General features: G+C 47.1%; 3 protein-coding genes across 4 annotated transcripts; 2 read left to right on the top strand and 1 right to left on the bottom strand.

The window, feature by feature from the left end:
- Positions 1–17,778: 17,778 nt before the first annotated feature.
- Positions 17,779–42,240, top strand: TF (transferrin). The gene is made up of 17 exons (XM_053929666.1): positions 17,779–17,934; positions 19,810–19,982; positions 24,068–24,176; positions 24,918–25,094; positions 25,823–25,970; positions 26,796–26,851; positions 27,390–27,568; positions 28,327–28,504; positions 29,620–29,774; positions 30,380–30,470; positions 31,074–31,109; positions 32,475–32,633; positions 34,155–34,299; positions 35,590–35,654; positions 39,263–39,447; positions 40,561–40,750; positions 42,054–42,240. Exons 1-17 carry the CDS (start codon positions 17,892–17,894, stop codon positions 42,086–42,088), a joined length of 2,124 nt encoding a protein of 707 aa, XP_053785641.1. The 5' UTR covers positions 17,779–17,891; the 3' UTR covers positions 42,089–42,240.
- A 5,293-nt stretch (positions 42,241–47,533) lies between these two features.
- Positions 47,534–60,735, top strand: SRPRB (SRP receptor subunit beta). Its single transcript, XM_053929667.2, has 7 exons — positions 47,534–47,730; positions 48,337–48,431; positions 49,247–49,324; positions 52,023–52,105; positions 55,541–55,677; positions 56,791–56,845; positions 59,686–60,735. The coding sequence occupies exons 1-7, from the start codon at positions 47,577–47,579 to the stop codon at positions 59,903–59,905; spliced, it is 822 nt and encodes a 273-aa protein (XP_053785642.1). The 5' UTR covers positions 47,534–47,576; the 3' UTR covers positions 59,906–60,735.
- Positions 60,736–62,823: 2,088 nt separating this feature from the next.
- On the bottom strand, positions 62,824–118,689 carry RAB6B (RAB6B, member RAS oncogene family). 2 transcript variants are annotated; one of them, XM_071222299.1, is made up of 9 exons: positions 118,209–118,689; positions 102,335–102,469; positions 92,018–92,076; positions 75,775–75,828; positions 75,459–75,564; positions 73,860–73,971; positions 72,700–72,793; positions 69,870–69,936; positions 62,824–67,744 (listed from the first exon to the last, which is right to left on the bottom strand). In XM_071222299.1, exons 2-9 carry the CDS (start codon positions 102,381–102,383, stop codon positions 67,680–67,682), a joined length of 606 nt encoding a protein of 201 aa, XP_071078400.1. In that variant the 5' UTR covers positions 102,384–102,469; positions 118,209–118,689; the 3' UTR covers positions 62,824–67,679. The 2 variants fall into 2 exon arrangements, with proteins under 2 accessions (XP_071078400.1, XP_024421454.3); XM_024565686.4 differs by lacking the exon at positions 102,335–102,469 and having other exon boundaries at positions 62,826–67,744; positions 118,209–118,688.
- Positions 118,690–138,721: the final 20,032 nt, after the last annotated feature.

Below are 138,721 nucleotides of genomic sequence, written 5' to 3'. Positions count from 1 at the left end.
TGCTGATATAGGGGAAGGAAATCACTGTTACAACTTCCCTCCTCCTCCTGAAGTGACTTCCTGAGGATTTAAAGGGCTGACATCGCTTATACCTCATCATTTTTCTCTCTTTTCCCCTTTTGAGAACCAGACATTAACACAAAGACACTAGAAGACAACTGCATATTTAGGGGATGTTAGAAAGTTATCACACATACCCAGGGAAAACAGCAGGATCAAAAATACCTGAAAAGACCTTAAGTTTACACCTTAGGCTGATCCTCAGCACAGGGGCAGCCTACGGCAATAAAATAATAAAACAAAACAAACTGCCTATTCTTAGGAAGAAGGAGAATCTGATTTCCACAGTTACTACAGTATTTGATTCAAATGTCCAGTTTTCAACAACAAAAAAACATTATAAGACATACAAAGAAATAGGAAAGTATGGCTCATTTTTAGGGATAAAATAAACCAACAGAAACTGTCCCTGAAAAAAAAAATCCCTGACGACTGATCCAACACAGGGTTCTCCAATCCCCGGGGCCACAGACCAGCACAGGTCCAGGGCCTGTTAGGAACCAGATGGCACAGCAGGAGGTGAGCAGCAGGTGAGCAAGTGGAGCTTCCTCTGTACTTACACCCACTCCCCAGCGCTAGCGTTAGCCTGAGCTCCGCCTCCTGTCAGATCAGCAGTGGCATTAGATTCTCAGAGGAGCAGGAACCCTGCTGTGAACTGCACGTGTGAGGGATCTGGGTTGTGTGCCCCTTATGAGAATCCAATGACTGATGATCTGAGATGGAGCTGAGGTGATGACGTGAGTGCTGGGGAGCAGCTGCAAATACGGATTATCATTAGCAGAGAGGACTGACTGCACAGGGACCATAATAAATCAATTGCTTGCAGACTCATATCAAAACCCTATCAGTGAGTGGCAAGTGACAATTAAGCTGTAACTTGTGGCAGGCTTTATAGTGGCAAGTGAGTTGATGTGCTTCAACTGTACAACTGCTTTAAGTCAGAATCTGACACTTATTTTAGTCTGCATGTGGCTTGCCCATTATTTTATTTACTACTCCTGTCCGCACCTCTTTCCCACACTGCGCGGTCTCAGTCACAGTTTTGGTGAGCCCACGTGCTAACCCTGGCCAAAATGAGTAAAAAACAAATGTCACTGGAGAACTTCTTTGAAAAGTGGGAAAGACCCAATGATGAGAGAGCAGAAGACTCTAAGACTGCCAACAAAAAGGAAGCTGCATTTAAAAGAAAATACCAAGAGCCCTACTTAAATTATGGTTCATTGCAACAGATGATTCACTTTCTCCAAGCTTGCCTTGTATAATATGTGGCGACTGGCTATCCAATGAAGCCACGAAACCTTCAAAACCATTTCGCCACATGGAGACCAAGCATCCTGTATTAAAAGACAAGCCTTTGGAGTTTTTCAAAAGAAAAAAAAAACGTGAACATGAAGAGCAGAAGCACTTATTGAAGGCCACCACTTCATCAGAGGTGTCTGCACTGAGAGCATGAGTCTTAGCGGCTAACTGCATTGCTAAAGCTAAGAAGCCCTTTGCTACTGGTGAAGAGTTGATCCTGACTGCTGCTAAGGACATTTGTCATGAAGTTTTAGGAGAGGCTGTGGTTCAAAAGGTGGCACTTTGGGTGCCACTGTCTCCTATCACCCCCAGGTGGGACTATCTAGTTGCAGGAAAACAAGCTCAGGGGTCCCACTGATACTGCATCATGGTGAGTTGTGTAATTATTTCATTATATATTACAATGCAATAATAAAGGAAATAAAGTGCACAATAAATGTAATGCTCTTGAATCATCCCCAAATCATTCCCATACCCAGCCCCACCCCCTGGTCCATGGAAAAATTGTCTTCCACGAAACTGGTCCGTGGTGCCAAATGGGTTGGGGGTCGTTGATCTGCCAGACAAAGACTATAAAACACTATCTTAAAAAGGCTCAAAACACTAAAAGAAGATGTTAAGAAAGTCAAGAATCTGATGTGTAGAAAAATGAAAATAGCAATAAAGAGATGGAAACCCTAAAAAGAAAACAAAAATAAATTTGAGGCTAAAAAATACCATAACTGAAATGAAAATTCACTAGAGGGATTCAAAAGTAAGTTTGAACATGCAGAAGAAAGAGCCAAGGAACTGAAAGACAAGACAATTTAAATTATTGAGTTTGAGAAACAGAAATTTTAAAAGATGGAATAAAAGTGAACAGAGCCTAAGGGTTCTGTGAGACACCATAACATGGAACAACATGTTTTGTGGAAGTCCCAGGAGGAAAAGAGAAAGGAGCAATATTTGAAGAAATAATGGCTAAAAATTCCCCAAATTTGATGAAAGAGATGAATATAAATATCCAAGAAATTCAACACCAAGTAGGATGAACTAAGGGACCCACACTGAGATATATTACGAGCAAAATGTCAAAAGCCTAAGACTAAAAGAGAATCTTAAATGCAGCAAGAGAGATGCTACTTACCACATACAAAGGGCTCCCAATAAGATTATAAACAGATCTTCTTCAGAAACTTTGGGGACCAAAAAGGCAATGGCTGATATATTTAAAGTGCTAAAGAAAAAGAAAGCCACAAGAATCCTGTATTTGCCAAAATTGTTCTTCGAAAGTGAGGGAGAAGTTAAGACACTCCCAGATGAAATCTGAGGGAGTTTGTTGCCACTAGACCTGCCCTGTAAGAAATGCTAACGGGGGTCCTGCAGGCTGAAATGAAAGGATACTAGACAACAGTGCGAATCCTTATGTAGAAATAAAGTTCATAGTAAAGGAAAATACATGGGCAATTATAAAAGCTAGTGTTATTATAACTTCACTTCTGTTTTCTACATATAAGAGGCTAATGCATTAAAAATAATTATTGGTTTATGTTTTTAACATACAATGTATAAAAATGAGATTTTGTGACGTCAACAACTGAAAGGGGTAGGGAAAGGGGTTTTAAAGGGGCAGAGATTTTGTATGTTATTAAAGAGTCAAATTAAAGTGTTATAACTTTAGGATGTTAAATATAACTGCCATGTAACCAGAAGGAAAATAACTATAGAATATACACAGAAGGAAATGAGAATGGAATTTAAATGTTTCACTACAAGAAAGTCAATTAAACACAAAAGAAGACAATAATGCAGGTAAAGAGGAACAAAAAAGCTACATGGCATATAGAAAGTAAATAGTTCAATGACAGAAGTCCCTCCTTATCAGTAATAATGTAATTTTTATTTTTTTATTGATGTACCATTGGTTAATAACATTACACAACTTTCAGGTACACATTATAATTTTATATCTGCATACGCCATAATGTGTTCACCACCAAAATCTAGTTTTCATTCATGATCATATATTTGACTCCCTTTACCCTTTCATCCTCCCCGCACTCACTATCCCTCTGGAATCTACCAACCTGTCGTCTGTATCTGTGAATTTGTATACTTACTTTTTGTTTTATATTCCACCACATGAGTGAAACCATACAGTTTTGGTTTTTTCCATCTGACTTATTTCACTTACCATAATACCCTCAAGATCCATCCATGTTGTTGCAAATGGCAATATTTCATCTTTTTCGTGGCTGGGTAGAATTCCATTGTGTGTCTATGTGTATACGTACAAAAACATATACACGTATGCCACATCTTCCATATCCATTCACCCATCAATGGACACTTAGGTTTTTTCTGTGTCTTGGTTATTGTAAATAATGCTACAAAGACCATAGGGATACATATATCTTCTTGAATTAGTGTTTTCAAATTCTTTGGATAAACATCCAGAAGTGGAATTACTGGGACATATTGGTTTGAGAGACAGAAATAGAGAGAGAAACATCTATGTGAAAGAGAAATATCAATCCATATGGGTTGCCTCCCATATGCACCCAAACTGGAAACTGAACCTGAAACCTGGGTATGTGCCCTGACTGGGAATGGAACCTACAACCTTTCAGTGCACAGGACAACACTCCAACCAACAGAACCACGCTGGCCAGGACATGGTAGTTCTATTCTTAATTTTTTGAGAAACCTCCATACTGTTTTCCATAATGGCTTTCTCAATTTTCAATCTGACCAACAGTGCACAAGGGTTCCCTTTTCTCCACAACCTCAGCAATACTTGTTATTTCTTGTCTTTCTGATACTGGCCATTTTAACAGGTGTGAGGTGATACCTCATTGCGGTTCTAGTGATGTTGATCATCTTTTCATGTGCCTGCTGACCATTTGGCTATTTGGGTTCTTTTGTGATTCCTTACACATTTTAAGATTTTTTTCCTGCTATTTCTGTGAAAAATGCCATTGGGATTTTGACAGAGATTGCATTGGATCTACAGATTTCTTTAGGTAATATGGACATTTTAACAGTGTTAATTCTTCCAATCCATGAGTACAGAATATCTTTCCATTTCTTGGTTTTCTGCAATTTCATTCGATAATTTTTTGTAGTTTCCAGTATATGGGCCTTTCACCTCTTTTGTTAAGTTTATCCCTATGTATTTCATTCTTTTTGTTGTGATGTAAATGGTATTGGTTTTGTTTCTTTCATTTCTCTTGCTGATAGTTCATTGTTAGTGTATAGAAATGCAACAGATTTTTGTATACTGATTTTGTAACCTGCAACTTTGCTGTGTTTGTTTATTATTCCTAATAGTGTTTTTGGTGGACTCTTTAGGGTTTTCTACATATAAAATCATATCACCTGAAAATAGTGACAGTTTTACTTCTCCCTTTCTAAATTGGATGCCTTTTATTTCTTTTTCTTACCTAATTGCTCTGGTGAGGACTTCTAGTACTATGCTGAATAAAGGTGGCAAGAGTGAGCATCCTTGTCTTGTTCCTGATCTTATATGAAAAACTTTCAGTTTTTTACCATTGAATATGATGTTAGCTATGGATTTTCATATATGGCCTTTATTATGTTGAGGTACTTTCTTTCTATACCCATTTTATTGAGTTTTTAAAATCATAAATGGATGTTGAATTTTGTCCAATACTTTTGCTGCATCTATTGAGATCATTATATAATTTTTATCCTTCATTTTTTTAATGTGGTATATCACCTTGATTTATTTGTGGACGTTGAGGCTTCCATTTGGTCATCTTTTACTAGTTCCTTCAGATGTAAGGTTTGATTGTTTATTTGAGATTTCTCTCGTTTCTTGAGGTAGGCCTGTATTGCTATGAATTTCCCTCTTAGCTTAGTACCACTTTTGTTGTGTCAAAGATTTTAATATGTTGTATTTTCATTTGCAAAATTTGCAAATTTTCCAGCTTTCTTCTTGTAGTTGATTTCTAATTTTATACTATTGTGGTCAGAAAAGATGCTTTATATGATTTCAACCTTCTTAAATTTATTGAGGCTTGTTTTGTGACCCAAAATATGGTCTATCCTTGAGAATGTTAATATGTGCACTTGAAAAGAATGTGTATTCTGTTGCTTTTGGATAGTTTTGCAAATGTCTGTTAAATCTATCTGGTCTAATGTGTCACTTAAGGCCAACGTTTCCTTGTTGACTTTCTGTTTGGATGATTTATCCATTGGTGTAAGTGCAGTGTTAAAGTCTCCTACTATTATCGTGTTGCTATTTCTCTCTTTAGGTCTGTTGATAATTGATTTATATATTTTGGTCCTCCTAAGTTTGATAAATATATACGTGTATTAATAAATACTATGTCTTCTTAGTGAATAGTTCACTTTATCATTCTATAATGTCTATCTTTGTTTCTTGTTACCCTTTTTGGCTTGAAATTTATTTTGTCTGATGTAAGTATGGCTACACCAGTTTTTTCTGGATACCATCACTTTGAGTATCATCTTCCACCCCTTCACTTTGACCTTATGTTTGTCTTTAGACCAGGGATGGGTTTTTTGAAGAAAGCATATGGTTGGACTTGTTTTTCAATCCATCCAGCTACTCTGTGCCTTGTGATTGGTGAGTTCAGTGCATTTACATTTAGAGTGATTATTGGCATAAGATGACTTTCTACTGCCATTTTACCTTTTGTTTTCTGATTGCTCTATATCTCCATTGCTTCTTTCCTCTTGTGTTTCTGTCTGCTACTTTAGTTAGGTGATTTTTCATGAATTTTAAAAAGATTTTACTTATTTATTTTTAGAAAGAAGGGAAGGGAGGGAGAAAGAGAGGGAGAGAAACATTGATGCATTGATCGGTTGACTCTCACACACCCCCAACCAGCGACCTGGCCCGGGGACTCAGGCATGTGCCCTGACTGGGAATCAAACAAGTGAACTTCTGGTTTGCAGATGTTGCTCAACCCACTCAGCCACATCTGTCAGGGCTCCCTGATGTTTTTCTGATTCCTCTTTGTTTATGTTTTATGTTTTAGCTCTGCCTTTTCCTTTTGTGGTTACCATGAGGTTTGTATAAAATGTCTCAAAGATAAAATAACACTTTTTTTCTGGCAGCATTCTATACAGACCATTCAACCAAACAACAACAGAATACACATTTTTTTCAAGTGCACACGGGACATTAGACTATTCCAGGTTAGGTCACAAAGTAAGTCTCAATAGATTTTAAAAGACAGATATGGTACAAGGTATCTTCTCTGACCACAAGTGGATTAAGTTAGGAACAGACATTAAAGAAAAACTGGAAAATTCACAAATTTGTTAACGGACTCTCAACCAGTCAAAGGTGAAATCACAGGTGAATTTAGAAAACACTTGGAGATGAATGAAAATAAAAACAAAATATATCCAAACAATGGTACAGACCAAAAGCAGTGCTAAGTGGGAGATTTATAGTTATAAATGCATTAAAAAAGAATAAAGATCTCAAATCAACAGCTTAATTTTACAACTTAAGGAACTAAAAAAAGAATAAAAAACTAAACCCAAATCTAACAAAATGAAAGAAATAGTAAAGATAAAAGTAGAGATAAATATAATAGGGAATAGAATAGCAAAACTAGAGAAAATAAATTAATCCAAAAATTGTGGGTTTTTTAAAAAAAGATCAACAAAATGGACAAACCTTTAGCTTGCTTTACTAAGAAAAACAAAAGACTCTAATTACTAAAACCACAAAGGAGAGTGGGGCCATTATTACTGACTCTACGGAAATAAAAGTGTCACGGAAATAGACAACAGTGTGGTGATTGTGAGGGGACGGGATGGGCGGAGGTGGAGAGGATATAGGTGGGATAAATGGTAATGGAAAAAAGTACAATAAAAAGTTTAAAAAAGAAATAAAAAGAATCATAGAGAGTACTATAAATAAGAGTACATCAACACATTGGATAACCTAGGTGAAATGGACAAATTCCTAAATACACAAAACCTATCAAGATTAGTCATGACTCCCAGTCAAGATGGCAGCATAGGTAAAAATGGCTCATCTCCTCACACAACCACATCAAAATTACAGCTGAACTAGAGGACAGCCATCATTCGGAACCATCAGAAATCAAGCTGAATGGAAGTCCTACAACTACAGAATTAAAGAAGAAACCACATTGAGACTGGTAGGAGGGGCCAAGATGTGGAACGGGCTGGTCTCGCATGTGCAGCAGATAAAAATTGGGAGGGATATCTCAGGAGCGAGGGGTCCCAGCCCAACACCAGGCCCCCCACACCAGGGTTCCAGTGCCAGGAAGTTAAGTCCCCATAATTTCTGGCTGTAAAAACTGGCAGGGATTGAGACTGTGGAAGACAGAAACTACTTGGTTCCCAGGCAGATTCTCTTAAAGGGCCTGCAAAAAGACTTACTCAGACTCACTCCCTCTGACCTCCAGTGCAGGGGCAGCAGATTGAAAGACATCGGAGACATAGGGGGATGAACTGAATTGTCTGGCATCAGGGCAAGAGCTGGGGGGGTAGCTTTCTCCCAGCAGAAGTGCTGGCAGAGGCCATTGTTTCTTTTCTGAGGCTTCCCACCCCACAGAGCCACAGAATTGGAAAGTCGGTGCCATATCTGAGACTCCATCAACCTGGTTCACACTGTTCGCTCCACGTTGGTGGTTCTCTGAGGCCCTGCCCCACCCAACCTTTGGGCCCATTCAAGCTGTTTCCAGTGGCTTTTCCTTACAAATGGCTTGTCTTGTTCCATACTTCAGATTTTCCTAAATTCTCTCAAACAAGCAGTACTTGGCTTCAGTGTTCTCCATACCTCTTGCTAAGTTGCCCCAGATCCAGCACTAGCAACAGCTGGCCTTGGTTCACAGCTTGGCCTCACATGGGCACCCCCAAGCCCAGCACAAGTAGCAGCCATCTGCAGACTGCTTTGAAGCTTATGTTGTAGGATCCTGGACAGAACACAGGCCTTACATATGCCAATAATGATAAAGGCTCAGCTATAACAGGAAGGTGTACAGAGCCCACATGGTGGGTGCACCTTGAGTACCAAACTTGGGCTAATAGGGGAAGTTATGCCACTGGACCTTACAGTACACCTACTACATTAGGCCAGTGTACCAAGCTTGGGACACACAGTAGCTCTACCTATTACATAAAAACAAACACATACAGGATACAAAAATGAAGAGACAAAGAAATATGGCCCAAATGAAACAACAGAACAAAAATTCCAGAAAAAGAACTACACATAATGGAGAGAAGGCATCTGCTAGGTGCAGAGTTCAAAACACTGATTATTAGACTGCTTGATGAATTTAGTGAGAACACCAACAGCAACAAAAAGATCCAGTCAGAAACAAAGGATACACTAACTGAAATAAAGAACAATTTACAGGGAATCAACAAACAGTAGAGTGGATGAAGCCAAAAATCAGATGAGCGATTTGGAGGATAAAGAAACAAAAAACAACCAATCAGAACAGCAAGAAGAAAAAAGAATAAAAAAAAATGAAGATAGTGCAATAAGCCCATGGAACAACTTCAAGAGATCCAACATTCACATCATGGGGTGCCAGAAGGAGAAGAAAGAGAGCAAGAAACTGGAAACATATTTGAAAAACATAATGACAGAAAACTTCCCTAACTTATTTTTTATTGTTGTTCAAGTACAGTTGTCTCCATTTTCACCCTACCACAGCCCCCCGCTTCACCCATCCCTGCCTCCCACCCTTGAACCTACCCTCTTTGGCTTTGTCTATATGTTCTTTATACATGTTCCTTAATGGACCTTCCCCTATTTCCCCCCATTATCTCTCTCCCTCTCCCCTCTGGTTACTGTCAGTTTGTTCTTTATTTCAATGTTTCTGGTTATATTTTGCTTGCTTGTTTGTTTTGTTGATCAGGTTCCACTTATAGGTGAGACAATATGGTATCTGTCTTTCACCACAAACTTCCCTAACTTGATGAAGGAAATAGACATACGAGTCCAGGAAATGCAGACAATCCCAAACAGGATGAGCCCAAAGAGGCCCACACCAAGACACATCACAATGTAAAAGTCAAAGGTTAAATACAAAGAGAGAATATTAAAAGCAACAAGAGAAAAGCAGTTAGTTAGCTACAAGGAAGGTCCCATAAGACTGTCAGCTGATTTCTCAAAAGAAACTTTGCAGGCTGTAAGGCATTGACAAGAAATATTCAAAGTCATGAAAAGCAAGGACCTACAACCAAGATTACACTACCCAGCAAAGCTATCATTTAGAATTGAAGGGCTAATAAAGAGCTCCTCAGACAAGAAAAAGCTAAAGGAGTTCATCACCATCAGTCCAGTATTACGTGTAATGTTAAAGGGTCTTCTTTCAGAAGAAGGAAAGCAAAAATATATAAACAATAAAATGGCAATAAATACATATCTATTAACAATTGAATCTTTAAAAAAAAACCCCAAATAAACAGCCCCAGACCTGGCTAGTGTGACTCAATGAGATGGGCATCGAACCACAATCCAAAAGGTTGCCAGTTCATTCCCAGTCAGGGCACATGCCTAGGTTGCAGGCCAGGTCCCCAGATGGGGGCGTGCGAGAAGCAACTAATCAATGTTTCTCTGGCACATCAATGTTTCTCTCCCTCTCCTTCTCCCTCATTTGCCCTCTCTCTAAAAATAATGAAATAAAATCTTAAAAAAAACAACAAAATTTAAAAACAAGCATATCAGAAACAGGATCATAGATACAGAGAATATTTTGATGGTTGCCAGATGGGAAGGAGGTCAGTAGGATGGGCAAATAAGGTGACAAGATTAAGAAGTACACATTGGTAGTTACAGAATAGTCATGGGGATGTAAAGTACAGCATAGAGAATAGAGTAGCCAAAGAATTTATATGCATGATTCATGGACATGGACAACACTGTGGGAATTGCCTGAGGGATTGGGTAGGGCTGGGTGAAAGGGGGCAAAGGGGGGAAATTGGAGTCACTGTAATAGCATAAACAATAAAATATAATTTTAAAAAGACTAAGTCATGAAGAACTAGAAAATCTGAATAGACATTTAACTAGTAAGGAGATTGAACGTAATTAAAAAAAAAATCTCCCAATGATGAAAAGCCCTCAATATGCTGGCTTCACTGGTGAGTTCTATGAAACACTTAAAGAACTACCACTACTTCTTAAACTTTTCACAAAAATTGAAGAGGAGGGAACACTTCTTAATTTGATCAGTGGAGCCTTTATTACCCTGATACTAAAGCCAGAAAAGAAGACTACAGGAAAAGAAACCCATGGGCCAATAACCCTATGAACGCTCACTCAAAAATCCTCAACAAAATACTAGCCAACTGAATGCAGCAGTGTATTATCAGGAGTGTACGGTGACCAAGTCAGATTCATCCTTTCGGGAATGTAACATAAAAATGGTTCAACGTGTGAAAACTGATCAAGCGTGATACACCACATTAACAGAATGAAGGAAAAACCCACACGATCACCTGAATTGATGCAGAAAAAGCATTTGGTGAAATCCAACATTCTTTCATGATAAAAAAAACAATAAACAAGGAATAGAAGGAAACTACTTCAACATAATACAAGACAGATGAAAACCCCTAGCAGACATCATACCCATTGGTGAAAGACTGAAGGCCTGTCTGTCTCTAAGGTCAGGAACAAGGCAAGGATGCTCACTTTTGCCTCTTTTGTTCAAAAATAGTACTGGAACCTCAAATCAGAGTAATTACACAAGAAATAAAAATAAAGGCATCCAAACTGGAAAGCAAAGTAAAGTTATCTCTGCTGGCAGATGATATAATCTTATATGTAGAAAACCCTATTGATTCTACAAAGAAAAGTTAGAACTTAGTAACAAACTCAGCTAAGTAGCAGGATCTCAAATCAACACACACAAAACCAGTTGCTTTTCTATATGCTAATAATGAAAATCCAGAAAGAAATTTAAGAAAACAATTCCAGTTATGATAGTATCAGAAAGATTCTTAGGAATTATCTCAACCAACATATTGAAAGACTCTAAAATATCTTTGAAAGAAAAAGGAATTAAGGAAGACAAAAATAAATGTAAAGACACCTCATGTTTGTGGATTAGAAAACTTAATATTGTCATGATATGATGTCAGTACTACCCAAAGCAATCTACAGATGAAATGCAATTCCTATCAAAATCCCAGTGCCTTTTTTTTCAGAAATAGAAAAAAAAATCCTAGAAGTCATACGGAATCTCCAGGGATTCTGAATAGCCAAAACACTCTTGAAAAAGAACAAAGTCGGAGGACTCACACTTCCTAATACCCAAACTTATGTAATTTATAATGTTACAGCTACCAAAAGAGTATGGTACTGTTTCCACTTTGCCACAATCCTGTAACAGTATGTTCCATGTAGGGAATAATAAGCAATAGTTCTCTCTGCATTTGTTGTTAAAAAAGGAATTCTTCCTCACAAATACTAAATTTATAGCAAGAGAATGTAAAAAAAAAAAGAGTATGGTACTGGCATAAAGACAGACACAGAGATGAACAGAAGAGAATAGCATAGACTAGAAAAGCCAAGACATGAACAATCACATAAATGGTCAAACGATTTCCCACAGTGGGCCAAGGATATTTAATGGAAGAAAGAATAGTCTTTTCAAAAAATTGTGTTGGAAAAACTGAACAAAAATATGCAAAAGAATAAGTTGGACCCTCTCCATTACCATACATAAATATTAACTCAAAATAATTTAAAGACCTAAACTTAAGACCTAAAAGTATAAAACTCTTAGAAGAAAATATAGGGCAGAAATTTCACGACTTTGGATTTGGCAATGATTTCTTAGATATGACACCAAGGCACAGGCAACAAAGGCAAACATAGAAAAATTGGACTTTATGAAAACTGAAGTTTTATGACACCATGAACAGAGTAAAAAGGCAACCTATAGAATGAGACAAAATATTATTTGAAAATAAAATAACTGATAAGGGAGCAATACCCCAAATCCATAGAGAACTCCTAAAACTCCACAACAAACAGCCAATTCAAAAATGAGTGAAGGACTGGAATAAACCTTTCTTCAAAAAAATTATAAGCACACAAAAAGACACTCAAGATCACTAATCATTAGGAAAATGCAAATCAAACCTATAATGAGAAACTTTCTCATATCTATTAGGATATGTACTATCAAAAAATCAGAAAGTAGTAAGTATTGAGGATGTGGATAAACTGGAACTCTGCACTGTTGGTGGGAATATAAAATATTATAGCCATTGTGGAAAACAATATGGAGGTCCCTAATAATTAAACATAGAAGTACCATATGACCCAGAAATTCCACTTCTGAGTAGATACCCAAAAGAATAGAGAGCAGGGTCTTAAAAGATATTTAGGCACCCATGTTTACAGAAGTATTATTCACAATAGTTAAAATGTGGAAGCAACCCAAGTGTCCATTGATAGATGAAGAGAGAAGCAAAAATATAATATATACATACAATGGAATATTATTCAGCCATATAAAGGAAGGGAATTATTGACATATACTACAACATGAATGAACCTTGAGGACATTATGGTAAGTGAAGTAAGCCAATCACAAAAAAGTCTAATACTGAATGATTCCACTTGAGGTACTTGAAATAGTCAAAATCATAGAGACAGAAAGTGTAGTTGCTAGGGGCTGGGAGCAGGGGAGCAATAAATGAGCTGTTATTGTTTACTGCGTCTAGAGTTTCAGGTATACAAGAGGAAAAGAGTTCTGGAGATGAATGGTAGTAATGGGTGAAATAATGTTTGTTATTCCAGAAAAAAGTGGAAGTGGAAGAATAGCTGAAATAAGATTGACAAAATACTGACAATTGTTGAGGCTGAGTAAGGTGTAAATGATGGTTGGTTACATTATTTTCTCTACCTATATATATATGTAACTTTTTTCACATATATATATATAAAAGAAGAAGGTGGAAAATGAGAAGAATCTGAAAAAGATCTTAAACCATAGCTAATCAAGAGTTTAATTTACTTCTTAACATGGAAGAATTGGAATAAGCATGAGAACTAGACTGTATATCAACTGTGGTGGAGATATGTCCATGAATCCTTAAGTATTCAGTGGACTGTATATAATTTTCATTCCATACTACTAGTGCAGTCTCAAGTTATAGAGAGCATTTAGGTGATACTATTGATAATTGACACCTGAGTTGGTTATAGATCTTGGTGCCCAGACGTGGGCAGACAGGGTAAGAAAAATCAAATACATTCTATTCTTACCCTGCTATGCTACAACTTACACAAGCAACCAAATGTCTATTTTAGGGCTTTTTCAATTCCGTATAAACTTTAGAATTATATTGTCAATCACAACAAAAAAATATAAAACATTCATTGGGAGTTTGATTGGGAGTGCATTGCATCTATACATTTATTTTGGGAGAATCGACATCTATACAATATTGGGTCACCACTCTACGTTTTGTGTATAACTTAAAGTTTCTTTCATTTTTCTCAGTAATATTTTATAGTTTGATATATACAAATTTTAGACATCTTTTGATAAACTAATTCCTAGGCATTTGTTATTTTATGCTACTTTAAATAGCATTTTCATAGTCTTTTTCATTTTGTGTCTAGAAATACAATAGATTCTTGTATATTTAACTCGTATCCAGCCTAATATTATCTAAAATTTATCTTTCTAATACTTAATAATTTCCTTAGAATTTTACACATGTATAATCATATATCATCTGAGAAAATTAGTTTATTTTTTTCCTTTTAATCCTTTTACATATTATACATTTTTCTTACCTGCCTATAAATGGCAAAGACTGCAAGTAAAAATATTGACTAGAAATAATAGTAGGCTTTCCGATCTTTTTCATGATTTCAAAGGGAAAGCTTTTGTCCACCATTCCACCACTGCATATGATTTCTTTTGCATAAAAAACATTTCTTTTATATGTGTGTATATATATATATACATATACATATATATATATATACATTTATATATGCATGCTTTGTCGGATTAAGCAAGTTTCCTAGGACAAGTTTGCTAAGAGGTTTTAAAACAAAAGGTTGTTGTATTTTACCAAATGCTGTTCGTGTACAGATGATATGGTCATATATTTTTTCTCCTTTATTCTGTTAATGTGACCAATTACAGTGATTTATTTTCAAATGACAACTTTCATTCCTGGAATAAACCCACGTCGGTAATAATTTAGTATTCCTTTTAGATATTGCTGGATTCAATTTGCTAAATTTGCTTAGGATTTTTGCATCTATGTCATAGATACTATGTCATCTTTATCATAGTATCCTTGATGGTCTTTGCTTTCAAACTATACTTACTGGCCTTAAAAAATCAGTCAGGGAGTAATCCATCTTTTTCTCCTCCCTGGATGAATAAGCGTAAGACTCTAATTCTTTGTAAATGTTTAGTAGATTTTGTCAGCGAAGCTTTCTGCCCCTGGACAATTCTTCTTGAAAAGGATATTTGTATGGATCCCTTGGGAAAAGAATGGAAACCTTGAGAATCATTGTCAGAGGGGCTTCTGAGCGGTGAGACAGAAAGAGAAAGAGAGAGAGGCAGTGGTATATGGCATTTCAGATTGCCTGACATTTTTCTGAAAGGACTTTGCCCTCCGTTCCCACTGTCTCACCACACTCTCCCTGAGCCACAGATCTGGGGGATAGCAGGTCTATGAGCAGAGCAGTCTGTGAAAGGGGCTAAAGTCTTTCAGAGGAGAAGGGCTTGTTTGTGGGGCAGAGTACAGTGTGTGGGAGGTGGAGGAGGGGCTGGTTTAAGCAGACAGAGGCTCTTTGTTTGCTCTGTTTCTTTGTAAATGAGGCAACATTTGGAAACAACAAATATTGGTTTAGAGAACTAATGCCTTTCTGCCTATCTTCTTTAGGTCAGCTACTCAACCCCTCTGCACGTCTCACACCCACGTTCAGCTCTTTCTACAGGAGGGCCAATTTTGTTGAAATTTAAGAATTTTACTCAGTTCAGGATGAAAGATTTGGCTCGTGACTTCGATTGTTCTGTAACTGGAAAATCTCTCATATTCATTTTCCCTCTCTTTCCTCTTTTCTTCCCTACCTTCCTCCCTTTATCTCCTCCTCTTCTGGATAAAGAAAGAGAAGATCAATATCAAGAAGGCAGCTGTGCTCTGCAGAAGGCTGGGAAACTTAGGAGATCTGAGTTCAAGTTCCAGAGTTCTCTGAATGAGGAGCTGTCATTTTACTGTAGTGTTCACATTTAAACAATGGGGGTACTGACTCCATCTCTTAAGGTGGTTGGTTGAGATCACAAGATCTTGCCCCAGCAGTGCTGGGCACATGTCAGGGCTGCAAACACAACACTTTCATTCCATCTGAACATAAGCCAGCGCAGGCCTGAGGTTCTGCAATCTGGGTGTGATGGATCAGGGCTGTATGTCTGTGGAGAAATGGCAGGCTGGGAGTGCCCTGTTTATCTCTTTCTCATCTGAGTTCCAGGGCCTCTGTGTGTCCCTGTTTCCTAGAAGACAAGTGTCCCTGATGAGTGGGTATATACACTCTGGAACCAGACTGCCTGATTTTGCATCTGACTCACCAGCTGACTTTGGCGAACTTACTAACCTCTCAGAACCTCAGTTTCCTAATGTCATCTGTAAAATGGGATTCTAATGCACCAGCCATAGAAGGTTAGCATCCAGTGAAGCCGTAAGTGTTAGCCATCATTAAGTGGTAAAAGAGGGACAATGAGGTTCCTGACTCCTGACTCTGGTGTAAAATTAAGGGAGAGTGTCACAGGCCACCAATGACATGAAACACTGTCATGTTAACCTTTACCTCCACACATCCCCATGCTCATTACGGACATGGGCACAGCCATACAACCAGGGTCATATACACATGTACAGCTCACAGCCAGCCTCGCCCCTGCCTCCAAGGAATGGAAGACACAGGGGTCTGTTCCTGTCCTTCCCCTGAGCTAGAACTAGAGCCCTGGGTCCCTGCCCATGTGAGTAGGTGATGTGGGACTCCTTCTGCCCATGTCTCATCTTACCTTCCTCCAGATGCCGTGGGCTCTGTACTTCATCCCCTGCTATGGGCTTGGACTTAGAGGGCTCCACTGAGGCAGGGCACAGGGTTGGCTGGTCTGGAGAGGGCTCAGCCTGGCCCAATGATGCTCCCTTTGAGGGGTTCAGGCTAGGCTGTGGGCCTGGCACTGGAGGTGCTGCCTCAGGAAAGTCTCCCTGTGTGAGTGCAATAGGGGCCCAGGGAGGAGAATCAAGGTCCATTGACCTTGCATGGGCTCCACCAAGTTTCCCTGAGCTTGTGGATTAGCTCAACATTTAGCAACTCTCCTTCCTACTTCTGGGCAGACTCTGCGGGCTCACTGTAGGGTCTAAGAAAGGCATTAGTTGAACGTGGACATGCCCACTCAGCAGAGCACCCTCCCAGCCAGCTCTGACCCTGACTTTCTCTCCATCTTCAAGGTCCCTACATGAAGCCAGATCCCCATCCATCAATGCCTTTCATTCAGGAAAGGAACAGAAATTTATAAAAGGATAAATTAGTTTTTATGAATTTAAAAAGTTTACATGTTAGTTTAAATATATCAGTTTAAAAAGTCGTATGTAGAATATAAAACTTCACTATTTTTTCCTGATAAGGATGTGCAATCAAAACCATTTGGAGACCACTTAGCTGGATGACCCAGGGCACTGAGATCAGGCCACAGCCTCCCCTGGGCCTCTTTCTTTGGCTCTGAAAGAGAACAGTTTGTTCTGCGTCTCAGAGTCTTGACCACATTTCTGGGCACCTTCTTGTGGGAGAGAATTGGTCTCTTCTGTGACTGTCCCTATGCCAACATGTCCAGCAGGCTGCATGAAGGGAAGGAAGATTCCCAGTCCAGGGATCTAAACTCATCAGGACACATGGGGAGAGAGCAGCTCCTCAGTTGGGCAGGCCATTAGGACCCCAAGAGCAGGGGACCAACACCTGGGGACAAGTGAAGGGTGATGAGCCTGGCATCTCTGACTTGAGGCCAGCTTTACTCTTCTTTGACATCCTCTCCCAGGAGGGTCTTTGCCTGTCATTCTTTGGTTCTAGCCTGGATCTGGGACTGTTCCTTCTTCCACCTGTGTGGTATGAGCACGTAGGACTGTGCAAGTCCAGCTCTGCCAAAAAGGGACTCAGGAGCAGAGTTCCCCCACCCCCTCCTCAGGGCCCCCAACAGCTGCAGTTCCGCTCCTGGCACAGAGCGAACACAGTTTAACAAGGGACTGATTTTTCTTTAACTTCCTTCCAATCAGCATTTTTGTGCTGGATTCCATCCATGGGTCTGACCCAGAGTTCCGGAAATGAGGTGATAGGTGGGGGCCAGGAATGAAGGGGGAGGGATGAGGGGCGATTGGGCAAGCGGGCTTTGCAAACACAGGAAGTCAAAGGTTGTGTTTGGTCTGCCCCGCCAGGGATAAAGGGGAGCTGGCAGTGTGCGGCGGCTCAGTAGCGGGTAGGTTTGTGCCTGCTGCTCCGTGCCACGCCACCACAGACCCTGAGGATGAGGCTCGTCATCCCCACCCTGCTGACCTGCACGGTCCTGGGTAAGTGCGGGTGAAGGGAGGGACCCTTACACTCCTGACCCCGGCACACCACCCTCTGGGCTCAGAGCTCTGGCTGGAAGCACAGGAGCCTTTCCTCAGCTCTTTGCCTGCTGCACCTCTGCACCTGCTTTAGCACTGCCTGGGGACAGCTCTGCGCCTGCGCGCAACTGCTGGTACTTGCTTGTGCCTGTTACTTTTTCATGCTCTTCTTGCCTCTTGCTCCTCCTCCTTGTCCAGTAAATCTTATAATAGTGGAATACAATAAATTAGAGCACTCCCGTCGTGATTTATGAAATCACTTCGCTGGGGCCTCCTCAGTCAAGTTGCAACAGTTTAGGGTGGCATTCAAGGCCTTCCAATTGATCTCCTCCTCCTCGGCAGTCTTCTGTCTCCTGCGAGTCATTGGCGCTGATAATGTCCTGCTAATGATGCATGGCTGTCCAGAAGGGTTGGAGCATGGGATTTAAAGCCAGACTTCTTGGGTCCAGACTTCGTGGGTAGTACAGCCCAGCCTGGGAGGGTAGGTAAGGATAATTGAGGCCGCGGATCCAGGCACCAGTGGAGTTTGCTGCACACATCCCTGCAATGGGGCCTGTCACTGGATGGTCTCTTGACTCTCATCACCTCCTGAGATTATTGGGGCCCCTTTGTCCTCTAACTTTTGCCTGTCACTTATGGTGCACTTGTCACACCTCTAGAGACTTCCACATTTAGTCATTTGTCTCCCTTGAAATGTTTACCCTGGAGAGTTGGTCCCACATTATTTGCCTTTGCCTCACCCCTTCCCCATCCTCTACCCCACGAGGACCTCATAGGGCTATGCAAGGTAAGTACATGACTGAAGACAAATTCCTGCCCATGGGAACCCCGGGAAGAGTGGTTTGGGGAGGGTCTGCTACTGATTCCTTATGCCTCCTCTGATCTCCCAGGTCAGAGCTGGGATAAAGGGCAATTGGGGCAGTAAGGTCTCTGTGGTCCCTCTTCATGTGTTCTGGAGAACTGTGCCCACCCCCGCTGCTGCTTCTTGTTTTGTGGATATTCAACAGCTTCCCTCAGTTAGTTGACCTGTGGAGAGTGGAGACAACAGAGGGTTTGGGGGGCAGTGCCAGAGCTCACATGATGGGGACAACCCATCTGCAACCACATGGATTTTAGTAGGTACAGACATAGCTGTCTTTATCTTCTCCTAGTTGCAGCCAAAAAGTCTGGTGAGCATTGAGGGGAGCTGGAAACAGGGAGAACCACTGAGAATATGTGGAGTTTCTAGTTATTCCTGGGACAGAGATCGACAGACAAGTGTCACAGGCAACTTCATAATCTCATCAATCACTTACCTCTACTGCCTAACCAGATGTAATTAACTGAGAATGTTACCTTCTTTAGTTCCCTGGACAGAGGCCACACTCTGGAAGCCAGTCTCAGCCACTAATAATAGGCTGGGTGACACTGGGTAAAACATCACTTTGAGCACAGGTCCCTTCTCTTTTAAAAATTCCTACCTTGTTGGCTTCCTGAGTTGTGGCATTCAGCCAGTGCCATAAAGTGGCTGAAAATGCCGTCACATGGCTGAGGCTTATGCCAAATTGCAGTCCTGTGAGTGAGGGAAAGAGGCATGGAGAACAGAGGAGCAGATCGTGATCTCCCATTGGGAACTGAAGGTCAAGCCAACATCTCTCTGGCCAGCAATGGGTCACAAGTGGGAAACTGCCTCCCCTTCTCTTGTCCCCACCTCAGAATGCAGTGGAATCTGTACCTTCATTGTTCATGGACAGGAGAGGGGGCAGGACAGGACAGGGGGGATGTACCTTCAAGTCCCTTCCGAGGGTGCTGCTGTCTCCCCCACTGTAACAGGGACCTCTGGCCTTTCTCTCCTAGGGCTGTGTCTGGCTGTCCCCAGGGAAACTGTGAGATGGTGCACCATCTCCAGTCATGAGGCCAGTAAGTGCTCCGATTTCCGTGATAGTATGCAGAAACTCCACCCTGAAACTGGTCCTCTTGTCGGCTGTGTGAAGAAAACCTCCCACACTGAGTGCATCAAGGCCATCGCAGTAAGTCACCGCTGCCTAAAGGAGAGTGGAAGACAGTCCCTACTTTCCCTTGTTCCTGTGCGTCTTGAATCTGTACTCACACATAGGAGGCTGATGTGTGGGGCAGTCAACCCCCACTGTTAATAAAATCCCTTCAGAAATGGACATAGGAGCAGCCATCTTTAACGAGTCTTAGAGGAGAATCCAACGTGCTCTGAAAGGGGACTATTTTGAGGCACTTTTTTCTCTGAATTCAGGGGAAAAACAAGAATGTTTGCTATCAAAATGATCATATAACATAATTTGGAAGTTCTTGATGCACCATGGGAAGTAGATGAATGATGCTCACAGGGAGGAGGAATACAGGGTCAGGGTGGCAGGTGACAGCTGAACCCTTTGTTTTCTGGTTTTCCAGAACCCTCTTCACTCCTTCAGCGTTGTTCCTGCCCTTTTGAACCTGTGTCAGGCGCTGTGCTGGGCATTGGGGCTGCAGTGAATTTAACAAACGTGGTCCTTTCTCTCGAGGAGCTTACAGTCTAGTCAAGAGAGAAGAAAAACATGCAAAGAAGCAGACATGTAATTTCAAATTGTGTGATGCACAATGAAGGGGAAAAGTAGAATACTCCGACAGAGCACTGGGCGTCAGGGACATCTCCCTGCGAGGGAACAATGAAGCTGAGACCCCAGGGAGGAGCACGGGCAGGCCAAGGGCCAGGGCACCATACTCCAGGCATTGAACAACAGTGTGTGCGAAGGGCCTGAGACAGGGGAGAGCTGGGCTTGTTTGAGTTGCTGTAGGAAAGCCAGGGTGGCAGTGCAAAGCAAGGAGGACACTGGAAGGAGCCATAATGTGGGAGAAGTAGACTCAGCCAGATGGGGCTTAACTCAAGGAACCAGCAATTTGGTACAAACAACTCATGTGTTCTGTTTGTTATTGTTTTTTGAATTGGACCTCAGGTACCATTATGGCTTAATTATAGCCCTTGAATTATGACCTAAGTTCAGCTTTGGTCTATGCATGCCCTTTTTTATTTTTAAATATGTTAATAATATAAAATAATACTATGCATGATGAACCCACCACAAGCTCTGAAAACTTCATTACCGCCAACAGCTTACGTCTATAGGGCTACTCTGCGGCAGCACTGGATTCTGTGGGAATGGCGCCACTTGGGGTGGTGTAACCGCTGGGCCTACTCACAAGGGCCTATGTGTTTCCCCTGCCTGAGCAAATAGAATCCTGATTTTTTTTGCCTCTTATTTTAGTTTTAAGACTTACATAGGTATGTGTGAATGAATGACAGTCTTGTTTCTTGAAAAATTGTAAGCTTAAAATTACTTTATTTTCTGATACTTGTTTTCTTCCCAGTATTATGCTGAGACTCAGCCATGTTGTTGAATGTGGCTATTGTTCATTCATTCTCAGAGCTCTACAATAGTCCATTATGTTAGTATACCACAGTTCGTTTGTTCTTTTCTGGTCATTAGGCATTTGGAGTGTTTTCGGTTTTTGTTACGCTAATCAGAGCTTAAGGAATATTCTTACACAAATTTCCTGGGATATAAGAAATAAAAGTTTGTTTTGAGTATATATATATAGGGGCAGGCTTGCTGAGCCATGGGATGTGTATTAGACTTTTAAAACAATGCCAAATAGATGACTTTTTTAGCAAATACAATATGGTTATTTCAATTTACCTTCCACTAGCAGTGCAAGAGAGAATAATCCATGTCATTCCTGGTGAGTGTGATATTTTATCATGAAATAATCTCAATCTCTGGCAGTGCTTTTTGACTAAACGCTGATACACACATACCACATCAGCTTTCTTTTGGTTAGTATCCTCCTATACCTTTTTCCATTCCTTTATTTTCAGCTTTCTGTGAACTTAACTTCAGGTGTGTCTTTTGAAACTATGTATTGCTGGATTTTGTTTATTAATGCCATCTGACAATTTCATTTGTTTTATATGGTAAATTAGACCATAAATAATTAGTTATTATTAATAAATTTGGACTTATTTCTGACATATTACTTTTTAATTTCTCTTAGTCCTGCTTTCCCTCTAATTCCTAATTATTTTTTTCTGCTTTTTAAAAACTTAGTTTGTACATATATGTTCATTTGCATTGCTTTCCTTTTATTTTATTCCCCCCCTACTAGTGGTGAATTTAAATAGTTTATTTTGTTCAATTATTCCCCTAAATTTTTATTATATATTTTTAGCTTACTAAAGTGTTATAGTAAAATAAACTGACCCCCTCCCCCCACCAGCCTTGCCAAACAATGAAAGGATTCTGGAATATAGTAGCTCAGATTTCCCTCTTCCCTGTTTAGATATTACTATTTAATGTTTTATATCTATCTTCATTAACCCCACAGTGTAGATACTTTGTGTATTTGCAGACACTATAATTAATATAAATATATATTTAAATATTTTCATTAATTTATTTTTAGATAGAGGGGACGGGAGGGAGAAAGAGCGGGAGCAAAATATTGATGTGTGAGAGACACATCTCGTACACGCCCAGACCAGGGACTAAACCTGCAATCCCAGCATGGGCCCAGACTGGGAATCAAACCAATGACCTTTCACTTTGCGGGATGATGCCCAACCAACTGAGCCACACCGGTCAAGGCTAAATATAAATATATTTATATGTGTATGTGTGTGTGTGTGTGTGAATGCATATGTGTGTGTACACATATCAAAAAACTCAAAAAGAGGAAGGGAGGAAGGAGAGAGAGAATATTTGATTAACCTACATTTTTGCCATTTAATTTATTCACCATTATTTTTCATATTTCAGACCACCCTTCTGGACATGTTTTCTTCTTGAAATATGCCCTTTTGGCGATCCTTTAGAGTACATCTCTTGGCATTAGACTCTCCCAGTTGCTTGTTTTTTGCATTGTTGCGTACACCAAAAGGTTGTGGGTTTGATTCCCCGTGAGGACACGTATCTCGTTTGTGGTCGCAATGCATAAGGGAGGCAACCAATCGATATTTCTATCTCACATCAATGTTTCTCGCTCTTCCTTCCTCTCTCTCTAAAATCAATAAACATATCCTTGGATTAGCATTAAAATTTTTTAAAAGAGAAAATAAATTACAGATATGGTGAAAAGGTGCCTAAAATATTTAAAGGGAACTATTATTTTAAAGTTGAAATAGAAAATAAAATAACAACAACCAGCAAGTAACAGTGTAATGGAAAAAATAAACCCATTCTGCCTGGATTTGAATTCCAGCTCCATTACTTACTACGTGGCCTTGAGAAGGGACTTAAAGTGTCTCTATTTTTTAATAATGTAAAATGCAGCTGACTTGGACTGTAGTGAGCTGTGACAAGTCTGAGCAAATGAGTAAATGAACAATGAGCCATCATGGAAGTAATGATTGTTTAGCACTTAGTGCAAAGTGAAGCAAGAGGTTAAAATTCAGAGAAACGCTTAATCCATGAATGAAAGACTCCTGCAGTTACATGGACCCAGGACAGAAGGTACACTACTGAACACTGAATCAGAGTGGAGAAGACAATCATCAAATCCCCACTGGCCCAGAACGAGGGCTTCACAGTGACTTCTGAGAAGGTCTCAGCAGAAGAACCAATATAAAGAGGTCACCAGACCAAAGCACCAGGTGCTCAATGTAAACATGTGTAAAAGCATGGCCAGGCAGGCAGGCCCGAGTCATTGGCTGCAGCCTCCTTCAGAGCCTGCAGTATATGGCTGTGCACCCTGGCTGGTGAGGGGAGGGCAGCTTTCTCCCACCAGGCCTGCTGGGTGAAGCCTCTGTAACTCAAGTTGTTTCCAAAAGATCACACATGGTTTTCTGGGCCAAGGGCCAGACTTCTCACCAGGGAAAAGAAAAATAATCCCTTCCTTCCTCTATGTGGGAGGAATAGGAATATGGGGGCCCAATTCCCTCACCAGGGTGCTGGAGTCAAATGAAGCTTGAGTTAGTGTGTGATGCGGCCAAGCTGACAGTTTTTCCAGCCCCAGATCCAAGAAACCCGGCCAGTCGCCCTCACCCACCTGAGTGTAGGCGGGCTTTCCTAGAAGGGAGGGCTTCACTGGTGTCTGGTCTGTTTCCTTTCAGGCAAAGGAAGCAGATGCTATAACACTGGATGCAGGTTGGGTGTTTGAGGCGGGCCTGGCTCCCTACAATCTGAAACCTGTAGTGGCAGAGTTCTATGGCTCAGAAGCCGGTAAGTTTTCTCTGGGAGCCCCAGAGACAGTTTGTAGCCACTGCTCTCCCCTGAGAGATGCTTGTTCTCTCCTGGCAGAGTCTTGTCTTGTTTAGGAGGGTGATGGAAGAGTGAGTGGGCAATGAGGGGCCCTACTGGCCACCACAGGTACAGCTTGAGGCCTCTGTGCCTTTGGGTTGGTTGAGGGCTGGTGCGGCTGACACCAACCTCCTGGGCCAGGAAATGTGCTCCCTGGAGAAACAGAGCAGACTGGGTACAGCCTGACCTGAGCCATTAGGGTTTAGAGCTGTATAGAGAAGTCCCCAAGAACCACGGGTGCCTCAGGCAGAGGAGAGACCATACTGGAGCACACACACGGAGTCCCAACAGCCTTGTGACTTTTCTGAGGGTAACCTCGCTATCCCTGTGTCTGTGTCAGGGGACAGGAAATAGTTGGACTCAGGAACATGGCCTCCGTGCCACAACTCCAGTCTCCTGGTACCCCCCCCCCCGCCCCCCCCCCCACCCCGTGCACGGGGCGTCTTGCCTGTGTTGCCTGGAGGGTTATTGCAAATGTCCCCTCTGTAATCCTTTCTTTCCCCTCAAGTCTTGGAAACTTATTCTGACCCCTCCCTCTTTACCACCCAACCCAACATGAGTGTGGCTTGTGGGTTCCTCTTCCCCAGTGAGGAGCCCAGCAGTGATGAGCAGTGTTGCCCTGAGGCCCAGGTTGCAGGTCTTCCATTCACACTGTCTCTGCAGATCCACAAACCTACTATTATGCTGTGGCCGTGGTGAAGAAAGGCAGCGGCTTCCAACTGAACCAGCTCGAAGGCAAAAAGTCTTGCCACACAGGCTTTCGAAGGTCCTCTGGGTGGTATGTCCCCATAGGCCTACTCTATTCACAACTGCCTGAGCCACGTGATCCTCTTCAGAAAGGTAAGTGGGCAGGAGAGTGAGTGCCCTGAGGCAGACGTCCCTTCTGTAGGTACCCACATAGGCCAACCTGAGGTCACTCAGTCATAATCAGGTGTCATGTGTGATGACTCTTGGGGTGGAGGTGGGAGGTTAACCAGCTTTAGACTGGCTGGGTCTGTTCCACCAGCAGCCCTTGGGAGCTGTCAGCTGAGTCTTAGCTCTCAACACCCCAGTGTCTCCAGTGTTTGGAGGAGTGGGGGTGAGGGCATCAGGCCTGACAGAAGGTTCAGGCAGGTCCAAGGTTGCTGGTCCCCACTGTCTTCTTTCCCCCTGGGGTGCTTTCCTTTCTCTGCCTCATGTGTCACCCACTCTGCTGGAGCTTTCTCTGGTGGCCATCTGCTGGCTATGCAGGCATGCACCTACCCAGGTGGGTCTGGCATCTCCTGGGCATGGTTTCCAGAGTAGACCTCTCTCTGAGCTGTTCCAATCTGACATAGCAGAGAGAGGGGCTCACCGCGACCTGAGACAGGTCTTTGTTGGTGGCAGGCAGAGTTCTAATTCTGGGGGAGGGCAGGGGTTAACCTGGTCCTTTTTGAAACCCTGACCTTGAAGAGGGACCACACATAAGGCCAGCTGGGGCTGGTATGCTGGTTTTGCTCTGTGTTCACTCATGAGCCTGGGCTGGGAGCTGTAACTGTCTCTGGCCAGGCTGGCTCATGCCCTTTGTTCCCCATCTTTGTGTTGAGCAGCAGTGGGCAATTTCTTTGCGGGCAGCTGTGTTCCCTGTGTGGATGGGACAGTCTTCCCCAAACTGTGTCAACTGTGTGCGGGAAAAGGGCCCAACAAGTGTGCCTGCTCTACCCACGAACCATACTTTGGCTACTCGGGTGCCCTCAGGTGAGTGAGACTGGCTGCTGGTTCATGGCAGCCAAAGTGTGCAATGTCCTCAGGCTGGGAAACCCTCCTGGGCCACCGCAGAGCCCAGCTTGCGACAGGAGTGTTCAGGAGGCCTAATCCCCTCACAGTGACTCAGAGAGCCAGCTGGGTCTCCCCAGCCAGGCCAGTGTATGCTCCCTTCATGTGACATTGATAAGGATGCCCTTTATCAAAGAGTCCCCCTTTTCTAGGGACTTTTACATTTCCCCAGAGCCCTTGAATCTGGCCAGTGTGTCTTCTCACTGGACTGGGCAGAACCTGAGGGGACAAGCATGTCCCTCATGTCTGGGCCATTCTTCAGTGACAGGCCCTTTGCTTTCTATTGCAGCACTCCCTTGCTCAGTGTACTGGCCTCTCTCCTGTCTCCCGTTCTTGTCTCTATGCGGATAGCTCACATGGCTCCTTTCTTGCTCCTCCTTTTTCCTTGGTGATATCCTACAGTTTTATAGCCAGCTAAGGCTACTTCTTCTCCATCAGGAAATACTCTGCCTTTATCCTCCATTTCAGAAGTTTGAAAATTCTGCTCTGTACTAAAATATCTTTTGTGCCTTTTTACTGCTTTCGGGCACACAGTGAGAGACCTCCAGCTCCTGTGAGCTCATCCCTCTGACATCAGTGGTACCCTAGATATCAGCACCCCATGGTGCTTCCTCTGCTGTGGGATGGCAGAGAGGCCTCCACCAGGCTCTCCCCTTTGTCCCAGGGCTGGATAATGGGATTAGACCCTCAAGCCTAAGGAGAAGGGTCTGTTCTGCAGAAACGCTCCTAATATATTTCTTCTCACAGGTGTCTGATGGAAGGTGCTGGGGAGGTGGCCTTTATCAAGCACTTGACAGTATTCGGTAAGTGATAGAAGAAGAATTTGCAGATCCCCTCCAAGCAATGGACCTTCTCTTTTTCCTGCCTCCTTTTTCATGCTCAGTAGTCAGACAGCACAGTGTGTTCCTCCTTTATCACTGTTTGGGTTCCAATGGGTGCAGAGGTATGCAGCTGGAGGGTCCCTGCCTTGACCCTTGGGCCTCTTTCCATCATTCGATTTCCTGGATGTACAGGGACCCTCCCTCCTTTTAAGTGTTGCCATATAGTAAAGGATCGGGGGCAGGTCTGGCCAACTTTGGCCTGTAGTTGGCCTGCTGAGATGAGACCAATTATGGGATATGGGGCAGTCTCCCCTGCACTGGGTATCAGAAGCTTCCTTGCCTGTAACTGGCTGTGGGATCTTGAGCAAGTCAGGTTCCTTATATTCTCTGGCCATCAGTGTTCACTCTAGGCTTCTCAGCTCATACATTTTACAATGCCATGGGATTGCAAGGGAGGGGGAGGAGGACCATAGCTCATGGCTTTGCCTGCAGTAGGTTCATCTGGGCTTTCCTTCCCCAGAGACCCTTACAAACCAGAATGACAGGGACAATTATGAGCTGCTCTGCAAGGACAACACCCGGAAGTCAGTCGACAAATATAAGGAATGCCACCTGGCCAGAGTCCCTTCCCATGCTGTTGTGACCCGAACTGTAGATGGCAAGGAGGACTTAATCTGGGAGCTTCTCAACAAGGCCCAGGTACCAAATCCACTGCCCTCCTTCCTACTTAGTGGTCCTTTGCTTGGACTGGGGGCATTTTCCTTTGTTCCTTTATTGCCACTGTAGAATCTTCTGTTTTCAGGACACAGTGGGAATTATGCCACACACCTTCCACTTATCTGAAAGTGCCCAGCAGGCATTCTTCTGCGTGGCACAGAGCCCAGTCCTGCTTTATCGTCTGCCAGACCCCTACATTTTGGATCAGTGATGTAAAGATGTTCCTTATTGCTCCATTCCATTTCTTTCCATCTGTATCAGGCCTTATAGGACAAGGGCAAACACTCCTTTCCTCAGAGGCCTTCCATGACCTCCCCAGAAGGAAATGATCTCTTTCCTGTTGTCCCTCCACCTGACTGCAAGGGAGACGCAGGCACAACCAGCTTTACATCTTTCGAGCAGCAGAATGCCAGAAATGAGCCAACTATCACCCAGCCTTCCCATCCATCCACCAAGAGTTTAAGTGGCAACCATACAGTGTCAGCCTCTGACTACTTCTTTTTTTGTAGTCAGTGAGCCATCAACCCACCCAGGGAGACAAGCACAGAAACACATCCAGGGAAACAGAGCTGGGAGGGGAGAAGGTGATGACCAGCATAGAGCAGGCCTGACTGCCCTTTTTACTGGCCTCTTGAAAATGTCAGTTTAATTTCGTTTTCTGGGGTTTTAATTTTTCTTCACAACCTGCTTTGTCACTGTAGCCATTCATTGTTTTTTGTTTGTTTTTTTACCATACACAGGAACATTTTGGCACAGGTAAATCTGGAGGCTTCAACCTCTTCAGTTCCCCTCATGGGAAAGACCTGCTGTTTAAGGACACTGCCAAAGGGCTTTTAAAGATCCCCCCTAAGATGGACTCCAAGATGTACCTGGGATACGACTATGTCAGTGCTCTTGAGAACTTGAGGGAAGAGACACGTGAGTACTTGGGAAGGACAGTGTGACCTTAGGAGCTTGGAAACATGGTGAGAGTGGGAGCTTGGAAACCTGCTGTCATGTTATCTGCCCTAGCTATTGGACAGATGCTAAATGGCATTCGTCATCATGAGATGGGCCTGGACATCACCAAAAGGCATTAAAGGAAATTCATTCTTAAAATGGTGTTATTTCCCTTGTATAAATCAGTTGGCTGTCCCAACTACTCTATGAAGTCAATTAGCCTGGCCCAAAGTCAAAGAGAATGAAATCAATTGCGTATCTGCAGCTAGTACATGGCCAACATGTGGCCTAGTGAGGCTGGAGCTCTAGACAGGTCCATCCTGTTCTTAAATTTCCTTGGGTCGCTGGAGGTTTGTTTGATCATTTACTCATTCAATAGACATTTATTATCTGGCAACAAATTGTGCTAGATGCTGTGTATATAATGGTGAGACAAATATAGATTAGATTCTGCTATCATGGAACTTTTTCACCAGTGGAGAAGACAGATGTTCAATAGATATAGTCATTCTATTGAATGATCGATTTAAAAGGAGAGATTTACTCAGAGGAAGCTAAAAAAACCCAAAACAGAACAAAATATCATGGTCCTATGAAATCATGAAACAAAAACATGTCCTGGAGTTAAGGTGAGGCTTTCCTGAGGATGTGACTCTTGAGCTGAGTCTGAAAGTTAAGCAGGTGTCCATTTATTCAGCGGAAATTTATTGCACTGATTACGGGCCAGGCATGGTCCTCAACAATGAGGGTGCTGTGGAGAAAAAGACAGGGATGGCCCTTGCCTGCATGAGCTTATGTTCTCCTACAGGGAACAGAAAATAAACAATGAACAAATAAAGAACAGCTCAAGTGGTTAAGTGTTATTTCAAAAAGGAGAAAAAAACTAGCCTGGAGTGATAGAGTGCCCAGTAGTTGGGAGCATGATAAGAAGTCAACCAAGACTTAATTGCCTTTGCTTTCTCAGATGATTAATTCCCTGAATGGGATCTGTTTGGGCAAATCCAAGCACTTTCATGAATACAGTCAGGAGCATTATAAATGGCAGGCAGCTTCTGGTGACTTTCTAAACTCCCATTCTCGTTCTTATGCCCTAGGCCCACTTGTCCCAGAAAATAAATGCCAGAGTGTGAAGTGGTGTGCCGTAGGCCACCATGAGAAGGCCAAATGTGATGAGTGGAGTATAAGCAGTAATGGGAAAATAAATTGTGAATCTGCAGAGTTCACTGAAGACTGCATTGCCAAGATCATGGTATGTCACTCTATGGATCGTCTCTATAGGGCAATGTCCCTGCCACTGCTGCCTGCCTGTCCTTAAGGCTGAGGAACTATTCCTGGGAATAAGATGAAAACCCAGGAGTATTCAGACATGTGGGCAGCTAACTCACTGGGCAAAATGAGTTAAGAACCTTGCCCTCACTGTAGGAGCCCAGCCCCACAGGAGCTTCAGTACTTTTGAGCTAATAGATCTGATGGGTTCCTTGGGGCTGGGCTCCACTCATCTCCTTTATAGGAGAATTCTTGGTGTCCGAAGGTTGTTGTGGGAATGTCTCTGAGACAGTGTGTCCTATTAGAGAACAGGCAGACTGAATGTGGGTCTTTGCTCCTGAAGAAACTAAGCAAGGCACCCAGAATTGATCATCCATTCATGAGGGTTTGGGTGAAAATGACAGTACATTTTATTTTCTATGCTGGGTTTACCTGGCTGATTTTTTGGAGATCCAGAACTAGCAATGGCTGTCTCCTGGGTCATTCATGACCTATGCTGGGAAGGCTGCTTCAAGGAAACACCCGGAAGAGCAAATGGGACAATAAATGGCCTCTTTTCATCTGCGGTGTTGGGCTGTGTCTTTGCAGAAAGGAGAAGCTGATGCCATGAGCTTGGATGGAGGATTCATCTACATCGCGGGCAAGTGTGGTCTGGTGCCTGTCCTGGCAGAGAACTACAGTAAGTAGGGGAGTTGCCCCTCCGTGTTTTATTTCCTCTAGGCCATGAAAAAAGGAGATGGGAAGATCATAGCCTGATTCATACCACATCGGCCATAAAGCTCTTGCTTACTGAGCACCTCCTATTTTCCAGGCTTTGGGCTCCCTCATCTCTAATCCCCACAGTTACCTTGAAGGATAGATCTTCTATCATACCTTCCACCAGGGGGAATGGAGGCTTTGCACTGTGAAGTTCTAGCTAAAAGAGACTGCAATGCAGAGGGCATTGGGATTCCCACTTGGGATTTCTGGCAGATCTTCTTGCTAGCAAAACTCATACTTCTCCTGTGGCCCTGATGCAGGGATTCAAGTATAGTAGGCAGGGACAACTGTAACTGACCCCAGAACAGACAGAGCAGGAAACTTGAAATTCATAATTTTGGGCTACATTCCATAGGCCAGTGAGTTAAAGTGAATTTGCACAATCAAGAGGGCCTGGGCTTTTGGGGAATTTGTGATATGTAGTTTTTCTGGCTCTTTTTTATTCTGATCTACAACACAAGAAAGGCATGATTTTCAATCTGTAAATGAATATTTAATGACTTCTTAATTTTCTCTTCTACAGAAACTAATGACAATTGTGAGAAAACACCAGAAAAAGGTGAGTTGGGATTGGTAACCTCATGAGTTTAAGATAAATTCCATTGGTTTTGGGAAAGGGGAAGGCAAGTTTAAATTAAAATCAAAAGTAGAAGGCAATGAAAGAGATCAATTTTTGAATGCAAAAGAATCATGGAAAGATAGTAATTCGCACTGATGGTTACTCTTTTATACTTGCCATGACCTGCACAAAAGATTTCCCATTTAATCCTGTAAGGTGGGTCTTGTCGATTCATAAGAGGACCAACAGCTGAGAGAGCTTACAAGCTGTCTAGGGCCTATATTCAGTAAGCAAATCCACACCCTCCTCACCGCTCCTGACTGCCTTGCATTACATTAGGCCTGCACAGTGTCAGATGAGAGTTAGCACTAGTGAGGGGCCTTGTATTTTTGTGGCTGGCAGGGAGGAGGAGATTGGCTCACACAGACAGATGTCTAGGAGTATAAAATTACCCAGTCTCCCAGCCAGGGCTGGGCTCAGAACCCAGGCCAACCTGGCTCTCACCCAGAGGTCTGGCTGGGGTGGATCTAGAGAGATGGGGTGGGAGCAAGTCAGGAAGTCTTACACCACGGTGGGCACTGGGTCCCAGAACCCCTATGCTCAGGCCTCTCCAGGTTATTTCCCAGCTACTTGTGTGCAAGTCTTTCCTGTGATTTCCTCTGATTACAACCTCCACATCTTTTTCTATTACTCAAGGAGCTAAGCTCATTAGCAGAACATGGAAAGACCCATTCTTATTCCATGGATAATATAACTTCTCTGTTTTTTGTGTAGACAATGTATCGAGTTATATTAGAAAGTGAAATCTTGGGTTCATGTTATATTCCCAAGTTACAGGATCAGCAACTACCTGCTGCTAAAGATGGCAGCTGGCTTTTGACAGTTTCCACTTCACATATTTATTTTGGCGCAAACCTGTATTTTCCTTATCACAGAATATCTGGCCAGAATATTCCCTGCGGTCTACTATTCATGTACTACTCTTTACTAGAATTGTTAGTGTATAAAGTGTTGGAGTTACATGTACTCTTCCGTATTCATTCCTCTGATATTCTACAGTGGAGGATGAGTTGCTGATTTCTAATTTCAGCAGCTTTGTGCCTTTGGGAAGGGTCATATATCAGCCATTGTTCTGATGATAATATATTCTTATTACTTTAATTTTTTCCGTTCAGATTAATCTCCCTCTGACAGGGTGACTTGGACTTCACCTTACTCAGTTATTTGGAAGGGCCCTTTCAAAGACAGTAGGAATGATTCCGAATAATTTTGCTTCCATAGGGAGATGGCAGACTTTGACTACAGAGAGACAGTCTGGAGGGCCTAGAGGTGTCAGTACATCCCTTTTTGGTCTCTTTCTGGTAGGGTATTTTGCTGTGGCTGTGGTTAAGTCATCAGCACCAGATGACCTCACCTGGAACTCGCTCAAAGGCAAGAAGTCCTGTCACACTGCAGTAGACAGAACCGCTGGCTGGAACATCCCCATGGGCCTACTCTACAACAGGATCAACCACTGTGAATTTGGTGAGTGAATCCCAGGAGGTCACTGTAGTCAGGATAGGGCAGATAGAGGTATCCTGGAAAGAGAGTGGTACGGTACAAAGCACTGCTGTGGCCCTGTATCTACAGTAGTTAAAATTTGGTTAAAGAGGACCTCAAGAAAATACCTAAAAGGGATGGTAAGGCTGGGCAGATGAATCAGAATGGTCTTTTTGGTTGCACATAATGGCTTACCTTTCTCTCTACTAAAAAAGAGGAGAGGTGAGCAGTCTATGCTGATATGATCATTAGAAACCCAGGCTCCTTCCCTTTTCCTGCTTCCCCATTCTCAGCATGAGGTCCCCATCTTCAAGGGCACCCATAATTGCCATCACATCCATAATCCAGGAAGCCTCAAGGAGCGAGGAGTAAGGGCAACTTAAAGTATATGCCGCCTACTGTTAACTTCTTAAAGAAGCCATACAGGAAATCTAACCCAACTACTTCAATTAACTTCTCACTGCTCAGGACTTAGGCACATAATAGTCTACTCAGCAGTCAGAGAAGCTGGAAGTGTCATGTTTTATTTAACCAGACCTTGTTAAAAAATTAAAAATAGAATTACCCTAGGATCTGGCAATTCCACTACTGAGTATTATCCAAAACAAGCAAAAACACTAACTCAAAAAGATATATGCACTCCCATGTTCGTTGCAGTGTTATTTACAATAGCCAAGACATGGAAACAATGTGTCTATTGATAGATGAATGGATAAGGAAAATGTGAGATACACACATACATACACTGGAATATTATTCAGTCATAAAAAATAAGGAAATCTTGCCATTTTTGCTACAACATGGATTGACCTCGAGGGCATTATAGTGAAATAAGTCAGACAGAGAAAGACAAATACCATATAATCTCATTTATATGTGGAATCTAAAAACAAAAGAAACCAAACTGAGCTATAAGATACACAAAAGACATTGGTGGTCGCCAGGGGCCAGGGTGGGGTTTGGACAACATAGGTGAAGGGGATTAAAAGGTACAAACTTCCAGTTATAAAGTAAGTAAGTCATGGGGTGATATGCAGCATGGTGACTAAAGTTAATAATGCTGTGTGCATATTTAAAAGTTGCTAAGAGAGATCTTAAATTTCTCATCAAAAGAAAAAGAATTTATAACTATGTAGGGTGACAGATGTTAACTAGATTTATTGTGGTGATCATTTCAAAATATATTCACAGTCATTTTGTTGTACACCTGAAACTGATAATAATGCTAAATGTCAATTACATATCAATAAAATAATTAGTGGAGAAAAAAATTTAAAAACTAGAGCTTTGTTACTAAGGAACAAGGGGAAATGGCTATTGGGTCAATAGCTACAATCCTGCTATAGGGCTTTGTAGGCAATATGAGTGTGTGGGATCCTCAGGTCTCGTTAAGGTCTTGGCGGTCTCTACCTGTTTTGGGCCATACACACCTTTTATGTGTCAGATGAAGGCCATTCATATTGACTTGATCAGGAAAAGCTGACTTCCTCTTGTCCTTCTGCACAGATAAATATTTCAGCCAAGGCTGTGCTCCAGGGTATGAGCCAACATCCAGTCTCTGTGCTCTTTGTATTGGCTCAGCAAATGTTCCAGGAAAGGAGTGTCAACCCAACAACAATGAGAGATACTATGGTTATACAGGGGCTTTCAGGTGAGTCTTATAACACTGATATGAACATAATTACACCTCCAGCTCTCAAACGATTCCTTTTTAGGAACTCAGGAGAGTTTCTAATGTTTCTAGTCTGCTGGTTCTGCATGTATCAGGGTGCCACGTTCAGCAACCCTACGAAGAACGCTTTCACACAGAGTCTCAGACCTGGCTGTCAGAGACAGCGAAGACTGGCAGTATGATACAAACTAGAAGCTCTCAAGAGAGGGCAGTTTGCCCTCTGGGGACATTTGGCAGTGTCTGGAGATGTTTTTGATTATCAAATAGGGCTAGAATGGGCTGGGGGTGTTACTTCTGACATCTAGTTGGTAGAGGCTGCTAAACATCCTGCATGCATATGGCAGCACCCTACAACAAAGAACGATGTGGTTCAAAATGTTACAAGTGCCAATGTGTGGGGACCCTAACACAGCTGAATACAGGGGCTGGGGGCCTGGCTTATGCCCTTCCGTGCATTGTTGGCAAACCTGCAACCATACTCACCTGGAAATATATAAAGTAAAGCACATGATTTCTACATTCCAAACTACATCTCTATTCCATGAAATGTTTATCATTTTTATAGAGACACCTGTGCATCTTATGACGTAATACTTTTTAACTATCCTTTCTCATTCAGGCCTGTGTTACTTAGTAATTCATGAATCCATCAACTTGCACAATGATGGTAGTATTGTAACTGAACTTCTCAGTAGTAAAAGAAAAAAAAAAAACAAAGGTTATTCCGCACTGGAAAACTACTCTCTAATACCTGTTTTAATACTAGGAAAATGATGTAGCCCTCTCTGTTGGAGAAACTATTCCAGAATTTAAGATTTAGTGTGTAGAACCAAGATTGTATAACTCACAGGTGGCAAACACAAGGCCCACAAATCCGGCCCTCCACTTGTTTTATCTGGCCTGGCACCTTGTTTCTACCCGGCAGCAGCACCAAGCTCTCACTTAACTGTTAAGGAGTAGTTACATTTATACAGTCCTAAAATTCCATTTGGCCCTTTGAAGGCAACTGCGAGGCTGATGTGGCCCCTGGTGAAAATGAGTTTGACACCCCTGGTATAACTACAAACCAAATCAGAGGTTTTGTTTCCTGTTTTTTTACTACTTACATTAGTGATAATCTATTATTAGTGATAATAGATTAATGATAGAAGGGGAGTCATAATTGCTGATATCAGATGGCCAGCCCTAGGTCTGTAAAGTGGCCCTCCTGAATGACAGATGTATCTTGCTGACTTCCTCTCTCCTTCCTTCCTACCTGGCTCTCTGTAGGTGTCTGGTTGAGAGTGGAGACGTGGCCTTTGTGAAAGACCAGACAGTCATACAGAACACTGAGGGTAGGTGCACATCCTCCTCTGCCCCTAAAAATTGGGGTTGCTGGGTTCCCTTGTGCTCAGGATGCTGGGTGGAAGTGTTATGGACTCTGTCAGACTCCATAGCTCTGATTCTCAACCTTTTTGAAGTGAAGAGAGAAGTTTTCACGTGGGCAAGCAGAATGCTGAGGACTGTGAGGTTCCACTGGCCCTAAATTCTCTCCTAGAACCCCGACCATGGGTGCAGGCATCGTGTTGCCTGTCCCCTAAACACTGCAGGGCACGTTTCTTAAGAACAAGGATATTCTCTTATATGCCTACAATATGATGATCAAGATCAGGACATTTACATTAACATGGATTTAATGCTCATCACATCCACAGCCCATATTCAGATTTTCTGAATCACTGCTAAAAGGCACTTTATAATTATTTCCATATTTCCAGGTCCAATATATATTCCAATGTATTCTATGTCCACTGGAAAAAACCTAGAGACAGTGGCACATCAGTAGTGATGAGCACCAAGATCTTGAATCTAGAACCGCCTCCAATAAAAGGAACCAGGGCCCCGTACAACCATAGCTGATTCTAGAGCTGGGCAGGAAAAATATAAGGTGAGCTTGTTACATCACAGTGAAGGGCTCAGAGTCATGGACATTTGGAAGCATACAGGAAACATTTTGAAGGACCTCTCACTGGCCAAATCTGGGATATTCTAAACATTAAAAGACATAATAATAATAATAATAATAATAATAATAATACAAAAGATAATAACCCATTGGATAAAATAAGAATACATGAGTCCATCCTGATTAAACAAATGAAGGTAAAAAGACAGATCTTCCTTATCATACAATGGTAACTAAAAAATGTAGAAATAATTACAGAGTTAAAAAAACTATTACTTGGCACCCAGTATAGTAATAATTTATTCAGTCAAGAATCATTACTGGATACTAAAACTAGTGGGTGCATACTGGATGGCTATGACATTAAAAAACAAAACAGGATTTTTAAAAAGTCAGTGAGAATGACGAGTAATTCATCTGCCCGCTCTGTGTTACTGCTTATGGAACGCACCACAGTCCACACAGCTGTGAGCTCCTTCCTTTCCTCGTGCCCCTTCACACAACCTCATCTTGCCTGCAGCTCATCTAGAATCAACTAGTGTGGCACCAGCTTGTCCGAGAAGCCTTCCCTGACGGCACGCACACATTGACAACAGAATCCTTTGTGCATGTTGCTAGTATCATTGGATTTATCACATTCTGTAATGAACTGTGGCCACAAGAAATCTTTGAGCTCTTTCTTCCTCCTTTTATATCTCAACATCAACTACAGTATGTGGCACACAGGAGTTGCTAAGTCCTTACTTGAAGGAATATTGGTTTAGCTAATTTTTCTTTCTTCCCTTCTATTATTTTTTGCTTTTTCCTTCAAGGGCTGTCCTTTTTCCTGCTGTTGAGTGTTACCCTAAGACTGGTTCTTTGTTACTTCTTGATTTCTTTTTGTATTCTTCTGAGTAGGGCTTCCCTCTCTAGGCTCCAATTCCCCACTGTTTGCGATGACCCTAAAAGCCATACCCACTGAGGGGAATTTAGAGAGGAGGCCTAACCTCCCATCTAAAAGCATTCCAGGATCTCTATTTGCCATGTGGTAATTTTTATGTACAAAGTACATTGGCACAACAATCTCAACCTGTATAAATCCAAGCTCCTTGTATTCTCTCAAAATCCAGTCCTCTGCCCACGGCCTCTGTCTGTATTGAAGACTTTACTACATGCCCTGTCAGTTAAGCCTAGATCAGTTCCTCAGTCAGCATGTTTTTTGTTTCTTCAAAATGTATCTTTTTTAATTCTTTAGTATGTTGTAATATAGAGGAATCAGGATACAAAAGCACGTGGAGTGTATGATCCAATTATTTAGATATGTCTTCATATTACATGTGTGTATGTTGAAAAAAGACTAGAAGAAACGCACCAATCTTGAAAGTGGCTGCTATGGGATTAAAAGTGCTTCAGAATTTTCTTCCTTAAACTATGTAGCATTTTACAAATTACTTTTGTACAAAATCAAGGATTACTATTACTGGAAAGAATAAGTTTTATCATGCACTTCTAGATGCCCACTGCTACCCTCCTAACCCAGACTGAAGCTCCTCCCATCTCATTATTCTTAACTGTCCTGTTCCAGGCTCTGGCTCATACATTAACATTGACTTCCATTCATAAATCCTCTTAGACCCACCTTTCCTCTTGCCAAGTGCCACACTCCATCCCACACTCAAGGCCTTTAGTGTCTGGGCATGGCTCACTGTTTCGGCTCCACTGCCCGAGACTCTGTCCCAGGGGGCCATTCTCCTTTCACCCTTTGGAAGCACCAGGTTCGTACCTGACTCTGAGTCTTACCAGTGCCCTCCCTCATCCCCCTGAGAAGCATTCCTTTCTCCTCCTCTCAATCCTACACGTGTTATAAGATGCATGTAAAACCTTGCCTCCTCCACCTAGCTTCCCCTAAGTAACGTACTCACTGTGTTGGTTCTGAGCTCACACAGCATTTAGAGTGTGTATAAGATAGAAAATGTTATTATCTGTGCCCTGAATTTTTGCTTTTGGCATGTGTGCTATTTTCCCCTCTCTAATAAGACTGTGTCTTGCAGAGAGCTGAGAACATAGTATTACATAAATGCTTAAATTATATGTAGAATAGGTGGGTTTGGAGAGAACAATAATGGATTTTATTTGCAAGGTGTTGATTTGGAGGGACTGGTAAGAAAGGAAAGGAGAAATGTTAGAAGGTGAGCGAAGATGTGTGCAGTTACTAGGGAGAGGCAAGAAATTTGGAGTTTCCTATTAAAACTAAAAGTGTACATTCAGGGAGTGTAGGAAACAGGTATTTTAACTTTATATATAAGTAATATAAAATTTTATACTGGTGAATTCATGTATTAGTTGTTCAGTTAAATGAAGAAAACTAACTGGAAATTAAATTAGGAAAAATGTTGCAACACTGCATTTTTGGAGAGAAGTATAAACTGGGAAAACATATTTGATGTTTGCCTCTGGAAGAAAAGCCCAAATCCTGAGAATGGGTGAGTTTTCTTCTCTGGAGAGGATCCGGAGAAGATGAAGCGAAGGACTGAGGACAGGGTATGGACCTGTGTGCACAGAGCGCAGTGCGTATTTTCACGTTGAGCCAGTGTGAGTGAGTCAGACTTAAAACACTGCTGCACTTTCCGAAAGGGCTTCTGGCAAAGCTCTTTTGCTGGCTGGTGCAACAAGAGAGAGCACAGAGACTGTCAACTAGTTGAGGGTTGTGTTCTTTTTATGCTTGGGTAAGAGGTCCAAATGCTTTAGAACTTAGTAGAAATAAAGAACTTTTTGAACAGGATCCACAGAATATAGTCCATTCTTCCCTGGCTGGGTGGGGCAGGCTGGAAAGGGTGGTCACTAGGAATTCCTGCTAACTCTCTTCCTCGCCACGTCACTGTAACCTCACACTGAGGTATACTTCTGCTGGCCACTGTATCCAGGCCCTCCACACACCAATGGGTCTGTCATATCCCCCGGAGAGGGTGTCTTGACCAAAGCCGTCAGCTGTGGCTGACCCGCCTTCTCTATCTCCAGGGAAGAACCCTGAAGCTTGGGCTAAGAATCTAATGCAGGACGACTTCAAGCTGCTGTGCACTGATGGCACTAGGAAGGCTGTGACCCAGGCTGAGACCTGCCACCTAGCCCGATCCCCAAATCATGGTGTTGTCTCCAGGGAAGATAAGGCAGCTTGTGTTCGCCGGGTGTTACTTGACCAGCAGGTATAAACCAGCCACCCACCCTTTCTTTCTGGGTGATTATTTGGTGGGAACTCACAGCTAAATGCAGCCTGCATTCCAGCATTCTCTTTCTGGAAACTAGAATTGGGAGGGTATGGATGGTGGAACTGGATCTCCAAGGCCTTGCTCTCTTGGTCACTGGAGATATTTACCCATCTGATTTGCATGTCCTCAGGTCTGCCTTTTTTGCTTGCCCTTAACCTTGCTCTGTGGTACCTTCATTTTCTGCACATCTACGTTTTTTTAAAAGAAGGAGACTGATTCTGTTTCCTAGACCTCCTTGACACAGGTCATGAAATGAAAACCTGTGTTTCCCTTGCTTAGACAGACTAAGAATCACTTCAATATCCAGACAACCCAAGACCCCTACCCTCACAGAGCGAGCCTTGGTGGGGAGAGGGGCTGTCTAAGTATTCTAATCTAAAAGGCTCCTCAACTCACATCACCACCTTCCCCTCAACGACAGCTTCCTGCCTATTGATTCACCATTAGTTTTCTTTTTTAAAAATTAAGATAGCATATCTCCATGAGTCCTTTTAAGGTAAATGATAATAATAATTCAGATTTAATGAAGACTTCTTAGGTGCTAGGTGGAATGCTAAACTTTTCATAATCATCATTTCACTTATAACCTTAGGAAGCCTGGGGTGATCAAGCCTCTGGCCCAAGATAGGATCAAAGATGTAGTCAAACATGAACTTGCAACAACCACCTGTACCACTCTTCACTGAGTGGCTCATGTTTAATATCTTCTCTGACAATAACACTTGGAAGGGAACAAGTTTCTGTCCTTTCATTTCCTGGAAGCAGCCCCCAAGGCCCTGGCCAAGGATATAGAGAGATCACAGAAAGCAGGAGTGAGTGGCTGGGTGGGAGGGACTTCACAGAGCAGGTAGGCCTTCATGTGAAAGCATGAAGCCCGGGCCAAAAAAGGGTGAACACCAGGTGAGGGAGGGGGAGAAACCCTGAGGCATCCTCTGTAAACTCCCTTTCTTTCCGAAGCTGTTTCCCAGCTTTCGGTCTCCTCCATCTCATCCATGTACTCCTAGCTGCTTGCTACCACAGGTCCTCATGCACTTTCTGTTCATTTGACAGGCCATCTTTGGAAAAAATGGAACTGTCTGCTTGGACAACTTTTGTATGTTCCAATCTAAAACCAAGGATCTTCTGTTCAGGGATGATACAAAATGTTTGGCTGAACTTCAGGACAAAACAACATATGAATCATACTTAGGAGCAGAGTATGTCACGGCTGTGGGTAACCTGAAACAGTGCTCAACTTCGAGTGAGTAGGAGGAACAGCATGGGGGAAGCTACAAAGCAAAAATGGGCAGGGCTCTGGGTGGTGGGTACAAAATAAGAAGTGGGCTATAGTCCCCAGGAGGTGACTAATGGACAAGATGAATTAATGACGGAACAATATAAACCCAGAACATATGGAAGTCTACTTGTACGGGCAGATGGCAAGGAGGCCACGAGCACTGAAGTAGTGAACTGCCTGGATATGCAGAATTCCAGACTAAGAGGTTTCTGTGCCCATGCCCATTGCTATGCACTAAAATCCTTTTTAAATTCAGAGTTGCACTGTCCAATACATAGGTAGCCCCTAGCTACAAAAGCTATTTAAATTTAAATTAATTAAAATTTTTAAAAAGAAAAACTTAGTTCCTCAGTCACACTAGCCATGATTCAAATGTTCAACTACAGGTGACTCCATATAGATGCGCAAAGATAGCATTTCCATCATCACAGAAAGATCTTTAACACAGCATTACTCTTGCCAGCTTGAACAGCAATAAGTTCTGGTAACTATAAAGTCATACATACTATTCATCTGAAACACCAGGTTTCTCAGAATTAAAATACAATAAAACACACCTTTGCACTCTATGTCGGACATCATTTAATCACTTGAAATCATTTGGAAGATGTGGGTGAATAACATGGTTATCTTTTGTGTGCACATAAGTGAGCCATGGTCCTTAAAATACTGATTCCAGGCCCTGGGGATACTGATTCACCAAGTCTGTGCCACAGTCAGGGTCTTTGCATTTTAACAGCTGCCCCACGTACTTCTGATGTAAGGAACATGTTTCCCGTGGCCACTGCTGAGAGGACCCAGACTATATTTATTTAACCTATATCCTCTAAGAGGGGAGAGAGTCCAGCTCCACTGCTCTCTGCTCCATCGTCAGCCCCAAGTACAGAAACTGGCACGTGCCAAGTGTCTAGTGCCTCTTGCTATGGTAGTTCCTCACTTGCCTAAAGAGGTCGGAAATAACAGTCCTTTCAGGTTCCTTCCAGTCACATGGCTCATGTGTGGAGCTCTGCCTACAAGACGCAAGGCAGGGGATGATGTAGAGCAGGGAAATCGTGTTACCATCTTTGGCATGGGGCACCACCTGGGATAGGCACAGTGCTGTGCTGGCAAGTGGAGAAGGCCACTGGGAGAATGACCGGTCCAGCCATCAGAAGAGCACGGCTATGGTCTGAATGCTTCTGTATTCAAAACTAGCTATTCATTCACTCAACAGACAATAAACACAGGTAGATATTGACTGTCCTACCTTTCTTCTCTGCCCCTACAGAACTCCTGGAAGCCTGCACTTTCCACAGAGGTTGAAATCCAAAAGTAGGGCCATGGCCGGATGGAGATGGGAGCGCACGTGACCCATCAGCTTCCCCTGGTGTTGCTGGCCTGAGTGGTTTGGCTGTCTTCATAGTTCAATGTTGGTGCCAGTGCAGGAAATAAAATAAAATTTGTTATTGGTTCTACGTTTTAAAAACTTAATTCTTTCCTAAATGTTTATCCTGGAAGGATTTCTTTTATACTGTCCAACTAAATACATGGACGACTGAGTCCTTCCTTCAGAGCTGAAGATTCATCCGATCCTTCCCACTGCCTTGGGTGTGGTCCCAGAGCCATACCTCCTGGATACAGTCCCAGTAGGAATTCGCCCTAAAAGGGGTCTGCGTGGTCGATATAATAGAATCAAGCATCTATCGCTCTGTGTGTGTGTATGGTGCTAGGGAAGGGGCGGGAAGGAGTTATGGAGATGGACTGTTCAAGTGAGTACCAAAAAAGAATATAAAATATTTATACATTTAAAAATATTTTAAATGAATTTCATCAGGTCCTGACTCTACCTGGTTGGCAAAGTGAATCACTGGGACATCTTCTTGCTAAAAATCATCCTTTGACTCCGATTCCCACAGCAGTCATTGCCCTGTCTCCTCCCCTCACTTATAAGGGAGCTGTTTCCACACCTCACTTATTATTAGTGGCTGAAGATATAGAAGTCAGTCTTCTGCTGCACTCACTTCTCTGTGGGTATCCTGGCAAAGGTCACCATGCACCTGCAGTTGTGAAAACCAACTTCAGTTCTTTCCTTCTTGAGTCCACTTACTGCACTTGATACGGCTGACCACTCACTTTTCCTTGGAACTCTCCCGAGCTTCTCTGTCCTGGCAGTTCTGTCCATTTCTGGCCTTACTTTGGGCTCAGCCTGCTGGCCTTGAAACTGTAGGGAAGTCTTCCTGAGGATCTTTTCTTGACCCAATACTCTTCTCACTTTGCAGGCCACCCCCCTAAACAATGTGAATGACTCCTGGGCATCTACCTGTACTTCTGACCCCTGCCTCCAGTGTCTCCACACTCATACCTCCTCCTCCTTACTGTGGATCTATACTGTAGAGTTCCCTCAGCAACCAGAAATCCAACAAGTCAAAAACTGAGATGATCATCCTGCCCCTTCCCTCTCCTGCTTCCCTAATCGAACTGCTGTTTACATATATGAGTATTTCACATCAGCTACGATCAAGGTCTTCTAGCCTCACAGGAGCCATAAAGTGAGTGAAATTTTGTATCACTGTTTCCCTTCATTCCATGTCCAATGTCAGCAAGTTCTGTTGATTTTACCTTCTAAACATCTCCCCAGTTTGCCTCTTTATTTCCTGACTCCTTCCACAGCCTGTTTACCCTGCAGGAACAATGCTGCAGATGGGGGTTTCTGGACACAACAGTCCACAAAGCTCTTTGTAGTGTCCATGGAAGCAGGATCCTAGGTCTACTTTGCAGTGAACACCTGATGCTGACCTTGTTACACACAGCCCTACCAGACACTTTGCTTTGAGCCTACCAATACTCTGCCTTATTTAGTATTCACCAAAATTCCACCCTTACCCCAAATCCTACGGTAACTTTTCTCTTCCTTTGTTTGGTGAGGTGCCCCATGGGGTGTGGTCTGTCCTAATGCAATGAGTCAACAAATCTAATTTTGTCAACAATGTACGGAGCACCTACCATGAGCCAGACACTGTTCTAGAGATGGCAAATATAGCAGTGCATGCTATAGTCCCTTCATAGTTTCTGTGTATTTTTATTTATTCCTCCCTCTAGACTCTCTTCTTATCACTATATATGTACAGAAAAATGTCTGAAATAATGTTCACCAGATACGTACAGGTATGAAAGTTGATGCGATTTGTGGCTTTTTTCTTTGATCTTTCATTATAGCTTGAGATTTTAATATAATAAGCATAACTCATTTTAATTCTTTAAATTTTTTAAATTCTCACCTGAAGATGGTTTTTCATTGCTTTTAGAGAGAAAGGAAGGGAAGGATGGAAGGGAGGGGAAGAGAGAGAGAGAGAGAGAGACATTGATGTGAGAGGGAAACACTGACTTGGTTGCTTTCTCATACATGCCCCAACCAAGGCAACCTGGGTACATGTCCTGATGGAACATTGAACCCACAACCTTTTTGGTCTATGGGACAATGTTCCAACCAACTGAGCCACACCAGCCAGAGCTCATTTTAATTCTTTTAAAAAAAAGTCCTGTAAATTTTTTTTTTCCAAAAAGACAGAGTTAAAGAGATAAGTCAGAGTTGGGTAATGATATGATTGGTGTCCCTGAGATAAAAATGTATCTGGTAAATGAGACATTTTAATTAGTAAGAGAAGGAAAAATTGTCTCACTGCGTTTGTTTCCCTGTAACTCTCCATCCGCTATTTGAGTCAGGGAGCAGCACACTTTCAGCTAGCAGCAGTCTGCACCTGCATGTCCCTCCCCTGCACTCATCCCCACAGAGCCTCTAGTGGACATGTGAGAGGACCGGAAGCAGCTGATCCCAGCCTCTCCCGCTCTCATTCCTTAGAATGGCAGCGCCACCTTCTCACTTGAATGTGGAAAAGTGTGCACATTTCTTCAGCCTTCATTGTACCCAGGAAAGAATTGAAAAAAAAAATCACTCTGTCTTCTTAAACTCTTATCATCCCCAAATTTTGTCACCAAGGCAGCACTATTTGATTCATAACTCTGACTAAAAATCCTTACACAGTTAGGTCAGTTGTGGTATGTATTCTCCATGTCTGGCCCTTTCTCCTTTCCTGCATTTTTAGTCCCTAACAGAAGAATCAATGATGATTATAAAGGAGGTGTATGTGGGTGTGTGTTGGGTGGTATATACAAAAGGGATCAAAGCCATGGGAAAGAAAAAAATAGAATGTGGTAAGATTACTTGTCAGTTTTGAGTTTTAATTGATGATGCTAATTTAAAATAAAGTAGTTGGTTTACTTACTTTAACCTCACATCCTAAATGTCCTTTCTTAATCTGGAGTCCCTACTGCTTATTTATTGATGAAGTGCCTGGGAGATTAACTGTACTATGTTAAGGAATGTAGTTAAGCATAAAGAACTCCAACTGCCTGGGATCAGTAGGTTACTTAGCCCCTGCCTCAGTTTACCCTCAGTAAAACTGGGATCATGAGTCATTTTGAAGATTAAGCAAACTGATAAATTAAAAGTATTTAGAACAATGCCTTTTACTAGGAAGCATTTACTAATGTTAGCAATTACTCTTTCATTCATTAATGTTAGCAATTGTTCTCATTAACCACCACCCTCTTCACCTATCTGCCTTCCTTCCATACCCGTGCCCTCACCCACCCTCACCCTGCTGTTTCCCCTGAGCTCACTTTTTGTTCCAGCCCTCGACACAGGATCCTCTCTGTTTTAAGTGATGCTGCTGACCACCTTCCAGAACATGTTTTACTCCCACATCACTGCTTTTTTCTTAGGCTTCTTTATGGGTTCCTTTCTCCTCACTCTTCCTGCTCACCACGGTTTCAATGACCGACTTGTTTACACATGACTCCCAAATGAAAATCTAGCACCTACTGCTGAAACTTTACATTTGTTTCCTGTATCACGTACTTGATAGAAGATTTTTGATTTCCCAGAGGCACCTGAAAATCAGTATTTCCCAAAGACAGGCAATTTTCATTCTGGTTCTGGTCCCAGCTCCGAAGTCCCTCCAAGTGAGTTTTCTAATTCACTTTATACACTCTGATAGTCCTGGTAATCCACACCAAGCACTTTAGATGCAGTCTTGATAACTCTTCTCTTTGACTCAGAATATCCAATTAATCACCACAGTCTATATACTTTCTTTCTAAGCATCTCTCAAATCTGTGCCCTCCACACCTACCTGTCTCTGGTTTAGACCCTGTGCATCTTTTGCCAAAACACTGGAACAGCCCCCAGTGGATCACTCTGCCTCCAGCATTTTCTCCCTCAAAGGACATTCTCCACTGACCTGACAATCATGTATGTAACCCCCAACTGAAACTTCTGATCACATTCTGTATATTGCAATAAGGTTCCTGTCAGCCTTTCCGGATCATCGCCTGCCACTTCCACTGAAGTGGCACCTGCTTTAATGACAGAGTCTGGGAACTGGCACCTCCTAGGTGGTCACTTCTGGCCTGATAATGTGTTTTATTTGGGCCACCAGTTTGGGTTTTTTTAATTTATTGATTTTTTTTGAGAGAGAGAGACAGAGAGGCAGAGAGGCAGAGAGAGGGAGAGAGAGAGAGAGGGAGAGATTGATTGATTGATTTGTTGTTCCACTTATTTATGCATTCACTGGTTGATTCTTGTATGTGCCCTGACCGCGGGGACTGAACCTGCAACCTAGGCACATTGGCATAACGTTCTAACAAACTAGGCTACCCTGCCAGGACCTGGGCCACACATTTTTTAATATTTTCCATTACATGCTGAAGTTTGAGAAGTGGAAAATTTCCCATAAATACCTGCCTTTTGGCTTCTCTTTAAAAACTGGAAGAACTGACCATCTTTGTCCCCACACATCTGCCTGGCAGGGTTGTGGCTGCCACTTTGGGCAGGAATGATAGCTTCAGTTTTCAACAGCTCCCACCCCTCTCACTGGTTTTCCTGGTTGCTTCCTTTAAAGGAGACAACTCGCCTGGCTGGTGTGGCTCAGTGGATCCAGTGCCGGCCTGGTAACCAAAGGGTTTCAGATTTGATCCCCAGTCAGGGCACCTGCCTGGACTGCGGGTCAGGTCCCCAGTAGGGGGCGCGCGCGAGGCAACCACACAGCGATGTTTCCCTCTCTTTCTCCCTCCCTTCCCCTCTAAAAAATAAGTTAAAAAAAAATATATATATATATATATATTTTTAAGTAGACCACTCACTTGCAGCCCTGGAATTAGAGTGTAGGGACAGGGAATTGCTCCTTTTCTTCTGCACAGAGCACCTTTTCTCGTTAATACCAGCAGAAGCTAACTCATCCTTCATGGCCCAGTTCGGGTCACTTTCCTCCAGGAGATTTTCTCTGAACCCATGATGGGCTAAGCACCCCTTTCTGTATTCCCTTATCAAACCGTACGTCCTCTGCCACATCCCATGCCAAATTATATTCGGACAAATGTCTGTGTAATGTTTGAGTTCCTCACAAGACACCCCAGGTAAGGAGGGACTGACAATCCTCAGTGGAAATTTCTAGAGCTACTCATTTTACTCACCCAGCATTCTGCCGACAACCATAAAGAAGGGCGGCACCATTGACTCATATCTTTAAGGATAAGTGTGTCACTCATGAAATAACCAGCGGCTCTCCCCTCCCTCGGTAAGAGCGCGACATACTACAAAATACTACAACTCCCATCAGGCCCTTCGGGCCCATGGCCCTCGAGGAGAAAATGCAACTCAGGAACTACCACTCCCGTGATCCTCCGCTTCGGACGTCTGCGCAGAGCCCAGGGACACGTTGCTTTTACGCCGCCGGAGACCTCGGAGCTCAGCATGGCTTCCACCGGCTCCCGGCGACTGGGGAATGGTGGTGGTGTCGGGGGCGCCTTCCAACCCTACCTAGACTCTTTGCGGCAGGAGCTGCAGCAGAGGGACCCGACTGTGCTGTCAGTAGTAGTGGCGCTTCTGGCGGTGCTGCTGACGCTGGGTAAAGAGGCGGTGGGTGGTTATGGAGGGTGCGGGGCGGGCGAGTCCGGCTTGAACTGGAAGGATGCCGGGCGGAGAAGGCACCCGGCGGGCGTCTGGAGAGGGAATCTCACCCCTTATGACACCCTGTCCTCCTTCCTGAAGCAGCGGGAGCAGCGCTGCGACCCCCGAAATGATATCCTGGTCCTTGGGGCACAGATTACTCTTCCTTCGGCCCCTGTTTAGCTTGAGCCCGTGGTTTCCCCTTACGTTGGTTCCCCCGTACGTTGCTTTTACTACCAAGACTCTTGGGCTCTCTACTTCAAGTTAGCGGATCCTGTGTTTGCGTGCTAGGCGCTGAGGATACAAAGTAGGACAAGAATGCTCTTAAAAGAGTCCACAGTAGGGGTAGGGGGTTCACACGAAAGTTGATATTTGATAGTGGCTGGTACTCAGTGGGGTCCATAACAAGATTAACAGTAACAATTATGGTGCTAATAACAATAAAAGTAAGTTTCAAGTGATTGCGGTGTTCTCTGGTAGATTTATGTTAATTTACCCACCCCAACCATACACGCCTACTGTTACTAATAAGGCGTAATTTTCTTTCTTTTTCTGTACTCCACAGTGTTCTGGAAGTTCATCAGGAGCAGAAGGAGCAGTCAAAGAGCTGTACTTCTTGTTGGCCTTTGTGACTCCGGGAAGACATTGCTCTTTGTCAGAGTAAATGCTTTTGATTTACATCTCTCTCAAACTAGACAGGACAGTTTAGGGCATCCCATTATTTTGGGGGGGTCATGATTTATTTTGGAAAAGAAGCTGATGGGGGACAAAAAGACTCTTGCAAACTTGTAAACAGATTTCTTTGGCCATTTCTATTTTCTTGCACTTGATAGATACTGATATTTAGTCCTTGTCCCATTTAAAGGTTTTATGTAGCGACTTTCATGCCATGGCTAAGAAGGCCAGAACGGGAGAGAAGATGGAAGATTTGATCTGTTTGTTGTGTATAATTCGTTGTACAGCATACTCTACTGATAGCTCTATCCTCACCTGACAGGTTGTCAAAGACGATTTTTAAAAGGGTGATTCTTCGACATTGGTCTACTTAGGTTTCTTTTCACTAATATTTCTTTTTAATCTATGTAGTTTTAAATGTTTGGTTTTTTGCTGTGGAGAGTAGCACAGAGTTTCTCATTATTCTTCCTTTCGGTAGTATAAAAGATTTTCCTTCCACTAAAGAAATACAATCTTTAATTATTTTTAATAATTAAATAATGTTTTGGAAGGTTGGTAAATTTGGCCACAAACCATTTGAAGCAGTTATTTGAAAATAATAGGGAGTGTAGGAGAATAAAGTTTGCAATTAATTAGATTTTTCTACAAGTAAAGGAAAAGAACTCAACATGGTCTTTTTCATCTATTGCAAACAACGTTCATTTATTTGGCCTCTGGGAGGGTTAGAACAAAATTACTCTCTTCAGGTTTGCTTATCTCAGTGCTTACTCTGCTCTCCCCCATGCTGTTTTTCTTTACAGTTGTTAACAGGCCTTTACAGAGACACCCAGACTTCCATCACCGACAGTTCTGCTGTGTACAGAGTCAAGAATACCAGGGTAAGGGGCTCCTAGAATATTGGGAGTCTGACAATTTTACTTTACTTTGGTGTGTCGGGAAAGGACATTTTTAAGAGAAATTAGTCTGAGTAGCTTATTTTAATGGATAAATATAATCCATGTGACAAGTTCTGCTCTTGACCATCCAGGCAACCCATTTAATCATGCTGTCCCCTGCTTTGTTGTCCCTCAGGACACTCGGTACCTCAGGACACATGTTCTTGGTTTTTTTTTCTGTGTGTTGAGGGTGAGCATGAAGCCTTTTTCTTTTCATTTATGTTTTGAATATGTTGTACATGTATGTGGGGCAAAAATTCAAAAGGTTAAAAAGGATATTTGGTGAAAAGTAATGTTGCCTTTTCAATCCCTACTACCCATTGGAGATAATAACTTCCCCTTTTCCTGTGTACCCTTTCAGATGGGCTATGCATATACAAAATAGCTATATATTCTTTAATTTTTTTTCTTCTAACACTGTTCTGCCTGTTCTACTTTTTTTAACTTAACAATATGCTTGTGTTTGGTATTTGTTTTTTCTCCCTCGTTTGCTCCTAGTTGATTTACGAGCTGCATAGTATTCCATTATGTGTCCATACCATACAATTAAGTTCTTATTTAATAAGAGCCTTATTAATAGACATTTAGTTGGTAGTTACAATCTTTTTGTTGTGCATACAATGTAGCAGTGGATCTCTTAAAGAGTATACATGAATATATTTTAAAAAATGCCAAGGACGACTCCTGAGGACTTTGTATGTGCCTGTGTGGCACTATAATGTTGATAGTGACTGTCAAGCCAATTACAATGCTCACCAAGTATTTGGTGAGAGAGCGGAAGGAAGCCTGGGTGGCTGGTTGGAGAGGGAGATGTATAGACGGGCAAATATGCATGGTGATCTTAAGACCTTCCCCCCTTCTTGCGTTCTCTCTACTTTTCTGATGTTTCCAGAATTAAACATTGTTAAAAAGGAGAGAGATTCTTTTAAATGTCTTAGAGATATTTTTGCTTCTTTTCACTAATGACACTTTTTGGCCCAGACCTTTTAAAATTCCCAAGGATTCAGATTTTGAAATTTCAGTTTTAGGAGATCTCTAATTCTTGGGACACTTGCACCAGATTTTTTAAGAGGGGTATCCCACGGTACACCTCAGACCTACCCTTTGCAGTAGAGTTGCCACGGGCCACTTGTGGCTATTCAGCACCTTGAAACATGACTAGTCCGAATCAGAGGGTGCTTTACGTGTAAAATACACACCAGATACTGAAGACTTGGAATGAAAAAAAGTGTAAAATGGCGATAATGTCTTGATTTTCTTATGTTAAAAGGACAATTTACATACAGTGTGGGGCAAAAGTAGGTTTACAGTTATGCGTATGTGAAACACAGTTTGTTCTTGTGTTATTTATTAATAATTGGATTATTTTCCATACAAACAACTGTAACCTACTTTTGCCTCATCCTGTATGTTGATATTATTAAAATTAATTTTACCTGTTTCTTTACTTTTTAAAAGTTTTCAAAAAATTTAACATTACATTTGAAGCTTGCATATTTCTATTGCATATATAGAACATTCCTCCCTTCTTTTTTTACTCTTGTTACTCCCCTTATGTTTTAGATCTAGTCTCTATCTCTTAGGGTAGTAATGTATCTGGTAATGTATCTTCTGGATTATTTCCAGTGTTTGGTGCAGTGCTGGTTATGAAATGTGGTAGTGGGTGCCAGCCTGAGGTCCCTAGGCTCTTACCTCTATTTCTTTTAAAAAGGCCAACACACATCATATTTTTACCCCTAAAAGATTACACAGACTGAGAGTTAGGCCATAATGAATCCAACTATATTTATGTCAAATTGAGTGATGTGGACTCCCTGCTACACAGTGGTTAAGACTGGCTGTGGATGAGGTAGAGCATCTGGGAAATGATCCATGAGTCTGATGGTCCATGTGCCGGAGCTGTATCTGAGAGTCTTACCATTCAGCATAGCCACATCTACATTGAACCGGAGCTCAAGAATGAAGGCCTGGAATGAAAAGCACTTAAATGGATGCTTAATGAGTCTGCTCAGTAGGGGCACAACCCCTCCCTGTTTCAGTGATTGTCATCTGAATCAAGAATTGACACAAAATATGGACAAGATTGGCACAAATGGTGTGACTGGTCGACATATTTAAAATTAAATTATGGTGGAAATGTAAAAGAATTTTTGTTATAGAGATTGGGGATCCCTATAATGGTAATATGCTATGTGGTAAAGTATAGGGTCTTAACATAATTTAGTTTGTGAATATTGATTACTGTTTTTCACATGTTTTTTGCTTTTATTTATACTAGCATATTTCCCTAGCCTTAGAAGGACCACAGTTCCCTGACTCCCCCAGACAGGGTCAACTTTCTCATTACCCTCAGGACATTTGTCAAAATTGGAATTTTACACCTACATATAAGTAATTTTACATTGTTGTTCTTTCTGACTATATTACAAGCCCTGTTAGAACCGGGACCCTGTCTGTTTTTGCTCATTGTTCCTCGACTGATGACTCATAAATAGAAGATGTTCAGTGAACATTTGATTCATTCATTAATTAGAATGAACATTTTTTGATTAATTGGCCTGAAATCTGATATGAAAGGTTTGTGTTATGAATGTGAATCAGAACCGAAACGTTAATTTAATGTTACTGCTGCCATCCTTAGGGCACTAGCTTGACCTTGATCGACCTCCCTGGCCACGAGAGCTTGAGACTTCAGTTCCTAGAGCGGTTTAAGGCTTCAGCCCGGTGAGTCGGAAGTGGAAATGAGTTTGTCTGAAATCTGTCTGTCAAGACCACCCATGTTGTTTGCTCTGATGGTATTTGGGAAGCAGCCTGGTGTCCTGGAGTGGAAAGAGCATGGAACCTCCTAGGGTCAGCCAGTTCTAGGTCGCAAGCCTACCTTTGCTAGGGTTTGGGAGGATTATATGAGATAACGTTTGACATGTTTCTCAGAGTGTTCAGAAAGTGTTAACTCTTATTGTCATGTTAGTAAAGTTTTCATTTACTCTGAGGACAATTTCAATAATGTATAGAACTATTAAATCTGAAAAAAATTTTTTAAGCTAGATGGAAACCTAGAAGTTACTAAAATCTAACGTTATATATTTATAAATTACCTAAAATCAATGCCTCAAAAAGTACAGAACAGTATTTTCATATTTCTTTTAGTGTTGTTGTAATGTTACTGACTCGTACTTCCTGAAATTCCTGTGCTCCAGTTTAAGATGCTTTATTTTTTAGTTTTAAGCCCTGATAAAAACGTAAGAGGACAATCAATATACGAGATTTCACTGATTTTTAATATCTATGAAATTGAATTGATGGTGTCATAGTTTAATTCATAGTATTTTTTCTTTCTTAGTTGTACTTAAAATAATAATGTCTTGATGGGATCTTAGGTCTGAGGGAAAGAGGTGGTTGGTTTTTTACTTGTTTTTTGAAGGTGTGACATATTTCGTTGTTGCTTCCTTGCCCACGAGATGGTGGTGTTGAGCAATCTATCACATATAAGACTGTTGTGTGTGATTTAAAAAAACAATTTTTTAGAGTAGTTTCAGGTTCACAGCAAAATTTGAAAGAAGGTAAGAGATTTCCCATACACCCTTGCCCCCACACATGGATAGCCTCCCCTCTTGTCACCATCCTCCACCAGACTGTTTCATTTGTTAAAATTGAGGAACCTATGTGGACATGTCATAATCAGAGTGTATATTTTATGTTAGCTTTCACTCTCGAGTTATACATTCCACAGATTTGATCAAACGTATAGCATGTGTTCACCATTATAGTATCATAGAGTAGTTTCAGTGCCCTAAAAATCCTCTTTGCGCTGCCAGTTCATCCCTTTCTCTCTCTCCTAACCCCTGATGACCACTCTTTCCAGTGTCTCTATAGTTTTGCCTTGTCTGGAATGTCATACTTTATGTAGCCTTTTCAGATTGACTTCAGTGACTAACATGCATTCAAGTTTCTTCCATGCCTTTAAATTGCTTGAGAGCTCATTTCTTTTTGGCGCTGGCTAGTATGCCATTATCTGGATGCACCACAGTTTATCTTTCCATTCATCTACTGAAGGACATACTGCTTGCTTTCAGGTTTTGACACTTCTGAGTTAAGCTGTCACAAACGTCTATGTGCCGCTTTTCGTGTGGACATAAGCATTTGGATAAATATCAAGGAGCACAATTGTGGAATCGTGATAAGACAGTGTTTGGTTTTGTAAGAAATTGCCAAATTGTCTTCCAAAGTGGCTGTACCATTCTGCATTTACACCAGAGACAAATGAGAGTTCTGTTGCTTTGCATTCTCGCCAGCATTTAGCGTTGTCCGTGTCCAAGATTTTGGCCACTCTCAGGAGGTATGCAGTGGAATCTAGTTGTTTTAATTTGCATTTTCCCTGATGACAGGATGTGGAGCTTCTTTTTACATACTTGTTTCTACCTATATATTTTGTTTGGTGAGGTGTCATTAAAGATCTTTGACCCATTTTTTATTGGGTTGTTTTCTTACTGTGGAGTTTTAGGAGTTCTTTACATATTTTGGACAACAGTCTTTTATCAGATAGAACTTTTGCAAATATTTTCTCTCCATCTGTGGCTTGTCTTATTCTCTTGATGGTGATTTTTTAAAGCAGAATTTTTTTTTATCTTTTATGAAGTCTAGTTAATCGATTCTTTTCATGGATATGCCTTTGGTGTTGTGTCTCAAACTCAGGATCATCTAGGGTGGGGTTCAGACAGCTTCCAAGTTGGGGAACCAGATTGTTTCCTCATCCTTTTTATCTTTTCCTCTGGTTGTTGATTAGGTCCTTTAATATTATTTGTATTAAACCAATACTTTAGTGAGTAAATGGGTTTACTGAGTTCTGTAAGCTACTCTAGCAAATTGATTAAATCCTAGGAGGGGAAACATCTGATTTAGAGCCAGTCAGTCAGCAGTACAGGTAACAACTTCTGACTGACCTGGGTGAAAACTTCTGACTGGCATCTGAGGTCTCCTCTAGCAAATTACTTGAACTCCAGTGGGGAGTGGTGGGAACCTCCCATCTTTAGCCAGTTGGTCAGAATTACAGGTATGCACATCGGAAGGGGAGAGCAGTCTTGTGGGACTGAGCCTTTAACTTGTGGAGTCTTAGCTATTTCCAGGTAACTGGTGTCGGAATTGAGTTGGATTATAGGACGCCCAGCTGGTGTCAGGAGCAGTGCTTGATGGTGGTGGAAACCCTCATCCCCTACATTGGAGTTGGGTGCAGAACCCATTAATTGTGGTTTGTAATTCCTTTTGTACATTGTTGGAGTCTGTCTGTGAGTGTTCCATCGAGGGTTTTTACGTTTGTGCTCATGAGAGGTGTCCATCTGTAGTGTTGGTATTGCTTTGTCTGGTTTTGGTGTTGCAGTAATGCTGGCTTCATAGAATGGGTTAGGAAGTACTCCCTCTGCTTCTGTTTTCTGAAAGGGATTGTAGAGAATTGGTATATTTAGTTTTTTAATTGAATGTATCTGACATATAACATTGTGTAAACTTCCTTAAATGTTTGCTAGACTTCACCAGTGAATTCTTATGTGTCTGGTATTTTCTGTTTGGAAGGTTTTTAATTATTGATTCAGTATCTTTAATAGAGATAGGCCTATTCAGATTGTTTAGTTCTTGGGTGAGTTTTGGTAGATTATGTCTTTTAAGGAATTGGACCATTTTACCTAGGTTATCAGATTTGTTGGTATAGAGTTGTTCACAGTATTTCTTGATTATCCTTTAATGTCCCCGGGATCTGTAGTGATGTTCCCTCTCATTTCTGATATTAGCAGTTTGTGTCTTCTCCTTCCTAGCTAGCCTGGCTAGAAGTTTATTAATTGCATTGATTTCCCCCCCCCCCCCCCCCCCCCCAGGAACCAGCTTTTGTGTTTGTTGATGCTCTCCATTGATTTCCAGTTATCAGATTTGTTGATTTTTGCGCTTTTATTTCTTTTCTTCATACTTTAAATTTAATTTGCTCTTAATTGTTCTAGCTTCCTAAGGTAGAAGCTTAGATTATTGATTTTAGGTCATGCCATAAATTTCACAAGGCATAGAATTTTATTGTTGGGCTTTTTCTCAAGAAAAATTTTCTTAAAAAATAGTTCTCATGTAATGCCGCACTATTGCATGCTCACATGTTGATTTTTCTCCCCCCCACCCCACAAGGGCTGTCGTGTTTGTTGTGGACAGTGCAGCCTTCCAGCGAGAGGTGAAAGATGTGGCTGAGTTTCTCTATCAAGTCCTGATTGACAGCATGGGTCTGAAGAATACACCATCATTCTTAATCGCCTGCAATAAGCAAGGTGCCGTCATATTTTCTGGCAATAATTATCGAGGTTTTTCTGAGATTGCTACTAAGAATTAATACAGCTATCTAAAACCATTGTTCAGGATGAGAGACAACTACTAATGAGCTATAAATGGAAGGATTTTAATTCTTAAAATGTATTTATACTCCTGCATTTTTATTAGTCTACTTACCAGGCTATTCTAAGGAATGACAAAGGAGTGACTATTATCAATTATTCTTTGATACACTGTTTTTCTTTTTTTAATTATCAATCATCTTACTTTACCTAGTTGATCAGATTGACAGTATGCCATGTCAAATCCTCAGTTGAGGAGGGACAGGTGGAGTCTCTCCTAGAAAAGAAGTTTACCATCCAGGGCATTTCATCAAGGAGAGTTTGCAAAAGTTGTTTTTCTTTGACCTGATAACTATTAAAAACCTTTTAGTCACATCCAGTAAAACTAGACTTCAGTTTCATTACTTCTAAAGTAAGGTAGAGTAGTGGATCTTTACAGGCCTCTTTCAGATCTAAAATTCTGAATCTGTAAAGAGCCCAACACATTTCTCAGAAGTGATCAGGTAATAAATCTAATAATGCCTAGTCAGGAATAAGTGTTAGGATCATTACGTGAACAAGAGGAGGTAATATCAGCTGTGTGCCAAATTAGTGCTTGTTGCTTACCTATATGCGCTTGATGCTGTAACATCCATTTCAGTATCAGTTGGAAATATGCTTAGTTTACTTTTGTATGACAGGTGGAGTATTTATGTTGCAGTGAAGGCTCTTGTTAAAATCACAAAGCTGGAAGATTTTTTTTTTTACACTGGCTGGACTTATATATTGATTTAAAAGATCTGTAAGGTGTGGGAAACTTTCATAAAGGAGCTAGTCAATTTTATAGTCACCAGCTTAATATATTTGTAAGCATTATAGAAAAACCCATACAACCAAATGTAAAGCTTACTTTGGTAATGAAGCTATTAGCAATAAAAAGCATTTTTAAAAAGTAAAGGTGTGGGGAGAAGAAATTTACTGGTTTAAATAGGCCTTTTCCATATGGACAAGAAGCCTTGGGAAAAGATCCTTTCTGGTTTAAATTACCACAGTGTCTTCATTTCTTTACAGACATTACAATGGCAAAATCGGCAAAGATAATCCAGCAGCAACTTGAGAAAGAACTGTAAGTGTGAATAAGTTCTGTTGGTTGTATCTAAAGACAGCTTTACTGGGTGTAATATTCTTGGTTGGCATTTTTTTTTTTCTTTCAGCATTTTAATATATATCATTGCACTCTTGGTCTGCAGGCTTTTAGTCTTATGTGATTTCCTTTGTTTGTGACAATTGGCTTTCGTCTTGCCGCTTTCAAAATTCTTTGTCTTTGACTTCTGTCAGTTTGATTATAATGTGTCTCTGTGACACTCTTTTTAATCTATTCACAGTTCTTTGGGCTTCCCTCCCGGATTTGAGGTTTTCTGTTATTCTTTCTTTTTTTAATCCTTACCTGAGGATACGTTTATTGATTTGAGAGAGGGAGAGAAAGAAACATGGATATGAGAGAAACATTGATTGGTTATCTTCCATACACACCCCGACTGGGGATCAAACCCACAACCTTTTTCGTGTATAGGATGATGCTCCAACCAACCCAGCCACCCAGCCAGGGCTGTTGGCGTTTTTTAAATAAGTTTTTGGCAGCTTTGTCTTTCTCTGTTCCTCCTGGGTCTCCCATAATGATGTCGCATAAGTTATGTGGTCTTTCTTCACTCTTTTCTTTTTGATGTGCTCATTGGGTGATTTCAAATCATCTGTCTTCATGCTCTCTGATTCTTCTGCTTCTAGTTGATCAAGCCTGCTGTTGAAGCTCTGAATTTTTTACATCAGTCATTGTGGTCTTCAGTTTCAGAACTTTTTTTATGATTTCTCTTTCTGTTTAATTTCTCAGTTTGCTCATATATTGTTTTCTTCATTTTGTTGCGTTGTCTGTGTTCTTTTGCAGCTCCCTGAACCTTCAGGTGTCTTTTTTGAACTCTTTGGCAGGCTGTTTGTAGATCTCCATTTCTTCAGGGTCAGTTACCAGTGCTTTAGTTTGTTTCTTTGCTGGTGTCATGTTTCCCTGATTATTCATGATCTTTGTGTCCTTACATTGGTGCCTGCACATTTGAAAAAGTACGTATTTCTAGTCCTTACCGATGGGTTTGTAAGAGAAAGCCCTTCTGTCGTAGTCAGTCCAACCAGAAATTTTGGGTGGGCTTGTTGCCAGAGTCCTTGGGCAGGATGGCCTCGCACCAAGGTCCATGGGCTGATGGGAAGCTGTCCACTTGGGCAGACTTGTAGCCTGAATCTGTCATGTCCAACCAGGCACTTTGGTCTACAGGAGCTGGCCTGTACAGGGTCCACTGCGGTAGGCCTGGAGCCTGGATCTGGAGGAGGAGGCCTGGGACAACAGGTCCGTCCTGGTGCTGGGTTCCACAGCGCAGTGGGTACTCACTTCACTCTCTTTACCCCTGGTGGAGTGCATCTCTCCACGCTACACCGTGCAGGTTTGCAGCAGTAATCTTGGTAATGTGAGACCGTCCTTTCTACTCTCTTCAGTGCATCTTTTATTTCTGTGCTACACCCAGGTGCTCTGGCCTGAATTCCTTAGCTCTCATGGAGGTATTGTCATGCATGGATGGTTATTCAAATTGATGTTTCTGTGAGAGGACTTGTGCTGGAAACTGCTCTTCTGCCATCTTGCTGATGTTGCTTTCAGTGGCTTTTCTCCCTTCTGAAATTGCTTACTAGCCATCTCTTCCCATACTCTTTTTGATGCTTACTCTTTTGAGACTGTATAGAGTTTGTCATCAGGCTAAGGGAATTGAAACATGATTTGCTGTTTCTAAATATTCTGTTGTAATTGTTGGAAATTACCTTTGGAAAAAAGGAATCATATTACTTGTTGTATTCTCTCTCTTTTTTTTCAACAATATAGTCCAAGTCTTCCCATGTTTAAAACACAAGTTTTCCTTAGTCTTTCTGCTTTTCACTCTAAAGAGCCGTAGAAAAACAGTATAGGAAATGCTGTGTTGTAATGAAGTGAAGGAAAATGTTAAGAAGTTGTAAAGATTAGTGTAAGTTAAATTGGGAGTGTAATTTTAGTTCAACCCTGTGTCAGTGAGAATTAGGCCCTGTCAGCTTTGAAGCATTTCAGTCTCCTGAATAACAAGGTTTACGGTATTTACATGGCCTTATGGCAAGAGCTGAATACATGTTTGTTTTTTTCTTTCTTTGATTGTAAAATATATATAAAGGAATATATGTGACACATATATTGAGTTTAAAGAATACTAAAATACCCATGAAACCCACCACCCTGCTTAGGTGCTCCTTCCCAAAAGTTTTAGGTCTTATATATGTGCTCTTCCCAAAAGGGCACGGATTCCTCTGCTTCTGGAGGGCAAAAGAGTGAGTAGACAGATTATGCATTGCTTATTAGTGCCAGCAGGTGGCAGTAAGGTGATTTAAATTGCCAAAGTTTTAGTGGTTACAGAGGTTGGAGAACAATAATTTGGCCAAATAGGATAGGATATGAGAATCTGGAGTTTGTGGATTTCTAAGCTCTATATCCAAAAGACTCCATATAAATATAAATACTTTACGCACATTTAAATTTTAGAAATTTGTTTTTATAACGCTCATAGCATAAATTTAAAATATATGTACATATTTAAAAATGGCACGAAGCAGGAGATCTTGTGGAAGGGGACCCTGGGCTGAAAGAAGGTCAGTGTGGCCTGGGCCCTTTCCTGCTGTTGTTTGGCCGTGTGAGTTGGACCCTCATCTCATCTTTTCGTCCGAGAGTGATCTGTGAATGCACAGGATTATTCCACAGCCATAATCGCATGATCGACAGTTTGATGGTTAGGTGTTTAAGTGAGTGCTGAAATCTTCAGGAAGTGACTTGATTTCCTGGAGCCCTCTCATTGCGGTATTAGGAAGGAACACGTTCTGCTTGCTGACCCATCTTCGTTCTCCTCACAGCAACACCCTGCGGGTCACCCGCTCTGCCGCCCCCAGCACCCTGGAGGGCTCCAGCGCAGCATCGGCTCAGGCTCATCTGGGAAAGAAAGGCAAAGACTTTGAATTTGCACAGTTGCCCCTCAAAGTGGAGTTCCTGGAGTGCAGTGCCAAGGGCGGCAGAGGGGACGCTGGCTCTGCCGACATCCAGGACTTGGAGAAGTGGCTGGCTAAAATCGCCTGAGGGTCAAGTCCCAACCACAAGCCGTGAACGTGTATGTGGTGACTGGCAGTTTTGGAAAAGGGTGTGGTTAGAAACATTTCCTTGTTCTGGAAACAAATTGTTGAATCCAGCTTGGAATTTTTTTTAAGTTCAGTTCCTCTTATTGTTTTCAAACTTTTCACTCTTATTTGACTCGTGTGCCTTCCCTTTGTTAAAGTGTATGTGACACACTTCCCTTTAGTGTCTCCTTGATGTGGGCCAAGGTCCTTCTGACCCTAACAGTCGGATTCCACACAGGGAAGATGTTATCCTGAGGAATGGTAATCATCCTGGAGGTTCTCTCATCTTGTGCTTTGGTCCCTTATTCCTGGAAACAAACCTGTCTGTGTATGGAACCAGTTGATTTCCAGTTACTCTTGAAGTTCATGGACAGTACGTCATCCAGTCCATTGTGAATTCTCAGATTTGTAGGTACAGGTACAATATGGACTCTCGACATAAGAAGACAGGTAGAAGACAGCAAGGTTCTGTTGACATTGGGTCTGATCTTCATCAGCTCAGTGACTTGTCCATAGTCCAGCCTCATAGCACTTAAGTTTTGCAAACTTGTCATGAACCCTTGGAATGAATCCTTCCCAGATGATAGGACTGTAAGTGCTAGATCTCCGAGTGCCAGGGGTTCTAGCGTGCTCTAGTGCTTTCCCCGAGCGGAGCGTATATGGGGATGTAGAAGTTGTTCTGGTTTTCTGGGTGGCTGAGAGCTCCTAACCTATGTTCATGTGCTGCTTGATCAGCTCCTGTTTTGTACTTAGCTAGAATGCTGTGGAACAAATACAAAATGAAAAAAGTTCTGTGTAGACTTTTAATTTACATATTCACTGGTTAAAAAAGTCTTCCTTTTAAAGTGATATTCTTTGCTGTCTTCTTAAATGCATGACTTTTATAAATTATTAACACATATATCAGTAAATGAAACAACCTGTCTGGCTCAAAGCAATTAATAGAATAGTACAGTGAGTACAAATGGGAGTGTGTTAGATTCAGGCCCAACTCCTAAGTTTCCAGGGCCTAAAGATTGCAGTATATACAAAAACAAACTATCCCTGCTTCAGACACTCAGGTACGAGCCCAGCTAAAGCTTAAAAGCAGACAAGGGTGGCTGTGGATAAGTGGAAAGACAGTTCCAGAACAGTGTGGCAAGAACCCTCACAGGAGGGGTACAGGGTGCTCTGAGAGCATGCAGCAGGGCACCTGCCTAGCCTGGAGGGACCAGGGAGAGTCAGAGAAGAAAAGTGTGGAGCTGATAATGTCCCAGTGAGCACAGTCCCCATGCACACTGCAGGCCACGCCTCTGCCTGTGGGCACCCCTCGCGAGGGTCCTCCAGCGCCCCTCCTGCCCCGGCCCCCAGACTTTACCCACACCTTACTGCCAGTGTGTGAAGTAAATGCAAGCTGAAGTCGGGAAGACATCAGGCCTCCGCCCTGGCAGCATTCTTTTTGGAATGCCTCCTTCTACCAGTGTTCTTGCCACCCTTTGTACTCCGAGTTCTTGCCCTTTCCTCAGACTCACCAAGTAGTGACTTAAGGAAGTCGGTAAGAACAGTGAACTAGAATTCAAAGAGCAATGTGATGGACATGACACATTCACATAATCATAGTAGGTACTCTCGTGAGTAAAACTCAATGGCTTGTGCTACTGTTAACAGGTTTGGGTCCCCCGTGGGAGGAAACTTGGCCATGGTCTGCTGTCTTGAGATCATTTCAGCCAGAATGTTAGTTACACTGTTGGTTTTCCTAAGACTTGAGTTTAGCACAGAATTACCAAAGCTTCAATTGGTTTATGCCTGTTTTCACCTGAAGGATATTAAAATGCTTACCTCTTCTGTCAGCCCCTCACATTATTTAAAGAAAAGTGGTTACTACCCTGGCTTTTGTGCAGGAAAGTAATCCCACTTTTAAACAGTAAAGCCCTAAATTGTCAATTACTCACAAGGGCCTCGTATGGCCTTCGTTCATTCAGAAAAAGCCCAGCATTGTGCCAGGCTCTAGGAATACTGAGCACAGTTCCTGGTGCTCCAGGTGCATGGTCCCATCCTGAGGCAGAAGGAAACGTGTCCTTCCAATGTGGCTCCCCCTCCCCTCATCGGCGTGACCTCCATCGTGGTTGGGCCGGACCCCTGAGCACCACACGGGCCTCGCTGTGTTAGTGCTACCCTCGCCTTTGCTGCCTGTATCCTTGTGTTCTCGGTGGCCGCACCAGCCAAACAGCCCCAATAGGGCTGCCGCTTCTGCCTGTGGTTGTGCCTCCGCGCCTCCTGGGATTCCAGTGTCTCCCTGTGGTCCTGTTAGTGTGAGGCACTTGGTGTTGTGTTGACTTAAGATCATTTTGTTTCAACTGAACGAGGCTTTTTTTTTTAAATTACAGGTTAGCATACGACCACCAAAGTTGCTAGACCGGCATGCGCGTAACACCCTTGTCAGGGAGGTCATTCGCTCCCTTTGCTGTCTGAAGTCATGTTGCCCTGAATACTGAAATCTTGGGGAATTTATGGTTCACCCTAAACTTTTGGAACACCTTTACTCTGGCTTTCATTTGGCACGTTCCAGCAAGAACACTCTGGCTCTCAGGCCTCTCTGCCTTTTTCCACCCCCGTACCTCTTCCAACCTCACATTTTACCTCCAGAAGCCAGTAAAAAGTCAGGCTTACTGAGCAGGAACACTTTCCTGTCCCTCATACTTAGAGACGGTTCCCTTGAGGTGGCAGTTTGGAGGGTGTTCCACAAACTTTAGAACCTTTAAAGGGGAAAGACAATTAGTGGAGTCGAACTTGAAAAAGAATGAGAATTGGTGAACTTGGCTTACTCCACAGCCTCAGGACCCCTAGGGTTGGCAGGTCAGGGCACTTCCGTGCCTGACCATGGCCCTTGTGTTCTCTTAGGATTAATCCCACAGCTCGCCCAGCCTCTGGGGCATCTTTCGGTCTGGAGATGACTGAGACCTCAAAGGGGCCCCTCAGAAATGTTCTTTCGTTGTTGTGGGGTGACCTTGGAGGTGGTACGTGGCAGCTTGGTGTCACCTGAAAGGTTGACTATGGCTCCCCTGAAATTCTTGCATTTAAATGGCTTCCTGGAACTCACCAGAAGGAAGAGGCCCAGGCCCTGCACCCACCCTTTATCACCTCCAGCCAGGGCACACGGAGAGCAGGGATGACGAGAAATCACACATCTGAGAGTCTCAGTTCTGCTTGGAGTTTGCCTGTCCAGCCTTTAGTCAGAATGGAGATTACAGAAATGAGTGTACTCTACCTTTTCCCCCTGAGTCAGTGGAGAGCCCAGGTGAGTAGAAGGAAGAAGCTGAAGGCTTTGCACAGTAGATACATATACATAGGAGGATCTTTGTGGAGCATGCACTTGAACTTCTCCCCTACCCCCATACATGATTGCACCACATAGAAACATTAGACAAGAAGCTTTGTGTTGAGAATTAGGACAGTTTATTGTTTGATCAACATGCTGAGTCTTCCACATTTTACACAGTTTTATGTAAAGTCAATGTGGCCATTAGTGCCTGCTGAGCCAGTAAGAGATGGAAATGCCACCTTCTGTGCTCCCCACGGCTAGTCACCTCATGGGGGTGGGTGAGGGAAAGTGAGGGGCGACAGTGACACACCACGTGATAGGCACTGGCCTTCGACGGCTGGAGGCTTCCCACAGAAAGGAAGCACCCAAACCCCACTGCATCACCCACACAGGTCTGGAACACCTAAATAGTTCAAACAAATTCAAAGGGTGCCCTGGTCTGTGGGTGCCCATGACAGTCAGAGTGGACCTGGGGGCTGGCCCTTTGCAATGGAGGAGCCTGAAATGGAGGTGGTTCTTTCCTGGCCCACCAGATACACTGAACAGAACTCACGTCCTAACCAGAGTAAAGATGGTCTGACACCGTGCACAGCAGCCCTTGATGTGCAAGTGCACAGTCACATTTGTACACACAGGTCAGCGATGGGTGAAGATGGAAACGTCTCGGCTCTGACCGCTTCCGACTTGCTGGGCGACTAAGTCACCCTTCTCTGTCTTGCTTTTCCTGCCTGTGAGACGGTTATGAGCCCTCCGCCTCACTGCTGTAGCCAGGTGACAACGCCTCACATTCTTGGGGAAGAGGTAGTTTGGAAACGAGTGAGTGAGCATACAACTCTGCTTGGTTGATGCAGACAGACTTCTGTTTAGCTGCCCCTCACGTGGCTCAGACACACCTCACAGTCCTCGGCTACCTGTTCTCACATCCTGACATCCTCACCTACCTTCCACTGTGTGAAGGAAAGAGGCTGCTCTGCTTGAAGGACACCGAAGCCAGCGGTGCCATTACTGTCACACCTGGTGCCTGAGGGCAGGGGCTCCCAGCACTGGCTGGCCACCAGGAGGACAGAGACATTGCCCTCAAGCCGTGCCTGCATCCTGAGCTACCACCAGTGCAATCCTCATTTCTGTTGCCTGGGATACTTGAACTGACCTGGCCATTGCTCCTTGGACCTGGGAACATCACAGAAGGTTTGGGGATGCTGACAGGAAGGGAGCGGTGACAGTGACAGCAGGGAGGCCTCCAACCAGAAGCAGCTGGCGTATAATTACCAAGCGTGCTCACCGCGGACTACACAGCTGCACTTCCAGCACTCAAGGTGTTTCCATCACTTTCGTTCCGGCGTGTGTGCATTTAAAACGCGCTGTGTGTGTTTTCTATCTTATGCTCAATTTTCCAGTGCCAGCAAAACAGGAGTTTTGCGGACAGCTTTTCTTTGACCTCCCCAAAGAAAAAAAGGCCGAAAGATGACCCTGCTCATCTCCCAATCAGGGCTAGTCTTTGAGATCATTTCCTAAAAGGATTCCTCCACTTTGCCTCGTGCTAACCCATCTGGATTCGGCAAAGCCGTCACAGTCACTGTGGACGCTGCGGCAATTTCGTGATATCTTTGAGGGGAACTGATCTTTTTATTATTGAACCTTAACTCTCTGAGTCAAGATCCCACCTATAAACAAGAGGACAGTGATGGCACCCGCTCAAAACGAGAACCGAAGAATCAATGCACTTTTGCACAAGAGGTCTGGCTGCCCTGACACGCCAGGAAATCAGGGGTGCGAATCGGGCCTGAGGAGAGGACGGTCATGGAACGGGACGGCACCACCAAGATGCAGAAAGATGAGGCAGCTGCACTCTCTGGCGGAGGCCCACAGGGCTGGGGAGAGCCTGACTCAAAAGAGGGCATGTTGTGTACATGCCAGGAAAGGCGGGCTCACGGAGGCCACAGCAGGCAAACGACATCTCCTGTGTCCCTGACTGCTCCTGTAGGCTGGGGTAGAGTAATGAGCTCATGGTGCCTTGGGTAGGTGTGCACATGAGGAGGGAACTGAGTTTCTACTTTTTATTTATAGGAATGTTGTAAGAAAAGCTACTCTTTAGTACCAAGAAAATAAAAATCCACCACACATTCATTCACTGAGACCCAGTGCAGATCCCTGCAAATGAGGCTGTCCCAGAGGCCACAAGCAATGGCCCTCACTGCCGCCCAGGCCCGATGCCTGCCGTAACACGGACTCCTACAAACTGTCACGAGGTAAGTAAGCGCTCTTCCAACAAGCACCACTGGGGGGTGTGCCGTGGTGGGGGGGCGCTGGCCCACGTGGCGTGCACACCCGTGCGTGTAAGTACATAGAGGGAGAAAAGGTGCACATATTCCTGTGGGCTATTTTTGCCTGTAGTTTAACACATCTATGTTATTATTTTATTGATGGCAAGACAATCACAAGTTTTTTGACAATATTAAGTACTTCTTATTTCAACACGTTGCAGTACTTTTGAATTTCCAAAACTGTTATCACAATGCAAGTTCCAACTTGAGAGCAGAAAAAACAAGAATATACGTTGAGCACATGTACCTCTGAGAATGTGTGTGTGGAAGGTGTACACACAAGTCTATCTCTATATATAGTTATGTACACACATAGAAAAACTACACACAACACTGGAATTACGTTTGTACACTGGTCTTTGCCTTTAGGAAGAGGAGCTCAGTGGGAACTCTGCTCCCTCTTTTCTTCCCCTGAAGATAAATTTCTCTTTAAGGATCAGCTCTGACACCCAGTCTCCTTAGGGGAAAGTGTGTGGCAGGCCCACTGGACAAACAGCAGCGAGTCCTGCTGTGTTTTGCTGCACTTATTGGCTGCCATTTTGGATTAGTTTCTGAGAAGTTCCAAAATTCATTGCAGTAACTTGTTTGAGCTCTTCTCTGTGGAGGAATTCACCCCCTATCATACCCCAGGTGGTCAGTTAGCTCACCTGTGACATGCCCAAGGGCAGCCCGGAGGAAGAGTCAGCCAGCTTGGAGGGCGCAGTTCACTGTTTTTGGCCAGAGTTGCTGTGCTCCGCCTGGCTTTGGGCAGGCTTGGGGTTGGTGAGTCTGGGTCTACTCGAAATACAGGCCAAGCGGGTTACATCACGTAGAAGACAAGAGTTCCCTTCAGAGATTTTACAGGTCCTCAGACTTAGCCCTTCTCAGAAATGAGTCAAAAATGGCAAAGGTGGCCCTCTCCAGGCAGCCTTCTGGAGACCCCACCGCAGCCCTACTGTCAGGCGCCCAGAGTGTGGGCACAACAGCCACAAAGGTGTGCGCACAAAGATTCCCAGTGCACTGGGCGAGTGGGGCAAAAACACATCAAGAAGTCGGCTTTTCCAGAACAGCACTGAACAGTATTAGCAACTGAGGATCTGAGAACATGCCTCTTTAAGGTAGTGGTTCTGTAGACAACCCTCCCCGAGCGCACACAATGAGCCTCTTTTCGCTCTTCCCATAGAGTCAACCCAGATATGTGCGCTGAACACTGGGCCGGTTGGCTAAAACATTTTCAGAAGTACACAAGGTGCCCCATGTCTGTGAACCAACCACACATCAGCACTGCCCACAATCGCCAACAGCACCCCGTCCTTCCTTCCGATGACCTCTTGCTCTGCCAATCACTGGGCGGACCACAGAGAACACAAGGTTGCCTGTGGTAGGTGCCCTCTGCCCCCTTCGAGGTTTTTCAGAGAGGGGAAGGGAGAAGCAGAAGCCATTGCAACGGAGCCTGCTGCTGGGCTCCCTGCAGCCCACAAGGCCTTAATGTCACCTCAGGGCCATGCCTGATGTGTCCCTCTGGCCACGGGAGAAGGACAGTGTCAGAGCTGCCTCCTCAGAGGCTTTGTTCAGTCAGTGTTTGATTTAACCAGGTAGGGCCTGTTTGGTTGGTCTGGGCCAGATGGCCCTGGACTGGAGCCTAATTAAGTTGCCCAGTTAATGTTTTAGTTTACTGGGCTGGGGGTGGGAGGAAGGCAGAGGCAATGGACAGTTCGAAGAGGACAGGACCGAGGAGGTGTGTGGAAAAGGTTCTCTGTAAGTTTACAAATATACAAAAACAAAAAAGCACATCTTTCAAATAAAAATGACTACGTTTTTATCTGGCAAAAAGTTGTATACACATGATTTAAATTTTTTTTTTAAATTTTAACAGTTTTTGGCAATCTTAATAAAGTACAATATATTACAACCAAACCAAAAAATAGTTGTTTAAGTAACAGCTGTTAAGAGTGACGTGATCCCTGATGCCCAGCCTCCCTCCCCACCCCACCCTACTCCTACAGACAGAGAGAAAAGAAAAATCCTCCCATCTTGATAAGCTCATTTCCCACCCCCCTTTAGGAAGCTAACCAATAGGAAGCAACACAACAAGCGAGTAGTGTCGGAGGAAGCCGTCAGGTCAGGCTGCATTAGCAGGAGCAGCCGCCTTCGCTGGCTGGGGGCTCTTGGGGTTTGTCCAGCTTGATGTCGATCACTGCAGGGGGCTGGGCTAAGGAAGACAACTCTGGGAGAAGCTGCCACCCTTCCACCCTGCCTCATGCACCTCCCTGTGCACCCCTCAGCTGCCCTGCACAGCCCCTGTGTCCCTCCACAAACACCCAGACTCTGGCCTGGGAGGGAGGGTTTAGGGTCCCCTCCCACACCCCCTTACTCCTTGCTCAGAAACCCTCCTGGTACACTGGCTCCCAGCTCAGGCCCCAGCCCCACCCCAAAGTGCACTGGAGGTGGAGAGCCTGAAGGCCTGGCACGGATCCCAGGTCTCAAAGCACAGGCTGCAGGGGCCTCAGCCTAGTTTGTTGCAGCGGCACAGACCCCTCAAGCTCTAGTTAGTGCACGTCACTTAGACTCTGAGGATGCCACTGTGAGAAGCCCTGGGGAAGGGCCGCAGTACAGCCCCTTCTCCAGCCTTTCCATTGGTGCCCAGAGGACAGTGGGTTGGAGAAGCACCGATCAGAACCACCAGAGGAGTGGGTTCAAAATGCAGACAGGCTGTTCCCTCTGCTGTCGGCGGGCTGGACACTATCATGCCAGGCCCGTCACAGCTGAGGACCAGGTCCTCCACTGTGCACCGAGTGACTCCTGGGTGGGGGAGATGGCACTGGGCTGGGGGGGAGGGGTGGGAGGTATAAGAATGCCTGCTGTGGGAGCTGTTGCTGGCACCTGCGGATGGTTTTGTGGCCCCCATTTGAGACTACGGGAGAGATTCTGCTGGCTTTAAGTACAGCCGGCCCTGCATGGACATGGGTTCTGCATCCATGGATTCAACCAATCATGGACCAAAAACATTTGGACTTGACTTGGGGTGGTGAATACACAATACAAGATACAGATGATGTATTATAGAGTTGGGCACCTGAAACCTATATAATTTTATTAACCAATGTCACCCCAATACATTCCATTTCTAAAATATTTGGAAAAAAAGTGTTATGCTGTTGCTGACGTGTAGTTAAGCCTACAGTGGTTGCATCTGTACTGAACATGGACATTATTTTTTGTCATTGTTCCCTAAACAATCCAGTTATCAACCACTTACACAGCACTTAAACTGTGTTAGGTACGGCACGTAATCTAGAGATGATTGAAAGTATATGGGAGGATGTGCGCAGGTCATATGCAAACGCCACACCGTTTCATTTCGGGGACTTGAGCATCCATGGAGTTTGGCATCTGTGGGGGGTCTAGCACCCATCCCCGCAGACACAAAGGGACAACTGTACCACAAAAAGCCACGCTCCCCCCAGAGACCACATTCTCCCTCCTTGCCACTCTGGCCATTGGTCATGGCATATATTGTGAGTTTGACTTTATCTCTTCCTTTCTTGTTTTCCTACCTTACTTTCCCTAGGCCCTCATTTTCCTTTGTGTGCATGTACACACGTAACATACGTTTTTATCTTGTTTTTGTGTGTACATGTACACACACACATATTTTTCGTAACATGGCAGAGTATGAACAAACAATAAACAGGCAACAAATAACTGCCTTCTTTCTAAGGGGGCCAATTAGACTGCCTCTCTGAACCTCCACTTCAGCTTCTGGGCGTTGCCTGCGGTTTGGGGTGGGCCATGTGAGTGGCGTGCTGACCGCGTCCCACGAGTGGTGGGGAGCTCTGGGGAGCTCTGGGGCTGGGCGGGGCAGGGCTGAGGACGCAGGCAGGCCATGGAGGTGGCAGGTACTGGGGGAGCTGTTGTATACAGTAGCCTGAACCACAATGAAATACCTGAGTGTAGAGAAGGAAACCTTCCCTGCAGCAGAGACTCTACTTGTACCATGAACACAGATCAGTGTTCACTGTTAACAAGGGCAGCATCCCTACTTCTCACTCCCCGCCCCACACCATTACTCTGCACATCCCTCCAGGACCCCCACCCTGTCTGGGAGGTAAAAGCTTAGGTGGTTCGAGCTGGACGGGTCTTACAGACCTTGGGGTTCAGCCTCACCCCTGTATAGCACCCTGACACCACACTCCCCTGCCGGGAAGCCTGAGCTGGAGGCAAGGCCTGTGTTCGTCCACTGCTCTGAAATACTAAGTGAATAACTAGATGAATGGCTTCTCCAGCACATCTTTCACTCACTCATCAAAGAAAAAGGATACTCCCTTCTTTGCTTTTCTCCTGCACATTCTCCATTCCAGGCAGAGCCGACGCCACACGTCGGAAGAGCTGGAGAAGGGGGGAGATGCGGCATGAGTACCCCCTGCCCCTGCGTTTCCCCTCCTGCTCCCACTGTGTCTACATCCTCTTGCTTCTGCTCATCTACTTGGGCTTCGCTATCCTGTCTGTCCCACTGGCTGTGTCCTGGAGGGCAGGGCTGCACCGACTTCTCTGTCCCCCACGCCCAGCGCCACTCACAGTGTTGGGCCTTGCTAGGCCTCTCAGCCAGCAGGCTGGCCAGGGGCACACCAGGAGCTGCACATGTGTTGTGGTGACTGAAAGGGACCTACCCCGGTGCAGATAATGATCTGGACCTCAGGAGACAAGCTTTTAGGAGGACTTCTGTCCCACTGCCCACATAGAAACCAGGTGTGGGGAACCAACTTCCCACCTGCCCTTGAGACAAAGACCCTCTCCTCGGGGAGTTCTGCAAGTCTATCAGCATTGAGGCAGCTAGGCGCTGGGAGCTAGGGCCACGGAGTCACAGCAGAGAGAGACTTTTCTGAGAGAACACAGGAGTGTGAATGTGATGTTGTGTGTTTGTGTGGCTATGGGTGTGCGATGTGTATACCGTGAGGAGTATGTGTGGTGTGGGTGTGTGGCGTCTCTGTGAGTGTGAACTTCTGTAAGTGTGTGCGGCGTGTATGTGCACACAGGGTTCTGCGCGTGCAAGTGTGCCTGGGGAGAAATGCATGGGGGTGTGGGTGCTGGGGCGGGGGCGGGCAGGGATGTCAAGCAGGTGCTAGCAGACAAGGAACCTAGGAGGTGGCAATAAATACAAAGCCTAAGAACCAGGCACCAGAAGATTCCGAATGCTGCCCCCTCTCCTCACAAACGCCAATTGTAGGAACTCGGTGGGTTCAGGGCTTGTAACTTCTCTGCGTGAGCTCTCTGAGGACAGGGTGAGTCTTCCTCAAGGTTCCACCCAGAGCCCGGCCTTATCGGAGCACTCAGGCTGAGCAAGGGCCCTCTGGGAGCAGCCAGTGCCAAAGGCAATGAGGGTCTGAGGGGTAAAGTCACTCGTCTGCCTGGCAGGGTGTGGGGCCCTGTGGCTAGGCTGCAGAAAGGGCTCTGGAGTGGGGCAGGCAAAATCGGGTGAGGGTGCAGAGGGCCTGGGTCACTCCTCCTGAGTTTTCCTTCATGGCCTTGGCCCTGGCAGCCTTGCTCTGCCTGTCTGAAACGTCCAAGTGGCCACAGAGTCTGCCAACGGCTGACCTCACAGCTAGACGGCAGCTCCTGGGGGTCACGCGTGGGTCTCTGAGAGCAGGTGCGATCACGGTTAGAGTCCCGGAGTCTGCACTGCGTGGAGGCTCCTCTGAACCACACAGGGTTTCAACTGACCCCACTGAACACCCACTCAGACCGTTACGTGGCTTCCAGAGCATTCTAGGAAGGGCAGCATCAGCGTCTCCCTGACCCTGACCCCTGGTGCAGAGGCTACCTGCCCTCTGCTTCCCCACCCCCCTTGACTTTCCACTCAGGTGCAAATAGCAGCAGCCCAGAGTCTTATATGCCTGAGGGGACAGGCAGCACCCTCCTCCAGGACACACCTCAGCAGCCCCAGTCCTCCACTGAAGGAGGCTGGGAAGGAGGCAGATCTTCACTACACCCAGGCCAAGTGCTGCCTGGGCAGCTTGTCTAGTGTTCCTGGGCACCAATGGGCATGACCGGGCAGAAGTGACACCCCAGCCAAGCCATGCTCCTCACTCAGTGTCCCCTCCCCATGTCCCAGGCACCCCTACTCATGCTGTCCCCCTTGCCTGTGATGCCCGCCCTCCTCATCACCTCTCCAAGTCCTCTCCTTCTTGAAGGCAGGGGCTCCTAACCTTTTGTGAACCACAGGCCCCTCTGGCAATCTGGTGACACCTACACACTCCTCCTAAGTGAGTGACATCAATTACACAGCAGCATGAAGGAAACCATTTAGTACTGAAACCTTTAAGATACAAACTGGTGACGGAGCATGAACCTGTGAAGCAGCAAGAGCTGGCAGTGTGTCTAATAACCACCGTGATGCTGAAGCAGTGACGGGTGTCAAGTTCAAGACACCGCCACTCTGCAAGGTGATGAGAACAGAGCTGTGATCTCTACGTGATAAAGCCACAGGGGCTGCTGCTGTGGCAGTCTCACGCCTTCATTCAGCTCTGAAGGTAACAACACAAGAGCAGTCAGACCTAAGTGCCGATAAAACTGTGGTTTTCCCAACCCAAGACCGCAGACCTGCTGAATTGCATCCATGGACTTCTTGGGGTCTGTGGACCCTCTATGCTTCTTTGAGAATTCTGGTTGCCCAGGCCTGTCCCCTCCTGAGAGCTCCAGTGCACCATGGCCGGGCTCCTATCTCCAAGCCTGCCTGGCCCTCCAACCCCTCAGCACTTGCCAAGTACAAGGCATGAACCCCTGTATCTCCATCTCTAGTCAAGTAAGATGCCAGAGAAACAATGCTTCTTTCAGCCACCTGGAAGCTGGGGACTGGACACTCACAGAATGCTATAGGGGCCATGTGGCTGGCTGCTGTATGGTGCCTGATGATGACATCCTTCAGACACCCCCCGAGGGCCAGTGTTCCTGCCTTCTCGCATGCATGCGTTACCAACTCTGGAGGTAACCTTGATCCTCATTAGATGGGGTGATGGGCCTCTGGTTGGCTGCCCCAACCCAGTCACTAGCCCACTGGGGAGGCAGGGCAGAGGCTGGCGCTGACCATGCTGAAAGCCACGTGTGGGCCCCGTGGCCAAGCTGGGCCAGGGATCAGCACGAGGCGTGTCCTACCTGCTTCACGTTGTAGCCAGTCTTTGCACTGGTCTCGATGAACATGACGCTCAGTTCTTTGGCACGCTGCTCCCCCTCCTCGATGGTTATCTGCCTGCAGGTGGGGGAAGAGGGCACCAGTTCAGCAGAGAAGCAGCCCCTGGGTGAGGTGGAGATGAGCGGGCCCGCCTAGCAGGGCCAGGGAGCCAACCAGGATGAAGGGGACACAGGGTGCAGCAGGACACAGCAGCCCCTTCTCTGCTCCTTCTGTAGCATCTTCCAGTGTGGGAGCAGGCCCTGTGGCCGCCGGGTGGGGCTGTCCCTTAGTGCCTTCCCCAGCAGTCGCCACTGCCAGGGACTACATCTGTAAAGGGCTTCAAGCCACATACTGCCTCTCTGGGTGGCGTCGTCAGTCCCATTTTCCAAATGAGAACACGGAGGTTAAAAGTGAATGCCCCAAGGTCACCTACTTAGCAAAGGAGCTAGGCTTTCAGCCCCATTTTCTTCACTTCAAGGAGAGGATTCTAATAAAGTAGGCTCTCACTCAGGTTACTCCTTAAATGGTCAGAGGATGTTTCAGGAAGCCCACAGTCAATGGCCTGTTGCTTCATCTAATCAAGTTAGGCCCCTGAGACAAGTGGACAAAGGCATATATATAAGTAGCACCCAAGTCAGCCCTGTGCCCTGGAGCAGCCTCTTCAGAGGAAGTGTCACACCTAGACACAACGCCAGATCAGGGATTCTGAGGTTGACATGTGGGACCGGGACCTTCACGCCCCCACCCACACTGGTGTGGGCATCTCATGGGGGCAGACACCCAAAGCCCAAGTAGAGGTCGGTAGGAGCCCAAAGGACTGCTGCGCCTGCAGCTGTGGTGTTGGGTATGGCCAGGCCCCAGACCATGCACTGCTGGGCTGGCCCAGGTGCACGGGGCTCCGCGCAGACCACACGTGGGGGCACATCCCTGCCCTGCCCCTGCTGGCAGTGCAAGGTGGGGCCTCAGAGATGACATGAGCAGGGGTCTGCCACAGAGCCTCCAGCAACCTGATGGGACCTTTCCCAGAGGCATGGGACAGGTGAGACAGAGGGGGTGCTCACTACCCATGCACCCCAGAACTCCCTGTCTAGGAGAAGGTGCAGAGGTGTGTGGGGGAGCCCGGCGTGCCAGCCTCTACACCCACCTCTTGTCGGCCAGGTCCGTCTTGTTGCCCACCAGCATGATGATAACATCGCTGCCCCTCTCCGTCCTGACGTCGTCGATCCACTTGGAGGTCTGCTGGAAGGAGTTGAGGTCTGGAGGTGGAAAGTGGGGATGGCACTGGGAGTGAGATCCAGCTCCCAGCAGGAGAGGGCAGAGGTGAGCACGCACCCTCAGACACCCAGGAGGGGCTGGAGCACAGGCCACACAGCCTGGGGGTCCGGGCCTTCCATGGGGGCCACGTGTGTTGTGGGGCAGCTGCCCCAGGGCCTGGGGAGCCGCTTGCAGTGCTGAGCCACTCCTCTGGGGGGAGAAGTCACCTCATCTGGAAGGTCACAGTGTTACGATTTCCTACGTGGACTATCGGCTTTAGGGACCCATCTGAGAGTCAGATGTGATGTTGAGGCCTCAAGGCAGAGTGAAAAATGGTGTCCTGGACTTGGCTGTGCTTGGAAACCTTGGAAGGGGGTGGGGGCTAGGGGAGGAGAGCCCTACAGAGCCAGCTGTCACCGAGGGGAACTCTGGGGCACTCGGGAAAGGCCAGAGGGTTTTCCAAAAAGAGCCCTCGGGTCTCCAAGTAAGAGGAGGGGGAAGGCAGCCCCAAGGGCAGACAGAAGCCAGGATAGGCAAGGCCACTTCAGAGCAGCTCTCTCCTCAGTCAGAAGATGTGAATGACCTTGAAAAGGAGCATCAACCTATCATCACAGGGCGATGGCCCCAGCTCAGCAACCCACACACCCAGGGGAGGGGAGGTGGCTTGTTTCCACAGCCTGAGTTCTCTTCTGCTCTGTGTCAGGCCAAATGACCCCAGCTCCCACCTGCGTGTGGTCAGATGGGCAGGAAGCCTGCGGTCAGGGATGGGGAAGAAAAAAGGGGTGAGGAGGGCCAGGGGCAGCAGGCTGGGACAGTGCCCTGGGTGTCCTGCCATCATGGGCAGGACCACAGCCCAAGGGCTTACCAGCTGTGTACCATTACACCTGCCTGGGCAGTGGGGCCCTGCTCCAGGGCCTGCGCCCGGGCCCCCGCCCCCTGCCCCAGGAGGCTCCCTCAGGGCTGTGTAGTCACTCTCAAGGGTGGCTGCTTTGGCTAGAAGAGCCACGGTGTGTGAGAAGTGAAACCACCATAGCTCACCTAGACCCACTCAGCCTCCCCTCCCAGGGAGCCCTGTGAGGAGCAAGGATGCCGGCTGACAAAGCCACAGCCAGTGGGCCCAGCTGGCCCAGGGACCAGTGTCTTCCCCCACCTCAACAGCACACGCACACAGAAGATGCTCTGTAGGGACCTTTCTAGCAGCCAGGGCCATCCCCAAGAGCGTCTCTGCTCACCTCCACATGCAGGTCCCCGCTCTGAGCAGGGCCGACATGTGCGCCATGACTGTTGCAGGAGGGAGGGGGAGGTGGAAGACCTGCTGGTGTTCCAAGGCAACTCACCCCCACCCCGAGCACCTGCCTTCCTGCACTCAGAGGATAAGCGTGCACGCGCACACACACACACACACAGAGGCTGCAGCCTGGCTGGGGCTCCCCTCAGGCCCTGGAGCCCCTGGGAGCCACCCTCCCCTGGCACCCAGGACCACGCTCACTTGTGATGTCGTACACCACGACGGCCACCGTGGAGTCCCGGATGTAGCTAGGGATCAGGCTGCGGAACCTCTCCTGGCCCGCCGTGTCCCAGAGCTGCAGTCGCACCTGTCGCAGGGAGGGCGAGGGGGTTAGCAGGGGCATGGAAGTCTTCGTAGTGGGTGTGGGGCCTGGGGGAAGGTCTTGGTGCTGGGATGCTGGCTCTGCCAGCTTCAGAGCAGGCACGGGCCCTCAGTGGTGCCCAGCTAAAGGTCCAGGCGATAAGCCCACAAGAGCCCTCCCTGTCCTGTCCTCCCAGTTCTAAAGTCAGGGGCTCACCGTACGGTCTTCCAAGTACATGGTTTTTGACAAGAAGTCAATTCCAATGGTTGCCTGTTAGAGAAAAACACAGAAAAGGTCAAAACGGAAAGGTCTCAGGCAAAAGGGCAAAAACTCAGTGATCCGGGCAGTGACAGCCAGAGAAACGTGGGGCCCCCATGCCACGCGCGGGGTGCGTTCTGCTTTGCTGTCCCTGGTCCTCACCGTCGCCATAGTGAACCTTCTCGTCCCTCTCAGAGGACGTGAGTTTGAGCTAAATCAGGATGAGGACAGGGTTTTTAGGGAGCAACATAAAAGGGAAGGAGATGAGAGAGCCGGGGGAGAAGGCTTCCCCAGAACAAGGCCAGAAGGGCCAGTTCTGGAAGAACGAACATCCTCTCAGGACTTGAGATGACTAAGGGAAAAACCCAAAGAGACCTACCTTAAAGTTTCAATACAGTAGGTAACCCTTCCAAAAAAATTAGCTGACCACAATTTAATTGCCTATTAAAATAAAACTCAACAGCCTCCAGAGGAAGGGAAGAGAATCCAAGCATCACTACAATGTATTATTCACAACATCCCCTACACAATAAAAAAGGATTAGACATGTAAAGAAGCAGGAAACTCAAACCATAATCAAGAGAACGACTCAACAGAAACAGACCCCAGATACCCCAGACATTGGGTTAGCAGACGGGACTTTAAAATAACTGATACAAATGCGGGAATATAAAGGACAAGATGAATATGGTGAGTGAATTTCAAGTGACATAAGAAAATGCTAAAAGAAACCACCTCCATAATGCAACCTGGAATTCTGTAGCCAGCGAAAATTTCCTTCAACAATGGAGGCGAAACAAAACCAGTTTCAGGTGAGGGAAAGCTGAGGTAATTTGTAGCCAGTGGGCCCTCGTTACAGGACATGCTCTAGGCTGAAGGAAAATGTTACAGACGGAAGTCTGAATCTTTAAAGAAGGAATGTAAGAGCACCAGAAATGGTAACTGTATGGATAAATAGAAAACCATGTGACTTGTCCCTGATCCCCGCCTGCTCTGATCTGTTATCAGCAATAGTTCCTAACATTCTCCCCTCTGTTTTTCCCCTAATACATCCTCAGCACAAACCACTCGCAGATGACCCACAAGCCTACCTTACAATGGGAGGTATAAATCACTCCAATTCCCCACTTTTATGCTCTAATATAACAACAACTATAACCACTGCAACAATGGCTAGGCACCTAGCCATTTATCATTAACCAGCTATTGTGCTAAGTGCTTTGCATGCATTACTTAATCCCGATAAACCATGTTATGGGTTATATTCATTAGTATTCGCATGTCACTGGTAAGAAAACAGAGTACAAGAGATGTTAAGTTCCTTGTCTAGTGTCAACCGCGGGAAGTGGAAGAGCCAGGATTTCAAAGGTATTTGCAAAAGCTGTCTACACACACCCAGCCTCATCCCCACAGAGCTCTGTGCATCTGTTCCTTCTCCTGTTCAAAGCCTTGGGGTCCACCTGGCCCTGGACCTCTTTCCCTGTGTGTTCTGTCTCAGTCACCTCCGTTCCTTTCTCTGTTTTCCATCTCTCATTCTCTACTGATTCTTTCCTTTTTGTTAAAAAGAAAATTATCAAAATTCTCACATCCTTAAAAAAAACTCCTCCCTGTCACTAAGTGGCTCTCTAGCTATCCACCAGTCTCTCACATCTCTCCCAATAGTATGCTTCTTCGAAAAAGATCTGAAATCCAGTCTCCACCTCCTCTTCTCCCATCTATTGCTTAAGTCGGGCAGCCTGGTTTCTACCTCCTGCCCATTGAAGCTGCTCTTGCTATGGTTGCCAGAGGGTATTTCACCTGCAAATTGTAAGGATACTGTAGACCGGACTCTGCTTCATGCACTTGAGCCTACTGACCAACCTTCCTCCTTGGAATTCTTCCTTTGCTTTTCACGACACTACTTGTTTCTGGCTTCCCTGCCTTGCAAACTGCTGTTTCCTATTGGTCCCTCGTAGGATCCTCTGTCTTTCCCTGTCCCTGAAATGTTAGTGTTCACTACTGTTTTGTGTCAGGGGACCATATTCACTCTCACACCTTCAAATAGGACATGCGGATGGCTTCCCAATCCACACCCAGGCCTCCCTCAGTCCTGAGCCCCAGATCCAGGCATCCAGCTGCTTACTAGACATCTCCCTAAACATATACACCCCACACAGGGCCCACTTTCTCCCTCCAAACTTGCTTCTTCTTGTTTTCCCATCTCTATGAATGTACCTCCACCACCCTCGGTGCCCAAGGCTCTGGAAGCCCTCCCACGTCCCTCCTCTTCACTTGCTCTCTCGTCCACTCCTCCGGTCAAAGGAATCACTGAGCTGATTACTCTTCGCCTGTCCACTTTCCTCCACCCCCAGCAGACCTGCCCCAGTTCAGACCTCCAGCCTCCTTTACCTGAGTAAGTTAAACAGTCTCCTGACTGGTCTCTCTGCCCTCAGGCTCTCCCTTTAGAGTTGATCTTTCACACAGCACCAGGGTTATCTTTCTAAGACATTAATTTGACCCTAGCACTCCTGCCCAGCCCTACAAAACAGTCCAAACACTTAGGCGTGGCCTCCAAAGCTGCTCTGGGCCTGCCCCTCACTTCCTGTGGCCTCACTCCCCCCTTGCCCAGCTTGCACTACATTAGTAATCACACTCTGGCCAGGAATCCACACACATATGCCACCCTGCGTTTCTGTGCCTCTTGCAATGCTGTTCCCTCCCCTGGAATGCTTTCACATGGTTAGTGCCTGTTCAGAGTTCAAGATTCTGCTCCTCCCCAAGTAGTTTTCTGAGCTCTCAGGTTGGTTTCAGGGCCCCTCGTTTAACAGTTTCCCTACTAACCTGCAAAGATCCCTCCCTTGGCCAGTGATTCCCAATATGCAGTGTGTGGACCAGTTGCTTCAGGATCACAGCAGAAACTTGTAAAATGCAAGTTCCTGCCACCCAGATGGACAGAAGCACAATCTCTGGGGTGTCGGTCTAGGAATCAGAATCCCAAACAAGCCCACAGATAGAACTGCCTGGCCTTTGAACTTGAGCTGTAATCAGTCTGGGAAGGCCATGGCACCCAGGAGGAGGGGCGGGTGCCCTGCCCCGGGTGACAGAGGGAGATGCTCATGCATGCAGAAGATGCTATTCATGGATGAAGAAACCAAGGCTCACACAGGACCAAAGTCCCACAAGTGGGGGTGGCAGAGGCAGGGTATGACCCACGTCTCCCTGGTTGCAAAGCCCTTGCTCGTGACTCTTCAGTTTCCTAGAATCCTTTCATTTCTGAAGCTGTCACTGTGGTCTGAAGCTGTCACTGAGTTTGCATGGGGGTCACATCCTGTCTGGCTCCCTGTTGCCAGAATCTTATGATCATTAGCCGTAATAACTCAGCAGAGTCCACTTGAGAGGAAGTTCATTTACATTTTAACAACAACAAGAAAAACCAGCTCTCTAAGGACAGAACAGAAACAAGAAATTTTATGATGGCCTTGGCTGGGCCTTGGTTACCAGAAAATTTCTAGCTCTTTGGCATCATCTCTACTTCCAGACACAAGGCACAAGCAGATGGTCCCACAGGACTGCCGACTGCTGGCGGGAGCCCACTTCTCTCAGACAGGCCACGGCTGCAAGGAGAAGGTGGTCACGGTCTTCCCTGGGCAGCTCCTTTCTGGCAAACAGTAATTAACACTCATTCACTCACTCATTTTCAAAGGCTTACCACGTGTTAGATACAGAGCAGAACAAGCCCTGCTCTCTGTCCATAAGGAGCCGATCCCTTCCCTGGAATGCCCTTCCTCAAGGTTAATATCATTCAGACTTCAAGATCCAGCCCTGAACTTCCAACCTGTGGAGGAGCTAAGATTAGAACACAGACCTGCGGACCATGACAGATGGAAAAGACTGGGACAGCTCAGGCTCTATGAGGAGCAGGACCTTGCTTCTGCTTGATTTCATGAGGGAAGGCAGAGCAACTGTGCAAATCCTTGAGCGGACACTAACTTCCCAGCACGTGAAGATGGGGGAAGACGGCAAGCGTGGTGAGGAAATCCCAGAGAGAGGGAAAGGGAGAGCTCTGGTTTGGGTAATGACAGAGTTCCTATGAGACCAACTCTCGCAGATTATTACTATTATAAACTCGGAACAGAACAGAAGAGACAAGTATCTGAAGGCACTGGAAAGTGATCAAAAGTGGGTTGAATCTGGAGGGGAGTCAACACGTAAAAGAAGGGAACATCCCTGGGTGAGGCTGCTGCTCTTCTGAGTGTTCACTCATCTGAGGGCAGCCTGCACTGGAGCCGAGGGCTGGCAAGTAACCCACAGTCTTACTGGCTGAGAAATGAGAGGGCAGATTTCAAAGGTATCACGGAAGCCAGAAAGTGTGGAAAACCCTGAAAATAAGAAGGCCATGCTGAGTGCACCCCAAACTCTGCATCTAAATGCTGCCCAAATCTCTGATTGACCCAAGCAGCCTACCCGACTGAAAACACCACAAACAAATCTGAACAGAATGTATAGTTGCTGCCTATCAGAGGGGAAGAGAATTGAGAATTTGGGTCCCACCGATATTCTTCCAAAGAAACAAAAAGAAATCCACAGTCTTAATCTCAATGTGTAGGATATAACTCAAAATTACTAGACATGGGAAGGAAAAGCCATAGTCAAGGAAAAACATAGTAATTGGAGGTCAACCCTGAGGTGGCCCAGAGGTTGGAAGGAGCAAGCAAGTATTTTTAAACAGCCAAAACAATTAGGCTCACATATATAATGAAAAACAAAAAGAAACTGTAAAGAAACAAATGCAAATTTAGAACCGAAAAATACAGTATCTAAAATTTTAAAGTTAATGATGGGCTTAACAGCAGATAGGTGATGACAGATGAAATAGTCAGTGAAGTTGAAAACAGATCAACAGACCTTATCCGAAAAGGCAATATGGGGACACGGGACAAAAAGAACAACTAGGTACGCAGGTAGGTGGGCCACATCCTCCTATAAAAGGCCCTAGAAACCTTGGTGAGTCCCCGTGACCTGACCCGCCATGAACTACACCTGCTCCCAAAGGTCAACACAGGTCACACAGGGGTGTGTGTGTATTGATGGGAAGGTACATATGAGTATGTGTGAGTAGACATGTGGATGGGCACAGATACACCCATGTACATGCAACTATGTATTTATGTGCATGTTGAAGTATGTGCGTTTGGGCAGGACTGGGTGTATCATATTTGTGTGGGTCTGAGTGTGGGGTGGTGGGGGAGTCATTTCTGCTTTGAAGCTAAAGCCCAGACCAGTGATATTCACATAGCCTTGGAGACGCCAGACGGCTGAGAGACGGAGGTGACCAGGAGCCTTCATAAGCCCTGGGGGGAGGAGGGGCAGATTTCTGGCAGCAGCAAACCTAAGCTCCCTGTCAGAGCCTCCCAGGGTTATGGTCACCCCAGAGGATATGGCACGCAGTCAGCTGAGAGCCCCACTCAAATGGACCAGGGTGGGTCATGTGCCCAGAGGGCCTTGGTCAGTTTACAGTGGCCTCTACCAGTGTTTTGGCACATTCAGAATGCTGTGCGGTGAGCTTGGAAGAAAACTGGGTTGGGAGTGTCCTTGACAGCCTCTCTGGTCCTAGGCTTCTCATCTCTAAAATGGGGATAATCGTAACTTCCTTTAAGGTTTGACAGGTCACGTGAGTTAGACGACCTGAAAGTATTCTGTATAAAAAATGGGGACTGACCGACTGAAAGATTTCCAAGAAAAGCTGTAGAAACCCACCCTCTGACAATGTTTCCCAGTCTGGTTATGTGAAACACAGCCCCATGCGGTGATCTACAAGACACAAACGAACTGTAATTAAGTGCTTCTGGGAGAGGCTGCATAGCCCCCAGTGGAGACCTTGAAGCACACTGGCACATAAGGGCTCTGGGAGGTCCTGCACTGACAAAAGAGGAATGATGTCATGTAACCCAAGGTTTCCCAAGCTTCTCTGCCCTGGGAACTTCGGTGTATAATTCTTTTCTTAAAATTATATTTTATTGTTTATGCTGTTACAGTTGTCTTAATTTTCCCCTTTGCCTCCCCTCCATCCAACCCACCCCCACTTCCTCAGGCAATCCAATCCGCACACTGCTGTCCATGTCCATGGGTCATACATACATGTTCTTCAGCTGCTCTACTTCCTAGTGTATTTTACATCCCAGTGACTATTCTGTAACTACTGATTTGTACGTCTTAATCACTTCACCTTTTTTGCCCACATCCCCAGCCCTCCTCCCATCTGGCAACCATCAAAACGTTTTCTGTATCTATGACTCTGTTTCTGTTCTGCTTGTTTATTTTAGTTTTTAGATTCAAATGTTGATATGTATTTATGGTCATTGTATTGTTTAGATATTTTTCTTCTTCTTAAAGAAGACCCTTTAACATTTCACATAATGCTGGATTGGTGGTGATGAACTTCAGCTTTTTCTCGTCTGGGAAGCTCTTTATCTGTCCTTCTAAATGATAGCTTTGCCAGGTACAGTAGTCTTGGTTGCAGGCCTTTGCTTTCCATCACTTTGAGTATTTCTCACCAATGCCTTCCAGCCTGCAAAGTTTCTTTGAGAAATCAGCTGACAGTCTTATGGGAACTACTTTGTAGGTAACTGTGTCCTTTTCTCTTGCTGCTTTTAAGATTCTTTCTTTGTATTTAACCTTTGGCATTTTAATTACGATGTGTCTTGGTGTGGGCCTCTTTGGGTTCATCTTGTTTGGGACTCTCTGTGCTTCCTGGACTTGTATGTCTATTTCCTTACCCCAGTTAGGAAAGTTTTTTGTCATTATTTTTTTCAAACAGATTTCCAATTTCTTGCTTTCTCTTCTCCTTGTGGCACCCCCATGATACAAATGTTGTCCCAGAGGCTCCTTACATTATCCTCATTTTTTTTTTGTATTCTTTTTTCTTCTTGCAGTTTTTATATTGTTTTTTGTTTTTTGCTTCCTTATATTCCAAATCACTGATTTGATTCTTGGCTTCATCCACTCTACTGTTGATTCCCTATAAATTGCTCTTTATTTCAATTAGTGTGTCCTTTGTTTCTGATTGGATATCTTTGTTGCTTTTGAGGTTCTCACTAAGTTCATTCAGCATCCTCATAACCAGTGTTTTGAATTCTGCATCTGGAGATGGCTTCTTTCCATTTTGTGTAGTTTTTTTTCTGGAGTTTTGTTTTGTACTTTCATTTGGGCCATGTTTCTTTGTCACCTTATTTTGACAGCCTCCCTGTGTTTGTTTCTATGTATTAGGTTAGAGCTATGTCTCCCAGGCTTGGTAGAATGGCATAATGTAGTATGTGTCCTATAGGGTCCAGTGGCACAGCCTCCCCTATTACCCAAGCTGGGTACTCAAGGTACACCCACTGTGTGGGCTGTGTACACCCTCCTGTTGCAGTTGAGCCTTGATTGCTGTTGGTACATCCAAGATCACCCATTCTGTCCAGGGGCACACAACGCAAGCTTCAAAGCGATCTGCAGATGGCTGCTACTTGTGCTGGGCTTGGAAGTGCCCAGGTGATTCCAAGCAGTGAATCAAGGCTGGCTGCTGCTAGTGCCAGGCCTAGGGCAACTTAGCAAGAGGTACAGGGCTTGCTTAAGCCAGTTGCTGCTAGTTTGAGAGAATTTAGGAAAATCTGGAGCATGGGCCAAGATAAACCTCTCATATGGAAAAGCCACTGGAAACAGCTTGGGTGGGCCAGAAAATTGGGTGGGGTAGGGCCTCAGGGAATCACCAGGGTGGGGCAAACAGTGTGAGCCAGGTTGATGGCATCTCAGATGTGGTGCCTGCCTGTTGGCTCTGTGTGGGGAGGGCTCAGAAAAGGAACAATGGCCTCTGCCAGCACTTCTGTCTGGGAGAAAGCTACCCCCAAGCTCTTGCCCTGATGCCAGACAATTCAGTTCCTCCCCCTATGTCTCTGGTGCCTTTCAATATGCTTCCCCTGCATTGGAGCTCGGAGGAAGTGAGTCTGAGTAAGTCTGTGCATGGTCCTTTTAAGAGGACCTGCCTGGGAATCCAGAAGTTCATATCTTCTAGAACCTCAATCCCTGCTGGTTTTTACAACCAGAAGTCAAGGGGACTTGTTTTCCTGGCACTGGAACCTTGATCTGGGGGGGCCTGGTGTGGGGCTTGGACCCCTTGCTCCTGAGATACTTCTCCCTTTTATATCTGCTGCACATGGGTGTGGAACCGGCCCACTCTGCGTCTCAGTCCCTCCTACCAGTCTCGATGTGGTTTCTTCTTTAATTCCACAGTTTTAGGACTCCATTCAGCTTGACTTCTGACAGTTCTGAATGATGGTTATTCTATAGTTCAGTTGTAATTTTGATGTGGTTGTGCAAGGAGGCAAGCACAGTGTTTACTGATGCCACCATTTTGACCAGAAGTGTGCTTATAATTCTTATTAGCATCCTAGTGTTCCCAGAGCTTCAGGAAAGGCTGACCCTCAGAGAGGTGAGTTCTAAAGGAGACATCCCTCTTCTAGCTTGTCTTGGAGTCTTGATTGAAGCATTCATTCTTTGCACTTCATTTCCACTTATTAAATAAGGAGTAAACTGTTCTTGCTGGTAACCATGCCACAGGGATGTAAAGAGGACCAAGACAACATGAGGAGCAGGCTTGACTTTGGGGCCTCTCCTGCCAGTCCGTGATCCCCACGATCCTCCCCTGCCCTGCCCCCCTCAGCCGTGCTGCATGAGTCCCTGTATTGCCTGATGCCCCTCTGAGGAGGCTGGACTGCACCCTACTGTGATTAGATTGCCCCAAACCTGGCAATGCTTACTTATTCCTTTAACATCATTTTGCTTGCAAACGTACTGCTAATGGAAAATGGCAGGTACTTCATTTTATACAAAACATGAGGAACTCAGCAAGCACAGATTTCATAGCCACAGCCACATTTATCTTCTGAAGGTGGCATTAAGCAGTGTCAACAGGGGCTCAGACACATAGTGCAGACTAGTATATTACATGCCTCCCTTTGCACAAAAGCTTTCATTGGCTTAGCAGATCCCCAAGGAAAGATGTTCCCTGAGGCACTTGTTGAAATCGTCTTTGTTATGTGCATTTATTATGAAATATATTTTGCATCCACATTCTGACAAGACACAGTAATAAAGTCTACAGTGGAAATCTGCATGGTAATTTGCATAAATTGACTCAAGACTCTTTTCTCAGGAAGAGATATCATTAAAAGGAGTGTATGTGTGTCTTCTTTTCGTCTTAGCCAAGCCTTAGTCCATGGCTGGGGAAGCATCCTTAAGTGGCAGAATGTAGCTGGGCCTGACGGGCCCTTGACAAAGAAGCTGATGTTTGTGTTCCACACCACCAACCATTAGATGAAAGAAGCAGAGTAAAGTCATGAAAATTAGCATGCAAATGAGGTTGGCAAAACTTAAGGATTCAGACTGGCAAGTAGGTGCTGGGGGTGGAGACAGTGGCCTCTGGAAACATGATGGGCAGGGGCTGTCCTCGCCAGCAGGTAGGTGCTCTGGGGAAGAAGATGCAAGTTCCTGAGGCCACAGTGAAGGTACCCCGGTTCTTCCAGATACCTTTAAGTCCTGGTGGCCACTTTCCCCTTAGTGGAGAGTGGCTTATGCTAATCAACACCCAATTAAATACTTATTGATTGCCCTTCTATTTCCTGACTGTGGTCTGAACCATCAACCAAACAATATACACCTTCCAACTTTAAGGGTTTAAATATCATCAAAATCCCTTCAAAAGCCACAGATACCCATGGGTGTGCGGCCTGAAACTCCAAGAGAGGTCTCCTGTAGGGTCACACATGGATTCAAGTGCACAAGACTTGTCCTTAACAGTCAGGGCAAAAGATGCTCCAGGTGGTGGTCTTTTGAGGTTGTCTAAGAGCTACCTAAGTATAACCTACAAAGTGAATGAGGGAGGATTACTAAAATTTGGGGCAGAGAATTACATCATGGGTCCATGTACCTTATGAAATGTAGCAAGTGCTACTGGGGGACTCACTTGTTATCCAACTCACTCATTATCCATTGGCAACCTCTTACTCCCTGGCACGCTTAGAGACTATGAAGACCATAAAAGCAAACTTCTGCTTTCCCAGCCTCTTTAGAGGCTAAGGATGATGGTGTGACTCATCCTGGCCAATAAGACATAAGCCTCAGTCTGCTGGAGGGAGAGGGTATTCTAGGGAAGCTCTTGCTTTCTTTTCCTGCCTTGGATGCAGAGGTGATATGCGGAGCAGCGACAGCCAGCCTGCATGAAGACGGGAACCCACACAGCAGAAGGCGGAACAGAATGAGCAAGGGCCTGGCATCTGACAGCATCACTGCACAGTTGTGCCACCTCAGGTCTCACCACAACTTCTTGCACCTGGGGAACCAAAACCTTCCTTTGTTTAAACCACCGTTACTCAGCTTTCTGTACTAGGGTGACCATACTCCTAATTTGTATGTACTCATCAAAAGAGAGGGAAAGAAAGGCAGTGGGGAGGAGGGAGGGAAAGATGTCAGAGCAAAGGCAAGTCTTTCCTCCATCCTGGACCAGGTAAATGCTTTACGGGGAGCACTTGGCTGACTGGGAGGGCCCTAGTGCAGGGCTCCCCAACCCCAGGCCAGGCCATGGGTTAGGGACTTGGCTGCACAGCATGAGGCAAGCGACAGGCCAGCAGGCGAAACTTCTTATAGCATTACTGCCTAAGCTCCATCTCCTGTCTCCCCTGCCCCCTTCTGTGAAAAAAACTGTCTTCCACAAAACCGGTCCCTGGTGCCAAAAAGGTTGGGGACCACTGCCCTAGTGGGTCTCTGAGGGCAGAGTCATCCTGCCAAGCTGACCGGCACTCAGGCACATTTCACCCCTGGACTCTGTGCACTGACCTGTTATCTCTTGTCTTACTGTATCTCCTCTTTAAGGAGAAGCACCAGGCAACTCCCCACACCCATCAGAGGGACCCCTTTCTCCTGGTTGTCTCCCCATTGCTGTGGGCTCTGTAAAGGCTCACTCATTTCCTATCAGTGGCCCACCAAGAAAAAGGTGCTCAGCATCTTATCTCCCAAGGCCCCATGCTTTCCCTGTTCCCTGGCCTCAGCAGGGGAGGGGACCAGAGACCAGTGTGCATGAGTGTGTGTTCAAGGAGGATGTTCAGGCTTGACCCATACCCAGGCCCTTTTTCCTTATTGAACCCCTCTTCAGGCCCACCAGCAAAGGCAATGTGGGGCCTTTCAGGTGTGGGGCTTTGGTGCTCAAGCCCAGCAACGCCCAGACTACTGCCCTGGAAACAGTTTAGAGCATCAAACCCCACACAGGACCAAGCACTGCTCTCCACACACTGTGATTCCTCACAAATGCCCCTCCCTGAGACCCTGGGATGTGCTGCTGTGGCCCAGCTGGAGCCCAGCTCCTCTGAAAGGCCAACCCCACACTGTAGGGCTGAATCGTTGGGATAGAGACAGATACTGCTCTGGGGGTTGCAGGGCAGAGGGATGGGCCACTGAGTCGATGACCAGGCCTCAGTAAACCTATTTACTTTTAAATCAACTTACAATGTTACAGAAAGAAACATCTGATCATTTTTAAAAACCTTATGAGAGCCCTGGCCGGTGTTGCTCAGTGGGTTGGAGCATCATCCCATACACCAAGAGGCTGAGGATTCGATTCCCAGTCAGGGCACATGCCTAGGTTGCAGGTTCGATCCCCAGTTTCTCACATTGATGTTTTTCTCTTTCCCCTCCTTCCTCTCTAAGATCAATAAACGTATTTAAGAACAAACAAACAAAAAAACCTTGTGAGAACAAAACAACATGCTGCAGATACGGTCCTGTAGAAGTGGCTTCCCCAGAGGGGCCTGGGAGCCTGGAGGGGTCCATGCTGGGAGGTGACAGGGGAGCAGACCACTCTGAGGCCTAGGCCAGAGAGTGTGGTCCCCAATGGGATCAGACTGGGAGGTGCCAGGGCCCAGGAGGGGGTTGAAGAGCGTCCCCCCAAATTCTGTCCACCTGGGACCTCAGAATGTGATGTTTTTGGAAAAAGGATCTCTGTAGATGTAATTAGTTAAGGATCTTATGATGAAAAGCCACCCTGGGTTCAGGATGGGCCCCTAGATCCAGTGCTCGGCGTCCTTGTGACTAGAGAAGAGGACACAGAGACATGAAGAGGAGGCCACGTGAAGACAGAGGCAGGTGGCAGAGCTCTGCAGCCCCTCACGGGGAGCGCCCGCAGCCCCCGGAAGCTGGGAGCAGCAAGGAAGAACTCTCTCGGAGAGCCTTTGGAGGGAATGTGGCTCTGCCATTCTCGACTCCAGACTTCCCGTCTCCAGAATTGTGAGTGTAATTTCTGTTGTTTTTAGACACTCAGTTTGTGGTAATTTCTATGGCAGCCCCAGGACACTAACAGAGACCCAGCGGGTCAGAGAGGAAAGCCTCATGGAGGGCTGGCAGGCTGCCGAGTGGAGAGAGCTCCTCAGGAAACCCCTCGCCTGTGAGGGCTCGGGGGACTCAGCCATTCTGTTCCCTTCCAGGAGGCTTCATGGGACTTGGAAGTGCCCAGTGCAGGCACAGCTCCAGGGTCCTCAGAAATGCTCCTCCACTCCAGCAGCAGCTGGGCAGGTTCCAGCAGGCTGGGCGCTCTCCTGGGCGCAGCCCATTCGGCTGCTTTCCTAACTTGTGCTATGGTGGATGGTTTAGGAATGGGTCAGTGGTTCCAGCTTTGGCTCTAAGTTTATCTCAATCACTGCTGAGATTTTTAAAATGCTAATGTCTGAGCAGGCCTGTGAATCTCCCAGCCAAATCCCCAGGAGATAATATTAATGTGCAGCCAAGATAGGGGACCCATGAGGGACCCCAGAAGAGTGCTGCTTCCAAATCCTCCCTTCCCACTCCTAGCGGCCACCTGCAGAGGCCTGAGACCACACACTATGGCTGTAGTGCATTTCGAGCAGGCGGCCCCAGGACCAGGCCTGCAGGTGTTTCACTGGCCTACGGGAGGGAGGGGGTCTGGCACTCACAGAGGGTCAAGTATCATCACTGTGCAGGTACCAGAAGGTTTCTTCTACAGCAAATTTTGAAATCAATTTCTTACTTGGTGATTTATACAAGAGAATCGTGGAGTGGATTTAGATGGGGTGATGGGTGGGGTGCCAAGAGGCGAGCAAGATGTGTGGGGAGAAGGGAGGGACAGGCAGGGGGCAGCAGAAGATCTGCTGTCCAGGGCTCCACAGGCTGACAAGGTGGCATGTCCCTAGGGCCTGCCAGGTGGACAGGACCCCCGAGAGGTCTAACAGGGACACCCAGCTCTGCATGGATGGGTCCTCATGGGTCCTCATGCCAGCCTCTCAGGGACCCAGGCATGTTCAACCCCAGGTGGAGGGAGGACTTGCTGACTGCCACCCAGATGAGGCCAAACCCCTCTGCCCTCCATGCAAGGCTGTGGGCGGGGCCAGATTCTGTGGCCAGGTCATTTTCTCCTCCTGTCCCTCCAAACAAGTGAGCACTTGACAAACCTCTGAAGTCAGAATGAGTGAATGAGGGAGGGGACAAGACACAGAGCCAGAGCACACAGGAAGGATGGGAAGGAGGAAGGGGTGACTTGTCCTGGGAACTGTCTGGGCAGCTCAGCTGATCGAGGTGGGGTGGTGGGGGTTCTGGGGGGCTGTACCGGCTGACGGGCAGGATGTTTGTGGGGGGTAATTGGGAGTAGTAACCAGGGGCAACTAGGAACATCCCCCAGAGCCCTTGGAGATCTGTCTGCTTCCCAGATGTCTCTGCCATCATGTTAAGAAAAACAAACAAAATAGCATTTTCCCCCTTTCTATCTCCAGAGAATTCATTAAGATGAGCCTGTGTATGCACAGAATTGGAGCCCCCACCTCCTGGCCTAATTACCATTTTAAAGGGTACTGGGAAAGAAACTCTGCCTGCTGGGAAAAAAAGGCAGAAAAACCTGCAGGGGGGCACCTGCTTCCCTCTGGGCTTTCTCCCCTTCTCCCCACATTGACAGGGGGCCCCTGCAGCCTCTCAGGCAGGTGGGGTCTAAAGCCAAGGCCGAGAGCGCCTCTCCAAGCCATCTTGGTAACAACAGGCACTGACACCAGCCACGGCCACGCCCTGTGCTGGGCTGATGAATGCAGTGGTGGATTCAAGGGGCCGAGGGGTCGTGGCCTCAGCCAAGCCTGGAGCCCATCTGGGAGCCAGAGCACGTGGGAGTTCCTGTAGAGTCAGGAGGCTAAATGAGCCCCTAAGACAACATGCTGGGGACAGGGAGTGATGGAGGGGGTGGGACACAGGCAAACGTGTTCTCTGAGCCTTGATGAGTCAGAAGAACGTTTCACAGAAAAGGAGAAGGAAGGGCATTCCGGCAGCGGCAATACTGTGAGCCCTGGTGCCGAGTTGCGACAGTGTCACAGTGTGGGGAGCAGCAGGCCCGCTGGACTATGGCATGTGGGACAAGCAGTGGGCAATGGGAGGTGACACTGGAGATGGTGGTGGGCCGAGGTTTTGAGGGACTCACACACCACAGGGAGGAGTTGATCCATGCCAAGACCGGTCACTGCAAAGGCCCTACGGTTACCATCCACCACTGCCAAGAGCACCAAGCAGCCCAGAGTCTCACGGTGCTTGCTCATCGGGACACCAGCAAGAGGCATTATAAATATCTTGATGTTCAAAAACATCAAATAATTGAAACACTATCCATGAGATCTCTCTCTCTCTCACAGGCACACACACAGAACACTAAGTCAGACTCCAGAACTGAAGTCTGGTCGACTGGGATCTCAGATGCAGACTGACGCGGCAGAACTCCCCTTACAGGCAGGCGAGGCCTCTGGTGAGGCTGTGGTGGCGCAAAGCCCCGGCCTGGAGAGGACACAACGAAGACGGTGTGGCTGACATCACCATCCCAAAGCCAGCGCCCAGGGCTGTGCACGTCCCCCGGGGCTCCCCTCCAGAGCCTCATGTTCCCACCCTTGCGTCAGTTCTTACCAAGCCCACTAGTGATCTGGCATTTCAGACGAGAGCAGAGGAAGAGCAGGAAGTCAGAGAAGGGCAGTGAGAGGCGCTGTCTACGGGGGCAAAGATGATGCCTGGTTCAGAGGAAGACGGAGAATGAAGACACGGAACTATAATTGGCAGCGAGCAGTGCTCCGCAGCCTCAGCCAACCCAGGAAGGGCTGTGTGTTCTATAAATATCTCTCCTCTGAGGGCCCAGCGACACAAAGATTCCATGACCAGATACATCTGGGACCTCCTGCACGCTACACCCCTTCGGCACAAGGCCATGCACTGATGCAGTAAAGGCCTGAGAAGGTCTGCAGTAGGAAAGCTGACTCCCTTTTATTCCCCAGCATTCCCTAAATCTATGCAAGTACTAAACCTTCCCCCTGCCCTTCTCTCTCAAATAACTCCTACCAATATCCCTCGGAACTAGTACCTCATAGAACCCACTGGCTTAGAAAAATGCATTAGCATTTGTCTCTGATTTAGGGAAGAAGACAATATCTTTTTTTCCTAAAAATAGTTGAAATGATTAAAGTTGATACCTTTTGCAAAAAGCTATAGTTGCAGGGAAAATTCCCTTCCTTGGCACAAACCTCCCACTCATCGGTGGTGTTGGGAAAGTGAAATGTAGTTACTGACCCCCAAGGGTCCAGCCTTTGGGCCACTTGGAGCCATCTCTAGGCCACTGCTTGACCCAAGACCACCCTGGGAGTGAGCAGTCAGAGGTCACTCCATCCAGCCTCCCACCCGTGTAGAGCAGTACAAGCCCATCGCATCAACCTCTCAGTATCTGTGAGTGTGCATGTGTGTGCCTGAGGTCCAGCAAATACGACCATGCTCAAGGAGCAAGTTCTACTCCTGCTCTGTCACCTCCATTATTTCGCATTCTGTCACTCCTCCGCTGTGTGATGACCCACCCATGTAACCAAATACTGTACTGGTCAGACCGGCCCACGAGCAGCAAGATGACACAGACTGAAACGTGGCCTTTCTCTGCTGGGACACATTTCCTTGGTCAAGCTTTGGATCTTCAGAAGGGCTCAGGGTCTGTACTGGGCTGGGGCCCGGGCACACATGGGGAGTCCTTCGAGGTAAAACAAAGGCCCTGGGCCCCAGGAACATCCTGCTCTCCTATCAGGATTAGCAAGCCCCGGAGAGAGGCTGGCGCTGTCTCCAGGCAACTGTCCTGGCTGCAGACAGTGTGGGTCGTGAGGGAACAGGGCACCCAGGACCTCACCTGGTACGTGTTGTCGAAGCTGTCGTACATGAACCTCGTGATCAGAGACGTCTTCCCAACTGTAAAACAAGAAGAGAGGGTTCAGCCTTGGCACCTGAGCTACTTTCCTTTGAACACATTTCACGTGAAGAAAACAGATTTAACAAACCAAACAAGCCCAGAGGGAAAGATGAGATGCGGAAACAGAAGTACAAATAAAAGGCAGACCCGGGAGAGGGACCCAGAGCAAGGTGGCTGAGTCTACACCGGGTAGGCTGCAGGGAGCTCTTGCCTCTCCCTGCCCTGTGATTTCTCGCCACCCAAGTCCAGGTCTTTCTTGACCCACAAGAGCCTAACTGACGCAAGAGCCATACACGAAGAATCAGAGCAAGTGGGTGCAAGGCAGGTGCTCCTCTCACTCCGGCCCACTGGAAATACGGCCTCATCACTGGCCACAGGCTGCGATGGAGGCAGGCTGTTTAGTTCCCGTCCACTCAGCTGGAGACTGCTGAGGACGGTGGCTTTCTAGGGACCCAGGAGGCAGCAGAAGTAGACGGGACATTCCCCAGTGTCCCTCCTGGGCAGGACTACTTTTTGTAGTGTGCCTGACTGTCCAGGTCCTTGCAGGGTGTTTGGCATCACGGGACCCTGCCATCGTGACAACTCCAGACTCCCCACCCCATAGTCACAAATGCCCTCTAAGTGGCCATAACACCCCAGCTGAGAACCGCTGTGACAGCGAAGAGAGCCAGGAAGTCACTTGGGAATCCCAGTAGTGCTACTAATGTCCCAAACTGCAGGGCTTGGCTTCTGACCTAACCTGCGCAGGTCCCCTGGGGCCTGGCAGTGGCAGAAATGCCTACAGTAGCATTTCTATCATCTAGGGGGTGGGGTGGGGAGGAAGGGTGATAAAGGAACATCTGTTAGGCCAGGCCCAGCTCAGGGTGCTTTTCTACACCGAGTCTGCCAAGCCCGGGGAGGCTCAGAGGGACTGGCCCCGCTGATCTCGGCTCGCAGTCCCTTCTGTTCCAGGCTGCCAGAGACAGACGACTGTGGTGGGAAAGCCATGCAGGGGAGCCGGCGCCTGAGAGTTCTCCGTTCTGCCAGTCCCCAATTTCTCGATTCTCGGATGGGGTGTGCGTGGGCTTGGGGCCCGGCGGGGTGGTTAATCAGTGCCGCAACAGAGCAGGGCAACCCAACGGGGCTCCTCTGAGAAAGGTCCTTTTCCGGTTTGGAAGACTCAGTAGTGCACCACAAAACAGACAAGTGTGGCCATCTCCTGACAGCCAACCTTTGTGGAGGAAAGACAACTGTCTTCCAGCCAGAGGGAACATGTGATGGACTGAGTGGGGGGCAAGTGTAGGGGGCTCCATCTTTGACCCGGAATTGGTTAGCTGGATTCAAATCCCAGTTGGGGGTCCTGTTCAGCTGCGTCATTTCGGGGTGGTCTCTGCCCCTCTGGACCTCAACGCCTCACTTAAGAATGGACCTAATAACATCAAAGACTTCACAGGGCTGTGACAGAAATGAGGTAAGGTAATGAAAGTGCCAGGCACAGAGGAAATGCTTAAAACTGGAAGGAGGTAGCGGGTAACTAATAAGCTGAGGCAGTTCTCAGAGTATCGGATTTAAAAAAAATACCACCACCACTATTGCGTCGACCTTGCCCATCGTGTCTCTTCACTCAGTTGTTCCTGATCTGTGTCCTCTGTCATAGAACTGTAATCTTAAGTAGAGCGGTGTCCCGATTTTACAAGTTGTTCAGGTGAATTATGGTACCTGAGGAGGGTCATGGGAGCCCTCGGGTTTGTAGCCAGTTGGTCAGAAGTGTGGCGTCCTTGGGGACCCCACCTGTGGCTGGCATCTGAAGTGGGGGGCAGTCTTGTTGGGGACAATGCCCTTAACCCTGGGGAGTCTGATGCCAGCTCTGGTGGGTGGTGCCGAGGTGGGCTGTGCTGAGCAGCAGGGGTCAGAACAGCCACATTTCTAGGACGACATCTCTGGGGTGAGCACTAATGTACTCAAGGGCTCTTCCAACTTTACCTGTAGACTGTCCTTTGCAAAGCTCCTGATGGGCATTTAATCTACAAAGTGCTTCCCAATTGCTTTAAATCTCCCTTTAAACTTCACATGAAGGTGAGAAGTGGGGGCTCCCCACATAGAAGGGCCTAGCTGGAAACGTCTAAGGGGACCCCAGAGCAAGAAGTGGGACAACACTGAGCCAGCAAGAAGCAGATGAAATTGGAGAGAACACAGCTTCCTCCTTTTCCAAGAGACGACGGAAAGTTACGGCCTCCTCCTCAGGAAGACACACAGAGCCCACTCCCCTGGGTGGTGATATTCCGCATCTCACTCCTGCAGGGAAAGCTCAGGGAGCGGGGTTCCCAACAGGATTTTCCCTGGGGCAGCTGAGCAGACAGGCAGGAGAGACGGGATCACAAAAAGCCACAAAAGAACAGGAGGTTCATGGTGTAGCTGAGAATTGAGAAATCCCTGCAAAGGTTTCTAATGCCACATCACCTCCTCTTCGGATACCAGCCACTGGCAGTGGGCTAGTACTGGCTTGCAGGGTAAAGGGAAAAGTCCCAAGAAAGTCCTAAGAACTGGGGAGGCAGAACAGAGAACTCTCGGGCGCTGGCTCTCCTGCTTTCCCACCACGGTTGTCTGCTTCTGGCAGCCCGGAGCAGACGGGACTGTGAGCCGAGCTCAGCGGGGCCAGTCCCTCTGAGCCTCCCAGAGCCATGGGACTGTGCAGGAGGAACAGGTGTGGGGTCCTGGCTGCAGCCAATATTTTCTGAACATTCCCACAATAACCATCAGGGGCAACAGGTGTATTCACAGGCCGTGTTCCAGGCACACACCAGGGGTTGTGCCAGGCGCAGATTACATGACTCGAGTAAACAGAAGAGTCGGGACACCTGCTGCCTGAAGCTTGCAGGATTCCATGCTTGCAGCAATGCTGTACTGAGCCCCTAGCACCCATCTGTTAAGTCCTCAGCTCTGAAGCAGGTATTCATATCGTCCCCATTTTATACAAGGGGAAATGAGCTGACAGCTACTGGCCCAGGGCCACAGCTGAGTGGGTTCAGGATCAGGCGGCCTGACCAGGAACTGAGCTCCTACTTCTGACCCTTCTTGCCATCTTTGAGTTAAACTGGGTTTCAGGATCCTGCCAGACCTACGGTTATCACTATGGGTGTCATAGAGTTCCTGGGAACAGCCTGTGCAAGCCAAGGCACCTTTTCCTTGGGACCAGCTACAGGTGAGGGCCTCTCCCCACTCAGGTGGTGTGTGGTCCAATCTGGAAGGTCAGAAACTGCAAACTGAGCTGCCCTGTGGGGCACACGGAGGGCTTAGAATACAGGTGGCAAACACGAGGCCCTCGGGCCAAACCAGCCCTCCACCTGTTTTATCCGGCCCGGCACCTTGTTTCTACCAGCAGCAGCGCAGAGCTCTCGCTTAACTATTACTGAGTAGTTCCGCTTATACCATCCTAAAATTACATTCGGCCTTTGAAGGCAACAGCGGGGCTGATACGGACCTTGGTGAAAATGAATTTGACACCCCTAGCTCAGAAAGTGAAGGTGGGAAGGTTTGAACACCTGGGGTCCAGCAACCCAGCTAAGTCCTGGGCTGGACGACCAGATCATTATTGATTTGCTGCAAAAGGGAATTTCTTACTATTCCTCTAGGCCCCTTTTTCTCACTTTTCTTCTTCCCTGCCTCAGAGCATCCCCAAGCCCACCCAATCCAATTTCTAAGGCTGCTGGGATAACATGGCTCGGACCCTTTCTGAACTTGTCGGCTCAGCCTCCCTCCGCTGGCTCATTCGTCCCTGTGGCATGTGTTTGCACTCTTCACTGTGGGCACGTGGTTGGTGTGGCCTGTTCCTGCCCCCAACCTGAACAATTCCAACTGCAGGGCCTCCACCCTGACCCTTGGCCCCAGGACTCCAAGGCAGCACCCATCAGTATGGAGGGAACGGACCAGCTCTCAGAGGAAACCCCAGACACCACCACCTGACACAGATGCAGGAAAGGCGGCTTCCACACTGTCCCTGGGAGGCTCCTGAGGGCCCTGAGACAGAGCTGATTAAAAGGAGCGGCTTGCACACCACTGCCCAGGCTCTAGTCTGGCATCACACAAGGAGCAGAGCTTGTAAAAGGGCCGCCCTGGGCCAGGCTCCTCTCCGCTCTAAAGGGCGGCTGCCCCTTCCTCTCCCCACACCTGAGGAGAAGGTGCTGGCATCTGGAGCCGGTGAGCTTGCACAGCCCATCTACCTGGCCGCTCCCTCAGTCTCACCACAAAGAGCCATCACCTGCCTGGGCACTACCACTGGGCCCTAGCCACGGGGAGACCCGAGAGGGGCCACGGCATTCAGGGGCTCAGACAGGGGCAGGTGTGTGGGAAGGGCAGGAGACGTTCCCCTGAGTCCCTCCTGCCCTCCCGCCAGCCCCTGCCGCCTCTGAGAGAGTGGTCCTTCCACACAGCTCTGTGCTCAAGGTCACACTGTCCTGAGTCCCTTCTTACAACAGTCTGAGACACCAGTACAACGCAGTGGAGCTTTTTCTGAAGGCAAAGATTCAGCTCTACCCGCAGGACTTTATTAAAAATAAGCGGCCAAATCATTATGGAGCTTTTTTTTTTAAATCTCAGCTCACGGCTCAGCAATATTCTTGTAATCTTCTGGTAGTTTAGTCTTACATGATTAAGCAGAGAGATGCATTTTTCATTTCAACCAAATGAGGATGAGAAAATTCATTACTGAGTATTTGTCAGGAACCTCTAGAAAGAAGGAATAGGAACTCGAATTCTTACTGGGCTTCTACTTTGTGCCAGACAAGAAATTCGGTGCTTTACTTAGGGTCCCTCATTGGATCCTCGTCACGATCCAATGAGTGAGTTATTGTCCCCAGTGTCACAGAGCTGACAAGCAGTGGAGCTGGCATGCAAACCCAGATCTGACGCCGAAGTCCATGCCTCATGTATGATGTGCTGGTGGGTAGAAAGGTCCGACCAGCAGCAAAGCACATCACCAAAGGTGGGGGCTCAGGCGGCCAGCCACTCAGGGAGGCCACAGCGAGGAGGCAGGGCAGCTGCCGAGCTGTGGGAAGGTGGGGAGAGAATGGGTATTCCAGGTGGAGGGACCTGTGCGTGCAGGCGCAGAGGCAGGGAGGTCAAGAGTTCGTGAGGACAGACAGGAGGCAATGAGCCAGGATATCGGGGGCTGGGGGCAGGAGCATGTCCAGGAACCATGGGGGACACACTTGGAGGTCTCTACATCTGAGCTTTGTCTCAGGGAACGTGGGGCAGGACCAGATGTGTGAGGAGAGGGCCAAGTGACCACCACTGTTCAAGGAAGCTCCACATGGCCAAAGGGTTGATGTAACCCAAAATCCATCACTGGGGCCAGTTGTGGAGGGAAGGAGGAGGTGGGCCAACAGAGAAGCAGGGCCAGCAGGGCAGAGGCCAGCCAGCCAGGCCACGTTGCCACATCAAGGAGCATGGATTCTCTCCCAAGGGTATGGGGAGCTTCGGAAGGGTCTTAAGCAGAGGGGTGGTGGGGAGAAGTGTGGCACTTTTTACAATGCAGGTCTGTGACGGTGGCAGAAGTGGCACTGTGTGCAACTCCCCAGGCTAGGTAGGAGAGGCAGCATAGCTTCTGTCTGGAGTGCTCGGGCTTCCCGCCCTCTGGAAGCTGTCCCTTCGGCCCAGCCGCATGCTGGGAGGCAGCTCAATGCAGCCTGCACAAGGGAGAGCACAGAGACACACACGGCAGGAGACAGAGGCCCTCCAGCCACAGCTCGCCCCAGGCAGCAGACCCTTGGGCGAGCGAGCCTTCCCGTGAGTCCAGCCTCCAAGCTGCCAGCTGATGCCAAGTGGAAGAGACGTGCTTTCCCCGGCCAGACCTGCCCAAACCACAGATTCCTAAGCAAAGTAAATGTTCTCACTGTCTCGAGCCACTAAGTTTGGGGGATGGTTCGTTACACAGCATTAGGTAACCAGAACACAGCACCGTGCTTTGGGAAGAAAACTTAAGACTTCTAGGGGAGAAATGGCCTATAGGAAAAGACTAGGGGCAGGAGTTCAGCGCCAGATGGCAGATTTTGGTTCAGGCAGAGGCAGTGGGGCTGGTAGAAATGGAGAGCAGAGGAGGGGGACGACAGCCAGCGTCACTGGTCAGATTCAGAGGAGAGTGTGGGACACCTCTCTGTCACCTGGCTTTGTGACTAGCAGACGACAGAACCATTACTGAACCCAAACTGGGGTGCTAAGTATTACTATGGATTCAGGCTGCCCATAGCAGCTTTCTTTAAAATTGTCAGATCAGAGGGGTGTTGGGGGAGGATGGGTGAAAAAGGTGAAGGGATTAAGAGTACAAGCTGGTCACAGATACACACAACAGTGTGGTGATTTTGGGGCGGATGGCGGTGGAGGAGGGTACGGGAGATAAGCGGTAATGGAAAAATACAATTAAAAATAATGTAAAAAGAAGTACAAGTTGGTAGTTACAGAAGAGTCATGGGGATGTAAAGTACAGCATAGGAAATATGGTCAATAATATTATAGTAACAATGGATGGTGTCAGATGGGTACTAGACTCACGGGGTGATCACCTCATAAGTTAGTTACATAAATGTCTAATCACTGGGATGTACACCTGAAACTGATATAATATTGTATGTCAATTGTCATTGAAAATATTATTCTAAAAAAAGAAAAGAAAAAAACTGTGAGACCAAAGCCCCAGCGCCAGCATTCCCGTCAGAAGGAAATCATCATGATTGACAATAATCATTCCATCTCATGAGCTGAGGATCTAAGGTTATTTCCCACGAGTGACATCACCAGGAAAGTTATTTTCTTACCCGCACGTGAGCTGTGGGTCCGGGGGTCTCGCACTCCTATGGGCTGTTCAGATGAGCTCAGCCCCACACACCCCAGAAATTCCACCCCTGCAGGGGGGACTGAATGCTGGCCCTTCGCAATCAGCTACCAGCACCTACCTGGACCTCACTCGTGGGGGCCACTCACTCCACCAGCCTCCCATGACCCCCAGTCCCCACCTCAGTGGCAGGTCCCAGGTAAGTAGGTTTTTGTACATTGGGGTGACTTCTAGCTAGCTGCAGAGGATGTGAGGTCTCCCCACTCAATGAATACCCACTGGGGGCACACTGTGTGCCGGGTCCCTGCTGGGCAGAGCGCACAGTGAGAAATTGGGCGCACCTCTGCGCTCCGGCAGCCCTCGTCCAGTGGAGCTAGATTCAGGTGCAAATACCTCAGACATGAGGCAACTCGGGTGAGGGCTACTAAGAGGCCGACAAGAAGGCATGGTCACCCTCCGATGGAACAGCAGCGGCCCTCGAAGGAGGTGGCGTTTGTAAGGTTCTTGACTGGTGAGAACAGGCATCAGTGAGTGGAACGGTGTGCCCAGGGGGGGCGCTAGACCAAGTCAGCAATGTGAGGCTGAGGCGTCCTCTGCATGCAGCTGTCACTTACCCACACTTCACAACTGCCACATGGGCCCCCGGGCTTGGCTTGTGTCCAGGCCACAGGCTGACAGCTGAGTGGGCCGTGAGCCTTCAGCTTCCCATGCCGACACCGTCTCCCTCTCTGAAGGACCCCTCTCTGCCCTGTCATCTCCTTGGTGGGTGTGGGTGGGGGTGGAGAGATTGTCGTGACAGCCAGAAATGGAGCAGAGTGTGAGGCAGAGAAGAAATGAGCTGGAGACTTCGTGGGGGTCTGCCAAGACCTGGCAGAGTGTGTGCCACCCATGAGGTAGCCCCTTTGCCAAGCCAAGCCAGGACCTACACCCACTATCTGCTCTCGGCCACACGTTCCCCTTTACCACCCACACCAGCTCCAGGGCACTGCGGGACAGTGGGGTCCTGCCTGGTCCTCCTTGGGGTCACAGAATTAGGCTCAGAGTGGAAGGCAGGAAAGACCTGGCAGAACTCACTGCCATTTCTAGGCCACCCTGGTGGGCTGCCCACCACTTAAATGCCTGGGAAAGGGTCTCTATATCCTTGGCCCATGGTTTCTAGGTCAGAGAATGTCTGGGGTTGTCAGAAGGGGCCCCTCACAGCTAAAAAGGCAATGTGCTCCCTCAGGCCAGCAACTGTGGGCTGGCTGACTCAGTTGTCCCATCAGCTCAGCTTGCAAAACACAGCCGGGAAATGAGGTGTGAGTGCTGGGAAGGGCTGCCTGCCTGGGGGCTCAGCCCTGGCCCTGCAGCTGGGAAGGAAGCCACACCATCCTGGCCCAGCTTCCCGTTCCACAGGGGCTTCAGGAGAGGGCTCCACCATGGCCCTGCAAACCTTTGCCCACAAAGACCCCCATTACTGGCCTTACCAGGGGGTGCACAGCCCCCAGGCCCTGTGGTAACCAGAATGGGTGGAGACATCAGCGACATCTACCTGATCTTCGTTTTCTTTTGTTCTGTTTTCACAAAACAGGAAATCCAGCCCCAGCCTTCCTGCAGGCTGAACAAGCATGGGGTGCTTGGACGCTGGGCTCCCCCCTCCACATGCACCCTGCCACCCAGTGGGTAGAAAGGCGGCTCCAGACCAGGGCTCTGCCAGCTCCTACCTGAGCCCTGAGGGGACCGCCTGGCTCACTGCAGGCTAAATGAGGAAACGCACGAAAAATCCCATTTCAAAGTGTTCCCCAAAAGACTCAGACAGTAATTAAGAAATATGCAAAGCTCTTCATTGGACACTTTAATTAAGTGTGTTAATTCCCTCTGCCAGAGGATGCTCAGCCACCTGGGCCTCACCAAGGGACTCTGGAAAGAAAAAACAGAGGAGGGAGGAGGGGAAGAAGGGGCAGGAGGGACCACAGGACAGAGGTGGCTGGGCTGGCCCAGGCCCTTTCTCCTGCTCCAGTTGGGAGGTGATCCACTGCTGATCCTCGCGCTCCCCCACTGTCCTCTACCTGTCCCATTTCCTCTGTCCAAGCCCAGGGAGCCCAGGACAGCCTGCCCTGAGTCAGGGCTCTAGGGTGTCATCCACTCCTCCCAACCCACCTGCTGGAAAAGAGAAAGCCTGGGGTGCCGGGGGAAGTTCTGGCGTCAGAGATGTCCCTGGCTGGTTACAGACCTTGGACCTGACACAGCCCCCACTCAGGGGCTCAGCTTCCCATTAGTGTGAGAAGGAGCAGGACGAGTGAGTCCTACAGAATCCCACCTGCTGCAGCCACATAGAAAGGATGAGGACAGAAGAAGGCAGGCAAAGGAAAGTGAAGGTCCTTGTGACCCAGGAAAGCTCGGGCTCCAGGTGGGCAGCTTTCTTAGTGTCTTTGAACTCGCAGGACACTCCCAGGGCTGTCCGTCCTCCACTCCATTCACTCCTCCTGAACACTGTAACAGCCCTGTGGTTTCCAGGGACAGGGAAGCCTGCCAGGGCGCCACGTGGTAAGTGGGCTGGGGCCTTGGGGGTTCAGCCTCAGTTGCCCTTCCTGCACTGATGCCCTGACTCCCCTCCTGCTTCTTCCCCCAGAGGTGTTGCCTTTGGCAGAAAGCAGCCAGTTCCAAGGAAACAGGTGGCCAGCGGAGCTGGGCTGGGAGATGCCCCGGCCTCAGATGGCCACACCAGCACCTCTGGTTGCTCCAGGGGAGGCTGGGCTACGTCTCCTTTTGCTTGAGGGAGAGCTCTCATCTTTGCTTTTCCCCTTTGCCTCTCCAGCGTTCCTTCACTTTCCAAAGCCCCCAGGCCCAGCTGTGGTCTGGCCTTGGCCTCAGCCCCTGCCTCCCCCAGAAGCCCATGACACCGCAAATCATCCCTGCCCAGCCCACACCAGGCGCTTCTAAGAAAGTCTATACCTGACCTGAGATTTCCTCTCCCCCCACCCCCCTGCCCCCCGCCCACAGCAGACCCTCCTCAATTATTGCTCTATATATTAACTGTCTACGCCAATCAGCTGGATAGAGAAAGCAGATTTCCCTTGTTTACAATTGAGAATTTTGAGATAGGTAAAAGGCAAAGGAGAAGTAAGCTAAAAAGAGAAGGCTGGAGCAAAAACTTTGTTCACAGGAGTCTACCTTGCGTCATTTTACTCAAGTCACTGAAGGCAGACTCAGAAACTGCCTGATCTCCCTGGCTGTCAAAGCAGAAAGCAAAAATAAAAGTAATAACACACGACCAACTATAGTATTCACAGCACTTGTGAGATAAAACCAAACTAGTTGCTGGGCTTTTTATCAGAGTTGAGGAGCAGGAAGTTCTTGACAAGAGTCTAGAGTGCAGAAATCATGTGGCCACTTAAAGGGCAACTTTCCATGTTTCTATAACCAACTGGATGCACATCACTGAGGAAGATCAAGGGCGCTAACACCCCCACCTGAGTCTATGTTCAGAGGCCGGGGGCCAGACCGATGTGCCCATTTCATCAATAGATGATGAAATGAAGAACCAAGGGCCCAGATTTCAGCTTCTGATCAAGACGGAGTAACAAGGGCCAGATGTATCCTCTCACCTGAAAGAACCAAAGACAGACAAAATATATAAAATAATGATTTTCAAGATACTGGACAGCAGGCACTGAAGGACAATGGCCCCTAAGAGGCATGAAACAAGGTAAGCCCCCCAACTGCCCCCAAATTGTTTCCTTGAGAAATTTTCAGGCCGCAGCATAGGGAGGGGGAGCCAGGTGGAACCCGGTGTACTCCCTGAGTTCAGCTGAGAGTCTGGAGTTCCCAAGACTGAGCACCAGAGAGGAGGGAGATACACAGAGAGAGAACCCCAGCGGTCTGCAAAGGGGCACCTTCAAGTCTTCCGCTGAGGACTGATGAGTAAATGTGTGTAAGGAAACTACTCAAGACTGGGAAAGAGCCACTAAAACGGATTAAAGGAAGCAGTGCCTGGCATCCGCACAGGGCTTGGGAGGGTGCCGGTCCGCACTTGTTTCCACGGTGGAAAGCTTCGTCAAACCCAGGACATTGGGCAGTGGAGTCGGGGGGGCTGTGCCTCAACAGTGAGTGGCAATTAGCCCCAGACTGAACATCGCCCTGGTCTCAGCTAACATATCTTGAGTATATTTACAGGAATACAAAAACTACCCAGTTTACAACATGGCTACAGTTACAGTGGCTGGTACCCAATCAGAAAATTATTAGGCATGCAAAGAAACAGTGAAATATACCCCTAGAGAGGAGAAACACATCATCAACTGAAACCAACCCAAAACTGACACAGATGTTAGAAATAGCAATGACATTTTAAAAGAAGGTATTCAAACTGTACTTGGTATGTTCAAAAAGTTAAACAGTAATGTGGAAAATATTAAAAAGGACATGACTCAAAACTTCTGGAGATAAAAAAAATACGAGGTATGGGATAAAAAATACACTGATGGGATTAACAATAGATGAGACACTGCAGAAGAAAGTGTCAGTAAACTTGAAACACCCAGAAGAAGAATAAAAATAAATAATTGGAACACCAGTGAGTTGTGAGATGACGTCAAATGGCCTAACATACGTGAATTGGAGACCTCAAAGGATTAGGGAGGGCAACAGAAAAATATACTTGAAGAAGTAAAGTTACTGAAAATATTCCACATTTGAGGAAACTATATACTTACAGATCCAAAAAGCTCAATGAACATTAAAGACACCAAACCAAGTCACATCATAAACAATTTGCACAGAATCAACAATTACGAGAAAAATCACAAAAGTAGCCGGGAGGGGGTGCGGGGGGCGGGGGGGGAGGCACATTATGTACAGGGAAACAATGATAAAGAGACAGCAATTTCTCCTCAGAAACAATGCAAGCAGGAAAACAGGGGGCACATCTGCAAAGTACTGAAGGGAACACTTACTTTCCTAGAATTCAATAGCTCTCAGATATATAACACATAACATCTTGCAAAAACCAGGAAGAAATACTTTGCAAACACACAAGGCTGACTGACGTTCTCGCCAGCACACGCTCACGACGAGAGCTGTTACAGGGCCGCCACGGGAAACAGTGAAATGACACCAGGTGGAAACGTGGACCTGCGCAAAGCCATGAGGAACACGGAAAATGCTCACGGCCGGGTGAGTAAGGTTTCTTTGATATTATTGAAATCTGTTTGTAATCGACCATGTAAGCAAAAATTACTACAACATATTGGACCAGAGCCCTAAGAAAAATACAAGAAAAATCTTGTTACCTTGACAGAAACTATACAAACCAGGAAAAAAAAATCTCTGAAGGACGAAAAGAAAAATACTGCCAACATGAAATTCTATACCCAGCCACAATGTTTCAAAATGAAGGCAAAATAAAGAAAATCAAAGGCCGAGATAATTCATTCTAGCAGACCTACAACCTAGCAAAGGAAGTTCTTGGGCAGAAGCAGGACCCCTGCACACTCAGACTGCATCCAACACGGTCAGCACGTGCACTGAAAGTCTGACAGGCTTTGAAGACCTGGAGTTTAATCCTGGATCTGCCACGGTCCCTGTGTGATCACGGGCTAGTTGCTATCTTCTGAGGCTCGGCTTCCTCATTTCTACAAGGGCGGCAGAAATGCCTGCCTCACGAAAGTGTTTTGAATCTCCTGAGAACAGTGAAAAGTTAATATTCTGCGTGAAAGGCAGATGGGAAGTCTTGGTGCTATTCTTGCAATTTTCTATAAGCCTAAAGTTATGTCAAAATAATGCTGGTTTTTAAAGTGATGCACACACATGCACACATCCATTTCTCTCAGATTCCTGGCACATCCAGGAAATATTGTGCTGATTAGTTAAACATTCTGGTCAACATGACATTTTCCTAAGGAACTAGAACGTAAGTGTACTTGGCATCGGCTTAGTCTTCACAGTGAGCCAGGACCTGGCTGGGTCCTAGGGAACTGCTGGGAGCCCTTCTAGCCACAGGCCAGGAGATGGAGCAAGTCTGGATAGATCACTCGGTGGGCAGAATCCACATGTAAGCATCATGTGTGATGTGCACTGAGATGCATGCGAACACACACACACACATACTCACACAATGAAATGGGCACCAGAAGCCCTGGTGTATGGGAACGCTCTGGTTCCCCTGGTGTCTTAGCTGTGGAACTGAGACCCTTACAGAAACAACATCTTCAGGGCTCTTGAAAACCACCTGAGATCTGACCACACACCTTGTGTGGACTGCAGAACTTCTTCCAACCACAGTCAATCCGCCCACTGTCTGGACACGCTCTGTCTCACTGGGTCATCTCAAACAGTCTGTCAGCTTCAAATAGGTACAGGATCTCTCCTCCAGGTTCCACAGCAACACCAGCACCAGCACCTGCTAGCTTTGAGGGCCAGCCGCCCTCCAACATCAGCTCAGCAAAGGAGCTCCGGACCACAGCACACAGTTGCCCCCCGGCCTGGCTTTCCTGGCTGGCCAGACAGGTGGGCAGGATGCCGTCCATTTCAATTGGTTTGGAGCTCGGCCCAGCTCCAGCCAGAGCCTACACATGCCAGTTATGTCCATGTGTCTAAGTGGCTGCCTGGGTACTGTGAAGAATTAATATGTGGTGGGCATATGTGTGTTTGAGAGAAGTGTATGTATGCTTAATTCCCATCTCCAGCTGATCTTTTGACGCAGCTAGCATTAATGCAATTTGGTCATGTATTTAACTGATAGGAACTCTTGGCCCAGCCACAGCATGGAGTTGGGTAAAGTAATATATATGCTCATGTTTATCCTTTTCTTGCCAAGCAAACTGCTGGTGGCACTGATGTTAAAAGCCTCCATTACGGGGAGAGAAGAGCGGGGCAGTGAGAATGGGGAGAGAGAGTGCTGGCGGGCATGGCTTGAGTTTCCTAGATTGTCCACTGAGGTCCAGTCTGAGGCGCCTTGTGACCATGGGCCCAGAGCTCCCATCCATGGGGGCACAGCTGTGGCCTGGCCATGAGACCAGGTTCACCCAGGCAGATTGCCGGCTTCTGCAGGCAGGGCATCTTTCCAGATGCCCACCCCTTTTCAGAGGGACCCCGGGCTGGACGGCCGTGGGCTCTGACTCTGAGGGCTCCGTGAGCCTAGGACGCTGTTCCCAGCACATTGCTGGCCCAGCTTCTCCTTTCCTCACACAGTCTGCTCACTGCTGTTCACCTTGCTGCTTTCACAAGGGGGAAGTGGGAGCAACCCCAGGCCCTGTGCCTCCTGACCCAGCTGGTGAGAGAAGAATGGACGTGCAGATTTCCCCATGCAGTCAACAGAAGGAAACCTCCGCCTGCCCCCTGGACAGACTGAAGGTCACCTGCTCGGCATTCACTCAAAGAGCAGAGAAAGCTTTCCAGGTGATGTTTCATGTCCTGGGATGGAAAAGGCCCTCTAGATTCCAAGGACCGTGGGCCTGGAAGTGGGCATAGGACCACTCAGCAGGCAGGGAGGAGCACTGTGTCTCCACCCTGTTGGACCAGAATTGATGATGGTTAGGCCTTGGGGTGGCCTGAGGGCCAGGCTAGTGGAAGGCAGTGGGAGAACCAGGTCAATACCCAAGTCTGCCCACTGGACTTGAATGCCTAGATATCCAGGACAAGGAGATGATAGCCAGGCTCACCTGTCCCCATCCCACAAGCTCCCAGCCCCTAAGGGGCCCTTCTCAAATGCAGCACCATAGATGGCAGGAGCCATTGAGAAATCTGGAGCTGATCCTGTCCAAGCTGCTGCCTGAGCTGAAGCGTTGTGAAGGCAGCAGGAAAAGAGGAGCCCCTTACACAAGATCACCCAGCACCAGGGTCACGGCCAGACAGTATCTCTCCTGGGGCACAGCCAGGAGCTCCATCTCAGGGGTTCCTGAGTCCGTAAGGTTTACCCAAGTGTACCCAGGACAGGCAGATCCACACAACACGAGAGGTGCCAAGGTGCAGCAAAGAGCCAACCATTCCAAGCTGCAAAACCCTGGCTTCTAGAAAGATCACAGATCAGAGTGATCACCCTTCTCCTGCATGGTGGGGGCAGGAGAGGAGTCAAGTTCTTCTGTCCCAACACCGGGGGTCTGCCTTCTTCTGATGTAGGTGGGAGAGAAGCAGGGTGGGTAGGCCAGCTGGGCACCTTTTCAGGCCTGAATTTTACATTCTGATCTGGGCAGAAGCCTGCAGTGTTTTGGCTGGATGCAGGGGAGTGGAAGGGGGGACTTACTGAATTAGAATCAGGGAAGAGTCTCTGGATCTTGGTGGTACAAGTGGGATCTGTTAATATCCTAAAAAATAAAAGGCTAATTTGGGAGCAGTGTTTATTCTCCCTAAAGAGAAACCCTTCCCGGAGGTGCTCTCGACTCAGAGAAGAGCAGAACTAAACACAGATCTGCGGGCCCCAACACTACGCCCTCTCAGAGCAGAGCAGAGCAGCCTGGGAACTGCAGGGCCCAGAGCTGCAGAGCCAAATGGCCTTGGGGAGGGAGAGACGAAGCTCAGTCTGCTCATGGAAGCCAGGCGTTGGCAGCATCGGGGCGGGGAAGCTGATGAATGTCCTCCCTCAGCCCCAGCACAGGCCTTTCTCTCCACTCCTCCTGCTCTGCCTGGTTGCAGGTTAGCTACCAGCCCTCGTTAAAGCAGCCGCTCCTCCTCACCTCGTCCTCCTCAGGAGTACGGAATTGGTCCCATCACTCCTGTGCCCCAATGCATAGTAATGCCTCTGTGGGAAACTTCAGCCTTCGATTCTATCTGGTCAGAACCCAGGAATGGACAGCGCCACTGCCTAGAGCAGCAAACCACCCTGGCTGTCCCAAAGCCCCACCTAGGGCACAGACGAATAAAGCCCTGTGAGTGTGGCTCCTCTAGGTCTGTGTGTTTGGCAGCACTGCCTCCCTCCTCAGCTCCCTCCTCAGTCTCAATACTTTTACAGCTCTCTCCCCCGTTTCTCTCCTAGCCCCCTCTCTCCATTGGGGGGGAAATCAACAAGAAACATTTGTCCTAAATGCTTCACTTTCCCCTTTCCAGTCTGTGCAGTGTTTACTCCCCACTCAGCAACAGGGTTGGAACAGAACATTTTCCCTACCTCTCATAACCAGACACCCCTAGAAGGACCTGTCTGAACCAGGAATGCAGCTTTTGGTCCTGTCTCTGCCCCAGGGGTGGGGGCAAAGGGGGACTAGAGGGGGCTCACACAGGTCAGAGCTGAACTGAGCTGCCTGTGGCCAGCTTCCAGGCCAGTTCTCCTGCAGGCCAGCGATCCTGGCAGAGGAGACACCCCTGCCAAGCACCCAGCTGAGGGCACAGATCTCCTCACCGCCCTGACCTCATAGACAATTAATCTGGCACTGCTCGAAGGGCCCATGGGTGGTGATTGAAACGTGCTGTGATCACTGATGACGCATAATAGGGTATTCTCCACCCACCAGCCACGCCGGCAAATGAGTACAGGTGGTGCTTGGTAACCTCCGTGGGCACTGCCTGGATAGAAGGAGACAAGAGAAGCAAGGAGCAGAGGTCACTAGGGCTTTGGGGGCTGGGACTTCCAGCCTTGAGAACAGACCTGAGCTGGCCTGTGGGCGGGGAACTGAGCCAACTGACCTGAACAGGCTGCCAGCTCCGGGTTAGGGCGGGGTTCAGGATGGCAGCCCCTGCCTCTTCTCTGGCTCCCTGGCTCTTGCCCTTTGCTTTTTGTGCAGCCAGCTTAAGATTGGGTTACTATCTCCAAGGCAGAGAGGGGGGCTCTCCTCTCTACATCACTACCTCCCTCAAGTCCTCAGGGTTCCCTGAGCTTGTTGGGGAGCTGGAAGCTGGCGGAGAAGAACAAGGGAATCCATGGGAGAAAGCAAAGGAAGAGGAGACCAGCAAGGGAAGGAGTGATAGGGAGCTGCACTGGGGCCAGGGAAGCTCATACTCCCCATGGACAGAGGGCGGGGAGCTCGCATCCCTAATGACCAGCTTCTCACCAGGTAGTGCATTCTGCCCTGAGCAGGGGGCAGAGGGGAAGAGTCTGGGAGAGCTGCCCGCAGTCCTGGAGCACCCCCTTGGCAGGACAGAGCAGTTGGGGAACCCTGGGTAGGTGGAGGCAGGAAGGACAGCAGGGCTCAAGGTGGCCAATGTGGTACATCTGAGTGTGATGTAACCTTACAGAGAAGAACAAAAGCTTCTCTACACTCCTTCAACATTCCTGAGTCCTTTCTCTATAGAAAAGAATCAAGAAAATACACAACCCCAGGGGGGCTGACCTTCAGAGCCAGAGGAAGTTCACCTCTCACCATCCCTCCTCTAACTGTATCCACAGACTGTTCCCAGCCTTAGCTGGTTCAGGTCGCCCACATCTTCTGCCTCCAACTGGACCACACCCACCTTCATCTTCTAATCCATGAGCATGTCCCTCCTCAACCAAAACCCCCCAGTGGGTACTCACTGCTGGGGGGAAGACCCAGACTCCTGCATGTGGAAGCGAGGCCCTCTGGGGCCTGATTCTGCCTACTTGTCCAGGTCTAACTCCTTCTCCCACCATGCTGTGCCCATCTCGGCCACAGTCCATCACCTTGTACCACGCCCAATTCCCCAGAAGCCACAAGCCCTTCATGGCCTTTGACCTTGACACAGCCTGGCCCTCGGCTCACCATGCCCCAACTCCTTGTCTGCCAGTGAACTCCTGCTCACTGTGCACAACCTCCTCTGGGAAGCCTCCCCGAACAACTCCAGCAGACCACGCCCACAGCCTTGCTCTGTACTGAACACTCATAATGGCTGAGACTTATTACCTACTTACCTCCCAGAGGTACTCCCTGAGTACTGTTCTAATCACAACAGCTCAAAGCCTCTGCCCCTGCAGTCCACCCAGGCTGCGCTCCCCGGGGAAGTGCCAGAGCTGTGAAAGTGAGGAGCTCTCCCGTGGGCGGCTGCAGGGGTCCCACCAAGTGGGGCAGGGTGAGTCTGTCCCACTCCCTGCCAGGATGGGTAGCCGGGAAATCACTCGCCATGGAGTCAGAGACCTCGGAGCTCTTCCCAGCTCAGCGGTAACCACTCTGAGTCTCAGAGCCTCATGTTCTTCATTTATAAAACAGGACGCGCAGCTCTACCTGTCAGAGCGCACAGATGTGCGCCTTGCAGCTCGTGACACAGAAATGACAGATCAATGATTCTCAAAACCTCGCACCCCTACCTGCCTCTCCCGCACACATCTACAAAGGGGGCTTGGCTGTCACTATTTCATTAACAAAATTTCCTAGCACCTGAGTGTTTACCACGTGTCATGCACTGGTGTCTTCACCTTCATGAAACCCCAAGGTAGTGATCACCCTAGTGTCTGGTGCAGAAAAAGAGCACGGGTGGTCCTATCGCATCCCAACACCATGCAGATGGTGAGGGGGCAGGGCTGGGGAGGAAGCTGCTGTCTCAGGAGGATGGAGTAAGAAATGGGGTTGGAGTAGGAGCGGGGGCCGGGTCAGTAAATTGGCTTGGCCTGATGGGGATGCTGCATACCCCTCTTGGCACTGGCCCTTCTCCGGCCCTCCATGCTTATCACCCACCACCTGGCTGCAGAAGGAAGTGTCCTAGGGTTGGAGTACCTGGGAGCTGTCACATGTTCTGTTGTCCTCATTATAGGTCCTCTCTATACAGAAAAAATGCCTGCCAGCCGCAGGAAGGGCAGGACAGCCCCATCCCTGTTGCCTGGCAACCTGGGCCAAACACATCCTCAGACTGAATGAGCCAGAGTACCCTGGAAGCACATGAGGGAAGGCTGGGCCCAGGGAGGTGGGCAAGAATGCCTCCCAGGGGAAGAGGTAGCAGGCTGGAGAGGACCCTGCACTGGGGCCTGCTGGCAGAAGTCCCAGGGGTAAAATAGCTGGCAGACACCCTGATCCCACACCCTCATGCCCGCAGCCCCTCTGACCCCCCGGCCACCATGCTGTCTCCAGGCTGGGAGTGCTATCGGCTTGGTATCCTGTTCTGAGTTGGCATTGAATTATAGAACCAGAGTTAGAGGTCCATTGGCTGGGGTGGTCACTCAGTCCAGTAGCGTCCATCTGGGGACACATCGAGAAAGCCAGAGATGGGATGGGGCTTATCTGACCACACAGCTGGCTCGTGGCTGACCTGGGCCAGATTCAGGGTCTCTAGGGCCCTGCCAGCTCCAGGCCTGGGGGACGGGGGGAAGGGAGCCACTTAGTTTGGTCCTTCTCTTCTTGGTAATTAGTTCTCAGCTGAAACCTGGGTAATGGCTTTCCTTTATGCACTGGGCCAAGGCTAACTTTGGAGGAAATAAGTTACCCCCATACTCTCTACCAACTCCCCTCAAACCACCTCAATAAGCAGTTCATTCCCTGTAAGGATACAGTGCCTGCTACACAGTCCACAACTCCAGCTCCACCAGACCCCCATGGAGAACCAGCTTCCTTCCTAGAGCCCCCACCCTCCTCCCTTCTCAGGGCTCCAGTGCCCCTCACCAGCCTGGGGGAGTCAATGGACTCTTCCTGTCCACCCCCATGCTGTGATCTTCAGGCTTCTGCTGTGCCAAGAGCTTGACACACTCCCTAAGAGGCATTCATAACAGACCTCATGCCCACAAGGCTGCAGTGGTCCTCTGTCCCATCCCCCCACCCCCTGGCCTGGGCCTGCCTCAGAGGCAGAGAGAGGCCCAGGAGCTCACTGTGTTTCTCACAGGGGCCTGGGTTTGAATTCCATCCTGCCACACGAGCAGTGAGTCCTTGGGCATGACCAGCTCTCACAGATCTGCTGCCTCCTGACCTGAGAATAGGTGGACCCCACATCTACCACAGGGTGCCCCGTGCAGAGCCTCGGGCAGAGCCTCGGGCAGAATGGGGGTTCCTAAAAGCCATCTGAGGTTAACTAGAGGAAGGACATGGAAACCCAGGAGGGCAAGCTCCATTTTGTCAGGAAGAGCAGACCCCTCCCCAACCATCCTCCTTCCAAAGCCCTGGAATGACAATCCTGCCTACGTGTAGATGTGACTGAGCCGCTCTCCCTGGCTGGGGATCCTCCACCAGTTCCTTATTTCCTTCAGAACAAAGTGCCAGCTCATGGCCGAGCCAGCCTCTGGGACTCACCCTCACCTCATCTCCAGCCACAGGGGAAGCTGGGAGAGCTGGTTACCTCCATACTGCCAGCCCCTTTCTCTGGGAAAACCCTACCACTGACTGTCCAGGCCCTGGAAGAAAGCTGTGGTCCCCGGCACAGAAGGCACACAGCTGAGGCTGCCCTCTCCCCACCCTGCCGCTGCCCGGCACCTGCTGGGGCTCCAGGACGCCCTTCTCATAATGCTCTTCCTGGAAGCAGTCTTTGCTTAAAGGCTCCTCTCCACTTGCAGGGGCAAAGTATAACCTGCTTTTTCATGGACCCCCAGCCTGTCCCTTGGATATGTCACCACCTGGGAACAGGTGATTGGGTCACCACTGGGCTTAATACCAAAAGACCAGGATAAATATGCTTTTCTACTAAAAATAAATTTTACTAAATTCATAAAGTATTCATAGTGGTGAACACTTATTTTTTAAAAGAATGATCCCACTTGGTTTAAGGCAAAAGTTGTAAAAATAATAAAGGAAATTGGAAATTTCAAGCCCCAAGAAATGGCAAAGAACCTCTCTTAGGAGTCCTGTGCCGTTACCCTCTCCTTCTCTGTTTTGGGCAGCAGGACTGGCCCTGCATGTCCATCCCCTCAGGGCCCAAGTCCCCAGGCCCTGCCCGGGGCCCTGCCATTTCCCTGGCAGCCTGTCTCTTAGCTCTATTGAAATGCAATCTGCCCATATCAGGGCGTGTCTGGTACTTCTCCCCGGCAACCCCTCCCATCTTCTCTTTTCCGTGGTGAGAAACAGAAAAGGACAGACAGACAGACAGACAGGGGAGAAAAGGCCCAGTAGTTTGTCAGTAGCACACCCTGATGTTTATGAATTCTGCTGTTCTACCTAACCTTTCCTCATCCTCCTCAATGGTTCTGTCCAATAATTTTTCTAAATCATTTACATTGATACCGATGGCCCTGCACATTCAAGGGCTCATTCATTCAGCAACGGTGGAAGACGTGGGGTGGGGAGGGAGGGGCGATCTGCAGCTGGGACACCCCCACCCCCACCCTGCGGGCAAGCCCCATGTGAGTCTGCAGTGCCAGGGTGACATCTGCAAGGATAAATGTTCATGCGCTGACTTCAGGGACATGGTAACAAAAGGACAATGAGGTTATTTTGCTATATTTTAATGGGATTCATTCCAACATGGCAGCTCAAATGATAATGATAATCAGATCATGCAAAAGATGCTAATTTCTACTACTTCTGCACAATCAGATGCATTCTGTTTCTTTTTTCTCTTCTGGTCAGTTCTCTCATCTTTGTCATCAGCATCGAGGGTGCAACTTATACCAAGTACAGGTGAATTCTCATGTTGGTTTCTGACTCTCTTACCTCATACACACCTATCCAAGTGAACGAAGCAAAGGTTCTGGCTCTGTATCCAACATCTAAGGCTCCTGCTCTCATCCCAGACTCTGAAGAAAGGAGAGAAACTGGGAGGAGAGGAAGCAAGGCCAGGAAGCTAAGGCACAGGGCAGACTGGCGATGCACCCCAGACCTCACAGTGAGCTCTGCTGGCATCAGGCTTGGATGTGTCCCTTACTTCCCACCTCTGGTGGCCTTACTGCTTCTCACCCATCTTCAGAGATGGTGGTGGGGTTGGGGGTGCCCTGGGAAGGAGATGAACTGTGAGTCGGGCATGACCAAGACTAAATGATCTAGTTGTCTGTGAAAGATTCTTGAGTGTGGCCAGTAAAAACCTTCTGCTTGAGAAAGCAGCAGGTGTCAGGATGAAGAATCCTATTTCAAATCCGCCTGGACTCCCTTCACTTTTCATCTATTGACGGGCCACCAGCAAATCTCAAGCAGCAGGATAATCTCATTATTTTCAAATTGAGATCATTAATGAGCACAAACCTCCTGAAGATGGGGAGGGGCACTGATGACTGAGCCCTAGTCCTCTTAAGGTTCTGAACTTTGCCCTTAAGGGACTTAAAACTCCTGTTTTTTGTACTTAGGAAAAAATAAACTTTTTTTAAAAATCCCGAGTAAGAGAGACAACAGGTAGGTCACGAAGCAGAATGTGATTTTTTTTAATGCTCAGGAAAAAACAAACATGGTGTGTGCCCAGGTGGGCTGGGCACAGCAGAGCCAGCCAGTCTGGGAGGTGGTGGGGGCAGAAAAGCTCTGCTATGGGCCTCAGGCACAAGCACCAGGCCAGCGAAGCCTCCTTGTGTGGTCGGGGGCAGTGTGGGTAGTGGGATGGCAGGGGTCAGGGGCAGCCAGGCCCTGGGCTGGGGAGGGTGAGCCCTCCAGACAGTGGGGGCCAATCAGTGCTCCTTACCCCGGAGGAATGGGAGCAGAGTGGAGGAATAGCCCCTCCTCGGCACTAACAACAATCCAGACACCGGAGAGTCGAGAGTCGCTCTTGTCTACCCCACACATTTTCTCCAGAGCAGGGAGGACAGACAGAGCTCCCTGGGGAGGGCGGGACCCTGGCAGGACCTAGTTCCTGCACTCAGCCTGAAGGAGTACCATCGGTTGCCTACAGAAGCACTTCCTCCTCTGCCATGTGCTTCTAGAGCAGCTGTGGCAGCTCTCACAGGCCTTCACTGTAATTATACCCACAAATGTCTGTACTCCCCAGTGGACCATAAGTTCCATGAGGCAGAGAGACACCCAAAGATCTGATTAAATAAATGGATGACGGAAGGAGGAAGAGAGAAAGAGGGAGGTGGGGAGGGGGAGCGAACAAATGACTAAAGGACCAAGTGGCAGCCGCACACAGGGCCACTGTTCTGCACAGCTCCAGGGATGCCATTCACACTGTGCTCAACGTGGATGGCACCTGTAGCAGCACAAGCCGCAAGGGCAGGACGGGGAGGAGCTGGCCTGTGGCCCCAGCCTGGAAATGCGGTCTGAACTTGTGTCCATCCATCTTCCTTCTTCGGCTGGAGGAGTCTCAGGGAAAGAAGGTCAGAGGAGGCCAGAGCGCAGCCAACAGGTCCAATCCTTCCTTACCACACAGGCTGAGATGCGCCCAACTCCCCCGGAATGCCAGCAGGACTTAGGAGAAAGATATGCGTCCCACAGACCCACTCTTCTTCCTTAGATACCTGCTGGTGCCTCTCATCTGAGGATGCCACCAAGTGCCCTAGCCAGGACTCTGTGTATCATCCCCTCTGTCCCCCACCACTGCCATCAGCACAAGGGCATGACCAGCAGGCCCCAAGAGCCACTTAAGTACCAGCAGGATTGCGCAACATTCCTATTGCAAGGAAACCCTTCATCCTGGGTCCACAGCGCACCCCCTTAACCCCGCCTCCGCCATAATCCTGCCCTCTGCCAGGCTGATGCTGACAGCCAGCCTGTATTCCATGGTCCAGGGGACAGCAGTCATTCTGCTGCCAGAAGCGGGGCTCTCTCATGGGCTGGAGGTGTTCTCTCCTGGGTGGCTGGCTCCTCAAGGGCTTCCCACTCAACCCAGGCCCTTAGCATCTTTGAAGGCCTGATGCTTCTCCTCATCGCCAGGCTCCAGGCTGCATACTCCTTTTCGGAATCCAGCTGTCCTCACCCACAGGAAACATGAGAAGGCCACATTCCTCCAGCCCCCTTTCCTGGCCCCTTTCCAGTGGACTCAACTCATATAGGCAAGCCCAGCTGCTCTAGAAAGCTCTGTCAAGCTCAGCTAGCCCAAGTCTCCTGTGTGCAGAAGGCGAGGGAACCTCCGAGGTCACATGGGAGGGAGAGCCAGGGTGGGAGTAAGGGCCAGAGCTCGGGGTCTCCCTCCAGAGCGGAGGCTGCAGTGGTAATTCCCCAGTCCCACCTGACTCAGAGATGCACATGTCCCCTGCCAAACTCAGGGGCCCTGAAAGCTTTGTAAAACCTAAGGAAACCCACTGATGACACACCTGAGGAGGAGGAGGCTTTTCAGAGCCTAGGGCTCCCAGCCAGGAGGGGCCAGAATGGCCTATAACCAATCTCACTGACGGCAGAGCCTCACGTCCCTAATGACCGTGTTCTAAGGGCCCACAAACCCTGCCCCCAACCAACGAGCCCTGCATTCCCACCAGGTCACCCAACCCAGCCCCAAGCCTGACCAGACAATGGCAACCATCAGCCTCTCTCGGCGAGGCTCCCCAACTCCGGGCTTCCCCAGTTCAAGGTCATCTTATTATTTTTCACAATGACAGGTTAGTGACTGGGAACAGGAGATGTGGGTTTCAGCCCCAGAAGTGGTAACAACTCGCAATGGGACTCTGGGCAAGCCCTCCCCTTTCCGGGGCTCTGATGTCCCAGCTAAACATGCCAGGGAGGTAGAGGCTCCATCTCTGAGGCCTAAGCTCTCATTTCTGTGAGTTTAGGAGCAAAGGGGACTTGCGGCACTCAGCAGGGCCCTCAGTCCATCGGGGATACTGAGAGCCCTGCGTTTTCACTCAAACTCACCAGAGACGTTCTCCGCATCAAAGCCCTGGCCCTGTACTACGACACGTTCAGACTTGGAATAAACGAATGTTTGTTGAGAATCTCCCAGGGTCCAGGCCCTGTGAGAGGCACTAGGGAACCTTGAAGGAATAAGAGGACTGCCCTCAAGTAACCATTTCACAGAAACAGAAACTGAAACTCTGCAAGGCCTCAAAATCTGCTCTTGGAGTTGCAACTAAGATTTCAGCTCCCAGGCTGTCTGGTCCCTGAGGAGCTCACCAGGGGTTCCAGGCTCCAGGCCCAGTAAGGCTAGCACTGGGATGTGGAGACCCTGAAACACCTTCAGGCCCCGGGGTGGGGGTGGGGGAGTGAGCTCTGAAACTGGAATCTATTAAGATCAGAAACTCAGAGTCCCGGACACAGGTCTGGCCAGCTGAGCTGGCCCTGTTCTGACATGCCCCATCCTCATGATAGGGCCCGACCCCCTTCTGACGCTCTTCTCTTTGCCATCCACCCCAGAGAGTGGGCGGCAGCAGCCAGAGGATTGCCACATGCCCCCCATAACCCACATGTGCACACACCACAGTTACTGTTCCCTGGGTCCACCAGGTGCCCCCGAGGTTCCCTTGTACAGAGGGGCACCAAACCAGGTGAACTGGACTGGTCTGCAGAGCTGGTGCTGAAAGACCTGCCCCCAGGGACTGCCTTCTCCCTGAGCCGAGCTGGGCAGGGCCTGCTGCACCAGGGTGAGAGGCCTCTGGAGGGATGTTCTGAGAACCACTCCTTCCTACAGGTGTCACAGGGGTCCATGTTCTTCAATCTGGTCTTCCCACCTTGGGACCAACCTGGGTTTCAAAGATGCTTTCCCAGGGGAGGCCACTAGCAGCAGGGAAGCAGGTTCTCTCCCTGTCTACTGCGCCCCTGGCTGGCTGCCACGGTGACCTCCCCTCCCCCAAGAAGGGCGGTGAGCTGGGAGGTGGGGGTGGGAAGAATCCGCTGCCAGCGCTCTCCTGAGGGGTGCAGGGAAGCTAGGCAGGGCGTGTCGCCTGGTCCTTTCTCTGTCCAGCACCAGGCTTCGCCGTGGCCTCTTGGTGAGAAACACCCCTCTATCATCCCCCAAATCTGCTTCACATTGGGGAATCCTTGCTGTCTGTCATCGCCCAGATCCCAGACCCCTAAAGAGACTAACACATGCCCATGAAGGGCAGCGGGTCTAGAACCTTCTGTGTCCAGGGAAGTAGTCAGGGGACATAAGCCAGGGGAAGCAGGCACCCCCACGGCACAGACTCGCCCCTTGGAAAGGAAGCAGGTATTGGTCTTACCCCTAGGCCCTTTGCCCCAGCCTGGACGCCCGAAATTACACATGGTTGCTGGCAGGGTCTTCAGGGAACCCCTCCAGTGCACTGGGGTGGGGGATGGCAGATGCCAGACCCACCTCGTCCCCCTTAGAGGGGTGTCTGTCCTTCCCCAGGCCCCCGCCACCTGCCCGGTCGCCCGCAGCCAGTGCCGCAATGCGAGCAAGCCAGCGAGCCCGACGCCTTCACGCTTTGGCCGGCGCTGCCTGGCGAGCCGCCGCCCTCCAGCCTCCCGTCGTGCCGCACTTGCACCTGCACCCGCACCCCAAGACCCCACCCCAGATCCCACTGCCTCCCCCACCTCTGGTCCCAGCGCTTTCCCGTCTCCAACCTTGGCCCCTCCCCTGCCCGGCCCCGCCCGAGCCTGCCCCGACCTCCACCTGCCCACCCCTCCCCTGTGCCCGGGCTTAGAGGGGCCTTTCCGAGCCCGGGCCATGGGTCCCAAAGGGGTGGATAATTTGGCGGCGGGGATCGACTCGGGGCCAAGCCAAAGGAATAAGCGGGGTACTTACCGCTCTGCTCCCCCAAGAACACCAACTTGAATTTTCTCAGCGGGTTCCCAAAATCTCCCCCTGCGGACATGGTGCTGGCAGCCGGGGCCGGGAGAGGCGGTGGAGGAGAAGCGAAGGAGCAGGGAGGGGAGAAGCGGAGGGCGAGGGGAGGCGGCCGGCGGTGCGGGAGCCGGAGGGGGAAGGGCTGGCTGCGCGTGTCCCTGCCTCCCCAGCTGCGTCCCGGCCCCGGCCTGCGGCTGCGTGTCCGGCGTTGACGGCGAAGGAGGAGGTGGAAGAGGAGGAGGAGGAGGAGGATGGCTGGGCTGGGCTTCGGAGGGCGGCGCTCGCTGCGGTGCGAAGGGGGCGCTCTGGCTGCCCGAGGCGCAGAGCGGACAGTGAGGCGCGAGCGGAGAGGGGCGCAGGGACACTCGCGGGGCGGAGGGGCGCTCTCCCGAGCCGCGCGACTCGGCCTCCTCCCTCCTCACTCCTCCGCCGGCGCCTGCGCTCTGCGTGCTCCCCAGCCTCTGATGTCATGCGGGGCCCGCGGCGCTGTGGGGCTGGGGGGCGTCGGTCCGCCCACCCGGAGCCTGCACCCAGTGGAGAGAGAACCACCTCGCTATGCCTTCGACAGTCCCCCGAATCGGGCCGTCTCTCGTCCCTCTACGTGTCTCTTCACCTCTCTACCCCTCTTTTGAATCCAGAAAAAGGACATGAAATTGTCAGGGGACATTTGTTTCTGGTCTTTGAATCTAAATGCCAGTCCCTTCCTCCACCTCCAGCGACGCTGATGCACAGCGCAGCCACCCAAGAGGGCGGAAAGGCGAGGAGGAGGGGTGAGACAGGGTGTGGTGGACTCTGTGTGTGCAGAGGGCTCTACTGTCAGTCACCCTTGTATGGTGTCTGGCCCTTCCTCCCCTCTCTAGGTCCAGAGCCTTCCTTTGGAAGTCTCTGTGGGGCCATGGATGTCCCCGCAGACCTGGCTCACTAGAGAGGAGGCACCAGAAATGGGTGCACGTACCTCAAACCAATCGCTCCTATGGATTATTTTATCCTCAATCAGCTGCCCCATGGGAGAGGAAGAGCAATGACGCCCTGGATGTCAGCATGGCCATCGTTAGGACAGTGCCCTGGATCCCTTGATTCTAGGGCTGCTGAGGTGACACAACTCTTTGCCCTAATAATTAGGTGTATCTGGACAATGAGCTCCCAGAGGACAGGGCTGCAACCTTCCATTTGCCTCTGTATTTACCTGATCCATTAAGGCACACAATAGTGGCGAGCTGATGAAAACAAGGAGCAGATGTCAAGCACTAGAAACAATCCCAAGCATTGTGATTAATCAAGGTTTCACAAAACTGCCTCTTACCATCCTAGCACGTGGTCTAGTTTTTTATTTAAAGGGCTGCTCATGTTCACTGCTGTATATTGTTCCGTTGTGTGAATGTATCAGTCTATTTCTCTCTCTATTCTAGAGGGACATTTCAGTTGTATGCAATGTTTGGTCATTACAGATACTTCTGTTATGAAAAATTTTGTACTTTTTTGTGAATATATGCACTAATTATATGAGGTCTGTCTGGAAGTATGGTTTGTGTGACATCAGTGTAACCTGGCAGCCAAGGAGAGTGGACGGGAATGCACATGTGTGAGCAATGACGACTTCACTCTATTAGTCAGTGGGGGAGGTAGAAGCTGTTGAGTGAGCGTGTGTACCATGTGGCCATAGCATTCAGAATGATTGAGTAGAGCAACAAATCTGCATCAGATTTTGTATTAAGCTTGAACATTTCTCTGCAGAATCCATTTGGATGATTCAGAACACTTTGGGGGACAATGCATTGAGTGCAACGCAAATAAAAGTGTGGCACAAATGCTTCAAAGATGGTCCAGAATCTGTTGAAAGGGATCCACATTCTGGAAGGCCTGCAACAAGCAGAACACCTGAGAATGTGGAACGTGTACGGGCTGCAGTCAACAAAGTTTGGTGACGGACAGTGCAAGAACTAGATGGTCAGGCGATTCCAAAAACTACTGTCTGAGATTTTGGCACAGGATCTTGGCATGAAATGTGTCGTGGCAAAATTCATTCTGCAGCTTCTGCTATCAGAGCAGAAGGAACATCGGCTGCAGTTGCTAATGACTTGATTCAAACCACTACTAGTGAACCAGATTTCCTCAAGAAGGTCATAACGGAGATAAATGGTGGGTCTAGGCAAGGGTGTCAAACTCATTTTCACCAGGGGCCGCATCAGCTTCATGGTTGCCTTCAAAGGGCCAAATGTAATGTTAGGACTGTGTAAATGTAACTACTCCTTAACTAGGGGCAAGGAGCTGGGCACCGCTGCCGGGTAGAAACAAGGTGGAGGGCTGGGTTAGGCCCACAGGCCGTGTGTTTGCCACCCGTTATCTAGGGCTATGATCCAGAAACAAAGGCCCAGTCATCCCTATGGAAGTCACCTGGTTCTCCACACCGGAAGAAGGCATGGCAAAGTTGCAGCAAGGTCAAGATCATGTTAACTGTGTTTTTGATTGGCAAGGTGTTGTCCATCACAAGTCCACTCTTCCAGGCCAAACAATTAATAAGGAGTGCTACTGCAATATTCTTTGTCGGTTGAGAGATGCAATACACAATACAATGAAAACGGCCGCAGCTGTGGGCAACCGGTGATTGGCAGCTTCATCACAACAAGGCACCAACTCATGCATCACGTCTCCTGCAGGTTTTTTTTTGGCAAAACATCAAATCACCCAGCCACCCTACAACCCAGATTTGGTGCCCTGTGACTTCTTGCTTTTCCCAAAACTAACATCACCTTTGAAATGGAAGGAGTTTCAGACCATCAATGAGATTCAGGAAAATGCAATGGGGCAGCTGAAGGCAATTCCAACAAAGGATTTTGCAGAGTGTTTTCCACAGTGGAAGAGATGCTGGGAGAACGGTGTGAGGTCCCAAGGTGCCTACTTTGAAGGGGACTGACACATCCTTGTCCTATGGACAATGTTTCTTGTATCTTTAATAAATGTCTATTTTTCATAATATGTGGCTGGATACTTTCTGGATACACCTTTTTATATATATATTTCTTCTGGAGATTATATATATATATATATATATATATATATATATATATATACACTTGCTAAATCATACAGTGTGTATATTTTCAGATTTAGTACATATTCCCAAAGTAGCTATACCAAACACCAGTGATATATGTGAGTTTGAATGTTTCACATCCTTGCCCACATTTAATATTGTAAGTCTTTTAATTTTAGATATTCTGGTGGGTTTGTAGTGATTTCTCACAGTCGTTTTAATTTGCATATTTGAAACCTAGGACTTAGAGGATGTGTTATCTGTCTCTAAGAAGGACTTGCATTGTTTATGCCAGGCTCTAAGAAATTCTAGCAAACTGGAGTTTTTTAAAATCCAATTTCAGAGACTGAGACGACTTGCGGCGGGCCTGAAATCTCTGCAGCAGCCTGTCTACTTGTAGCCCAGACCTACTACACCACAGTTGTTTGGGTTCTCATCTCATCATGGGCCCTAGACTCTGACTTTTCACCGCATTCTTTTGAGATGGACTAAACTGCTCCTCAGGCTCTCCGCTCACTTGCCCGGGATTATTAAATGCTCCCAGGGCAGCACACTTCTAGATTCCCATTTTCTCCAAGATCTAGGCCAGCTGCTTGACTACTGTGTTCTCTTTCCAGTATCCTCAAGCACATGTTTTAAAACTATGCCTAGTTTTTCTTGGTGTCCTGAATGAATTACTTATTCTTCCATCAGAAGAGGCACAGGGTTCTTTACTTTTTTATTGCTTCTTGTTCCTTCTTCATTTTACCATTATTCTCCCATATGTTTGAATATATGTTATATGCATTATATGCGTTTTCCACTCTTGATCTGCCTGTGCATTGTGTTCAGATGGTTGTATATATTTTATGGTGGTTTTGCTCCTCAGGTCTCTACTGATCTTGACTTGTAATCTTGTTTCCCTCACGGTGATCAGCTGCCCAGTCCGATAATGTGTAAGGGATACAACGAAGGTGTGTTTTTGTCCCTCCTGGTGATTATGAAAGAAGGAATGGGGATGAGCCTCAGGATGGAGAGCCTCAGGTACTCCAGAACTGCTATGCAACAGAGAAATTTCTCTAGTCTGGGATTTTTCTTTAAATTCTTTGGAAAAAAACCCCGGCACTTAAAGAAGATCTTTAGAATGGTCAGCCACCACTCATGAGATCATTGAATGTCCATGAATGGTCACCTGCTTTCCAGCAGGATTTGAAGGAAAATGGGATAAAGAAGAGAACACTCCCGGGCATCTGCTCAGCCTGCATTTGTTTTCAGCAGAATCTCAGCTCAGCGTGGCCCTGATAGTACTCTGGCATTCCTGAGCAGCCAAGCTTTAGCTACTGACTTCTTTCTTCCGGGGCAGAGGCCACCAGTCATCTTCCCTGGGATGTGTGGGAGAGAAGAGTGAACAGAACTTAAAATCTCTTCATTTCCCTTTCTTCCCACCTCGGTATCTGCCTCCCCCACTTCAGATTGCTACTAACTTGTCATTAGTTCACCCCAGCTTTAGTCCCCTCAGGGCTTAGTCATAGTTTTATATCAGTTCCTCCATCTCATTTCTGTGATTTCTCTAGCATTGTGTTTTCAGGGAGGCAGCCAGAAGACAGAGCCGGGTCACTTCCTTGCCAGTATTTCCCTTTCTCGTCCTCCTCTCCTTTCTCCTTTGCTTTTTCAACTCTGGGTTTGATTGTAGTGTCCTTATTTTGCAAATTACTGTGCAAGAAAGCTTTCAAAATTTATTTTCATTTCTATGCTCTTTCCTCTTGGTTTGTTTTGACATGTATTTTTCAAGAATAGCCTTGATCCAATCATTCTAGGTGTGAATCACTCACTTGGATGAGAAACTGAGCTTCTCTTACTCAACTTCTTACTGAGATGCATTGAGGTCCATTGAAGTGGAGCTTCCAAACTTTTTAACCTATAACAGGGGTGGGGAAAGTAGATGTTAAACTACTCTATGTGTAAATTGACAAGTTACACTCAGTGTTGGCTGCGTGGCCAGAAAGCTAAGCAGTGGGTGGATTGACGGAAGATTGCACCCACATAAAAATATCAGGCCGGTGATGGAGAAGGTCTAAAGGAGTCCAAATATGGGCAACATTTCTACCTCCTGGTCTGGGGCTATAGTCTTTGCTGATGGTTCTTTAACAAAGAAAGGATTGGTACTGAAAGAAGACAAGAAGTGAAGAGAACCAAGATGGCGGCGTAGGTAGACACGCTGCACCTCCTCGCACAACCAGAACTGACAGAATATTGAACGGCAAGGAAGTCCGACACCAAGTAGATAAAAAATAAACATTCATCCAGACCGGTAGGAGGGGTGGAGACGGACACTGGGGCAGAGAGGACTCGCGTTGCCGTGGCAGGACCGAGACTGGAGGAGTATGGGATGAACGGGGCAGGCAGTCTGACCACTAGCAGCCCCTGCATCCCCACATTCGCACACAGATAAACCGGACGAAAGGCGGGGAACAAAGCAGACCGCGCAACCCAGTGCTCCAGCTCGGGGGAAATGAAGCCTCAAACCTCTGATTGAAAATGCCCGTGGGGGTTGGGGCGGCAGCAGGAGAGACTCCCAGCCTCACAGGAGAGGTCGTTGGAGAGACCCACAGGGGCCTAGGGTGTGCGCGGCCCGCCCACTCGGGAACCAGCACCAGAGGGGCCCAGTTTGATTGTGGGTAGTGGAGGGAGTGGCGAAATCCGGTGGAGAGTGGAGCAGGCGCCATTGCTCCCTCTCGGCCCCTCCCCCACGTGCAGCGTCACAGCGCAGCGACCAGCGTTACCACGCCCTGGGGAACACCTAAGGCTCTGCCCCTTTAAGTAACAGACGCTCCAAGACAAAAAAAAAAAAAAAAAAATGGCCCAAATGACAGAACACTTCAAAGCTCCAGAAAAAATACAACTAAGCGAGGAAGAGATAGCCAACCTATTGGATGCACAGTTCAAAACACTGGTTATTAAGACGCTCACAGAATTGGTTGAATTTGTTTGAAAACTAGATGAAAAAATGAAGCCTATGCTAAGAGAAACAAAGGAAAATGTACAGGAAACCAATAGTGATGTGAAGGAAACTGGGACTCAAATCAATGGTGTGGACCAGAAGGAAGAAAGAAACACCCAACCAGAAAAGAATGAAGGAAACAAGCACTCGGAAAAATGAGGAGAGGCTTAGGAACCTCCAGGACATCTTGAAACGTTCCAACATCATTTTATAGGGGTGCCAGAAGGAGAAGAGGAAGAACAAAAAATTGAAAACTTATTTGAACAAATAATGGAGAACTTCCCTCATCTGGCAAAGGAAATAGACTTCCAGGAAGTCCAGGAAGCTCAGAGAGTCCCAAAGAAGCTGGACCCAAGGAGGAACACACCAAGGCACATCATAGTTACATTACCCAAGATGAAACAGAAGGAGAGAATCTTAGAAGCAGCAAGAGAAAAGGACACAGTTACCTACAAAGGAGTTCCCATAAGACTGTCAGCTGATTTCTCCAAAGAGACCTTACAGGCAAGAAGGGACTGGCAAGAAGTATTCCAAGTCATGAAAGGCAAGGACCTACATCCAAGATTACTGTATCCAGCAAAGCTATCATTTAGAATGAAAGGGCAGATAAAGTGCTTCTCAGATAAGGTCGAGTTAAAGGAGTTCATCATCACCAAGCCATTATTATATGAAATGTTAAAGGGAGTTACCTAAGAAAAAGAAGATAAAAAATAGGAACAGTAAAAATGACAGCAAACTCACAGTTATAAACAGCCACATGTAAAACCAAAACAAAAGAAAACTAAGCAAACAACTAGAACAGAAACAGAACCACAGAAATGGAGATCACATGGAGGGTTATCAATAGGGGATTGGGAGGGGGAGAGAGGGGGGAAAGGTACAGAGAATAAGTAGCATAAATGATAGGTGGAAAATAGACAGGGGGAGGGTAAGAATAGTGTAGGAAATGTAGAAGCCAAAGAAATTATAAGTATGACCCATGGACATGAACTATAGGGGGGGAATGTGGGAGGGAGGGGGTGGGCAGGATGGAGTTGAGTGAAGGGGCGGAAATGGGACAACTGTAATAGCATAATCAATAAATATATCAAAAAAAAAAGAAGACAAGAAGTTTCAAAAACTGGGGAGATTGTTAACAGAGGGCTCCATGTTTAGTAAGATACTTTAAGATCCATAGTCTCTGTTGCAAGAATTTTCATATGAGTGAGAGAATTAGGGTGCGAGCTCACAGACCTCCTTATTGTGCTCGTGGCGTCCTCTTGATGACTGAGAAGTGGAATGAGACCAGAAAGGAATCTTAGAAGACTACTCCCTATTCTATGGAAGTCTGGGTTTCAGAGTTATCTGTAATTGGGAACATTGGTAAACTGGTTGGATGAGTAGGTGAATTAATAGGAAGGATCAAAGGATCCATGGCAGATTGGCAGATGCAATGGAATGATTTGTGAATGGGTGGCTTTGTGGGTGAGTAGATGGTCGTGAATATCTGGATGAGTGGATGCGTCTGTGTGTGTATGCATACATGGGTGAGTAGCTGGACGTTGGAGCAAATGAATTTACAAATGTGGATAGACGCCGTGTGATGGAAGGATGATGGGTGGAATGTCTGGATCAATGAATGGCTACGTATATGCACGGTGGGGCAAAAGTAGGGTTACAGTTACAGTTTATTTTTGTATTATTATATATTAATTATTGCATTATTCTCCACATAAACAATGATAAACCTGCTCTTTCCCCACTCAGTGTATATGTAAGTTTGCATCATATGTGTGTGAATGGAGTAATGAAGAAGTGGGAGGAGTATGTTTGATGGAGAGGCGGGTGTAACACATGGGTAGATAGGTGGGGAGTGATGGATAATGAGCAAATGTGTGACTGAGTGATATCAGTGGATAATGGGTAGATACAACAGGGTGAGCTTTGAAATTAGGCTTGTAGTTGCATCCTTCTTTGCCCATTAGCTGTGTGACATTGGGTAAAATCTAATAATTTCTCTAACCTTTGGGGAAAAAATAAATATTTAACAAAATAAGTCACAAGTTAGAGAGAAAAGTTTAAGGGGAAATCTTGTTGAAAATAAAAACTTATAAGAATATAAAAGATTCAATTTGATGTAGTCCCATTTGTTTATTTATTTGTTTATTTGTTTCCCTTGCCTGGGGAGATATATCCAATAAAAAATTTCTCTGGGCAATGTTTGAGATTTTGCTGCCTATGTTTTCTACTAGGATTTTTATGGTTTGGGGTCTAACATTGAAGTCTTTGATCCCTTTTGAATTTATTCTCGTGTGTGGTGTAAGAAGGTGGTCTAGTTTCATTTTTCTGCATTTATCTGTCCAATTTGCCCAACACCATTTATTGAATAAACTATCTTTAACCCATTGTGTGAGTTTGCTCCCTCTATCAAATATTAATTGACTATAAAGGTTTGGGTTTATTTCTAGGCTGTCTAGTCTGTTCCATTGATCGATGTGTCTATTTTTATGATGGTACCATGCTGTTTTGACCATTACTATGGCCCTGTAGTATAGTTTGATATTAGGTAGAATGATTCCTCCAACTTTGTTCTTCTTTCCCAGGTTTGCTGTTGCTAGGTGGGGCCTTTTGTGGTTCCACATAGATTTTTGAAATATTTGTTCTAGTTCTGTGAAATACATCACTGGAATCTTGATAGGTATTGCATTGAATCTATAGATTGCTTTGGGTAGTATGGACATTTTACTGATGTTAATTCTTCCTACCCATGAACATGATATGTGCTTCCACTTATTTGTATCTTTTTTCGATTTCTTTCTTCAGTGTCTTATAATTTCCCAACTACAGGTCTTTTAAATTCCTGGTTAGGTTTATTCCTAGGTATTTTATTCTTTTTGAAGCAATTGTGAATGGAATTGTTTTCTTCATTTCCCTGTTATTTTGTTACTGGTATATAAAAATGCAACTGATTTCTGGATATTAATTTTGTATCCTGCTACTTTGCTGAGTTCATTTATCAGTTCTAGCAGTTTCTTGGTGCAATCTTTGGGGTTCTCTATGTACAATATTATGTCATCTGCAAATAAAGACAGTTTTACTTCTTCCTTTCCAATCTGGATGCCTTTTATTTCTTCTTCTTGTCTGATCACTGTGACTAGGACTCCTAGTGCTGTGTTGGATAAGAGAGGTCAAAGAGGACATCCCTCCTGTCTTGTTTCCGATCTTAAGGGGAACACTTGTACTTTTTGCCCATTGAGTGTGATGTTGGCAGTGGGCTTATCATATATGGCCTTTAAAAACTTTTTGCACAACAAAGAAAATCATCAACAAACTAAAAAGACAACCCACAGAATGGGAGAACATATTCGCCAATACATCTTATAAGGCGTTAATATCCAAAATTTATGAAGAACTTACAAACTCAACACCAAACAACAAACAAACCAATTAAAAAATGGGCAAAGGACCTGAATAGACACTGCTCCAAAGAGGACATACAGATGGCCAATAGACATGTAAAGATGCTCAACATCACTAATCATCAGAGAAACACATATTAAAACCACAATGAGATACCATCTCACACTGGTCAGAATGGCTATCATCAGCAAATTAACAAACAGCAAGTGCTGGTAAGAATGTGAAGAAAGGGGGACCCTTTTGCACTGTTGGTGGGAATGCAGATTGGTGCAGCCACTGTGGAAAGCAGTAGGGAGATACCTGAAAAAAGTTAAAAATGCATCTGCCTTTTGACCCAGCAATCCCACTTTTAGGAATATATCCAAAGGATCCAAAACACTAATTCAAAAGAACATAAGCACCTCTATGTTCATTGCAGCATTGTTTACAAATGTGAAGATATGGAAGCAGCCCGAGTGTCCATCAATAGGTGAGTGGATAAAACAACTATGGGACATTTACATAATGGAATTCTACTCAGCCATAAAAAAAGAAAATTGTACCCTTTGCAACAGTATGGTTAGACTTGGAGAACATTATGCTAAGTGAAATAAGCCAACCAGAGAAGGACAAATACCATATGATTTCATTCATATGTGGAATCTAATGAACAAATTGAACTAACAAGCAAAACAGAGACACACTTATAGATGGAGAACAGATGACAGTGGTTGGGGGAGGTTAGGGGGTGGAGGGATGGAGCAAAAAGGAAAAAGGACTCATGGACATGGACAACAGTGGGGTGATTGCTGGGGGAAGGGGCATAAGGGGACTAAATTGTAATGAAAAATACAATAAAGATTAAATTAAAAATGTAAAAAAGAAAAGAAAAAAACTCAAGAGATAAATATTATGAGCTGAGAAGGGTAAAGGTCATATATGAGGTTAAATTTCTGTAAATCAAAATGAAGATTTCGGGAGTGGAGAAGCTATGGTTAAGATTTGGAAATATTCAACTATGAAATAATATTAATACAAAGCATTTTAAAAATTAACAGTTACAAACTAAAATATAACTACTCTGTGTTTAAACATTAATATTGCAGTATGTGAAGATGTGGGAGAGGGAAAAGGAAGGTTCTGGACATGATGTCCTGGACATGAAGTCAGGGACTCAAATGGTAATGCCTAAGTTGACATATAGAGTGTAAAACACATATAATCTCAATGTGTTTTTTTCCTCTGAAATCTCTTTTTGTAATTATGGAAGGACCTTTAAAAATAAACTCTCTTGAGGTGAATAAACATTTATTGGGAATTTCACAATTCTTTCAGGTTCCTTTGGATTTCTTTTTCAGGTTTTAAATACAAATGAAATGAACTACAATAACATTACAAATAATATATATAAAACAATTACATATATATCAAAACACTTCCATATATCTATTTAGCCTTTCTGGAACACACTCATGTAAAGCTTCTAGAATGGTACCCTTCTAACTGCTAATTATTTATGAGCAGTGGCATTTGAAATTTTTAACCTCTGTGAGTGCTTGAATAATTTATAATACATATGCATTCCTTTTTACAAAATTCATACTCGTTTTCCTTCATATAAGACAGAAGATTTTTAAAAATTAATTCCCTGCTTACCCTCATCTTGTCATCCTTACCTTGGGTAGTTTGTTTATAGTGTGCTCTCTAAACGTCCACAGTTTAACGCTAGGCTTGCTGCTAATTCCCTTTGGAATGTAACCCTTAACCTCGAGGCCATAGAAGCTGCAATGCTTGTTTTATTTTGAATGTTTGTTAGAGGGAAAGTGTAGTTAGCAAGATGCTTGTTATAAAACCACGTATATGTGTTCCTTTAGGGTTGCAAACTCTTATTTATGATGGGAAATTAAATTTGCTCACAACCCCTTGGCAAGCGATCCTTGCCTATGTCCCCTCTGACCTTGTTATAATTAACCCGAGAGTGTATGAACTAAGGGGAGTCTTTGGAGAATAAGACATTTAATGGTAGGCTTTTTTCCTTAAAAATATTTATGCAAGAATGTGTAGCATATGCACTTGTGAGTAAAGCATAGAATCTCTTTTATGACAATCGTGGAGTCATGGAGCATGGATTCCCCGGGCTGCCAGGCGTGGAGCTTTATCAGGTGGGATGTGGGGGTCCCAGCAAATCCTCAGCCAGCTCTCGGCTTCGATGGGGCTGATTTTGCTTTATAACCACTAAGTCATCTGTAGGAAGGAAATGCTGCCTACTGGCCAATTGGATCAAGAACCAAGTTTTAGAAACCTGTCTCAAGGAAGTTTTCTTTAAGAATTCAGGGTTCTGGCTGAGAGGAGGTAGGCTAGTTTCCCACGGCTGCTGTAACGAATGGCCGCAACTCCGATCAGAAGTTGTTCTGACCAACAGAGGATAACAGAATTTGTTCTTACCATTCTAGAGGCTAGGAGTCCGAATGAGGATCACAGGGCTGAAATTCTGTGGTGGGCAGAGCAGTGCTCTCTCTGGAGGGTCCCGGGGAGAATCCGTCCCTTGCCTCTTCCAGCTTCTCCTAGCTGGTCCTTGTCCTGTGGCCACGTTCAGTCCCATGTCTGCCTCTGTGGTGCCATTGCCTCCTCCTCTTCTGTGTGTGAGCTGCCTCTGCTTCCCTCTGATAAGGACGCTTGTGATTTTATTTAGGGTCCACATGGATAATCCAGGATAATCTCCCCATTTGAAGATCCTTAATAATATCTGCAAAGTCTTTGCCGTAGAAAGTAACTTTCACATGTTCAGGTGGTTGGGGTGAGGACCTACCATCCCTTAGCTTACCACAGGTTTTAAGATTAAGGAAGAGCCAGAAAAGGCTCTCTCCCCTCACACTGTGTAAATTAAGGGTCCCGTCTGAAAGCTGTGAATGAGTGAATTTACTCTGATCTGAATTGTGAAGCTCGCACCTGCCAGGTTTCCATCCGCATCCCAGCTCAAGGCAGAGGCCCAGGCTCCCCTGGCACCCGCTGGCCTCCCTTCCAGTGGCCTCTCTGCAGCTAAAGGAGCAAAGGAGAAAGCCTCGGGCGGAGGAAATGCCCATGCTGGCTGGTCTGAGTGCTCTTTTGGACGCTGGGTGAGGACAGGAAGGCTGAAGGGGTGTGTTGATCCATAAACGGCCGTCTAGGACTTTCATGCTTCCATCCCCTCCTTGTTTAAATGGGAGTCAGCCTGACCACAGTGTGTATCATTTCCTTTTTCTAACAGTGCACGGGATGTTCGTGTGGAACATAATTCACATTTAAACAATGCAGCCCGCGATGGGTGAGCAAGAACAAAACGGAGGTGCTTGCTGTGTGTGTCGGGATGTAAAGCCCCCTCTCTGGACCTGTGCCTTCCTGCCTTGCACCCCAGAAAAATCCCCCAACCTAAGTCCTGGCAGCGCCGCGTGGGGTGAGATGGCCTCCTGGGCTCTCCATCCGCACCAGAGCCGCGGAGCCGTGCTCCATTGTTTCGGCGTGAATGATGTTCCCCAAGCGCTGGAGGTGGGAGGAGAAAGGAGGTGTGCCTCCAGGGATTCCTGCTCAGCACACGTGAATCATGACCAGAGGGAGGTACGATCCAAATGTGTGGAATAATATTCCAGGGGTATTCAGGTAAACAGCACAGTGATTGGTAGATTCTGGACTCATTGCCTTCACAACAAAAGGCTTGAGAGCGTTTTCATTTTGTTCCCTCCCCTGCTCTCCTGTGTCCCTACAACCTGAGGGGCCAATCTTCGCAGTCTCACGGACAGCTGAGTGAAGGAGTGTGATTTTTAAATGCCAAATGCGAGTAAACATTAAATGAGTTTTTAAAATTCATGGGTAGAAGACTAGACTTTATTTAAAAAAAACCCAAAACTTTGTTCTTGAAATAGGTGACTTGTGAATATAAAATTAAACTACATATTAATGCTTACGCATTCATCTAAGTAATTTGGGGGGGGGAGTAAAAAGCTATTAATTACAACACTTTATGTTCCAGATGAATTTCAAAGAATAAAGATGAAAATGTTATTATAATTTATGGTGAATGTTGAAAATGATAATCCTATTTTTTCTCATGTAATTTTTCCCCCTATCAGTGCAGACTGAGAAAGGAGAGACTAAAAGTAACATCGTTTTTATTTTATTAAGTTAAAAATAATCAGACATTTGACTTGAAGCCATCTCTGTCTAAAATAAGTTACAGGGCAGGTGGTACCTTGCAACATGGTAATAATGGCCCTCATCAAACATTTATAAATGTAAAGGTAAGTTGGTAAAAGTTTTACAATTGGGAATGCTTTCCATTTAAGGGCATGCCAATGCAAAGACCACTTATTTTAAAAGATAGCAACAAGTTACTTAACCATGAGAATTGATTATTACTCAAAAATTACTCAGAACTCCTAATTAAACTTGAGCAGTATCAAATCTTAGGTGCAATTTTACTTTAAGGGTGATTCTGTGTTTTATCCCTGGGGCGATGGTACGGTTATAACAGTGCTGCCTAAATGAGTCCCGTGACATTTTGACACTTCATACTTTGAACTACAACACATGGCACATGAGGCAGACCTGTGCAGCTTGATGCCTTATCATGGAACAACGCACCCACCACAAGTCCATGACGCCGAACACTGCCGCGATCCCAGAAGCCTCCCTCGTGCCCTTCCCAGCTACTAAGCTTTCCTCCCTTCTGAAATATAACCACTTTTCTGATTTATAACAGGGCAGTTTAGTTTGTCTGGTTTGGGAATCTCCGGGTACGTATTCTTTTGTGTTCCAGTTTTTCATTCAACGACATGTTTGTAAGATTCATTCATGATGCTGTGGTTACTATGGTTCATTTAAATTCATTGCTGTCTGTGTCATATGTGAGTGCTCATGGATGCATGTGGCGTTGTTCCCAGGTGGGACTACTATGGATAACGTTGTTATGAAACATCTTCCCATTATTTCTTGGTGCAATGTCTGTCTGCTGGGCATATGCCTAGGAGCGGCATTTCTGGGTCAGATGACATGTATGTGTCAGCTTCATAGAAAATGCCAGTGTTTTCAAAATGATCACGCCAGTTTACACTTCTGCCATCAATGTATGAGAGTTTCTGTTGCTCTGTATTCTTGGTGACACTTAGTATCATCAGTCTTTTTAACTTTAGCCATTCTGGTGGAGATGGAACAGAACCATGTTGTAGTTTTAATTTTCATTCCTTTGATGATTGATGATATTAAGTACATTTTATTATATCTGTTGGCCATTTGAATATCCTCTTTGGTGAAGTATCTTTTCAAGTCTTTTGCCCGTTTCTCTATTGGGTGTATCTTTTTTTTGCTTACATGTGTAGGAGTCTTAGGTACCAATTCAGAATACAAATATTTTGTCTTCTGTGTAAGTTGGAAATCTTTCTCTCTTCTCTGTGGCTTGCTGTTTCTCTGTTGTAATGGTGATTTCGATTAAAAGAAGTATTTAATTTTAATGTAGTTCAATTTGTCAGTCTTTTTTTTATGGTTAGTGCTACTCGCACTCTGCAGTCAGCACTGGCTCCTCACATCTCCCACCTGGCGTTATTCAGCCCTGCCCATCTTCCCCGGTTGTTATTTCTCAAACACAGCCCTTAGCTCCTTCTCCAGGCTCCCAACTCCCACACTGGTCCTTTCCAACACTCACCTGGATTTCTCATGGCTTGACTTAGCTCAACTCGTAAAGGATGTGTATATGTATGAAAATTCAAATACCTACCGGGGCTAAGGAGGTGATCTGGGGACCCTAGCAACCCTAAGAGTGCAGGGACCATCTGAAGGGGTGGCCTCTACTCAGCTCCAGTCCCTTGTTATCAGGTGGGAGTGCTGGCCCCAGGTTTTTCAAGAGAAAATCCATGATTCAAACTCTCCCAGTGTTTGCAGTACATTTAAAAACAATGTCATGTAGGCCAGTTAGAACCCGTGTGCTGGGCCCAGGGACAGACAGTCCGCTTTATAAAAGGTACCTTCTGCTGCAGGGACCTGCCCCAGCGTGCCCATTCTCCAGGCAGCACTCAGCCTGGCTGCCCGGAGCCTGTGGGTGTCTGAGATGCTTCTGCTGCTTGCTGTTCCTGCCCTTGGCTCTTGACCTCCCTCCCTACGTTTGCCAGCCAGACTCCCTTCCTTAAGCATACCCCATTGGCCTTTTAAGCCCAGAAGTCTGGTTGCACCTTGCCTCTGTTAATAGGCTCCCCATTACCCACAGTCAGTAAGTACCCCAGTAACTAAAGGAGGTGTGCATGGTACATCTACCTTCTAGAGCTTATCTCCTCCTACACTTCACTTTGGTCAACTTGTAACTGCGTGCACTACCTACCCTACCTCCTGTCCTTCAGGCGAACATACAATAGGCTTTCTATCTAAGAGTCTTCACTCCTGCAGTCCCCTCTGCCCAGAATACCTTCACTCTAAGGCCCCTGATCAACACACTTGTCCCTCCCTTCCAGTTCAGCTGGAGTTCACCTCCTCTGCCCCTGATCCCTAACTGTTAGGAAACTGGCCTTTATTACCTTGGTGGCACCACCACATGCCCCCGCCTACCCCTGCATTGTGATGCAGGTGTCCACCTGTCTGTCTGCACCTCTGCTTCCTGGCACTACTGCGCCTGTAATTGGTAAGCCCATCGCAACCATACAGTTGCTGTGCCTCCTGTGTCTGTCTTCCCAAATTTAAGTTCCAGGGGGGAAGGGACTCTGTTTCAGTTTGGCCCACCCCACAAGCCTGGTGCCCAGCCCTTGTCCAGTGCCTGAGTCTGTGGCAGGATGGGCACGTGGACACTCGCCAAGATGGACAGTGGCGGGGACACAGACGTAGGTTTCTCGTTGATGACCATTTCTAACTCAGGGCCAGGCCCCAGAAGGTGCTCTGGGGACTAGAGGGAGGAGGGATCGCAGGCTACCTGGCCCCCCTGTAGCAAACGGAGATGACAGCCCACTGCGGCCTGGGTGGCCCTAACCCTGCCCACAACGGGTCAGAAGGCGTGGGAGGAGGCCATGTGTTCCCATGGCCACTCTTGGTGCTTCCTGGCATCTTTTTGTTTACTTTCCTTATTCTTTAACGTGTTTATTGCAGGCTGGTGCTTTGTCGCGGGGCAGGGAGAGAGGAAAATCTTTCAAGATCCTGACCAGCGAGCAGACGCAGGTGGGCCCAAATCCTGAGGTGGCCAGAATAGAAGGATGCGGGAGTGAAATGGGCGCGGAGATGGGGGGGGGCGGGGTGGTAGAAGCCCCGCATGACCGAAGGCGCAGGGCGGGGAAGGTAGGCTGTCCGAGGTTCGGGGCCAGGTAGCCGGGGTGGGGTGGGGTGGGGTGGGAGTGCGGGGGTAACGCAGCGCACGGTCGGACGCAGAGCCCGTCTCCCCGTGTCTCTTCACCCGCGGGCGGGCACCGTGCCTGCTCGGTCTCACTGCGTCATGCATGCCGATGGAGCGGCGCCCCCCGGTGGCCGCCTGCCATTTCGCTTGATCTCTCCGCAGACCTCAGCCGCCTTCACGAGATGAGAGAACAGGAGCCAAGACCCAAGTCAGCTGTACCTCAGGTTCCTGGTCTGTGAAATGACGTGATAACTGCATCTCATAGGGTGACGATTAAAGGCACAAACTTATGGACAGCACTTAGGATAGTGTCTGAGCGCTCAAAGAACGCCTGAGCTATCGAAGGACTGCAGAAGCCCTTCTGGAATCTCCGTGTGTCTGGAGAGGTGGCTGGGGTCCAGTACACTCAGTGTGAAACCTGCCTGGTCCTTTCCCAGTGTAGACCCAAGGAAGGGCTTCTGCCTCATCCTAATCTCCCAGGCTGTGAGGTGTACGGAGGACCAACTTTTAAACAAGTGTTGGTACCCAGCTGGGAATTCCAAGGTCACGTTTATGTATTTGGTATCCGTGAACGGGGATGCCTGGTGTATGGTACATTGATGGAGCACAGAGCCAAGAGATGGGAGTTAGCAACACATTGGGGGCCTGGACTGATGTCCCTTTAAATTAGCTGCCCCATCCTGTCTGAGACTGAGCCTTCTGACTTCCAGCTCCAAGCCTGGGTTCCAGCACCCAGATAGGGAGAGAGAGGAGGTGGGAGCAAGAGGAGGGGACAGAGCAGCTTCCACCCCACCCTGGGTTGGGATAACCTTGGAGAGCTGGCCAAGAGGGGGGCTGCAGATGGTAGGTTCAAGCATGTGAGGTGGGGGCTCCCTGTGCTCCTCAAGGTTATAGCACCGCCCACTCAGGAGTCCCTCCCAGCATAAGCTCCTGCAGGGAACCCTGAGCTAGGAGTGCCTGCCTGGGATTCCTCAGTTGGGCACTGAGGCCCTTCTCCTAGTCCATGAGTGGGAAGAGGTAGCCATGGGTACTGACTGGGGAGCAGGACCAGGCTTGCCCCACGATTCCTGGCCTGGTGTAAGCCAACCCTCAAGACCCTGCAGGAGCCTCCGAGGCTGGACCTGACTGCCTTGCCAGGCCTTACCTCTGCTCTCCTTCGTGGTCCCTGTGTCCAGTGAATACTCGGATCTTGCACAGTTTTCCTGCTGCCTTATCTTTGCCTGGAATGTCTTCTCCTGCATCTCGGAGTCTCTTGAAATCCAGTCCATCCCTCAAGACCAACCAGGTTGAAGCCCCGTCTCTGATGTCTCAACCGAATGACCTTAGAAGCACTTGTACTTGGCCCTCTGCTAAGGTCTCATTCTTGTTCCTAATTGTACGCCCCTGAAGGATAGGGAGCCTGTGTGTCATCTTTTGTCTTGTACACATCGGGTACAAAATGAACAAATGGAGGCACAAATGACAAAGGAAGGGGCCTCGCTCTCGCCATTTACAAACAAGACTGGTCACACTGGCCTTGCAGGGACGGTGGAAGCTCTGGGTGAGATCCCTCCAACTGTGGGACAGTTCATCCCCTCCTCCTTCTCGGAAACCTTGCTTCAGGCCCCTTCGGCTCCTCAGCCTCCCAGATCCTTTGGCTCTTGATCCCAACAAATCTCTCCCATCTCAAGAGAACATTTCCCTGACCCTGCATCTCTCTTACCCACCACCCCATCTCTGCCTCCTCCAAGGGAGCCTTCTCCCCACCTCCCCATCCCTCTGCAAACTGCTTATGGACTTGACCTTGTTGGGAAATCTTCCCACCATTGAGGCTGCCTCCTTTGGGAAACTTCTGACTGTACCTTCTCCCCCAAAAGCCCGACAAAGCTGATCCCCAGTGAGCAACTGTGTCTGCCCAGGTTCACCCCAGTGCCAGAGGGTTCTAGTGCTCACCCATAACTGATGTTTGTCTCCTCTGAGCTTATAGGAGGATCATCCTTCCTCATCCCCACGGCAAATATGAAGGGACATGCAATTAGTTCTGGCCAATGGTCTGGGAGCAGAGATGAAGCATGTTACTTTTGGGCCAAACATCTCCTTCCCAGTGAACGATCCTCAAAGACTCCCAGCCCCTGCCTTACCGATCGTGGTGGCTTGTGAAGGAATGGAGGAAACTCAGGACCCAAACAGTCCAGACTACTGAGTCACCACCTGGAGGCCACTGCCCCGGAGGCTCACCTGGACCCGCGGTGGACTTTACGTGAGCAAATATGAATTCCTGTTGTGTCATGTGGCAGACTAGTGAGCTGCGTTACCGCAGGCTGGCCGAGCCTGTCTGACTTACAGGAGCTGGCTCAGTGAATGGGCTCTGTGAACTGTAAAGATCTGTGCACGTTTTAGTCATTGTTTTCAAGGTGCAGCAGATGCCTGGGGGGCAAGGACTTCAGCAGAGTAGGGTGACCCCTGTGTAGTGTGGCCACGTTGCAGGAGTGAGGGTGGGGGTGGTGGGAAGAGTGGATGAATGGGCAGGGTATGTCCTAAGGGAAGAATGTGCTCTCACTCAGGATTCGCCAAGGGCTTGCCCGGGACCTGTTTACATATTTAATCTCTGAGGACAGGTTATAATGACTCTGGTGCTATTAGTAGGAGGTAGACATTTCTCCTAGGTATTTAATTCCTGTTGGTGTAAAAGATAGGAGTTCTCTCTTAGATTCACACAATTTCTCTCCCTCTCCCTCTCTCTCTCTCTCTGTGCCCCTACCAATCTCTTCGGGAATCTGTAATACAATATTTTCATATCAATTTGATCCCCACTGGATTCAGCCCCAGCTTAACTGTATCTATCCATCTTTGAGACTGGTTGGGAAAAAAATCACAATACAGCTTTGTTTCCTCAGCAAGAATCTGCTAGCCCGTCACCAGGAGGGGAGGGGGGTAGGGGGAGGGTGTTCCCTTGAAGGTTAGCCTGTGTGCAGCTCACTCAGAGCCTTTTCTCCTGATAGCTCCCCGCCCCCCACCCCGTTGTCCATTTTCTCTGAAACTGACCTTTAAGGCATGGTGCTCCAGGGCTACAGTGGCCCTGGTTAGTGAGCAGTCGTAATGACCTGGCTACTTGAAGAAGTAAGGAGGAGGGTAAATGAAATATTACCCTCTTCTCCCCACCTCCATTACCTACCATCACATGGCCCTCAGTAGATTTCCCCCAACTCCCTCCCCGCCTCCCCGCCATGGGCCGGGAACTCCGGTGGGAACAGAGGGGTCTCCCCACAGGTTCAGAATGACTTCCGTGGGGGACACTGAGCTGGTGCTGGAGCTGGACCAGACAGAGATTAGGCAGCCTGGTTAGAGTTCAAGTCTGACCTATTATTATTTGCACGAACTTGGCCACAGTGGTTACTTCCTTGATTTCAGATTCCTTGTCTTCAAATGGGCTCTTAAGGTCAATCTGGTCTCCATTGTGGGGCTATGGTGAGGATCACTCCGGAGGGGTTTGAGCCAAAGAATAATTTATGGAGCTATGGCATTTGTTTCCCACTGAGTTTTCCTCTCTTATGCCAAGAATGTTCAAGGAAGGATGGGATAAAAAGGTTTCTGCAGACCATTCCTTTCCTGGCTTTTTCGCTCATCCCTGAGGGACTGGGAGAGGAATGGAGCAGAGGGGTGGGCTTCCTGGGATAGGCCAGGAAGGGCGGCATAGGTGGTGCGTACACTGGGAGGGGGTTCTAGCCCTGGGCTCTGGCCTTTGCAGTGTCTCCAGGCTC

This window comes from Desmodus rotundus, chromosome 8, assembly GCF_022682495.2.
Source record: "Desmodus rotundus isolate HL8 chromosome 8, HLdesRot8A.1, whole genome shotgun sequence".
In the NCBI taxonomy this organism is placed as follows: Eukaryota; Metazoa; Chordata; class Mammalia; order Chiroptera; family Phyllostomidae; genus Desmodus; species Desmodus rotundus.
This window is presented reverse-complemented; position numbering and strand designations above follow the sequence as displayed.

Excerpts from the sequence above, each read along its gene's own strand:
- TF (XM_053929666.1), top strand. The coding sequence starts at position 17,892 with ATGAGGCTCGTCATCCCCACCCTGCTGACCTGCACGGTCCTGG. Across the intron at positions 29,775-30,379 it reads ACTGCATTGCCAAGATCATG|AAAGGAGAAGCTGATGCCAT; the intron begins GTATGTCACTCT and ends GTGTCTTTGCAG. Across the intron at positions 39,448-40,560 it reads GGGTGTTACTTGACCAGCAG|GCCATCTTTGGAAAAAATGG; the intron begins GTATAAACCAGC and ends TTCATTTGACAG.
- SRPRB (XM_053929667.2), top strand. The coding sequence starts at position 47,577 with ATGGCTTCCACCGGCTCCCGGCGACTGGGGAATGGTGGTGGTGTCGGG. Across the intron at positions 49,325-52,022 it reads ACAGAGTCAAGAATACCAGG|GGCACTAGCTTGACCTTGAT; the intron begins GTAAGGGGCTCC and ends TGCCATCCTTAG. Across the intron at positions 52,106-55,540 it reads CGGTTTAAGGCTTCAGCCCG|GGCTGTCGTGTTTGTTGTGG; the intron begins GTGAGTCGGAAG and ends CCACCCCACAAG.
- RAB6B (XM_024565686.4), bottom strand. The coding sequence starts at position 118,278 with ATGTCCGCAGGGGGAGATTTTGGGAACCCGCTGAGAAAATTCAAGTTG. Across the intron at positions 75,829-92,017 it reads GCTTCGACAACACGTACCAG|GCAACCATTGGAATTGACTT; the intron begins GTGAGGTCCTGG and ends TTTCTCTAACAG. Across the intron at positions 72,794-73,859 it reads ACGGACCTGGCCGACAAGAG|GCAGATAACCATCGAGGAGG; the intron begins GTGGGTGTAGAG and ends CCCCACCTGCAG.